Genomic DNA, 144,179 nt, shown 5'->3' with positions numbered 1-144,179 from the left:
CTATTTTAAGCGGTAAGCCCTCAGGAAAATGGGGTTCTGATCAGCGTCAATAATCTTAGGAACAAAGCTCAGGTCAGTTGACCAGAGAAGCAGAGTTTTGGTCAAACGAGAGAAAACATCTGGGTCTCATTTATGCTTCAGCTGCAGGCCCCGAAAAGCAGTAAAACTAGACAAAGCTACACCATGCCTGACATGAGGATCCGCTGCAGTGACTAATGACCCCCTACCTTAGCAATGACCAATCAGTAGAGACCACCACCCTGAAAAAATACACCTGAAGAGCTGCTGGATATTCTATTGAGATCTTCCCCTGAGACCTTCCCTAAAATTCCTGCCTTTAGAAAACTGATAAAAACCTCTGGGGTAAAGGACCCAGTGCACACACTCCCCCTTTCCCAATAGCAGGGGTGTCCAACCTTTTGGCATCTCTGGGCCACACGGGAAGAATAAGAGTTGTCTTGGGCCACACATTAAATAGATTACAGCATACCATCCCAAAAATCTCATGATGTTTTAAGTAAATTTATGATTTTGTGTTGGGCTGCATTCATAGCCACCCGGAGCTACCTGAGCAGGCCTGCGGGCTGCAGGTTGGATGGCCCTGCTCTAGGGCACGCCTGCATCTCTTTTCCCCTTCTCTCCTAAGGTGCGCATCTTTGCTGTCTCTCTCCAAAGGGCTCTTCTTTTGCCCCAGTAACTTGTTTCCTTAGTCCATGCAGGCCAGCTGGCTCACTTCTGCGTCAGCAACTTTCTTTCTAAAGGGCCAGTGTGGCCTCGGCTCACTTCTGTTGCTATGATTCTGCCTATCTTAAGCCCCTCCTTTGTTTCACTGTCCCCAGCTTTAATCAATGCACTCTCAAAATCATCTAGATTCGTGTCGTGAAATACTTCCCGAAGGAAGTCAAGAACCGAGAGCCCACATTGCCACTAACATGAGCGTCTTAAGCCGGGTGCTCTCTGTTCCCCAGAGGCTAGAAGAGGACAAGACTTAGCTACAGGCCTTCAGCAGTTAGGCTGCTCACTACATGGGGAGAGCAAGTGTTGGCAATAGCAGCCACCCCCCACATCTCCCAGTCCCTGCTGTCCTCCGCCTCAAAATAACTTCCATGGAATTAGTGAGTGCCTTGTCTTTGCTGTGCTGGGCACTTCAGAAGCATTATTTCCCATCCTTACAACATCCCTACAAGATAGTGGTTATTAACATGGTCATCACCTCCATTTACAAATGAGGAAACTGAAGCCACTTGCTCAAGTCCATGCTGTTAGTAATAACGGACTTAGCTGGGATCTGAACCCTGCTCTGATGTCCCCTGAGTCTCTGGCTTTCCTCTTCCACCCACAGGTAATCAGGTCTCAGGTTGGGGTGGGGAGAATTGGTGTTTTGGGGGGTACTTGGAGGAAAGTGAAAATGAAGAGCCAGACGTCCCCATGACCTTTACCACTTCCTGAGCAAGTACCACGGGCCTGCCCTGCCTCAGACGTGTTACTGGTGTATCTTGATTACCTGTGGATACTATTTTTATGAAAAAAGGAATCTTAGGCTTGGGGAAGTCACAAACTTTGTGACTTTTTGCCTGGCCTTGGAGCTGTGAGTGGCAGAGCAAGAGTTCAGAATGAAGGCTGTAGGCGCTTGTAACTTTGATAGGTCATGCCAAATTGCCTTCCAAGGGACTTGTACCCTTTGTCATCCCACCGGCCATGGACCAAAGTGCCTGATTCCCCATGGCCGCATTCACACAGCTCCATGTCATAAGGCCCATGCCCTTAACCATACTGTCTCCCAAGGCCAAATTAATTTAAAGGCTGTGCAAGTCCAAGAAAAACTTTGTTGCATAAGGAAAAGTCAAAAACTTGACCCGAGTCAAATAGCTGGCCAGAAATACTTAAACCAGAAGCAAAACAGAACATACTTGATAATTATACTCAAGAGATACAGTGTAGAGACATTTATGTCAATAATTGAATTTCCATTCTGGAGCGCCTGGGTTTCTAAACTGTCTCCTTCCTTTGCAGAGAGAGGAAGATGGTTGAATTCCAGGAAATGCCACTGGACTCCGAACACAGACAGGAAGCATGCTGTCTTCTAAGGGGAGGGCCGCTGGGCTGGGCTTCCCAAGGCCCTCTGAGCTTACGTGGGATAAACTCGCCTTTTCTGGTTCCGACTCTGGTGATCTGGCTGAGTACACATTTGGGGGCACTTATCAAAAAGGAACAGGCAGGCCCAGATTCTTTGGTGGGTTGGCGACTGTACAGGAGCTCAGGACAAGGGTGCGGCTTGTTTAGGGGCTTCCAGATAAGTGCACCAAGCTGGTCATACAACCCCGGGTGATTTTTTTTCTAAATTCTTTTGAAGAAAATAGGTTCTGGACTTTTTAATAGGGAACATGCATTACTTTTATAATCAGGAAAAATAAATAAAAGTTATTAAAACAGGCCAGCAGCCTTCCTTGGAGTGATATTCAAGGACCCCAGGAGGTTCCTGGCTACCACCAAGGCCTTCCATCAGCCTTGCAGCTCCTGGGAATATTACAGATGCAAAGTCTGTTTAAGATAAGCACACCTCTCCACTTATCTATTCTTCCTAAATCTGGCTCCAGCAATCAATCAGCTCCTTAAAAGAATGTACAGGTTCCATCAGGGTTTGGGTGGGAAAGGCAGAGGCACCACAGGCCTGAAGGGCACGGGGACACAGGCAGACAGGACAGAGGTAGATAGAGGTGAGTGCAAAGCAAGTGACGTGGTACCAAGGACTTACTGTGACTTCTCTAGATTGTCTGTAGCTAGCCCTACACATCACAATGGAAAAGAATCCAGAGGAGAAACTCTTCATTCAAAAATGGGTTGGTGAACCCTCACTGCTGGCAGGAGTAGAAATCAATCCAATCTGCATGGAAACTTGGTAACAGAGATGAAGAGTCTAACAGTGTAATTCTACTCTTGGGAATTTACCCTGAGCACATAACTTGAAGTCTGAAAAAAATGTTGTTTACTGAAAGATAATTGCAGCATTATTAATCTTAAAAATAAGACATAACTTAAATGTCCCATTACTGGGAACAAGTCTTATAAATTTGGGTACATACATACAATGCAATATTATGTAGCCATTAAAAAAATTCAAGGTATAATTTTAGGCGAGAAGCAGCATGCAAATGTGATTTACTTTATGAATAAAATTATGCAAAAATATGCATAGAGAAAAGCTATAATGAAAGATACTAAAATGTTAAATTTTCATCTTTGGATGGCTTGGCTTAGATGTGCAGGTGCAGTTATTGCTTACAAACCATGGTGCCACCTCAGGCAGGCTGCCCCAGTTAGTGAAGTGAGCTAATCCAGAGGAGGCGATAGGGAGGAGTGCGGCCAAGGCCAAGAGCGCTTCCCGGACTTGAAGGCTTTGGTCAAATCTTACCATTAGGCTCTCTGTGTTTCAAGACAGGTTAGCAAAATGGATTTTTATCTCAGCTCTCCGGGTTTAATTTTAAAAGTTATCAATGAATTTAAGGTTTTTAAACACATTTGGATCAAACAAAAAGTCCCATTGGACCACACATTAGCTCTGAAGGCCACAGATACGCAACTTCTGTCCTTGAATGACAAAGCACCTCAAAATGTGTCTTGTTGCAAAGGGATATGATAATGATACTATCTCACAGGTTTATGACAAGCATTAAATAAGACATTGGTTATAAAGTAGTTGGCAAAATGACTGCTCTTAAATGTTAGAAATTGGTGGCAAATTTCATGTGCCAAAGATAGAGGTAATCAGAGGATGGAGCTACAGATTGTGCAGGGAAGAGGCAGAGAGAGTTTCCGGGGGTGGTGACACCTGAGAGTTGTTTTTTTTTTGGTAACAGTTTTATTGTGACATAATTCATATACCACACAATTCACTCATTTAAAGCACACAGTTCAGTGGACCAGAGAGATGTGCAACCATCACCACAATCAACTTCAAAACAATTCAATCTCCCCTAAAAGTAATTCCACACTCATTAGCCATCTCTTCCTTTTTCTCCCAACCCTTCTGGAGGTAGGCAATTGCTATTATTATACTTTCTGTCTCTATGGATTTGCCTATTCTGTCCATTTAACGTAAATGGGATCTTATACTATGTGGTCTTTCACTTAGCATAGTGTTTTCAAGATTTATGCATGTTGTAGCATATACCAGGGCTTCATACCTTTTTAGTCCCCAATAATATTCTGTTGTATGGATACACCACCTTCTATTTATTTATCATTTGATAGACAAATGGGTTTCTTCCATTTTTTGAGTAGTATGATTAAAGTTGCTATAAACAGTTGTGTGCAATTTTTATGTGGACATGTTTTTATTTCTCTTGGGTTTATTCTTAAGAGGGGAATTGCTTGGCTAAGCATTATTTTGAATGATAAATAGAGGTTTAGGCTGAAGAGGCAGGGAGATTCGGAGGAGGGAGAAAGGTTGGGTGGGAAGGCATAGGATGTTTTTATTTTGAGCAAAACCATAGGAACATTAAATAAAAAGGTATAGGCAGGAAACTTGGAGTGGTTCTATGTGGAGAAAGCAATGAGAAATAAGGCTAAGAAGAGGGAAGGGTTCAGGCCGTGGAGAAGCTTGTTGGTCTCTACTTTCTTTTGTGGGCACCAGGGAGCACTGCAGAGCGAAAGGAAGACAGAGGCAAGACCACTCCAGAGCCCGTGTGGGTTCAGTTTCACGGCTGAACTCCTACCTGGCAGGAAGCTCTGGTCAACATCTTGCTCTTCAGAGCTATCCACATGAAATATTTTTACTGGCTTTTTGCAACCAAAATAATGTAATATGGATTTGTGATATGTGATCTATTTATAATATGACTAAGGGAATTCTAAGATAAACCATTTTGTTGTCTAAAAGCCATTGCAAAATTGGGTGTGACTTATTTATGTTGGTCCCAAAAAGGTGTTTGGATTACCTTTGAAAATGAGTGTGCCGATTTGCCCAGATTATTTTTTTTCTGCAGTAAGAAATATTCATTTTAACCAACGAAAAGCATACCAGAATTGTAATGGAAATGGAGAAGATGACTCATAATTTGAACTTGAATCTTCTGAAATGGAAATTTCTTCTGCGCTGGTAGCTCTTAACAATAGGACATTCAGAGGGGGCTCCTCCTTTATTCCAGGTGGAAGGACAAAAACCAGAACTGAGATGTCGTTATTCCAACTGAACATTTATGTGCCCCTATGCTATGAGAATTATTAGACATTATTAAGAGTGCTTTTGTGTATTTTCCCTTTCAAATCTGTGAATATCAGGCTATGCTTTATTTTCTCGTGAGTTGCATTTAATATATTTTCCAGTCCTTTTCAGTTAAGGGCCTTCAGAACTAATATTTCTCTGTGCTGATTCCAAATTGGATTTAAATCTGCCTATTAAAACTGTTCCTAGTTGCTTTTTAATTTCCTTATCCACTTGGTAAACAGCGGACATGGAGCAATATGAAAGGATTCGGAGATGTTGTATAAAGTCTTGTTTCCATTTGTTACCATGTAATATATTGCATTTGCTTCCTCTCTAGAAATCAAATACGAGCTGGGAGAGTTTAAAATGCTGTCAATGTGTATTCAGTTCGCAACCATTTATCGAATACCTACGGTGTGCCAGACACTATGAGAGGTCTGCGGGAGGGGTGGTGAGATGACTATGGCAGAGGCCCCCTTAGAGGTGCTCACGACCTCCCGGACGAGATGATGAACATTCACAAGTGGTTCTGCCAGGAGACAGAGGGGACTGGGCCCAGGATGGGGTGTAGCCTGTTTCCACTGGTGATCTGAGAAGGCTTATGAGGAAGGTGGGGCCTGTGACAGAATATACTAGGAAGCCCCAGTTTAAAGAAAACCATATGGGCAGTATAGTGCAATGGGTAGGAGTGTCTAGGTTCAAAACCACTTCACTTACCGATTGTATGATTTTGGTCAAATTATTTAACCCTAGAGTCTCCTTATCTGTAAAATCGATGCATTCTGTAGAGTGAGGAGTGAGGATTAACTGAGAGCTGACATGGAAAGCATATAGAACAGCCTGACAAAGAGTAAGCTCTCAGTGATGGTATTATCTTAGTACAGGACTTCTCAGAACCCAAAGTGCTAATAATACGTATTCTGAATTGGAGAGAGAAAAACAAAACTTCTCCCAAATTTGTTGGATCACAGAACATTTCTCTCTCTCTCTCTCTTTAAATAGATCATTTCCTGGAGTTAGTGTTTTCGGGAACAGATTTTGAAAGCCCTGGCACAGGGGGATTAGAGGTCAGAAAAACAGCAGTTAGTCTGGACCTTGTCAGATGCGAGTGGCTTCGTCAAATGAAGATGGGGTACAGGATGTTTGGGGCAGAGCAGAGAAAAAGCAAAACGTACAGTGTTGTAACTGAGGGCAGCAACAATCCTTTGTACAATATATATTTAATCACAAGGAAAAATAAACTTACTGATGGGAAGGATGGAAGCCAGAGTGATTGGTGTGGGCAGTTACAGCGCTGGCCTCTCAGGATCCATTCCTCCTTCTTCAGGAAACAGCATTAGAATTTTTCTTGGGGAAGTACCAGAGGTGCATCTACTGTGAAGTGACTGAAGCTGAAGCTCCCACGCTTCTCATTGACAGAGGCCCCTTCTAAGACCCTGTGAAGGATCCTAGCAATGTGCCACAAAGCTACACGTGTTGTAAAATGTGCCAAAATAAGAACTTTTAACTGCGGTTGGTTCAGACCACTGTCTCTTTCCATTCTGATGTTTCCCATCCACACTTCCCCGTGTGTCTGAGGTGTAAGAAGGGCTGCAGATGTGGTTTTGAATCCAGTTAAGGGAAGTTGAGTTGGGAATACATGTGGCTTGTACTTGAGTGGATATATTTATGCAGTTCATAGTCATTCTGTTATTTTCAGCGTGCGCTGGCATTCTAATGCGATTCCTGGATCTCAGCGTCACGCTTGCTGCCCACTGCGGTGGCTGAAGCCATGACAAAGTCACTAACAGTGATCTGGCGAATGAGTGTCGTCAATTCAGAGTATTTAAGATGAGTCAAAGTGGAACAAGAAAATTTGAAATGTCTTGAAATTATCCAGCTAATATGTAGAAGAAATTCGAGAGATGTCCCAGGCTTGGCTATAATCATAAAAATACATGGAAAATCAGCAATAACACACTGTGAAGTTGAAAGAATATTTTAAAGCTATCAGTAACAACAACAAACCAAATCCTAATCACCGATGTTAGAAGGACTAAATCATCTTTCTATTCTTATTGAAAAATGGTACTTTAGTCCTGACCAGTAGGGCTCAGTTGGCTGAGCATCATCCCGCAAAGCAAAGGGTTGTCCATTCAACTCCCAGGCAGGACACATGCCTGGGTGGCAGGTGTGGTCCTGGTCAGGGCGCGACGAGAGGCAACCCATCCATGTTTCTCTTTCACACCTATATTTCTCTCCCTCTCCTTCTGCCCCCTTCCCTTCTCTCTGAAAATAAACACAAAAAATGTTAAAAAGATATTTTGAAGTCTTTGTATTAAAAATGACGAAGAGTCACTTCAATTGGCTAAAAAAGTATAGGGAAAAAATAAATGATATACAGAGACACATCAGGAAAAACTTTGTGATGATTGTGATATTTCTTAGCTTTTTGGGATTTATTGTTTATTTCTTTGCTTGCTCAATATATTTTCTTTTAGTATCTAATTTTGAATTTGTAAATTTGTCTTTTTTCTCTTAAAAAGCCCTCCCCAAATCTGAAAAGGCGTTAGAATTCACAAAACCTGATCCACCGTGGGAACACCTCTTTTCATCCATCTGCTTTGTGATGTTCCAGGGCAGCCCGTCCAGCTCCCCGCTCAGCCGTGTTGCAGTCAGCTGGTCAGAGAGAGCGGGTCAGGGGCTCAGGGTCCTGCGACCCAGCCAGGGCCAGAGGGACTCCATTCCTGGGCTTGTGGAGGAAGCCAGCGGGTTAGGAAGCAGACAGAGGCTTCCTGCCATAAACCTCAAAAATGGTGAAGCTGTAAATCAAGGTGTTGAGTTGGTTAATAAGATATAGTTTGTCGTTCCACTGTGGAAATATACCTTCATACTGACAAAATCAGAACACATTTAAAGCTACAATTTTCTTATGATTGAAAATTGTTAAATACCCAAAGACAAATGGATTAAATTTTTATTGAACATGAGTGGGCTGGTGATGATTACATGAGTAATAAAATAAACACACATACATGCGTGCACGCACACACATATACACATGCCACTAATGGTTAAGTATTTATTCCACACACTTTATTTTCCTTTCATGTATATCAGCAAACATCACCTATAATTGAGGTTTTCACTGCAAATATGTTCTATTGACAGTAATAATCCAACAGATTAAAAATATATAATTTGAGTATATTTTCACCAAAAAAAGATAAAATTAAGGCAAATGTAGATTTGTTAACAATATTTGTATGTCTTCATAAAGTTATTTTGCTTAAGACTTCAAACACTATTAAAAGAAAAATAGGTAACTAACATCAACTATTATAAGTCAAAGATATATAAATGTAGCTTAAATTTTAAATTACTTTTGAAATTTTAATGTAATCTTATTAATAAAAGAAATTAGTCACAATTCTAATGTCCAAATTTCTAGTTGCCCTGTATTAAATTAAGATTACATTTTGTTCATGTAACAGTCTAGACCCATATGTAAAAAATTTGAGTAACATGAATTCTTTGATATTATAAAATGTTTCTCAGCCACCAAGTGAAAGTATTGCAAAAACCTCTCTCATTGTAGGATTTCTCTAGGACTATAAATTGGGACATGAAGAGACACGGAAAGAGTGCTTGGCACCACTGGGAATGGATATTTCATTTGTAAGATTTATTGCATACATGCCACTTAAAAGATTTCACCAATAACTTAATTTGTCATTTCCCTCACCCGAATTCTTTCTCCTCTCAAATCCTCCCCACATTCCCAAGCAGTGTCCATCGTGGACATGGTCAATAAGACAACCCACATAACTTCATGGGATTCAGATGAGGTTACTTTGAGGCTGTAGAACAGGAGGTGGGTAGAAACATTTCCCTGGGGCCACAAAGTTGTTATGCACAGAGCAGATGTTTAGAATGTTCTTTCACAAGTATAAATGCAGTTATGTGCGTGTTTGTGATAAGTGCGGTCCTCTCCTTGAGGCCCAGAAGCGGGGGGCCTCTGGCTTTGCAGGGAAGGAGCTGCCTGTGACCACCATCCTGTGGCTGCCTGGAATGCTGCTCCTCGTCTTCTGGTTACATTTCCCTCTCTCAGGCTGGGGGCAGGGGAGGTTGTGGTGGGGAGAGAGCTACGCTTGGCAGGAGGTGATCTTTCCCTTCACTCTCGCTGCTCTCCAAAGCTGTCTTCTAGCTCTCTCAATGTCTATTTGTATCTCCTTTAATAACCTAGGTATTTTTTAATAAATTAGCTAGCTTCAGATTTCTGGGCAGGGGGTGAGGAAACAATCTCAGAGGCAAGAAATTGTGAAGGGTTTGGCTAGCTGCTTAAAATAAGTAGAGGGAAGGTCACGGGAACAGCAAGCCAGTGGTGGGAAGGTAAGTTTCAGTTGTCACCTTCAGCTCCTGAGTTACAACAGGGCATTCTGGAAATCAGGTTAGAAAAATGGAACAGATATGGGGGATAATACCTGCAAGTCCTATCACCTGAGAGTCATCCAGCTTCAGGGGCCAGCTGACAAGGGGTTGGGGAGGGGTGAATATTGCAGGTCTTCAGGCCTTTGGAGAGTCTTTCCTCAGGCGCTTGGAGTGGCAGTTTGTTTCCAGGACCAAGGTATTGTCAAAGACGCTGATTAACCAGCCAGCTTGTGTTTTAGCAAGCCAACACGAGAAAAGGGGTGTTTTGCATCCGATTGAGCAGGTATAATTACAACGTAGGTTAGAAGAGCAGCAGAAAACAAACAAATGAAAAACCCCAGAGGAGAAAATCTCAAAAGTAAATTGTAATTTTATGTTGTGAACTAATTGGAATGGCAATGGAAATTCTTTCTGGGCCGCAGGGAGATGAGGTGGCCTTCTCCAGGATGTTTGAGCTTAATTACCAGGTGTAGCAAAAGCCAAAGAATTTTATAAAATTACTTCAAATAATCATGCTGGACACCAGAAATTGTTATATGTATCTAATGGCCTTAGCACAGCTTTCAAGCTGAAAGCTAATTTGAATGATTGAAAATTTAGTAGAATTTCAATGTGTCTACAGATGAGTGGGAGAATGTCGGAGAAATATGTTCTGTACTCCATCAGATTCATTTGGCTTTAAAATGTATGTGGATACTTCTTTAGTGTTATAGTGGCAACAGACATTTTATATTCCTAAAAACATTTTTAAAATGAAAAAGTAATATAATAATCTTATAAAATTTTTAGGGAAAAAAAATCACCCATAATCTTACCAGCCTGCTATAAGAACTGATCTTTTTATAACCCTCTGTGGGCATATGGTTTTCATATTGTTATGCAATTTTGTATCATGTTCTTTTTTCCTTGTTATAAGTTTTTTTCCTATGTTGTTACATATCCCACATTTTAATTTAAAATTTTAATGGTTGCACGGTATTCCTTCTAGGAAATGTGCCAAAATTTACTTAACTGTTGTCTGTAGAATAAAGCATTTAGCTTTTTTGCAATTTTGCCATTAAAAATAAAAATGCAATGAATATATTCATGTGTAAAATGCCCTTCTTCATCTCTTGTTCTGGTTCCAGACTTTGAATTATTTCTAAGAAGTGGAATTAATGGGTAAAAGAATATAAGACATTTTCTTGGCTCTGAATATATATTGTTAAATTGCTTTACAAAAGGACTGTTCCAAAAAGAATAAAATGCTGCAGTGTATTAGATCAACACAGCCATTGTAGTCACCGGCATTTTGTCTTTCTCTTTTTTATCTTTCATGCTAATTTAGTTGTTCATAATATTTTCTTATAATCTTTGTGTTTCGGTGGTGTCTGCTTTACTTCTGTTTCATTTCTAATTTTGTTTATTTGGGTCCTCTTTCTTGCTAATCAAAAAATAGCCATCTTTAATTTGTGTTTTGTATTTGTGAGCAGAGCTCAGTAGTTTTGGTTCAGTTTGTTATTGCTTATGTCCACTATGTGCTGAGGACTTACAGATGAACCCCTCTCCTGGGGGCCTACATTGAACTGATGGCAAATTCATTACCGGTTGCTGAAAATCTGTTACAAGAAATTATACTCCCAACCCAAATGAACAAAATTTTTAGTTATATTTAAATTAGAAATGGAATGTTTTTAATGAATGTCATTTAAGGCAACTGTTTTCTTTGGCTACCTCATTAATCTCGAACTAATTTCCCTTAAAATGTTAATAAGACTTTGCTGAAAAGAGTTCCATAATCAAATAAGTTTGGAGATAGCCCTCAAACACAGATGGTGGGCAAAAAAAAAAAAATACATCCTCTGATTAACCACTAAGAGCCTAGACAAATTGAATCATATAATCCTTTAGTCCTAGTGTGCACAATTCCTAAACTGTTTCAGAGGGACCAGACTCTAGCTCCTCCTGGGGTTTTCCAAAGCACATTAATGTATTAACAGCTCTGTGATGTCCCATGTTAAGTAAATCTGTTTAACAAACCACGTGGTTCTACTATTTACATTCTCATGAATTTGATTTGATCTTGGAACCCAGGACCTTCTTCCCTTCAAAAAGAGGCATTTTTCTCCCTTCAACTTTGGACCTTCTCTCCCAAAGCTGAGTAAGTAGCGAAGAGGCTTTGGAGGGAGCAGGCGATGCCTACCTGGGTTTGGGGAGAAGCTCCGTTGCCTTGGGTTCCTGTTCCCTTGACCTTGTCGTCACTAAGCTCTGAGTTCCGTGTCAGTGGTAGTGCTCAGGGATTCCGGGGGCTTTAGAAGAATATCATAGAACCTCTGATTATGTTTGTTTCTCATTTTTTGGATATTTCTGTTTCTTCATGTGTTTTATAATATAGAGTAGTGTGTGTTTATAACAAATAAATGCGTATTAGGAGTACATGCTCAGGGGTACCAGTGAGCTAAAGTGGCCAAAATTAAGTTGTGGGCTTAAAAGGAAACAGTTAAAGAGGCCGTTCATTCATCTATTTGCTCAAAATCATTCTTCTTGAGCAAATTCTGTGGGTCCCAACTACTAGGCCCTGAAGGTATTGTAAAAAGTGAGGCCATTTGATCAGATGACCTCAGACAGATCAGAGGGGCAGAAAAAGTCCTGGTAACTCCCGTGTGATGAATATAGCTCCTCAGACAAGAACATTGGAGTTTAGAGCATACATAAAATTTTATAAGGACTTTATTTTTAGAGCAAGGAAGAAAAACATTAATGTGAGAAACATTGATGGATTATGGGCCCTGACTGGGGATGGGACCCGCAGCCCAGGCATGTGCCCTGACCAGGAATCGAACACGTGATTTTTCACTTTGCAGGATGATGTCCACATAACTGTGGACAGGTCAGGGACAGAACTTGCTTTTACCTGGAGTTTCCTCTCTGCTTTTGTCCGTCTCCAAACAGCTGTGGCAGCAAATGACCTGTTAAAAATTGGGGTTTGGTATTTTCAGTTCATGTCTTTCTTTCTATGGCTTTCCTTAGGACAGATATGAGCAATATGCTTCATTCTAAAAATCCATGATTCTTAAAACTGTGTACACTTTTTAAATTTTTATTATTTTTCATTTGTTTTTAAACTACTCTTTTAATTTTTTTCTTTTCTCTTTTTTAATCGACAACTTTAGTCAAAAAATGGGTGCACTTTGGAAGGAGTGTAGCTAAGAGTTTCATTATTATATAAACAGTCCAGTTGGTTTATATTAACTTTGAGTTGTGTGATGGTATATTAATTTGTAGGGTTGTTGTAACAGAGTATCATGAACAGTGGGGCTTAACCAACAGATTTATTTTCTTACTGCTCTGGAGGCTAGAAGTGCGAGGTGTTGGTAGGTTTGGTTTCTTTGAAGGCTCTGAGGGAGAATCTGTACAATGCCTCCCTAGTGGTTTGCTGGCCATCTTTGGCATTCCTTGTCTAGTAGATGCATTATTCCTATCTCGGCCTACATCTTCACATGGCTTTCTGCCTGCATGTGTCTAAGTTTCCTTTTTGTATAAGGACATCACTCATATTGTCTTCAGGCCCACCCTAATTACCCCAGCTTTACTAGATCATCTGCAAACACCCTATTTCCAAACAGGATCACATTCAGAGCTACTAGGGGTTAGGACTGTAACACCTTTTGGGGGACAGAGTTCAACCTGTTGTCAGATGGCTTGAATGTGTGCTGGCAGGTGGAAGGACAGCTGGACAAATGCCACTAGGATGCACAATGATTTTATACTATACTTTATATGTTAGGTATTGTCCACCTGTTTTCTTTACAGGAACCACTTTCTTAAATATTTAATGTTAATCCACTTAGACCAAGACTGGGTGTTGATGCGGTTTCAATTACGACGGCCCAATACTTTGGAACTCTGTCTGCTTGGTGCCTGTCGTGAGACAAAGGCCTGAGTGGTGGCTGAGCTTACGGCTCCCAGGTAGAGAATGCAGTCTGGTCATCGCGGGGCACCCTTCTGACCGAATGCGTCAGCGCGGACTACTGCAGCCCTCTCTAGGGCCAGGCAACTCATTCTGCTGGCCTTAAATTCCGCTTGGGGGAATTCACAGTAATTGCTTCTACTTCCACTACCTTGGCCTCTAATTGTCCCCAATTTTTCTGAGACTTTTATGACATGCTTGAAAACAGAAGGGAAACAGATATACAGAATACTATGTAGTCTGTAATATGGTTCCTAAATGCTGCTTCATGGGGTGGGGGCAAGGAAATCACTGGAGGGAATACAAAGACTGATTCCCAGGTCCAGCCATGTACGCAAGGAGATGCCGGTTCAGAAAGCCTGGGGTTGGGCACAGAAATAGGTAGTCCGAGAACCAGAAATGTAGGAGATAACAGCTCACTTACCTTCTACTTCCTGCTGAGCTCTTCCTAATGGCAGAAGCCATCTGTCATACTCTGTGGGGAGGGATTCTTTCCTGGGACTTCTAGAAGTCTAGGTTCTCAACTCCAATGTGCAAAAAGAGCTGAGAATCCTCAGGATGGCTGTGTGGTGTGATGATTCAGACCCTGAGCAATGGCTTCTGCCACTGACTAGCTAGGTGACCTTGAGCTGAACTTCTCTGGGCCTCAGTTTCTTCACCTATGAAGGTAATAAGAGCTACCTCAGACATTTGTAAACTTAAAATGAGTTTCTGCATTTAACGTGCTTATGATAGTGCTTGGTAGACAGCAGCCTCTCACACAACGCACATGTGACCTATGATTATCTCTCCTTGGGGAACTAGTTTTTGTTTTCTTTGGTCAAGGCATCTATATTTACATTTCATATTTTCTTTGTATTTTTATATTCTAAGAGGAATCCACAGACTGGATTAAAACCTAAAATATAGGCTAAGAAGCTTCCTGGTCTGTGTTACCAAAAAGTTTGGAGGCTGTGCCCATGGGGAGCGAAAGGGGCCAGGATCATTCCAAGGTGAGGCTAGAAGTTTATGCTCAGGCTTTCAGGACCTGGGGGAACTCTCTGCTGGCTCATTTCTAAAACTCGCTCCTTGGAATAACCCCACCTGCCCCAGGATGACCTGGGTCACCCTGGCTGGTGCCTGGTGTGGAACACCAGCCACTTACAATTTTTCTGTATTTTACCTGTTATAATCTAAGTCTTCTGCAGGGGAGAGAACCCTACACAGAAGAGCACCCAACAGGTGGCTGCCCTCTTTGTCTTCTGCCCTATGTGTAACCTCCAGGCCCAGAGTGGAAAACATAGCCCAACCTTGTCCCTTTGTACAGCAGCTGGGCTGGTCACAGTTTCAACCTTCAGGCCAATGATTTCTTATTTCGCAAGAAAAATACATTGTAAAGATTCTTAAATGAGGGCTACTGACATGTTTGTTCTTAAGGAGGAGGTGGGGTTGCAGAATTAGCCCTGATGGAAGAAGATGAGGAATGGATAGGAAGCAACTGAAAGGAGAAGTAACCAAGGAGAATGGGAAAGGAGGCTATATTTATACTCAGTATGTAGGTCAAGCTGACCCGTTTGGGAGAGGGAAGTTGAGACGGGGGCTGGGTGTGAACATTTCGACAAACACAGAAATAGAAGTGGCTTGAGCCAGTGCTTCTCAGACTTTAACGTGCACACGAGTTCCCAGGGCCTTGTCAAAATGCGGCTTCTGATTCAATCAGTCTGGGTGAGGCCTGGGGGTCTGCATTTCTAAAAGGCTCTCAAGTGCATAGACACTGAGAGTCCATGGGCCACACTTTGAGGAGTGAGGGCTTAGAAGATGGAGGGGACACAAAGAGGACTCTGGAGGGCTGAGAGGAGCATGGTGTACCTCATCTGAGCATGTAAGGTTAGCTGGGGCTTCCTAGTGATAGAAATGATTTGATCAAGTGGGAAGCCATCTATTTACAGCCAGTCATATTTGGGAAGCTGCTTGTGTGGTGGAAAGGAGATCAGGGTTTTTGAGTTGTGTCAACATGGGTGTGAATCCCAAGAAGCTTGGTGTTTATTTTGTAGGGGATGGGGAGGCTTTGAAGGGTTTAAGCTTCTGTTGGTCAATTCCCTCCTTGGCCTCCTGGCTAAGTCCCTCATTCGTGCTTGAGCCGTGGCCAGCCTTCGGCAGAGGTGGCCCATCGCCATCCTGGCCAGGCAGAGGGTTGCCTTCTGCCCAGAACTGCTTGCCCAGGAAGAGAGAAAGACTTGAAAGGTCAGACCTCTTGCTGCTATCAGGGGGACACACTGGACCCTCATGGCCCCTTTCCATAACGAGGTCAGTGTCCTGGTCTAGGTTAGCTGCACCTACACCTTTTGTATTCAAAGTATGGTCCACAGACCTGCCGTATCTGTGTCACTCTGTTAGAAACACAGAATGTGATCACATCTCAGACCTTTGAAATCAGAGTCTGCATTTTAAGTTGACCCCCAGGTGAGGTGTGTACACATGAAAATCTGAGAAGCGCTGTCTTACATAACCCTTCTACCAGCGCCCTTCAGTCCGGGGAAAGAAACTCAGTTAATAAATCACACAGATGCTTGCACAGCCTCCTTGTGGGCCAGGCAGGGTTCTGAGCACCTTTCAAATACTAACTCTTCTGATAACCCATCAGCCACCTCGCTGTACTTTTTCTTGACTGCTGCCCATCTCAGAGCCACTCCACCGTGTCCAGGAGGTTGGCAGGNGTCCTGGTCTAGGTTAGCTGCACCTACACCTTTTGTATTCAAAGTATGGTCCACAGACCTGCCGTATCTGTGTCACTCTGTTAGAAACACAGAATGTGATCACATCTCAGACCTTTGAAATCAGAGTCTGCATTTTAAGTTGACCCCCAGGTGAGGTGTGTACACATGAAAATCTGAGAAGCGCTGTCTTACATAACCCTTCTACCAGCTCCCTTCAGTCTGGGGAGAGAAACTCAGTTAATAAATCACACAGATGCTTGCGCAGCCTCCTTGTGGGCCAGGCAGGGTTCTGAGCACCTTTCAAATACTAACTCTTCTGATAACCCATCAGCCACCTCGCTGTACTCTTTTTCTTGACTGCTGCCCATCTCAGAGCCACTCCACCGTGTCCAGGAGGTTGCCAGGGCCTGGTCACATGGAGTCCCCACACTGGCCTGGCCAGCTGGGAGATGATTGGAACCTCTTTCTTGGTCTCAGCGAAGAGCAGAGCCTGGGGTGGCGGGGGAGGCTTGCATGCAAGGGAGCATCCTGCCCGGAGGACTCCTTTGTGAGGGAGCTTTCTGGGCCCTGACAGTGGCTGCCTTTCAGAAATGGGGCTGGCAGTTTGGCTTCTGCCCTCTCTCCAACCTCCTGGTTTTTAAAATCTCAGGTCATGCTTACGGGGTTAGTCTTTGGGGGGAAGATTTGAGGGGGCCTTTCAGCACCTGAGTCTTGGAGTGGGGCCTTTCTGTTGGACAGAGCAGCGGTTTAGAGCTTGGGGTCTAAAGAAAGACTTACTTACTTACTTACTTACTTACTTAATTGTTGTTCAAGTACAGTTTTCTGTCTTACTCCCATCCCAGCCCACCCCCAGTGCTCCCCACCTCCCTCCCATATGGTACTTGTCCACCCCCCTTAGTTGTTGTCCATGTGTCCTTTACACTTGTTCCTGTGAATCTTTCCCCCTTTTCCCCTGAAATTCCCTTCCCTCTCCCCTCTGGTCACTGTCAGCCTGTTCTCTATTTCAGTGTCTTTGGTTATATTTTCCTTGTTTGTTTGTTTTGTTGCTTAGCTTCTTGTTAAAGGTGAGTTCATATGGTACTTGTCTTTCAACGCCTGGCTTATTTCACTCAGTATAATGCTTTCCATTTCCATCTATGCTGTTGCAAAGGGTAGGAGCTCCTTCTTTAAAGAAAGACTTCTTAGGTTCAAATCTTCATCCTGCCACTCGCTAGAGGTATGGACCTCGGATAAATTACCTAACATCTCTGTGCCTCAGTTTCCCATCTCCAAAAGGGGGATGTAAAGTATCTGTTTTACAGATTTGTGGTGAGAGTTTAAATAAATTAATATGTATAACGTACTTAGAAGCCCTCACCATCCAGACAGGGTCAGGTGGGTCACTGTTCAGTAGGGCCAGACCAAGCTGGGGAACTCCAGGGATCCCACAAAATTTGAAGAGGGGATTGGTGGGTTTTCTAGGGGAAAAGGGCATCATTAGTTTCCTATTGTTACTGTAACAAGTGACCACAATGCAGTGGTTTAAAACCATTAAGACAAATTTACTGTTATGATGCTGGAGTCCCCAAGCGAAAGTGGACTTCACTAGGCTAACATCAAGGGATTCCCAAGGCTCAGTTCCTTCAAGAGGCTCTATGGGAGAACTGGCTTGTGTTTTCCATTTTCTCAAAGTTACCCGTACCCCTAGGTTGCTGACCTGTTTCTCGAGCCTCAAAGCCAGCAGCCAAACACCTGCCGATCTACTCTGAACCACAAAGACCGCTGCTTTGGCCTTAACCAGTCCTTACCTGCCTCTCCTTTCCCTGCCCCCCCCCGCCGTTTTCACCTGTGAGGACCCTGGTGATTTGAGTGGCCTCACCTGGGTAACCCAGGATAACCTCCTCATCTCACAATCTTTAACTTCATGACATCTGCAAATTCTCTTCTGCCATGTAGGGCAACATCCATAGGTTCCGGGGGGAGTAAGGATGGGGCTATTTTGGCAAGAGGGCACCGACCTGTCTATTACATAGACCAAAGACAATCAGCAGCAGCTTTTTTTTGCCAAGAAAATGAAGAAAGCCCATTAATGTGCAGAAGAGGTTGGTAAAAACTCTTGGTAACCAGTGGGTCCTATCATTATCGAGGGCATTATATGTGCCAAGCCTTGCTGTCGGGGATCCCATGGTTTTTACTATTTAATTTGCTTATTCACCTGTTTTATAAATGGGGAAATAGAGAACAGGAGAGATGAGAGCACTCTTTAGGGGCAGGGCTGGTATTGGAACTCAACTGAGCCTGGTTGGAACGTCTGTCTTCTTACCACCACACCATGCATTTTACTCAAGGTGAACTAAGCCCAGTGAGGTATGTCCATTCAGAAGGCTTAACATCCTCAATGGAATCCATTTTTACAAATATTACTTGAGTATTCCTACAGCTGAAGGTTAGCCAGAGTAGACCTTGGCAGTAGTCTTTGGAGTCTTAGACTCATCGACCAGTGCAGGGGAGGGCATTGGAAACTCCCCCAGGGAGGAAGTCTCAGGTTGCTATGGGCCCCTTGGTGGCCTTATCTCAGAGGTTCCTGCTTTCCAAGGCCCAGAGAGTGGGTACTGCCTGGCCCAGCTTGATGTCCAACCCCAGGGTAGGGTGCCCTCAGATAAACAAATGAGCACATTTATAGCATGCAAACCACTCCACAGAATCAGTTCTGCCTCTCTAGCAGCAAAACTTCTTCAACTGTAATTGAAAAATAAAAAAGAATACTGGAGGAGTTCAAGAATAATTGAGATTACACTAAATGGGAAGGGAGAGGAAAATGTGGTTTGGTGAAAATGCTGTTTTGTTATCACAGCCCTTGGGAGTGGTATATTCAAGAGTCCAAACAAACTTGGGCAAAGGCCCTCCATGATGGGGTAGTGGGCAAGGGGGAAGTCCCAGGGGTGGCCGTCATGGAGGTGCTCTCATAGGGCAGGGGCAGCACTCACTCTATTGGAACCGTGGTAATTCCGTATATGGCTTCTTCTGAAGCAGTTCCAGGAGAGCACAGTGAAAAGTGGGATTGGGGGGAAATGATAGAGAAGCAAGCCTCTGCTTCACGTACAAAAAAGCTTTTCAGAACCTAGAGTTGCCCAAGAATGGAATGGGCAAAGAAGTTATTTAAGGAGAGGTCACACAGAAGTTTGTTAGGAGACCTAGAGGAGTGTCTACTGCAACCTCGACGTCCCTTACTTAGGGGCTCAAGCCCTCACTAGCTTTTACGTCCACATTTGACTGGCTTGTGTCTCCTATAGAAGTCTTTCAGGCTATTTCTCGGAGTCCTCAGATGTTCGCATATACTCAAATCAGTCCTCCCATGCTCTTTTGAATTTCCTTGCTTGTTGATGTTACCTACCTACCAGTTGCTTGAGGAAGGCATCTCATGCCCATCCCTGCCCCAGTGACTCCATGGTAATGCAGCTGGTTGCCAAATATTGTCTGCACCAAATGCACTGTATTCCCAAAGAATGGGAAAAAGGCAGTGGGGGGCTGGTAAGTGTTTAATAACTGGCTCTCCAGAAAAAGAAAGTGACAGACTGACTCTGATTTGGAGTGTTTTCCAATTTCTGTGGTTTAGTGTTTTCCCATTTCTGTGGTGTAAATATTCTCCGCATGGCTGATTGCAAGATTTGACAAGTGGCAACATTTCTGCAAATTTAACAAACTGATTTTCCTTGACTGGTGTGGGTCAGCTTCAGCACACCACAGGCAGAAGCTTTCTATGTCTTTCTGTTTTACAGAGTCCCTGTTCCTTGTGACCAGAGTGCATTGTGAAAGTAGCCACTTGGTTTCTGCCTGTGTCAACCTTTGCCATAGCAGACCAGTCCAAAGTTCTTAGGGCAGGCTGGGGGGTTATGTGCTCTCCTTACTTCTTCCATACTCCTCAACACAATGTTTTCCTGACTCTAGGCATCCAAACACTAACCCTGTCAGGAGGAACCTTCCGCATACATTTCCTTTGTGCAAATAGACATCTCAGAGAGTCTCCAGCTCCCCCTTCAATTTCAGTTTAGATTTAGCTGGTTCCCCAGAGTGGCTGATCACCAGAATTTCACACAGAGCCTTAAAAATATAGAATCCTAGGCTTCCCCTTTCTTCAGAGATTCTAATTTTGTAGATAAAGGATGGGGCCCGAAAAAATGACGAGGCATGTTTGAGAATTGCCACACATCACTGCTTTAGGAAGGAGGTTAGTTAGAGAGCATCATCTTGAATAGCCCTTCCAGAAGAATCAAAGCTATCAGACATGCTTCCCAATGGGGGTGGTACCTTAAGGAGGAAAGAACTGAATCCAGGGCATATGACTGTCCCTTCTTTCTGCCTACAGTAGAGTAGGCTCAAAGTGTCAACAGAGTACATGCCACGATCCCAAGAGAGTGGCTAAGCAGGAGAGTGACAGTGACAGTTGCCTAAACTAAGTAGCTCTGAACCATGTGTTATTAATGACCATCATCCGGTGCCAAAGCGCTGTCTGTGGTTGGACTGTTTCTTAAGCTCTTCTAACTCTGTCTTCCTCCCTCATCCTTTTCCCCCTAGTCATTCTTTCCACCTTGGATCCCTGCTGCAAATTTTGTGGCTCAGAAGCAGACCTTGTGTACTAGGTGTCCAGAGGGCAGATGACTTTATTCTCAGCCTGGCTTAAGAAAGAACAATCTTAGAGACAGACAACACAGATAGGAAGGGTGGAAGAACTAAGATGGCTGTTGAAGGGGTGTCTGACCTGCGGCCTGCGGTCCAGGAGGGTTATGAATGCAGACCAACACAACATCATAAATGTATGTAAAACCTGCTTTTTGCTCAATAGTTTTTGTTAGTGTTTGTATATTTAATGTGTGGCCCAAAACAACTCTTCTTTCAGTGTGCCCCATAGATGCCAAAAGGTTGGACACCCCTGCAGAGAAAAAAGACAAGGAGAGGCCCATAGAACTTCATGGACATTTACAGTTCACTTTTGATAAAAGTGGACACGTCTGTTTTGTTTCTGCCTTGTTTCCATAATTCATGTAGAATGCTTTCTACATGAAATGAAATTGCTTGTTCTCCTGACCTTGGTGGCTGGAACTGGGAACTATTATGTGAACCCAAAGACTAATGGCCTGGGGGTGAAGGAGGTTGACTCTGATCAAGAGAGGTGTTTTGTTCCTGGGGGTAAAGAACGCCCTTCACTAATTCTGTCTCTGGAGAAGGTAAATGTAGATGGAACAATGAGCGTATAGGTCTCACAGCTTGGAAATCTCATGTGCTTCTGTGCCCCTTCCCAGTCGCTGAGAACCCACTTTGCCCTCAAGCTGGGAGAATTGAGACTTGAGATGACTGAAACAATTTCCCTGTGACATAGGTCTGTCCAGAAGTTCTCCAGCCATGTCAAATAAAAAATAGACACATTTATTGAAGAAGATACAAGGAACATTGTACACAGGACAATAACGCCTTAGTCCCCTTCAAAGTAGGCACAGTGGGACCTCACCCAGTTCTCCCAGTTGTATCAGCTGCCCCATCATATTTTCCTAAATCTCATCAATGGTTTGAAATCTCTTCCTTTTCAAAGATCACTTGAGCTTTGGGAAAAGCCAGAAGTCACAGGGTGCCAAATCTGGGCTGTAGGGGGGCTGAGTCCACTGGGTGACTTGATGTTCTACCAAAAAACTCTGTGTGAGATGTGATGCATGAGCAGGCGTGAGGTCATGATGAAGCTGCCAATCACCTGTTGCACATACCCGTTTGGCCTTCTGAATCATCCAACTAGTTTCCGTGGAGGAATGTTCCAGCTTAACACAAAATTTGATGCAGATTTTTTGCTCTACTTGCTCATTCATTTTGCATGTGATGGCCACACAGTACACATGCTCACTCAATGGTGTCTACTGCCCCCACTGACTAGTACAGTGAAATTGTCATTGTGCTCGTATGTGCATTCCAGTTCTCTCTCCTTGGCTGCCAGGTTACACTGATGTGGCACAAACCGTTCTCATCACACCCACAATGGCTGGACTTTTTCCAGACAGACCTCATATGCCTAAGGACTCTTGCAGAAAACCCTCATCACTGTGATCTGCAGGCTCTGTATTCCTGTCTTGAATGAATGGCTGGAGCTTCACTTCCAGTTTTACCTCAACATCTAAGTATCAGGATGCCAAATATGATACTCTCAGATTTCTAACTATCACAGTGGCTAGGGACATGTTTGCCTGGAGTGGGGAAGGGGGAGTCTGAAACATTGCAGAGTCTCCATCCAAAGTGACAACCCAGACTACAGATCTGCTGCAAGCAATGAGAGTTAGAACAGCATTGCATGCAGGAGAAGGCTTAGGGCTGGGGGTGGGGATAAATAGCAAATGGGACCTGGGCATGATTCTCACTAGCCATCTGTCTTGGTCATGGGGGGCCTTAATCAGTCTGCCTCTGATGCCACCCTTCTGAGCCCCAGCATGGTCTCTGTACCATGCACGTTGGCATTGATTACCTAGGATCTCTTACTGGGTTCACACTGGTGGTTGGTTTATACTCACTTCTAAGGTCCCTTCCATCCTAATTTCTGAATTTGCTGCCAAGACTCTTGAAGGCAGGGTTTTCTATGTCCTTGTTATCTCTCCCAATGAGGTGTCTCCTGAACAGGGGTTACCAGAGAAATATTACATCCAGCAGGCCTGCTGCCTCTGCAGAAAACAGAGATGCAGCCACAAAGCCCAGGTCTGCCAGACTTGGGGCTCATCTGTTACCTATACCTGCAGATTACAACACAGTGAACTTTGGACGACTTCACAATCCCATCACAGGTTAAACTTTAGCCAACCAGTGAGGTGGAAATGAGATGCACATTTCATCCAAAGAACCTTGGAACCTAATACCATGGCTCTGTGCACGTAATGATAAGGGGGCTTTGTGGGTGTGAGACAGTTTGCAGATATGGACTCAAGCAGAGAACAGGAGGGTGATCAGTTGTACGAGGGAATTGTGGTGGCAAAATGGAGAAATACCTGAGAGTAAGGTAAGACTGGCCTTTGACTAAGTAGCTTCCACGACTCTGTGTGGTCTGGGTAAGTTGCTTACACCCTCTGGCCCTCAGGGTCCTCATAAATAAAAATTTTGATTCTTTATAGTTGAATCACTGAGTTGTTTTATTCAAATCATCAGGAAATAAAAAAATGCTGTCCCACTCTCAAGAAGTTCCCGCACAGTTTTGTGTTATTTCTATGGTTACATTTGTTTTATTTTTACACTGAGCTCTCTAAAGTTAAAGATGATATGGAAGTATGGAGTATTTTATACTTTCTTTTCCAATGGCTATCCAGTTGTCCCACAACTCTCAAAAAATCTATTTTTTTCTCACTCATATGAAGTACAACTTTAATCATAGGGCAAATGAACATGTTCACATGTTGATTATTTCCATACTTGCAATTCTATTCCATATTTCTGTCTTCATGCTGACGTTAACTGTGTTCGTGGTAAAGCCTCCTTAGATCTTTTAATAACCAAAAGAGCTGTCCACCTCCGATTTTTTTTTCCTGCTCATCTTTAGAGCTTTGATGTGTTAGGCTACTCCGGCTGCTGTAACAGAAGTACCACAGACACGTCTGAACCACAGGGATTTATTTCTCACAGCTCTGTAGCACAGAAAGTTTCAGACGAGATCGGGCGCGTCCAGGGTGGTACGGCCATAGACTGCAGCACAGAAAGTTTCAGATCAAGGTGACAGCATGTGCTGTGTCTGGTGAGGCCAACTTCCTAGTTCAGAGACAGCCATCTTTCACTCACACGTGGTGAAAAGGGGTGAGGGGATTCTCTGGGGGTCCCTTTTAGAAGGGCACTAATCCCACTCACGAGGGCTCCACTCTCATGACCCAGTCACCTGCCAAATTCTCCCCCTCCTAATATAATCACACTGTGGTGGGGGATTAGGTATCAACATATATATATATGTGCGGGGGCACAAACTTCAGGTCTACAGCACACGGCTAATGTTATCTATCTCTAAGAACTTGAGAATAAATTTGTCTAACTCCAATAAACAAACAAACAAAAGCGGCATACGAATAAAGTAAGAGAATGAGTACTAAAGTGAGTTCAGATCCCAGTCCTGGTGCTAAGGGTGTAAACTTGGCAACTTCTTTAGCTTCTCGGGGCATTTTCTCACTTGTTCTGTGCACTATTGCACTGCAAAGTGGAGTTAGGAGGTCAGATAGACTGGGTCCTATTTCTGCCTCAGCCACATGCCCCCTGAGTCTGCTTTAGGGCCAACACAGTAGAATTGAGTCTGGACAGCACCAGGCTCATAGTGAAGAGAAAAAAAATTAAGGTGGTAGTTGTGTGCTTGGGGATCATTTAGTTATACTCTCCTGTTTCCAGGTTTTAACTGGTAGTGAAAAGACGTAAGTGGACGAAAGCAATCAAAATCTGACTTGGGGTGGTAAACACATAATACAATATAAAGATGAAGTATAGAATTGTACACCTGAAACCCACATAACTTTATTAACCAGTGTCACCCCAATAAATGCAATAAAAGTTTTGAAAAAAGTCTCGGCTATACGGATGCTGTCAAATGTCCAATAATCCTGAACATTAGGGTTTCCTGGGAAAGCGGGCTGGAGACACGAGCTGGGGCCTTGGCCAGGTGAGGGCTTCCTGCTGTTTCTCAAACCCGGGCCCTTTGCTCCTGTCTATGGGGAGCTGATGGGTGGCACCGTGGACACAGGAAGCCCAGCTGGCTTCAGGGAGGGGGATGTCGCCTGCTCCCACCTCCATGGCCGGCAGAGAAAGGCTCCCGAGAGAATAGCAGCCTCCAGTTGCATCTCAAAATCCTGACCCAGAGATTCTTTCTGTGGAATGGAGAATATCAGAGAGTCCTGGCCCTTCCCGCATTTCCTTGAGGCAGAGGAAAGGCAGACTAGCAACCCCGACCAGGGAGGGCCACACTCCTACCAATCAGGTCGGCCTCTGCTCCACAGGGGAGGCCCCAGGGGGTAGACGAAACTTGGGAGTGCTGCCCCAATCCCCACTGTCATGGCGAGGGGTGTGAAGACTGCCGGAACATGGACGAGGGGGCTGAGGGTCCTTTCTAAAATTGTCATTCCCGTGGCGACGAAAATAACAATTATACGATTGTGAAGAGCTTTGGGCTCAAGGTATTTGCACTCTGGCCATGGGATGGTTCCAGGAGACCTATTGGACGAACACCCTTTCCAACACCTGTCTCAGATACGATCTTCCATGTTTCCATTCATTTTACGGGATCCAAACACCAGTTCCTGTTGAAGTTTGCAAAAGCAAGGGCAGAACATCTGGAATTTTACCGTGCCAGATGCCCAAGAATATGTATGAGTTAGTGATTTTGATAAAAAGAGACAAGATTCCTGTGTTTGGAAAGGCTACCCTGGTGGAAGGGGCGCATTTTTCCTTCCTGGCACTCCCCTCCTCTGGCTCTCGTCACTGCATTGGAATTCCCAACTGGCCATTTCTTCCTACTCTACTCCTGCACTCACACACTGCTTCTTAGAATCGGAGGGAAGGAGTAGCCAGGGAGTGGGTGGAATTGCAGCCAGGTTGGGAGCTGGTCAAGACAGAACAATGAGTTTACCTAGAAACCACTGAGAGAGTATTTTCAGATAAGGAGCTACGTGGGAGGCTAAGTCACTATTTCTTGGCTCTGATGGTAAAACAGATAGGTGAGCATGACGTGCGTAATTACAAAAGTTCAAGCCTGAATTCTTTTTCCCCTCTAAGATGGATGGCTACTTCTAGTTATGACATGAACCTTTTCAGCCTCCTTGAAGATGGCTACACAAATGGACAGAAACACAAAGAAGCCTGCTTTGTGTGGTGGGACATCCAAGGCGAAAGAGGGCTGCTTCTTGACACTTTATGGTCCTGGTGCAGTGAGCCAAACAGATAGCTAGGGAAAGAGCATCTGATGGCTAAGGGGATTGCATGTGCAAAGACCACAAGACAAGCACACAGCCTGTTATAGGCTGGTCAAGAAGATGAGTGGAGCTGGACTGTATTAAGCAAGGGAAGAAGTAGCAGGGGAAGCCGGCAGGAAGGGAGTCAGGACAGATCAGGTAGGGTAGTTCTCAACCTTTGTGCATACTAGAATCACCCGTGTGCTTTAAAAAGACAGATATCTGGGCACCAGCCCCTCAGTATTTTGTATTGCTTTGTAGGCCCTCTGGTTCCTCCTCTGAAAAAAAGAATATTATTGATGCTGCTATTGTTACTTATAAAGAAATATTTGTTTTTTGAATTTTTACTGAACCAAAGGCAGTTTTAGTTCAAAAAGTTCAGATGCTCTGGAGAATTTGTGTGAGGCAAATGAGAGATCATGGCTTTAAAAGAGGTTCTTACCTGGGAGATCCCACAGGAAAAGAGCAGAGCCTCATGGGGGTTGATAATCTTCACAGTTGAAGCTGCTGAAGCATGGTGGCCGCCCGCTGCAGAGTTAACCGAAAGCTTGGGTGGAATGGGTAGAGTTCCTGTCTGAGTGAGCACAGGTTAGTGCAGGAAACCAGGCAGGAACAATTGAAGAGCAGTCCTGGCAGTAGCTTTGCATGGGGAAGAAGATGTCAAATAATAAAGTAAGTGGCGGCAGAGCTTTTCTTCCTCGCTCTGAGCCCTGACTCTACCTTTCCTCCTTTGGGGCAGAGAGAGTCCTTCGTTGCCTGTTCATCTCATTTTCTTGCCATCACCAATCAAAAGTCAGCTCTGGAAAGGTACCCAACTCTCTCACTCAAAGGTATTATGGCAGAAGGCAGCAACACTATCTCCCATTCCATATGTCCTTTTTCCAAGTTCACCTTGACACACCTCCCACTGAGTAGTGGAGTCTGCGTCCTCTCTCCTTGAACTCGGATGGAGCTTTTGATGGCCTCAAATAATAGAGTATGGTAGAAGTGATTCCATGTGACCCCCAAGGCTAAATAGAAAATATTGCACGTACTTCTACATTCTTCTCTGGGGACAATCACTTTTGGATCCCGGTTGCTGTTCTAAGAAAGACTAAACAAACTCAGGCAGAGAGACCCCAGGGAGAAACCCTGTGTAGGAGTTCTAGTCCACAACTCTGCTGAGGTCTCCATCAAGAGCCAGTACAAACCAAACACATGAGTGTAGATACCACCAGAGGATTCCAGCCCCTAACCACTTAGGTGCCCCTGGCCTCCAAGTCTTAGCTGAGGTCACAAATATTGTGACATAGAAATGATCTAGCCCTGCTGTGTCCTCTCCAAATTTCTTCTGGCACATTCAATCCAAGTCTCAATTCAAATAATACCTCCTTGGAGAGGACTTCCCTGACCACTTTTGTCTAAAATGGTATTTTAAAAAATGAGATGTAGTGGATATCAAACATTATACTAGTTTTCCCTGTATACCATAATGATTCAGTATTTGTATATATTGCTACATGATCACCACAGTAAGTCTAGTTAATGTTAGTCTCTATTCATTTTTTCTTATAGTGAGGACTCTTAAGATTTAGTCTCTTAGCAACTTTCAAATACAGAATATAGCCAGACTTATTTTATAATTGGACATTTGTTCATTTTGACTACCTTTGCCCATTATTCCCCTAAAATGATATTCTTGGTTCTTTTCATTTAAAAAAAAAGATTTTATTCATTTTTAGAAAGATGGGGAGGGAGGAAGAAAGAGAGAGAGAAACATCCAGGTAAGAGAGAAACATGGATCGGTTGCCTCCCCCACAGGCCCTGAACCTACTGGGGATGAACCGCAACCCAGGCATGTATCCTAACCTTTTGCTTTGTGAGACAATGCCCAACCAACTTAGCCACACTGGTCAGGGTGACATTCTTGATCATTTTATATCTTCTTCCTTTTTTTCCTTCGTAGCAGCCATATAATAAAAACACACATTTGTTTGTTGGTTTTCATTGCCTGCCTCTCCTAATGGCATAGAAACTCCATAATGATAGGGACATTGATACTTAGAAAAATGCCTGGGCATATCTGACAGGTATATATGTGCGGTCACCATCTGGGGAGTGAATAAAACTTGACAATTATGCCATTAGTTCATTCTTCCAGAATTATGTCAGACACCATTAAGCAACCCCAGGAGTGGAGCCTGGATTATGCCTCAGAATAACCCACATCACAATCATTCATTACGCATCTGAGTTAGCAGATGGAATGAAACCTGTTTTCCATACCTGGTCTATAAGATCAATTTTGGCATGTTCATCTATCGTCTTCTTGCTATGATTTAGATGTGTCCAACTAGACACTAGGTGCTCTCTGAGGTTGTAGACTGGGCCTCATACTATTTGGGGCACATAGTAGAAGTTCAAAGAGTCTTAGATGAATTGACATGATTTGTAATAATCTTTAGATTAACCCTTTGGCAAAGTAGAAGAAGGACTAAATCAACATATGATCATAAAGCTTCAAAAGTTAGGACAAAATACAGCAGATGAGGGAGTTAGTTCTGATGCCAGAAATTTGGGGTTATAAGGCATTCAATATAAACCTCCATGAGATTTAAAAAGTAGACCCTTTCCACCTTCTCACCACAAACCATCCCAGTCTTTCATTTGTGTCATCTAAATTTGCGTCATTTGGCATGATGTTGTTCAAATGGAATTTCTCCAGAGCTCGGCCCAGAGGCAGGGCTTAGGCTTCAGGCAAGGGAGTGGGTGGGATGGAAGCATGACAGCTGTACGCACTCCTCCAGAGCCAAAGATCAAAGTGAACCTGTTACCAAATTTGGCTGGGAATGGGTGGTCTGCTTTAGGAGAAATGAAATCTGGAATTATCTTAAACCTGGAAGGCCCTGACTTCCTGGGTAGATTTGGGGTCAAGACACTCTAAATAGAAACATATCATTTGAGGGCTTGCTCATGCCAACTGTTTTTAAAACAGGAGAGATATATTCTGACTGGTTACGAATACAATCATCTCAGCTTTAGGATCTGCACAGTCAAGAAGAATATCCCCATTGAAACAGAGGTGAATGCCATTTTTGGAAAAGAACTAGTTTCAACAAAGATTATCATCACACATAAAACATCATCCACCCCTATTACCAATATATCCCTCAGAAACAATGCAAACTATGAAAAGAAAAAAAAACATACCCCACTAGGATACACCAGATATTTACTCCCCCATCCTCCCTCAGCAAATTGCAAGAAGATATATAGATCAACAAAACTATTCTTTTCTCCATAGAATTGTCTGAATAATATGGGAGAAATGATACAAGGTTGGCGGGGCAGGTACTGTCCATGGCTGAGGCTGGCAGGGTTGCTTAGCCTTTGGGCAGTTGGAGCAATGCTCTGGGTATTAATTAAAGTTTGGAGTCAGGTCTGAGTTCCAATGCTTAGGGTCTGAATGAGAACTGTAGGTCCTGTGGTAGGCTAGATAAAATTCAGGCAGCAAACACCATGGAAATTAGGCAGTTGGTATTGAAATAAAAATTTCAAGATTTGCCTCAAATGGTATTAGTATTTGATCAAATGGTATTGGTATTTGATCATTTATTACGGATTGATTCTGTGTGTGTGTGTGTGTGTGTGTGCGCGCACGCATGTGGGTGAATAGATAGTGGGAAACCGAGAGAGAATCAGAATTGCCATCTTGGGCCTTTTTCAGAAATTGCTGAAGTCTGTAAAATTTCAGAAATTGCTTGATATATAAATGCCATGTGGCAGAAATTTGTGTAGGCTCAAAGTAAATCATTATTAAATTTGTTTGGCACAATCTAGGGAAAATTAAATGATGCCTTTTCAGGTAAGGTCTTGTGTACATTTTTTGGAAGAATGATTGCCTTGGGGATTCTGTAATTCTGAAGTTAATCAAGGTGAATGTATTGTTTTTAATGTTCTTCCAATTGATTTCAGAGGCTTTTTGACATAGAAGCAAAGGAGGATGCAATGTTTTTCATCCATATTTACTCATCAGCATGCAAAACTTCCATGAGTGCACCTCATCAAATCACCCAGGTTGTTTTTCAGATTTCAAAATGGAGATTGGTGGGCCATTCGAGCTGTGCTCCTCCCAGATGCTCTTGGGTCCTTCTTGCTTTTCTGGGTGGTCCTTTCTGGCGTCTGTGTTGTTCTGTCCACCTTGAAGAGCCCACATCTGTGACTCTCCTTCAAGGATTTCCTGCATGCCATTGGAGACACTTTCCCCACTCTCCAAAGCCAGAGAGCCTAAAATGCCCACGAGTGTGCACTTATTCCCTACCCCTCCTCTGCCTGGGGCAGTGGCGTTTGACCATCGATGCACGAATATGAACAGCTCTGAGGTATAGTTTATATTAGAGCATGTATGGAGACCAGGCCGAGAGTGGGGTGGCCTGAAACTGTACCCCTGCTTTGCTTCTTGCCTTTCTGCTTCTTTCCTCTTTTCTTGTTTGCCTTGCCTAAGAGCACTACCTAAAAAAAATCACTTATATATGAATCTTTATCTCTGGGTCTGCTTCTGGGGAACCCATTACCTTCCCCTTAAGGTGATGCTGTGGGAAATAGGTAAACGCCTGTAAAGCATTTATCATAGTGTTTGGCCACAATATGTACTAAACAATGTTAAATATTATACTATTATAGTTCTCACATCAGTGTTTTGGACTCTGATAGATTGGTACCAAGACATGGAACATCAATCCATCCTGCTGGGCGCAGTGAAGAGACATTGAACTAAGACTGAAAGAGCACATGAAAGCGTATCTTCACATACCAAGGCCTCGTACCCAGGCTCTCGGTGTAAATGAAGTAAAACTAGAGCAAGGGCAACTGGCAGTGCAGAATCTGCTGGGAGAGAGTCCATTTCATTTCTTTAAAACTAGTAAGCCCACTTCTCCAAGAGCTGGAAATTTCAGATGTTTGGCCATTTACTATGACTACTTATTTTTAAAGAAATCTCTCAGGTATATGGCCGTGGTGGCAATAAGGACCATGAACCCCAATGGAGTTGGACTAGGACAGAAATCACAGTGGTCTGAACCCCCTCCACCTAATGAGTTATGTGGTGTCGCTCTGTGCTTTACTCCCCAAGGCAAGGCACCGAGATGGGGAAGTATTACATTCATGTTGTTAGGAGTCTATGAGATGTGAGAACCATAAAGAATCTCAAAGACTCCGAGAAGGCCTGAACAAGCCACAGAGCTTATACTGACAGTTTACTTTCTTTAGACTTCTTTTGTGAAATAACAGAATTAGAGGGCAGCCGTCAATGGATGTGCATAAGCTCAATAGAAATTTTTTAAGGCAGAAAATCAGGAATCTTAATATTCAAGAGGCTCTTGAGAAGCCATCTTGTTCTCTCACCTTTCATGAGGGTCACACAACACAAAATATCAAGACCAGATGGGGCTGAGTGATTTATTCCAATATTTCACCATTTTCAGCATCAGGAAAGTCTCTTCAAACCTCTAGGAGAGCGGGGCGTTAAGCCCACTGTCTCCTGTTTTTGGCCAGGGGACATCCAGTCTCTGTGGTGAGCCAGGGCCCTTCAGATTCTGTGTGACTTTAATTCTGTAGAATCACGTCAGCTTAGCGCTGGCAGCAGGGAAGGACTTCATCGCAGAGTCCAACCACCAGTGTGTTCCCAAGCGTGTCCATCATCTCAGGACGATTTGATCTACAGGCCAGGAGCAGGACCTGGAATCTGTCCTCATATCTAGACCCCAGGGCATGTTCAAAGTTCATCGTGGTGCCAGGGAGTGGGACTTCACTGGGGATTTTATCACCAGTGAAGTGGGAGAGCAAGGTGCAGAAGCAGTCTAAGGAACACTAAACAGCCATGGGGGAAAAAAAACAGGACTCGCATATTGAAGATGGCTATGTTTCCAAAATCAGTGTGGAGTATTACAAGAAACAGAATGAAATTACGTAACACCATTTGTGTAAAGACCACACATGTGAAACAACGCAGTATAGAGGATACCCACCCACTTAAAGACATACACTGGAAATAGTATGTGGGTTGGATATTATGGAAGAAGGAAAAAAAAAAACAAAAAGAGGAGGTCCTCATATTGATTGAAGATGACAGTGCTGAGCGTGAGGAGCACTGACGTGTCTGGTTAACTGGACTCCTCACCCAACTTTTGAGAAAAACAAGAAAAAAATGACTGGAAGTGAAAAAAAAGTGCTGCAAATGAATTGGGGGCATACCCAAATTTGGCCTTGGGGTGACCCAGCCCCATTCCACAGAGATAGTGGGGGCCCAGTGAGGGCGACCGTCCTCTGAGAAAGTGTCACACTCTCCTGTATTCTGCCACCACCTACCTGCCTTCTCTCTCTCAGGGGTGTCCAACCTGCAGCCTGCAGGCTTCATGCAGCTCAGAATGGCTATGAATACGGCCCAAAAGAAAATCATAAGTTTCCTTAAAACATTAGATTGTATGTGTCACAATGTATTTAATGTGTGGTCCAAGACAACTCTTCTTCCAGGGTGGTGCAGAGATGCCAAAGGTTGGGCACCCCTGCTCCAGTGTACTGTTTGTCTCTTACTTTCCCACAGCTCTTATTTTCTAATTTTTAAACAGTCATGAAACACTAAGCAGCAAGGCTGGAATTTGGTTTAGGCAAATGGACGGGGAAGACCACGTTGCTCTATCTTGTGACATGTAGCATCACCTTCTCTCTTGGATTTCTTGCCTTGCTGGTCAACACGCTTAGTACCTGGGTTCGTTTACTGAATGTTTGTGACGTGCCAGGCACTGTGCTTTACCTAAATCATCTCAGTTATTCGGCACCCAACACTCAGTGGAAATCTTTTCCTAGGTCTTAGATAACTAAAGCTTAGAGAGGTGTCTCCTTTCACACAACAGTCAAACTAAACATCCCCTGGGAATTATCACCCCGACTGAGACTACTGTGAATCAACAAGCCCAAAGAATATTTCTTTGACAAGATTTGGAGAAAATAAGAAAAATGCCAAAAATGTGGTTGGCATCCAAGCGGAGAGAAATAGATCAAGTCCTCTCCTCATTGAATAACCGCAAAATATAACCCATTGGAATGAATGTATTCAGACGCAAATAATTTAAAAACTCCTTCCCTGGGCCACCTTTGGATATGGCCCACTTCATCTGCTTTCCGTGGGAAATCCAGGTCACTAAAATGTTCTGTTCCCAGAGAAATGGTGAATCGTTGGCAAGCCACTTCCTGTCTTCTACTGTTGGCTCTACACTTTCATGTCTGTGCCTGTATGACGATGTGATTGACTGACTTCTACCCAGGTTCTCTGTTCCCAGGTGATTTCCATATTTTGTAGACTATAGTCTGTAAATAAGTAACCGATGAACTGATGAGGTACCTGCCCATGACCTGGTGACAAAACATGCCTCTAAACGGCCTGAGTAAGAATCCTCAACGTAGAGGTACTATCAGCAGAGGGTGGAATTGTCAAATGAAGCCAGAGGGGCCGGGCTTGCTTCTGAAGCGTTGCTTTGACGGGAGGTCCCCAGTGCCTTTTCATATTCTGCGTGTCACCTGCCGCACTGGCAATTCCAGAGGACAAAGTCTTTATCTGAAAACAAATTAAGTCACGAGATACAGAGTAATCTCATAATTTTAAAAGAAAGAGAGTACATCTGTGGCTTGAAGTGCTTAATTCTGCTTCCTGGGTTTCTGTCCGTGGCCCTTCCTCTTTGTTTTTACTTTTTTTTTAATTGCTCTTAGCCTTTTTTTTTCATTATGCTGCTTCTTGATTGCTTAAACACATGCACACACACACACAACAAACACATCCTCCCTGGCTAACTTCTAACTTTATATCTTTTATGCAACGGTCACATTCTTCTAGAAAAAAAAAAGCCTGGTCAACTTCAGCATGCAGAAAAGCACTCATTTCCAAAATGTTGAACTCATAAAATAGTTTCTAAACTTGGGGTTCACTAGGTTTTTTTCTCTGATCAGTAGAATGCATTTTACTTAGCTAATGTCACTGTGATGAAAAACTGAATTTTGACAACTGGTATACCATAAAATGGAAGCACATGTAAAAAAAATATTTTAGAAACATTGAATTCTTTCTCTTGAATGTCCATAATGAAAATACTTGTGTTCTCTAAACTGGTAGGACTCGTGGTTCCTATAGCATGAAAATAGGAATTCTTGGTGATTTGCCAGACATTGGCCTAGGAGAGACTGAGACTGAATTCCTATAGGGAAGACTCCACCGGAGTGCACTCTGTAAAAGGGGCCGTGATCTGGACCGCCCCATTTAGAAGGTATGGGAATGTATTGGGAATCCCACTGCCTTCTTCCTGCAGTTACTTTTCAGTTGTCAACTCCTTTCCATAAAGTTTTAGAAAACTTGCCACTCAGAAAAGTCCCCCTATGAGATGTCCTCAGAGACTCTTCTTCCCTCTGAGCTTGGGTAAACATTACGCCACCTAGAAGTCCAGAAATTGTTTACATATTTTCCTAAAGCCTTTCTCAGATGTGCTTCTGAAAAAAATGATTTCCATGAGCCCATCAATGCATGCTTTCACTTAATTGCTGGCAACCTGCCAAAACCCAGGTTATGATAAGTCCATTAGCGTGGAGACATCATTTGTTCTTTTCCAGAGCTGTACCATGCCTAGTGACATAATCGTATTAGCCAAGAGCAAACCACCAGAGCCCTTATTTACATCTTGGCGGGCCACACCTAAAACAAAGATGATGGTCATTCCAGCTGCCGTGGTACCGAAGCAGCACACACAACCCCCTCCGCCCCCTGCCCCCACCCGCCACCCAGCAGCTGTACCATTTGATCGTTTTTTAAAAAGCCATTAACATTATACTCAGGATAATGATGGTAGTCCTTAAAAAGAAAAAGCTGAAGGCATTTTATAGCTAAACAATTTTATTGGCTTTTTGTGAAATAAAAAACACAAAACCACCATGGTGAAAGGCCATAGTCAGTATCAACCAAATGAGCCAGCCACTTGGTTAAAGTAGCTGATGACAAACACTAGTGGGTATTATTGCTTACACCCAGGTTTATTTATATGTCTACTACATTTTTGGCAAGATTACAATCAAATGGGAGCTTCGGTTGTGTACATTCAACTCTGACTACACGCTGAAAACCAGCCTCTACTGTCTGAAGACAGGATAGATGCCGATTCTTCCTGAGTCCTGACACTTACCCTCTCATTCCGTCTCCTTTGTCCTTCCATTAATGATTTATACAACTCTACTGATGACAAATTAAAGCGGATGAATTTACAACCAACCGTCCACACTCTACTGCCCCCTCCCCTGTCGTGAATGGGCAATGAATGCATTTCCGGGCCTCTCCAAACTCTTGTACGGGGTGCATTTCCACTGTCAGTAATAAAAGCCCATCTCTAATCTGGACAGATTTTCAAATGCGTATGACGGTCAAACTAGGGGTTTGGACTCTGTTAGCAGTCTCTTTTCCAAGTTCTGAAAGCTAGGGAAAAAACTCCATAGCCTTTAGCATCATCAGTAAATTGACCTCCTGACAAAATAAGCCCAAGCTCCCGCCACACGGCATCCCACGGTAGGCCTGGAACCTTGAAAGGCTCTGTATGAGTGCTCTAAAGTTTAATTCAGAGAGACAAAGACTGCCTCTCAAAAGCTCCCCTGCTCCGTACTTTGTATTTTAACATTGAAAGTCAGAACGACAAAGGGTCAGAATGAACTCACAATAGCACCATTTCTGGGACTCTTGGAATAAGGTTCCTGTCTGCACTGGAGAATGCAGGGACCCCAGACTACCCAGCCTCCAGCTTTGCGCCTTCACAGGCCCTGCTGAATTTCAGCAGGGGTGGGTGGTCTGCCTTAGTCTATTTCTGCAGCAACATGGGTTTTCCCTGGGAAGAGTTAAAAATACGTTTTACAAATGAAGTTGGCCACAGGTGAGAGACCTGAGGAAGCTTGTTTCTGGTGGTGACATGTGACAAGCCAGCAGATGCTGGGACAGAGTTCAGGGACCCTTGCCCTTACCCAACTAGATTCAAGTCAGTACAGAATCTGCATGCAGAAGCATGGCAAGATCGAGGAACGCTGAGAGACACAGACCCTAAGACAGCAATCCAAACACCAGTGCTCTCATGGCAGCTTTTGTATTCAGGTCCACCAGTGAGTATGCCCTGAATAGTGCTGGGATTTAATAAGCCCTTCTAATGCTTATAAAGATTATCCTCTTGAATCTAGACATGTTAAACAACAGAAGGTTTGATATCACTATATTTTACATGGCACGTATAACCATACAATTACTAGCACTTAACACGGCAAATATTGTAAATACACATTCTTGGAGTTGACTTGGTAATTATACCAGTGTTATTCAGCAGAACAAAGATGAAACACTCTCTAACTTGCACTTTGGGGAATTTCACTCCAACCCTTTACTTCACAACAAAAGGATAACCCTCTAATTATGGAATAGCGCTCTGTGATCTTGTGGGCACAGAGAATCATAGGGCGACTTCGTGGTTAATTTGTGGCCTGTAAAATAAAGTAATACACAGTATTTTCATTTCAACAAAATACAAGAGACCATATAAAAATATTTTTCAGTTTGGAATTTGAAACATGAAAGCTTTTTTTTTTCCTTTGTATAAAAAGAAACAAAACAACGGACTAACGTTTAGTAAGCCTTCTAACAAAAAAAAATACACATGTAAGTTTAAGGAATGCAGTGAGCGTTGTCAACTTCCCTTTCTGTCCAGGCTCATTGACGGTGGGCTTGGGCTGTGACCCCAACCAAGATAAATGCACAGAAGTGGAGGATCAATGCCTGAAACCTGAACTACATCTTACCACTAATAATAAGACTAATCTTACAGTAGTGCTTTTAAACGTGGTTTGTTGGATTACTGACTTGTTTTCCTCTTCCTCTTCACGCGACCGCTGGAGATGAATTCCAGAAGCACCACTTTCGTCTCGAGTGACGTTTATTTAGTGCAATATCTTCCTTCTCTCGTTCTCTTTTCACGCGCTGGTAGTGGTCTTCCTCCTTCAGGTACCACACAGGGGGCCAGCGGTGGCGCTCAAAGTATTCCTGGTTGTCTGGGGAAGGAACGCAGTGGGTGATCGCGCTTGCTGCTCATTCACCGATCGCTCCTATGCCTACAGTCATGGAGTTGGGTGCAGAGAACCCGAACCCAGGACCTCTTGATTTAGAGTGTAAGCTTGCTCCTAAGCCTGCCTCCCTAGACAAGGCTGAGCCAACAACCTCGGCCTGCTCCCCAGGAGGGACCCAAGAGCCCCACTCCACCCAAACCACAAGCATCTAAAGAGAACTCCCTACCTACATCCCTGTGTCATGTCGCATGGATACGTGACCACCAGCCAGTTACTGGATTTCTCCATAAACTAGCTGCCTGTGGCCATGTTCCTTCTCAATGGCAAGGAGGGCACCGATTCAGTCAGAGGTGGTAAGAATTGGATGAATGGGGATCCCGAAGTCTCACCTGCAGATTTTGATTTGATTTCCTTCCGGAACTTGGAACAAACACTGTTGTAGTTGGTGCAGATGTGGTGTAGACACCAGGCGGCCAACTGGTGGGCATTGTGAAACTGCAGGGAAGGGACCAAAAGAGAGTCAGACTCTTTTTTTCTAAAGTGGGGCCACAAACAGGCAGGAAGCCACTGCAGGGGGTCACAGAAATAAGGCCTGGGCACTGCTTCAGTAAACGCCTTGTTCTGACTTGGGACTGTGGTTCACATCCCAGTCACGTGTAGTGTTGGACACACTATTCCCGTATCCCCTGTGACAGGTGCACCAAAAATGATNTTGTAGTTGGTGCAGATGTGGTGTAGACACCAGGCGGCCAACTGGTGGGCATTGTGAAACTGCAGGGAAGGGACCAAAAGAGAGTCAGACTCTTTTTTTCTAAAGTGGGGCCACAAACAGGCAGGAAGCCACTGCAGGGGGTCACAGAAATAAGGCCTGGGCACTGCTTCAGTAAATGCCTTGTTCTGACTTGGGACTGTGGTTCACATCCCAGTCACGTGTAGTGTTGGACACACCATTCCCGTATCCCCTGTGACAGGTGCACCAAAAATGATCACTGCATCAGATCAGGAGTTGAAAGCACATCTTGCCCTCCCTCCCACCTCGCCACCTGGCCCTCTACTGTGATAAGTGACCATGGCCTCTGGAAGGCACCAGCCAACTGTAGAAAACAGTTACGTCATCTCTGTTTTAGGATGCCTGGGCAATGCAATACTCTGTGTCACATGTCAGAGCTCAGCTTGCTGGGGCCAGAGATCTGAAAGAGGAGACTGTGGAGTGCGTGACTGCTCTATACCTGTCCTTTGGTTACATAAGAAGAGCAGGCGGTGGGAGGATGAGGGGAGGGGTCTGAACCCTCCTCCCCTCCTTTTTGAGCAGGTGCTCAGGGAGGTGGTGCTGAGGTAGCTGTTACTGAAAAAGACCTGTTGCTCACATATGGACAGTCAGCTGCCCACTCCTTCCCCAAACTTGGCAGGTCTCCTTCCATCCCTCACTGTCTTTGTCTGTACCTTTTCTCAGACATCCATTCTGCTGTTTGTTGCTCCTGTAGTTTCCTGGATTAAAGGGCACTCTGAAACCTACAGCCTGGCTTCTTCTGGGGCCACATGGCCCTGCACAAAGGTCACGAGAAAAGCCAAAGTTCTCAGAAACTAACTCAGGAAACTCTGAAAATCACAACCCCAACATCATAGACAATTTTAGTTGGTGCTTTCAACTTTTGCTATTAGATTTCTTTCTGAAAGTAGGATTAAGATAGTGGTGTATTAGAGGTGAATTGTACCTACTCAGGAGAGCCAATTGTGGGGCTTTCTTCCCTACTCTGAGTTCAGTGACTTCATGATATAAAAATTGGTCAGATGGGAAATTCATACCATGGAAATTAGAAAATGCAACAGATCAGGGTCCCACCTGTCCGCAAGTCGACTGTTTAATACTTACCAGCACTAACGAATGAGCTAAGACATAGGAGACTGCATCTTAAACTCATCCCCCCAAAGATTGTCAGAGCTTAGCATTAATCATATTATTTTTTTGCAGGGTGTATGTGTGGGCAGGTTGGGGGAGGGGACAGGGCAGGAACACAATGCAAACAAATAGACACAACTACAATTCACTACCTCAAGAGGACTGGCCCTATGTGATACTCTGCATCAGCCCTGGCTGGTATGGCTCAGTGGATTGGTGTGGGTTGCGAACCAAAGGGTCGCTGCTTCAATTCCCAGTCTGGGTACATAGCCTGGATTGTGGGCCAGATCCCCTGTGGGGGCACGTAAGAGGAAACCACACATTGATATTTCTCTCCCTTTTTCTCCTTCCCTTCTTCTCTCTCTAAAAGTAAATAAATAAAACCTTTAAAAATATTCTGCATCACTGCATCTTCTCTGGGAGAAACACTGATTGGACAGAGTATACATCTCTTAACTGTTCTCCAGGCCTGTGTAAGAGACCCCAAATTCTAAGTTTGGACAACCAATAGGGGCTTGCTGGTCTGACTGCAACTGATGTTGTTCTCAGTTGTTATTGTAACCTCTATTAGCTTGTTTTTCACCTTGGGTTTTACTGATGGGTGCTTGTGCCTATTTCTCACACTTGCCTATGATTGTCTAGGGTGAGGCCTGGTACGAGGGAGACAATAACAACCACTTCACAGGCTGCACAGGTTGCTATGAAGTCTGAGTCCACCTTTTCCCCTCTTGAATCTGAGCCATCTCCTATGGCCACAGTTGCAATGGCCAGAGCAACATCTGCTGTGTGCCTCCCTCCTCTTCCTGACACCACCTCCTCTCCCTCGGTTGAGAAATATTGCTTTAAATGGCCTGATCTACAGAATGGCCATCATAAACAAAGCAACATACAACAAGTGTTAGAGAGGTTGTGGAGAAAAGGGAACCCTAGTTCATCATTGGTGGGACTGCAGACTGGTACAACCACTATGGAAAACAGTATGGAATTTTTCTAAGAAAACTAAAAATGGAACTATCTTTTGACCCTGTGATTCCACTGTGAGGAGTATATCCTAAAAACCCTGAAACACCAATGCAAAAGAACCTATGCACCCCAATGTTCATAGCAGCACAATTTACAATAGCCAAGTGTTAGAAGCAACCTAGGTGCCCATCAGTAAATGAATGGATCAAAAAACTATGGTACATTTACACAATGGAATGCTATGCAGCAGAAAGAAAGAAGGAACTCCTACCCTTTGCGACAGCATGGATGGAACTGGAAAGCATTATGTTAAGTGAAGTAAGCCAGGTGGTGAAAGACAAATGCCATATGATCTCACCTTTAACAGGAACCTAATCAACAAAACAAGCAAAATATACCAAAGACACTGAAATAGAAAACAGATTGACAGTGACCAAAGGGGAGAGGGGAGGGAACTTCAGGGGAAAAGGGGAAGGGTTTGCAGGAACTAGTATAAAGGACATGTGGACAAAAACAAGGGGGAGTGGAAATGGGAGGAAAGTGGGGAGGGCTGGCGGGGGTGGGCTGGGATGAGAGTAAAAGGCAGAAAACTGTACTTGAACAATTCAAATTTAAAAAAAAATGGCCTGACCTAAGACTTAGTAAATCAGTGCCCTAACTGACAGGGGAAACAGAGAAAGCCAAACTCAACGGGCTGAAGAAAAGACTGACAAATTTATTCTTGATTCTTTCAGAGTATAAAATCATTGTCAGGAAGTCTATGCCGGGGCCTGGATAATCCCACCCATGTGCCTGGCATAATGAGAGGGCTTCCACTCTTCAATGCTCTTTCTTGAACATTCTCTCCCACCTGATTCTCAAAATAGTCTATAAGGTTAACAGGGTGCGAATCGCTGTCTTCACTCCCTGTAGATAAACGGAGGCAGAGTTTAGCTCTGTCCCTTAAGTTATTCAGTGATAAAGCTGAAGCTGGATCCCGGACCCTCCCTAGCAGAGTGCAAGAGTGCCCTGGGATTACAGAATCACGGTGTCAGTGTCAACCAACACGGACTTCACAAAACCCTGGGGAGCTGCAGTGGGACTTGGGGCCTNTCTCTCCCACCTGATTCTCAAAATAGTCTATAAGGTTAACAGGGTGCGAATTGCTGTCTTCACTCCCTGTAGATAAACGGAGGCAGAGTTTAGCTCTGTCCCTTAAGTTATTCAGTGATAAAGCTGAAGCTGGATCCCGGACCCTCCCTAGCAGAGTGCAAGAGTGCCCTGGGATTACAGAATCACGGTGTCAGTGTCAACCAACACAGACTTCACAAAACCCTGGGGAGCTGCAGTGGGACTCGGGGCCTAGAGGGACCTCGTGGAATCCTAGAGACTGATCTTGGCCAACACATGTCCCAGCATTTTAAAAAGGAGAGACAAAACCTTCCCTTCACAAGCCCCAAGTTGTTCTCCCACATGCAAAGCTGGTGCCTCGGGGGACAATGGGGCTGGTGTGGGGGTGAGGTCCTTGTTGTCTTTTCAAAGGAAGCCCAGCAGGGTGAGTGATGCATGAAATGTAAAACTCTCAGATCTTCTCAGTGTACACAGGGGCCTCTGTGACTCAGTGGTGACATCTTTATTTAGACAGATGCAACAGTGGAATGTTTTATCAGCATTAAACGAACTGGTCGAACACACTTAAAAGGTGAAAAGCAAATTGTTACAAACCTGGGCCAACTCCAAATAAGAGAGCACTTCTCCGTCAATGCCCACGCCACTCATAGCAGCCTTGGTCAGCTCCTGAACTGCGTGCTGCTCTGGGGGAGACAAGCAACAGGAGAAAGTTAAACCTTCCTCTGCGAGCCAGACATCTTGCCTGAAGGGTCTGGTCCGGGGCCACCTAAGAGGGGAGGAGGCAGGGAAGATTGTCCTGGGAGCCATCCTAACTGAATCTGAGTGGGCATTCAGATGTGTGGCCTTTCAGTAATGTGGAGTTCTAGTCGCCAGCCATTGCACCGATGACTCTGGGGACACTTGTTAGCGTGTCTGAAATAGGCAGAGTCTTCCAGCCCTTCACTGTCCAGTACGATAACCACTGGCCACAAAAATGTTTATATTTAGCCCTGGCTGGTGTAGCTCAGTGGATTGAGCATGGGCCTACGAACCTCATGATCGCGGTTCGATTCCCAGTCAGGGCACATGCCTGGGTTGCAGGCCAGTTCCCAGCAGGGGACACACGAGAGGCAACCATACATTGATATTTCTCTCCCTCTCTCCTTCCCTTCCCCTCTAAAGATAAATAAATAAAATCTTTGAAAAAATGTTTATATTTAAATTAATTTAAACTTAAATAAAATAAAAAATTTCCAGTCCTTAACCACAGCTAGCCACTTCTAAGTGCTCACTGGCTGCATGTGGATTGGACAAGGCAGGCACAGAATGTCCCGTCACTGCGGAAAGTTCTACTGGACAGTGCTGCCCTGGAAAGCACCTCCCTAGAATCCTCTGGACCCTCTAGTATCTTCCTGTTGGACAGGGGCCCCACTCACTTCACTGTAATTCCCAACACTCTGACGGTGGAGAGACTGAGTAACAGGAATGACTCCATATGGGGAATTAAAAATGTGAATGCATGTGTCTGTCTCAACAGCTGCAGATGGGCAACATATTGTTCAGCCTCTTAGATTCTAACGAGTGGGGGAACCGTCAGCCAGAAGTGACAAAAACCCAGTTGGGAGGGCCATCTCTGTTTGGGAGCTGCGTCCGAGGCCCCTAAGCTGCATCTGAATTGTGGTCCCGAGTCTCGCCTTTGTGGAGGCTGCCACCTGCCTCTGGCAGCGACAGGGGTGGGCAGGCAAGGCCTTGCATGTCTAGCTCCTGGATGTTGCCTTATTTTTTCCCATTCGTATCACTGCATCTGCTTTTCTAATGCCGTATCCTGCCAAATCACGCTTGCTTTCTGCTCTGGTTCTACATGCTTGTCAGTCAACATGCCTCTATCTGGTCAGCAAGGCATCTGGGCTGCAGTGGTTTCTCTGGCACACCGTTTCTCAGCGAGGCCGACAAAGAGGTGTTTGGAACTAAATTTCCCAGAGAAGGCATCAGGTTTTCTAATTTAGGTAACTGCAACGTTTCTTGATATTCGCTCATCTTTGGCTTGCAATTAGTAGAATTCACATGCCTCTTCAGGGGAAAAAATGCCCGTTGATGTTACTTTTTTGTCATTGAATATTTAAGAAGACACTATTTTACGTATCTTTCTCTCATTACTTTTAATACAGCAGTGAGCATACTTCTCTCCCAGAGGTCCTCAGCAAGTGGCTTTTAAAAATGCAAAGCATTTTTACCCCTGAAAATGATTTTTGAACACCATTCTAAGCACTCTATTCTTATACCGAACAGTATACACCAAACAGTCTAAGTAATTAAAAGAATCATCTTAGAAAGCCATATGTTACATAATTGTAACAGTAATGAAAGCAGACATAAGGCGAAATCTACAGTTGACAGGAGCGGGTATCTTTGGGTCAGTCTCTTTCATGGAGAAAGCAGTCCCGCCACCGTCATATTTAAGCAAAAATGGCACTACTTGGAGATTGATCACAAACCTTGTTCAACAGATGTGGCTCCAAATTGCTTTGGACCCTTACAAACTCAAATTTATCCTTAAAGGACAAATACTTGTAAAAACTGCCAACAGCCAAATGGTTTGGAACACACACTCTGAAAAAGGAAACTGCCCGCCACAGCTTCCTAGGGCTGCTATTTAGGAAGCCGTGTGGACTCACGTAGATCATGACCTCGGGTGCATTCACGGCAAACCGTTTTTAAAAGCCATAGAGCAACGCCTCCACTATCTCTTGTTACCTCACTGAGGAAGAAAGAGGTGAAGGGAGGACCCTGCTCTCCTGCTGGCTGAGTGTAGTAGAAATGCGGAATGCAGAGAAATAAATCTTTATTCAAAAGGTGTTACCAGGAGATCAAGTGCACCTACGACTGGTTGGTTTGCTCATACATTCATCTTCAACCGCTTAAGGATTCAACAAATACTTATTGACAAGCTAATATCCCAGGCTCTTTTCCGTGTGCAGAGGATGGGCCAGTGAGCAACACAGGCACTGTCTCCACTTGCATGGTTCACAGGAGTCAACTAAACGTCGTGATAAACATCCAGATCGTGCATTGACACCACTGGTGTAGGAAGCTGAAGGTTTACCTTTAAATAAAAGGTGTTTGAGTGCACATATCCTATTTAGACTGGCTGCAGCGTACCAACTGAACAAACCTAGAAACGATGCATAAGATTTTGTGACGTTAAGCCAAGTCTCCCTTTTTGTTCTTTCTCCCCAAATGATCTTGACAATGTCAGAGCATTTTCTAAAATAGCTTAAGGAAAACCACTTACATAATGCTGACTAGGTACCAGATGCCTAAATCTTGCATCTCCACAACAGCTCTATGGTATAACACTATTATTCCCATTTTAAAGAGAGTGAAAGCTGAGACAAAGCGGTTAAGTCAAGTATAAAGTCAGTAAACGCTGGAGTCAAAATTGGACCTGGAGCAATCTGGTTGAGCCGCTTATGTTCTTAACTACTGCCTCCTAGCCTGTTTCCTAAAGACTGTGTCCGAGCACACATTGTGAAGATGAACATGGACATGAGAGTGTTATTTCAAATTCTGTGGTCCACAAATGAGGCAGTGTGCATAGAGCATGGGCCGTGAGGGGAGGGGCTCTGCATCCCCCATTGCGGTACATTTGCATCGCCTAACAGGGCCTAACACAAAGGAGGTGCTAACCAAACATTTGTGGGATGGAACAGGGCTGTCTGATCCATTTGATCAGTTTATGTCACCCTACACGAGACTGTTCCATACCGAGTGATACAAATTGACTTTTATTCCCTGGAAATCTTATTTTTGTTTACACATGATGTTGGCAGACAGGACAATCAGACCCTGCATGGACCTGCGTCCTCAGCCTTACCTGCGAGAGCAACCAGGTGTGGCAGACAGAATCTGTTTGCCAAGGCGATTAGTTCCAGCGGGTCCAGGTCCAAGGTAGGTGACAACTGCTTGGTGTAGAGATAATCCAGCACCGCCTGCATTGACATCTTGTTGATGTTTGGGAGATACACCTGAAATGTTATTTGAAAAGCTAAGTTCTGAGGAAGAAAGCAGTGGGCACATTTTCAGGCTGTTCCGCTTGTAAACATCCCAATTGGGTGCTTCGATATTGGCAAGTCAGAAACACCTGCTTTCAGGCTGTGTATGGAAGTCACTCACTATTTACGGCTTCACACATAACAGTTTGATTTGTAGATGACAAAAGAGTGGGGCTGCCTGACAAAGCCTGATTTGGAATTTTTAAATGGCTATCTGGACTTATAAATCAGACAAATGGGCTATAAATGTACGATGACATTATGGGCCCTTCTTGCCAAGTACCTTATAATACTCTATTGTGGGGAAAGAAATCTCCTAGCAACATGACAGGTGCTGGGGGAGCTGCAAACTGCACTGTTGCTGATCCACGACAGCCCGGCTCTCCAAGATGTCGAAAACGGAGGATGTGCAACCACTCACGTTGCCACAGTGACTGGCTGGATTCCAACATTCTACCAATAGATACTAGTACGACATACACACAATTACTCTTTCTATGGCACAACGACACAGAGTCAGAACTACTGGAACATTAACGGGTATCAGTAGATTGAGAGAATCCAGAGAAATCCTCGCCTGGGGCGTCTGGGGGAATAGTTGATTGGTAAGGTGAACAGTCCCCTGTAGGATTCCCCTGATCTCCCTCCTGAGTACCTGTAGTCGCTGCCCATATAAATACATGCTGGAGTTTGCTAGAGAGCCAGGGAGTTTGGGGCGCCTGGGCGTGGGTCAGTGAATGGGCATGCGCACCATGCAGCTGTTACTCTCCACGCCTGGTCTCCAACTGCGTGACGCGGCCCTGGTGTTTACTATTGGAATGATGGCGATTATACAGATCAACCTCACTTAAAGGGCCCGGTGCACAAGGTTCTGGGTTAAGCTATCCACATGCATGACCTACTTTGATCCTTGGAGGAAGAGATGAATATTTTTGCCACTTTATAGATAAGGAAATTGAGGTTTAGGGAGGTTAAATTGCATATCCAGGGTCACAAAGCTAGTAAGTAGTGACTGGGACTTGAACCAACCAGGGAGTATAGTTCTAAAGTCTATGTTCAGAACTGCTGTGCAGTACCAGAAATGCTTTACGGCAAGGAAGCAAAGGTTTGGGCCACAGTACAGCGTATTTCATTAATAGTGTTTAAGAATTGGATTTCTAAGTTCAAAAGAATGAGTAGTTATAAAGTCCTTAATCCTGGTACTTAATAAACTTCCGTACAGGATATAAAGATTACACATCTATAATTATATATAATTATATCTATATTACATATCTAATGCTGCTCTCTTTCTCTCTCTATATGTATATATGTATGTATGTGCATGTGGGTATATATATACACACACAGGGCTCTTATCCAATGCATTCCAGTGGCATGGCTCCAGAATTGTTTAAGCTACAGAAACCTTCTGTATTATTATTCTCCTGCACATCCACCAGCCACCTCAGAGAAGGAATATCCTTGCAGACAGAACTTCCCCTTAACGTATCAAAGGAAAGTCACAGAAAAATTCCTGTGAGTGTTTAGAAAATTATCCCCCATCCTTCACACATGAGGGGAACCCAAAAAACCTGGAATTTATTTATAAATCATTGTGTATTTATTCTTACATGTTTAAACTTCAGTCACCTTTAAAGTACTCTCCATGTGACGCAATAGAGCTATCAAGACTTTTTTCCACTGCTCAAAATCCACTTTGAACTGGTCGATTTTAGTAACTTTTAGTACTGCTGCTATTTTGTATTTCAGTTCTTTTACATCAACAAAACGTTTCTCTTTGAGGACTTTTTCCATCAGGGGAACAAAGAAAGTCACTTGGGGTGAGATTGGGTGAATAGGAAGGGTGGGGCAGGGGGGTCATGCTGTTTTTGTTCAAAAACTGTTGAACATTCAGGGTGGTGTGGGCAGGTGCCCTTGGAAATCACTCACCATGAAACGGGCAAACACATTAAAAGAGTCTTCAGACAAAATTCACCAAAGCTGAATGCAGCCTCTCACAACAACGCCAGCTGGTACGCTGATACAATGGGTTCCTAGAACACTCATCTAGCAGGAGGAAGCCTATACTACAAGGGGCCTGCCCTCCAGAAGATAATTCCAGTTTTTGGGGTCCCCTTGGATAGCTAATGGAAACAATTATGATTCTATAAATAAGGTGTATGGGTTATTACTATCAATGATTTAACAAGTGTGACCATTTCAAGTTTCTAGCACAACCTCTGCAACAGATAGAACTTGGCAAGTAGAAACTCTTACTAATATTATTTTAATACAAAGAAGCCATAGTATTGTAAAATTCATTGCTATTCCAGTGAATCTAACATAGAAATGTTTATGTGCACATGAATTTCTCTTATACACACATGAATTTATTTACAGATACCTACTTGTTTCTATACATATGAGAAAATGGTACAATTTTATTTCTCTAGAATGGTGTTTGGAATACTATAATTTTCTAGGTAACTGAAGGTTAATTAAGTTATAAAACTTGAACATTTGAGCCATTTTGAATGTGAAAGTTCAGCGTACACTTTATAAGGTGCTAAGTCCTATAAAGTGTTAGTAACTACACATGTAAAAAGCCCCAGTGCTTCCTGTGCCCTGCTCTTGCAGAGAGAAGGGCGTCTGCTGTCCCCAAAACAAGGGCTGGAAGGACAGGGCCAGAGGCCGGGGCAGGCCCAGGGGTGTCGCTGCAGTGCTGCGTGGCACTCGACGAATCCTTCACTCTTCAGGGCTCTCCCTCTACTCGTCTGTTACATGGGAGACATTTGCAATAGACAATAATGGGATTTTTTTTCTTCCTCACTGAGATCATGGATTTGGATGATAATTCAGAGTACTTTAGCTTTTTTTTTTTTGGCAAGAGTGGGTTCTTTGTCATGGCAAAATGGACATCCTAAATTGAAAAAACAAAAAAATTCCTGGCAGCAGGAGCTGACAGATTCCAGCGACAGCCTCACCCCAATACGCTCAGTGTCTTCAGAGTGTCTGACATTTATAATCATTTGTGACCTGCTGCTTCCTTCTTGCTAATGATATCAGTAGTTTTTTTGTTGTTGTTGTTGAAATAATGGCTCTTTTGGGCAAATAATGTTAGGGACTTTGGGCAATAACCAGCAATAAGAATAAACGAAAACCATTTTCATAGCCCACATTTTTTTCCTCCTGGCTGATTTTCTTTTAAAGCCTGTGTCTGTGATTTCAAAATTTATAATGAACTGTATAACTATAAAGAGACCATTTAATAGAACTTTTAAAAATAATATAAATAAAGCTACATAAAAATGGAATTAAGAATTTTGCATTCAACCTGCTTGATGTAGCTTTAAAAAAAGTAATAAAAGAAACGATAATGCTGCCCTAAACAATGCCCCATATTCCAGTTCAGTTGCTTTAAAATTTTAATTGCGAAGATCAGCTCAGACTATTAGGCTTCTAATTAGAGACAGTCTCCCAGAGAATGAGGAAGTATCGTAGACCCAGAGCACTGCTCACCACAACCCAGGCCTGCATTTTTAATAAGCCACTTGCGGAGGACCTCTGGGAGAGAATTATGCTCACTGCTGTATTAAAAGTAATGAGAGAAAGATACGTAAAATAGTGTCTTCTTAAATATTCAATGACAAAAAAGTAACACCAACGAGTATTGTTTTCCCCCTGAAGAGGCATGTGAATTCTATTAATTGAAGAAAAAAGGCTGCATTTTGGAGGGGAATCCACATTTTCACAGGACAAAATAGAGTTAAAAGGCAGCCTAGAAAAAGCAAATCTCAAGAGCAAACAGGGGCCCCATCAACCCTAGAGGGCTTACTGGGCAGCTCTTCCCACCCCTGTAATTCCTCTGCCTGGAAGGGAACTGGGGGCTTTAACTCAGGGGACAAAGCTCTTAACTCCTCACTGGAAAGCGCTTAACAAGAACCCTCCAGGAGAAGAGGCACTAACAACCCCTGAGCATTAGTAGGTTCTAGGCACCAGATTCAATGCTCTCCACGTGTACGCTCATGCCCTGGCCGCCCTTTGAAGGAGAAGGTTCTCTCGTTATTCCCATTTCATAGGTGAGGACACAGGCTTAAGAGAGGGCTGGTCGCTTGCCCGGAGTCAAGCTGAGACTGAAGTTCAAAACTACATAACTGTTGTAGTCTATTCTGGAAATAAAGAGAAGAAGCAAAAAAGGGCAGGAATGCCAACCCCTCACAGCATCCTTCATACACCGGCAGGAGGAACTTTGGCACGGACCTTGGGTTGCTTCCTGTCAGGGTCTTTGTCTTTCGAGTTGGGTTGAATCTATACATACCTATCATCAGCCTTAGCTACAGCTCTGAGGGGTAAGTGACCTCCTCTTCCAGGGGTGGGGGCGAGTGTTCGGCAGGCCACCGCCTCCAGGAGTGGCTATTTAACAGCCACAGACGGGCGCACATGCACATTCGATGCCAAGTTTTTGTTTTGGTCACCTCTCCTGCACATTTTAATCTGGAGACAATTACAGTCCATTCTGGGAAGGGATAAAGAGGATTAGCATTTGTGAGGTCAGCTCGGACAGTGTCCCTTTGTGCCTGGGTTCCCGACCTTGATCAACTTCTCTCCGCTGGGTTAATCGCAGGCAGGCTGTCTACAGCAGCCTCGGTGCACATTTCGGTGAGCTGCAAGAATGAGGGAAGCAGGCTGTTGGCTCTTCATCTCTAGAGATTATTGAAGTCACTGAAATGCCATTTGGGTGAAGTTTTATTCATTGGTGGCTTCCGCAATTTTTTTTTTTGGAAGAGGCAAGGATATCTTCAACACTGTTGACATCAAAATAAGACTAATGACAGCTACCATTTATGTAATGTTTATGAGCAGCTTTGCAAGTATTCATTCCTACACCTCACCACCACACAATGGGCTATTATCGTGTTTTCCAGATTGGGAGGCTGGAGGTAAAAAGGTGATACTTGCCCAAGGCCACATCGCTCTGACAGAGAGGAGCTGGGACTGGAGTGGCCCAGCTCCTTCCTCAGGCAGCCTCCAAGAGCCGGAGTAGTCTCAGCAACAACTGTCCAAAACACCTTTGACGGTGCAGGAAACTTTTCATTTAGTTACAAGCGAGGAGCTCCTGATTCAGAATGGCTGACAGATTCTAGGAGAGGTCATCAGGATATTCGAGTGTCTTTTCTCCAAACAGCAGACAGTCTTTTGCCAGGGGTGGGGGTGGGGGGTGGGGGTGGCTTAGCAGCTGCAGTTTGTTCTGGAAGCAGGAGGGTGGCCCAGTGACCCCGTCCTCAGCCTGGCCATCCCAGCTTGTGATTCTAAGGTTCTGTTTCCCTACTTGGGGATGCAAATGCAGGCTCCTGGGTCACAATGGGAGTGCTCAGATTTCTGGTGTGAGCATCTCTTTCGAAAAGTTAGGCATTGTTTTTTGTATTTCCTTTACAAGTTTGGAGAGGTGCTGAGATAAGCAAAACAAGCCTCTTAGGACAATAAACTTGATGGGGTGTCCCCATGGTTTTTTTTTTAAAGAGGGTCAAAAATACTTGAAGAACCCAACAAAAATGCTTGCTCACCTCTAGACTAAAGTTGAAGGGTTTGGATAAAATTTTTCTTTTTTTTTCCAACAGAGTTTGTAAAAAGATGGAGACACAGGGTCTGTAAGATACAGCTTGCTCGCTCTGAGAATATCCTTCTTCTGGAGATAAGGCCAGTGTCTGACGGGAATCCAGGTACGTCCACTAGAACGCAGCACTTTGAGAGAGATGTTCACAGGAGCAACCATTTGCTTTGTTACTGTTTCCCTACCGTTGACAAACCTTCAGAGAAGGCTAGTTCGGTCATAGCTCAAGGGGACCTCAAGGGCAATCTAGTATATCCCTCCCCTTGAAGATGAGGAGAATGAGGTACAAGGAAGTGGCTTCTTGAGGACCCCATCTGGTCAGGGCCAGAGCTGAGCCTAAGATGTAAGTGGCTGAAAAAACATTTCGCTCTCTTGAACTTCTGGAAGATGGGTTCTGCCTGGGAACATTCGTTAAAACGTGCAGCTGATCACGTATTCGGGGGAAGAGGAGAGCTGTGGGCATGAAAGGATGCGCATGTAACGGATGTGCACACAGGGGCTTACGCCTAACGAGTGAGCCATAAGCCTGGGCTCCTCGCAGCTGCAGCATGTGGGAAAGAAGGAGGTGACCTGACACTCAGGCACTGCCTAAGGAACCATCGCATGGAAAGAGCTGAGGAATCGGGGTCATCTGACTAATACAACACTTCATACAAACACACAGGCACATTCATGAAGACGCCACTTAGGCGTTTCGCAAGGCACGTACCTCACTGTTGGCGCTTTCCACAAATGACCCCCCGAACATGGCGGCCATCCACCGGCAGCTACAGATCAGCAGCGGTTTGTGGGCACTGATGGCTCCATCGTCCAACTTAAATGTCACGTCTGCCCAAGGATGGAGGAAACACCACCGTGAGCCGGTCTCGCTGACAGTCCCACCCACATTCACCAGCCTACATCTCTGGGACTCTCTCTTCCACAGCTTTTCTTGGTGACTGTGGGTCAACTCCCACCCCTGGGGCACCCCGACTCCTGGCTCGTTCTCCAGGGACTGAGGAGTGAGCACTTACATGGAGGGACCCAAATTCTCTGAACCACAAAGAAACATAAAGGAGTATTTTTTCCTTCCTATTACAAGCAACTTCAAACATGTACAACAGCAAAAAGAATAATATAACAATTCACTTATCACACTGTTCATATTTTGCCCTGTTTGCTCCAGCCATCTGTGCATATATATACTTCTTTTATATGTGTGTAGACATTTTCAACAGATAGTATTATACTTCATGTCCAACTACTTTATCAAGAATTTCTAAATATAAGAAGATTCTCCTAGATAACCATACCATTATTATTCCAAAGAAAATTAAAAATAATTCCCTAACATCACCCACTATCTAGTTCATATTAAAATTTTTCCAATTATCCCTAAAGTGTATGTTATAGCTTTTTTTTTCTTAAACAGAATTCAGCTGAAGCTTCCTCACTGCATTTGGTCATTATGCTTCTGCAGTAAGGAGAGCCTGAGTCCATCAGCTTTACGTAAGGTCCACTGCTTCATTTGCTGCAGGTTTAAACATTTTTTTCCATTAACTTTCAAGACTGCTTCTATACCATGATGGTCAATATTTGGTGTAAATATTACTCATAAGCTTTAAACTTTAAGAACAGCCTTAGTAACCACTTATTAAATATAGATTGTCATGACAGGCATTATGAAAGCTAAAGATCCAAATGAATTATACATATAAACAGAAGTCAGGAAATCAAATAATGACATCCCCCCCCCAAGGGGACAACTTCAGAACAAAAATGTAAAGCACGTAAACAGTACAGCATGGCTATGTAACTATCTTGGATTCAGGCCACCAGCGTGCTTAAGCAATTATGTAAGGACTCTGTGGGCAGATACACATAGTTATCAAAGACAAAGGAGGAACAAGAAAGGAGTGTGAGAACAAAATAGAAGACAGGATGGAAAGAGATGAGTCACCCCTGATGGGCATGCAGAGGGTCACCGGAATTGCCTCCAGTTTTCCAGTAGCCTCAAGACAAAAGGTCACTGATTTTTTGTCACGGGTAACTGGCGAGGGCCGGTGGAGCACCGATTTGGTCAGGAAGGAATCCTGAAGGGAAACTGTAGGCATTGAGCTGATTGGCTCAGGCTTGGGGGTAGGCTGACCTATCCCTGGAAGCTCTATGACCCCATGGCACTGCAGGGGAGAGTCTGGGTGGAAATTTTGGCTCCACCATTTATAACTTGTGTAACCACAGGCAAGTTACCTAACTTTCTCTTTCCCTCAGCTTCCCCACCTGAAAAGTAGAGCTAATAAATATTTGGCCCTAAAGTGTGATGAGAATTAAATAAATAAATCAGTGTAACTTAGGCGAGCGGGGGAAAAAATAAGTATTCATACAGGTCAATGACAGTTATCCTTTCCCCTGCTCATGTCTGGCTAATGTTTGGTACGACACAATCAAAGGTACCTGTGACTTGGCCGTTGGACCCGCTCACCTGAGAACGTCCCCTTGCTGAGACACTCTTTTATTCGGTTAGCCTTCCTGACGTGAAATGCTTTCGTAATCTCCTGGTTCATGAAGGCTTCCTTGTTCATGATGTTTTCCACCATCATCCTCAAATCGAACATCTCCAGGATCTCTGCGATCTGAGCCAGGCCCACCAAATCCTTCTCCTTTTCATCCAGTTGTCCTGTATAAAGGAACTGGAGCAGGGTCCGGAAAGGGCCTGGCTGGACCGATGCGTCCATCCTGACTACGGTCACGGGGCCCACTCTCTTTGAGATGGGGTTGACTTGCATTTCCTTGTGCATGCTAATAAACCCCTTACTCCAGCCTGCCAAGGTCGGTGTCTCTGGGGTTGAGAGCTCAGCTTCCACCTTCAGAGTCTCCTGTGGGAATAGGTTCTGGCTGGAGGACTCNTCATGAAGGCTTCCTTGTTCATGATGTTTTCCACCATCATCCTCAAATCGAACATCTCCAGGATCTCTGCGATCTGAGCCAGGCCCACCAAATCCTTCTCCTTTTCATCCAGTTGTCCTGTATAAAGGAACTGGAGCAGGGTCCGGAATGGGCCTGGCTGGACCGATGCGTCCATCCTGACCACGGTCACGGGGCCCACTCTCTTTGAGATGGGGTTGACTTGCATTTCCTTGTGCATGCTAATAAACCCCTTACTCCAGCCTGCCAAGGTCTGTGTCTCCGGGGTTGAGAGCTCAGCTTCCACCTTCAGAGTCTCCTGTGGGAATAGGTTCTGGCTGGAGGACTCCCACTGGTCAGCCTGAGGTGTCCTTGGGGTGCCCTCCTCCTTTTCCTCATCCGGGTCAACACTCGACGCCCACCCCTGCAAATTGCTGCTCTGTCCCTCCTTCTCACAAGCAACTTCACTCCAGTCTAGGGTTTCTTCATAGTCTATTAAAAAAAGATCATAAAATTTGGAAGAGGAGGTAGCGAGGTAAATACGGTGTGCAAAGATGTGCTCTTGGTCCTGAAGGATGAACAGGACGTCGGCACACAGAGGATTGTCCAGTAAACAGGCAGCTTCGTTTGTCCCCATGGAGGGACATTCTGGAACTTTGATAACTGGTGGAGGGGCTTTTGGAGGTAGGAATGGTGCCTGAAGTAGAGGTTTCTGAACCTTCTTTAAGTGGGATTTCCAGAACTGCAGGTGCCGGCGGGAAATGAGCGCCGCTCGGATTGCATTGTCAAACACATCCTTGATTCCAAACTGGTCAAAAACGCTCGTTTCGTAGTATGGTATGCCAAGTTCCTTTGCAACCTCTCGGCCTTTTTCAGGGGGCAGAATATCCCCTCTCTTTATGGGCCTGAAAGAGAATATTGAAAAAAACTGTTACCAGCTTTATTTTAGGAAAAAAGTAGTAACCAGAGTCTAAGGACCTAATTGAATTATACATTTAAAATCCTATCCAGGCTTTTAATAAGGTTCTTAAAAAAATCTACTACCAACCTCAAGTCTTTCAAATATAAAGGACTTATGACTACAGGGAAAAAATGCTTTCAGTAGTAACCATAGTAACCGAAGTCACAGCCATTTACTAGCTGTTTGATCCTGGGAAAGTTAATCTCTTCTAAGCCTTGGTTCTCTCATCTGTAAAGAGGGATAATAATAATGTGGACCTATGTCTTCAAAGACTGTTGAGAGGTTTAAATGAGATAATATGCTCAGCACAGTACCTAGGCCACTACTGCTTCATAAGTGTTAGCTGTTGTCATCATCACTACCATCATCCTCTTCATCATCATCACCTTATGCCTAAATTCTGCTTTATAATTTTAAAATGAACCCATGTTCATTATCTCACTTGAGCCTCACACTAACCCTATGGGTGTTAGTTTCATTTTCCATTCTGAAGATACTGAGGAAGAGAGTTTGAAGGATTTGCCTAAGGTCACATTTGCAAGTTACTGAGAGGCCTCTACTGAGCAATCAGAGTGTAGGTTAAACAGCCCACATCCAAGGGCTCCTGACGTTTTCTATAATGAGACTTGTGAATCTTCCTTCGTGTCTTTCCCCTTCCCCTTCTGCCACTCTCCTTAGTCAGGACCTCGTCATCTTCTGCCTGGACCAGCGGATTAATCTCTTAACCGGTCTTTCTTCGGCCTCTCCACATTTTAGCCTACAGTTCTCACCCCTGCATGAAAAAGCCTTACATAACACAAGTGTGACTTAGCCGCAACTCTTGAAAAAAATTTTCTTCTCATTCCACAAAGCTCATGGAATAAAATCTACAACTTCTGGGCTGGCACACCAGACAAATTTATAATCTCACCAAACCCAGGGAGGCCAAACCTTTTGCAGCAGTATGAGCAGAATACACCTGTGATTGTAGCGTAACCACAGCAAAGACTCACATGGCTTCTGGAACATAGGTAAGACGTGACCTGTTATCCTCTTCACAAACGCACACCAGATTTGAGACATACTTATAGAAATTGATCTTCCTAAATAAATATTTGGCTTTCAAGACCAAAGGTAATATGTGTGAGACAGGTATTAGTCTTACGGGAGATAAGATAATACTGGGTAAAATTTGGATTTAAGAAGACCTGGATTGAAAAGAGTTAAAACTGCAGCGTGTTGCAAAAGTGGAAGGAACGTGTAGGGAAAAAAAATGAAATGTCAAGGTTTGTTCCCAGGGCATTTTGTGCTCCTTGTTCCTGGGACTGACTGGAAGATCACTGAGGACACTTTTTCAAGGTTGAGCTCAAATATCCCTCATTTATGCAATTGCAGAACTGCTCTATAGAAGAGCCATCCCCTCCACCATCCTCTGTCACTCTCTCAGTCCTCCACATGTCCATGGTTGTGAGGCCTGGCCATCTTCACCTACTCTTTTATCCAGAAAGTTCTGAGTTGGGTGGTCTCTTATTCATCATGAGTCCTCTTTCCCTCTATTTGGCTTCTAATATTCAATTCCTAGTTCATGCTTTTAAGAATGGAAGGATTGCAAAAACCTAACATGAAATGTTTTCAGAAAAGGTACCCACAATGTTCCCAGAACATTAGAAATTTCTCAACAAAGTACCATTTGCTTCTGCTGTGAGAGCATAAAAATTGTATCCACATAACATTTTGTAACAAGCACATGAGCAAACACCGAAGGAAGGTTTTGATATCAGCATTTTGAAAAGCTATGCTCTCTAGAAAAATATGTAAACATAAAACAAAATTATTTTTGTTTTACATAATAAACATAATAGTTAAACATAAACAAAATTATTTTTATAAAGGTCATATTTATTAAAGGAACATAGAGTTTTAAAAACTCTTATTCCATACTCACCCTAATTGGTAACCACATTTTATGTAGAGTGAAAAAAGTCCTCCGTTGAGTTGATTTTTAAACTTGTGACACATTAAAAACGTGATCACTAGAGACATTAAAAATTTTTGCCACTACACGTCCTATGATTTTTAAGGTTGGACACTGTCCTCTTGGTAGTGGAACACTCTCAGAGGTTGGATTGAGGAAAATGAGAACATGTAAACCCTTGAATATGCTTATGTGTATGAACCTGATGTGCCTGGGGTCCCAAAATTGTAGCGGATCACTGTGTTATTTAGCTTTATTATGATCATCATAATTTCAAGCATGACATTATACGCAGCTAACATTTATTTCGTTTGATACTTTACAAGTTTCAAAAATACTTTTCTACTCACCATGTCATAATTAGAGAATGCACTTCAAGCACTGGCCAACCTTTTAGAAAAATGAGTTCCCACCGAACAGGTGATGGTGAGCAGGAGAAGGGTCAGGACACACTCCCTCATGGTCAGTGAGCTGACTGGGAGCGTATGGCAGGTCGATGGGGTGCCAGGGGCATCCCCTAGCAGAACTCTGGGCGACAGAGACATCTGCTCCCTCCATATTTAATTTGGCCGGCACAGAGCAACACTGAGTACCTTGGCTTACCTTGCTAAAGGGCGTCGGGCTCGATTAACAGCTTCAAGATCAGCATAGCGGAGGTCTAGCTGGCAGCCAACTAGGACAACAGGTGTGCGGGGGCAAAAGTGCTTGATTTCTTGATACCACATTGTTTTCACATGATTTAGGGAATTGGGATTAGCGATCGAAAAACAGAGAACCACAACATCAGACCTAAAAGGAAATCACAAAAAAGCTGTATTGCTTTTTAACTTTTATCTTTTATCACTTTGGTTCCTCCTTACCCCCATCCATCTAATGCCAACTGTCATGTCACAATTAAAAAAAAAAAGACTAGATATTAAATTACACCTTGGAGTCATGCAAACAGCCTGGTAAACCCCCAGAGTCCAGCACCAACACAGCCCAAGTTCATTTCCGGATGGCACTACAGAACCCCTACGCATTGAAAAGTTGCCGGTGCAGTTATCTCACAGTAGGGATGGTGCTGCACACTTGAGTCAGTCCTGGGACTACAACATGCTGAACTATTTCTGTTCACCACAAGAAATAGTTTCAAGATAAAAAAAATGATACACACGACCTTTTACCAGTTAAAACAAAAAGGTGATGATGACTCAACCCAGTGAGATAAAGCAAACAGCCTAAACGTTACTGAAAATGTAACAGGTATTGCAGAACAAGGCTGGCAAAGGCACAGGAGGATTCCCACCCTTCTTTCCACACCTGTAGAGAGCACAACCACGGATCCATTTCTTAATAGGCAGGGATTTAGACTCTACTAGGTATAAGGTAAGAAGGGAGCAGGAACATTAAAACTAGCAAGGGTTAGGTGGATGGCTAAAAAAACGAAAAAATGTTGGAAGCAGATTTCTCAACTGTCATTTGTGACACACAGCAGGTATATAGGGAAAAGAAAAAATTGCTTTATAGTCAATTTTGACATAAAGATCTTCCATTTTTATATAACAACTTACCATTCTAGAAGCACTTGTTCAATTATGGTATCTGACAGAGAGTTGCTAAAAGGTATCTTTAATAAGAATTATAAACCATCATTCTAGGTTAAAATTAGGCTGAATGAGGACTCTGAGAACATCCAGACAGAAGAGTATAAGGAATAGGAAAAGTTGTGCCCAAGGATTCAAGACTATCTCTCTCAGCTCAATTCAGAAATAAGCTCTCACAATTTTATTAGATGTTAATGTATTACCTTTATTGTTTATATAACAAAAACAATCAAGTTGATGAATCAAAATACCTTTTTAAAAAATGTTTGAGCTCGAAATGAAGAAAGGAATGTATATACGTTGGAAACTAGGGAGGACCTAGTTCAAACAGCAACGGCTGAAGTTCCTTGGGAACCGGAAACCTACACTGACCCCCGGCCCCTAACACGCGCCACCTGGCCAGGAGGTTTCAGGCTCCGGAATTCAGTAAAGTAGCAGGATGCAAAAAAAAAAATACCCAGAAACCAGTTGCATTTTGTACACCAACAATGAACTAGCAGAGTGGAAACAAAGAAAACAATGCCATTCACCATTACTTCAGTTAAAAAAAACCCCAAAACCTAGGATAAATTTAATCAAAACACCTTCTTTTAAATCATTAATGAGCTTTCCTCCTACATTTCAATGAAGACAAATATATTCAGGCAATCATAACAATATCTAAAAATAATCATTTGCAATGCAGAAAACGGCAGGATGCTTATATTAAATAAATCCACAAGTTGAGTCTTTAAATATATACATATTGCAACAAACCACAGAAATATAGAAAAACAATCCTGAGATTAAAATATTTACAAATCATAAAAGAGGATCTAGGACTCAAAGTAGACGAATGTGTTCATCTGCATATTTAGAATGCCACTGAAATAAAGATAGTGTCAAAGATTCTTGAATGCTGGAAAATATAATATGTATAAAAGTGTTCATAAATAATGAAAAGAAAGCACGTTTCGTCTTTGGGGTCCTGATTTAGTAGAATATTCTGCGCACAGTCTTACTTCTAATCAGCATAAATAACAGCACCCACTAAAGCCAAGAATGCTTTGAATTTTACATTTTTTAGGGGCTCAGTTTTCTATTATTCAGAATCCTATTTATATAGGATATCTGATGTAGCTCTGCTGTAAGCTTCCTCCTGATTGTAAAATAAAGCCACCATGAATTTTGGCACAGTGAGAATAATATGGCAATATCTGACGTTCAGTATTACAGAGAAAAACTGAGGAAATATATTCTGTACCTAAAAGTGGAATAGTATGTATATGTATAAACTTGTTCTAACTGGTGCCTTCTATTTCCATATTAAGATACCTGGCTATAAAAAATCATTCTCAGAGCCTAATTTATATGACAGACATGTAGCTAAATGTCAATTCTCTTATCTAATTTTATGATACAGCATGTGATGTTTTGAAATCAGAGCTAGCTCAGTTGCCAAGGTTACCATGATAACACTCATGCCACTGAACACATATTACTCTCCAGATGACCTGTAAACAAGTGCAGACAGGGCCTTGGGGGTTGGAAAAAAAATGGAATCTCCTGATGGTAGCACAGTGCCATCACACAGCACAGGCCCGGAGGGTCCACCTTCTGACTGTGTCATAGCAATATCTCAATGTAGGAAATGCTGTTGGAAAGCCAGAAAAATAAGTCACTTCTCTGTAAATATTTGGCTTCGAAGGAATGATAGTTAAAGAGAAGAGACTGCACTGAAAGCAACATTACCTCTGAAGCTAAAATAACTTGCTGAGTCAAAATTCTATTTGTATCCTTTTTAAAAGCTTTTTTATTTATTTAATTTTTGTTCAAGTACAGTTTTCTGTCTTTTACTCCCATCCCAGCACCCCCCCCAGTGCTCCCCACCTCCCTCCCATTTCCACCCCCATTAGTTTTTGTCCATGTGTCCTTTATACTAGTTTTTGTAAATCCTCCCCCTTTTCCCCTAAACTTCCCTCCCCTTTCCCCTCTGGTCACTGTCAGCCTGTTCTCTATTTGAGTGTATTTGGTTGTATTTTGCTTGCTTGTTTGTTTTGTTGTTTAGGTTCCTGTTAAAGGTGAGATCATATAATATTTGTCTTTCACTGCCTGGCTTTTCACTCAGCATAATGCTTTCCAGTTCCATCCACGCTGTGGCAAAGGGTAGGAGCTCCTTCTTCCTTTCTGCAGCATAGAATTCCATTGTGTAAATGTACCTTAGTTTTTGGATCCATTCATTTACTGATGGGCACCTACGTTGCATCCAGCACTTGGCTATCGTGAATTGTGCTGCTATGAACATTGGGGTGCATAGGTTCTTTCGCATTGGTGTTTCAGGGTTCTTAGGATATAATCCTAGCAGTGGAATTACTGGGTCAAAAGGCAGATTCATTTTTAGTTTTCTTAGAAAATTCCATACTGTTTTCCATAGTGGTTGTACCAGTCTTCAATCCCACCAACAGTGAACTAGGGTCCCCTTTTCCCCACAACCTCTCCAACACTTGTTGTATGTTGCTTTATTTATGATGGCCATTCTGACCCATGTAAAGTGGTATCTCACTGTGGTTTTAATTTGCATCTCTCTGATAGCTAGTGATATTGAGCATCTTTTCATGTATCTTTAGAGTAGTTATTTTTCCCCTTTTTAATGCACATTTATGAGAATCTGTCCCCATAATTTTATATTGAAAGTAGTTAAAATATCATATTTGCTTAAATGTCTTTGGTTTAATCCTTCTTGGGCTAAGAATAAATGCAATTTAAGAAAACCGTGCATAAAAATTATACAGAATCTTATTCCTTACAGATGTAATACTCAAACCCCGATTTTAACCAAAAGGTTGCCAGGTCAATGGATGGAGCTATTGGACCATAGAACGATGCTACATTAACGCAGTAGCATCTTTATCTCAGGGTTCTTTTCTGAGTCTCAATTCTCAACCTACCAGTATCCTCTGAGACATAAACACCTGTAGAATTAAGTAACTCATTTGAGAATTCCACTTATTCCTAGATTCTCTAGATTTGGAGCCAGTTTTTAATCTAGCCAAAGAAGGCACAAAACCTGTAGTGTAGAATATCTCCGGCTTTAGGCAGAATTCCAAAGAACTAGAATATTAAATAACTTTTAATCAAAACGTTCATTCTCATGTGGAGACTGTTCAATGTCTGACACAAGCTCACATTTAAAAATGCCATTCCTATGAAAGATAGAAAGAAAAAGGCAATTTTTAGCATTTTTACTTCTATGGCTCTGTTACATTTTTTTTTAACTTTGAAGAGCCTAGTTTAAAAATAATTGGTAGGGGGAGGTGTGATGGGGGCATCTTCACATATGAGGCAGTAGGTGAGCCTAGAAGTGACCTCAGGGTTCCTATTTCTGATGTTAAGAGAATCTGATAGGATTTAAATGGAGTCCTATAGCTATTTGGAGTAGAAAGCACAAGAATTCAAGAATGCAGAGGCAAAGTACAAAGCAGACTAAACTCTTAACTGTGGAACTTGAATATTCAGAAGGGGTAGGAAGAGTTTTGAATATGTGTATGTATTTTTTTGGTCACTAGGCTAAGTAATTGGATTAAAGAAAGCCAGGATTGCCAACAATTTAAGAGTGTATAGCCTCGGCTGCTTGTCTATGAAAGATTTTTTTTTTTCTTTTTTGGAGAAAATGTGACTTTTTGTTCCTAAGGGGAAATATCAATAGAATAGTTTCACTGGGGTACTAAAATATCAAATAATGCCAATAAAATACTGTTTTGATTAGTTAAGTAAAAAACAATCCAAAGTAAATCTGTATGTTGAAACACTGTGCCTCTCCAGTTTCATGGACGGGCAGGCTGGGGGAGGGCACAGAAAGAGATCAAGTCACCCAAAAATGCTTGCTCTGAGGAAGCCAACCTCAGTTTTCCTTCAGATATTAAACAAACAAAAAAGCATATTTTTTTCAGTGATCTTTCAAGGAGAACACTGGCCAAAGATAGCATGCAAAAAGATGGGCAAAGATATTTGGATAACATAAGGAGTTCATGCAAAGGATTAAAGAAAAAAAAATCTGAAAAGTGCATCTTATCCACATATCTTGGCCCAAGCTAGATTTTAAACAGCAAATGCCACACATGTTCTCAAGGCCTGTCTTTGTAACATCTCCAGTCAAATACAGCAAGCTTGGTAGGAAAAGGTCACAGGAGCAATGAGAAGCTAAACTGCTTTTCCAATCTGAAATACCAAGTTCCTCCTCTGAAGGAGTGGATGAAAAGGGTACATAATCAATATCAAAGGTGGGTTATTAAGAATGAATCTTAAGTTCTTTTCCATCACAAAAGTGCTTCCATGGACTTAGTTTGTCTTCTCTTTTCATCTATTTTGCCACCATTGTCCAGCTAAGGAGCTGTGATCCTTGGGTTTTCTTATCTGGTTCAGTGAAAAAGAATTTCTACATCATCCTTTGTCCAAACGCCTATCATCTAGCTGATTTGATGGGCAATGTGAAGGACAGTGGATTCCATGCAGAATTCCACATAGCTCTGAGTGGGAGAGCCAAACGCTCTTCTCCAACATGCCAGTTCTGGTTGGGTTTCTTGCACTCAATGACTAAACAGAAGCTAACAATTATATCACCCTGAGTCTTGCCTGGGAGCACCCCCCTATTTTAACAAACACTTTTAAGCCTTTTGTTGCATGCCACTCTGTATGTTGCTACCGCCTGTTATTATTCCTTTTGTTTAGTAGAAACTCCCGTATTCTTTATATGGGTAGAGATTCTAATAACATTTTAACGGGTTTCTTGTTTTGTTTTTTTTTGTCCCCCTTTGGCAAAGACTGGAGTAGGAGTCTCTGACCTCCACTTTTGGGACTTCAAACTCCCACCTCCCACCCCACCAATAATCAAGGTAGGCTCTTTACAGAAACATTTTCAAAATCATTCATATCAACAGTGCACCTTTCATGCATGTAGTCTGACAGCGCTATGCAAACAGACAGATCAAAACAGCACAAAACAGCTGGGAGCATGGCAGGGGAGAGAAACGTGTAACACGTGGCTTTGGGAGGTTTTAGTAGGGGAGCAGCCCAGTATGTATGAGATGCGGAGGGAGTTGTCAGTGATGGCGAACATAACCACCTGGAGATGAATGGCCGTGTAAGCTCATACTCATGGAAGATGGAGAGGCCTGCAGGGGAGCGCCTGGCAGGGCAGGGCCATGCAGCGCCCTGGAGGTGAGCGGGGAAATCAAGTCAATACTTTACCAATAGCAGTGAGGCTTCTTAAGTACAGATGTTATGTGGGGAAAACTGTGAAAACATCCTGAAATATATCCAGATTTGGGAGTGATTAGCATGCGCAACTCTTTCTTCCAAGCCCACAACTGCATGTTTAGTAGGAAGCAACATTTTAAACCAGTTTGGCCCCACCCTCCCAAAATGGGACCAGAGCAGTGCACACTCTTGTGCAAGAAAGCCATAGCCACACTCCACCAATGCCACCAAACACTGAGGTCAATAATGCTCGAGTCTCAAAAGTGGTTGGTTCTACCGTCATAGTCTAAATATCACAGGGGGTAGTAATGGCCCTAGAAAGTTGTTGGTTACCATCCAATGGAAACTGGCTGTTTTTCACTTGATATTTTATCTTCTATACTTAGCAATCCATGATCCCTTTAGTATATTCTTACACCTCACACAATCATCAGACAAGTCAAAAGCCTGTGAAATTGGGTGAAGCACAAGTAATTTGTTAGAAGAAAGAGTTTAAGCAATCTCATTGAACTCCTGGTCAGTGACGGCAGGAAACGCCAACATGAAGGCTTAACAGGAGAGGGTGCGACTGTGGTAATACATGCCCTCCCTGCTCCCCCTGTCCCACCCATTTGTCTTTGGCTTTCCCTGAAGCTAAATGACTGAGAAACTTTCTTCCTACACTGCTAAAAGTTTCCCTGAGAGCAAGACGTGCTGTGAATAGAAGAAAGCTTCTCTGTCAGGTAGCATGTCAGAAGGGAGGTCTCTGGGATTAACCTCCCTGACTCTTCTGAAATAAACCAGCAAGATCATTCCACCGCCGTAACAAAGGGCATTTAACCCAGGCCTCTCAGGATTCCCCTCTGAATGGACAAAGGTACAAAAACCTGTTAAGTCACTTATCCGATATCAATAAGCATCTGATCATTTATTCCATAAATATTAACCGATAGCCTGCAGTCCCCCGGGCAATCTCTGAGACATTAGGAATACAGCGATTAAAGACACAGATCACTGTCCTCGTTTGTGCTTATCCTTGTCATGCTTATATTCCAGTGGAAAACAGAGACCATAAGCAAAAAAACAATAAGTAAAATATGTAGTATGCTAGGCAGCGACAAGTGCTAAACAGGAAGTGAAGCAGGAAATGTGGACAGAAATTTTGGGGAGTGGAAGTTGCTATTGAAATGTGGCCACGGAAGCCCTTACTGAGGTGACATTTCAGTAAAGACCTGAAGGAAGTGAGGAGCTAACCTGCTGATACCTTGGGGGAGAATACAGTGGAAAAGGAAACAGCTAGTGCAAAGGCCCTGAGGCAGAAGCACACCTGGGATGTTTCCCTGGGGGCCGGGGCGGCGGGGGCGGGGGGGGGGGGAACACAGCAGGAGTCGAGCTCAGAGAGGCGGAGCTGGGCAGACGCAAGGAAGAGCTTCAAGTGAGCTGGTAGACCATTAGGAGGTTTTGAGCAGGATGACATGATGTAATTTATGTTTCAACAGGATCACCCTACTGCTATAACGAAAACTGACTAAATGGAGGCAGGAGGGTTGTCTGGAGGGATCAGGTACAAGGGAGAGACCAGTTACGAGATAAGAGTGCAGCGGGAGATGAAGGTGACTTTGACCTAGGAGCAGATGGTAAGAAGTGGCTGCCATTCTATATATATGCGGAAGGCAGGGCCAGCAGGGTCTGTTGACGGGCCAGGTATGGGATGGGGCCAAGAGGAATCAAGATTGACGCTTGAGAGCTAGCCCTGAGCGATTTTCTTTCTCCCCCGTTTCTTGCACTGACATCTTTAGCTCAGCATTTCTAACACTGAATTGTAATAATTTATGTGCTGTCTTCCCCACTATACTATGAGTTTCAATTGTAGGGATTTTGTTCTGTTCCTATTAGTTTCTCTCCCATTGTACACACCACAGCATTTGTAACACGAGGGCCTTAAATTACCATTTATCAAATATGAAACTTACAGATACTACAGATAAAAAATATATCTGTATTTTGAATACAATATATCTGTATTTTTATCGAATATGTCTGCAGACCCAAAGTCTAAAATAAATGAATTCAGGCCTAAAATAAGTCAGGGGATATGTCTGGATTCTAATAAAGAATGAAAACAGTATGTGAGCTATTAAATTTCTTCAGATAATTATTGCTGAAAGACAGCAATATAATATCTCTGGTATATAGCAAAGATTAACCAGGTAATATATATTTTTAAATTATATGAATTTATCTAAAAATCCATTTACCCAACCTAATTGGATACTTTCATAACACCAGAATAATAATGGATTAATGATCTTTTCCAGGAATTAGATTATCTTTAGAAGCAAAGAAAGTAAAGAAATAGGCAGGTTACTTTCAGAATTAATTCTGGGCTAGTTACACAGAATTAAGTCTTAAGGGAACACCTTCTATTTCACAGACCATCATTAAAAAAATGTCAAAAATCAAATTTAAAAAAAATCATTAAAATAGAAAGATAGCCAAGGTGATAAGTTTAAAAGAGAATTTGCTAATTTGCTTTATCTTTCTGTAATTCAGTACTTTGTCCTTCTGACTATGCTCTATGTACTACATTCTAGGGGCAGAGTAGTTCTGGGTAGAGAATAAAGTGATGGAATAATTGTGGAATTTTAATGAATGGCCAATATTAAATGTCACTGACAGACTGTTGTTAAAATTCACCAAGAAAAACATTTGTGGAAATGTTCTCTAAACTGTAAAGGACCAATTACCGTCAGACAAATATGATGATTATGGATTCAAAAGTCACCAAGGACATAGCTTGTATATTGCAGGTAATAGCAATAGAAGAACATTCTTATCCAAAGATCTTTTCCTTTTGGCTTCCCAGCTCATGTTCTTTATTGATATGGGATTGCTGAAAGATGGTGATAGAATTATCCTCTGAAGACGCTGCAGAATTACTCAGCAGCCTCTTCCTTCTTACCTAATATAAAAAGGGAAAACTCTATGGACTGAAGTATATTTCTTCATCAGGAGATTTCGGCATAGAAACATCGTAAACTGATGTTTCCTCTACTTCCATGAGGAAAAGTCAATACACTCAGATAGATTTGACTCAAGTTGCCAAGCTTGTAGTTATTTAGTAGTAATAGAAAAAGGTAGAAAAAGAAGGCAGAGCATACCATGTGAATGTACTGAATAATGCATATGTTCCTTACTCTTTTTACCTATCCAATAGCCTTATTATCCATATTTTCATGGCATCTTTGGGGTTCATCAATGTGTTCCTGGGTTGAACCACAAAAGACCTTCTTTCCCAGCCACGACCAGTGTTTGGGCAGCAGCTGGCAGCCTTCTAGTTCTTGGAACATAAGTGACCAAGTTATCAATCAAGTCCTGTTGCTATCTCATTTGGCATTGCTTCTTCCCAAGGACAATTTGTCCTGGGGACAGGGCTGGGCCTGGCATGGGAATCTGGCTCTTGGGATATTTTGTCTTCTGGTTACAATGCAAGATGTACCAGTTCAGAGCAGACAGGATAGGGTAGAACAGCAGGTGGAGGGGGCACAGAGCAGGGCCCAGACATGTTTCCTGTGTTCCACGTGATTCAGCATCACTGCAACCCTTTGCTTTACTACATAATCCATAAAATTCCATCACCTTCAATTTTATGAATTATTTTTATGCATTTCATCTAATGTATTTTTGATTGTTTTGGATGAGCACAAAGCAGTAATAATCAACTTTTAATTGTTCTACTTAATGCCTCATCTTTGGGCAAGTAGAATAATTATATATATAACTATTATTTTAGACGATTCTTATAAAGATCTTGGAAATGATACTCAGAGGAGAAATAACATATAGTTGGAAAAGCATTAGTATTAATACGAGTAATTCTCTGTTTAATAATACTCATCCGAACAAGTCATTCTAAAAAAAATCTACAAATCCAAATATTTGGGGGGGAAAAGGAGGTTTGGGGTTGGGGGCCGATTGTGCCTTCCTCCTTCCCCTGGCTTCACAGCTTGTCTTTTCATCTGCTAATTCAGTAAAGAGAGGCTGGGCACCAAAGTTCTCTATCTTCTTTACCTTTAGATTGGTATATGATTTGTTTGCTAGTCTTACTTTAAAAGTGCAAACATAAAACTCAACCTAGTGAAATAATTCAGAGTTTGTTATAAGGACATTTCCTTGTAAGTGCCTTAGAAGATCCTGGGTTGTATAAGATCAATAGATTTATGCACTCCTTCAACTAACATTTATTAAGCTCCCACTATGTACTTGGGCCCAGGCACTGGGGTCATAGAACAGACAGACAAACATTTCTATTCCAAAGATATTGGGAATAATAGGATAAGGGGCATGGGAGATGCCTATGAAGCAAACTTCAAACGTTGAGATCATGGCTGGGGCAGAGATGTGCAAACATACTGGCTGGGTGGGAACATAAAGCAGAGGCACTTCACCTGGACTCTGAAGGCGACAGGGATGAAGAGGGTTTCTGGGACTTTGTGACCCTTGTTCTAAATTCATAGAACATTAGTGGTAATTAAGTAGGTAAAGAATAGATGTGGTAGGGATTGTAATTTTTCTATGTAGATGAAAAGCATGTTTGTGGGCATAGAGGAGAAGGAGGACAGTGAACTATAAATACACTGTTATGCCTGGAACAGGAGGTGAGCCTGGAAAAGCAGGCGGGACTCGGCCAGAGAAACCAACAAGAATGGAGCCACACCCCTGCCCTGAACTGCCTAAGCCAGGGAGAGGACACTCCTGATCGCTGCACTCTGTACCCAGCTCCCAGCTCCCAGCCAGAGGGACGGAGTATCAAACGCAGAAGGTCATTTGTGCGTTCCCAGTGGTTGCTACTGCATCCCCCAGGTCCAGAACAAACCCACCAGGAGGGACAAAATTGTTACTGTTTGATGGAGTCATGGGAAACTTTCATGGAACATGGTGTTCTCTCTTTGGACATCAAGAGGGTGCCTGGTCAAATTTAATTTCTCAAAAAAAGATACAATTATAACCACAGCCAAAAAGACATAGGCTACTTGGTCAGACTAGAATCCTCGCATCTGAGGAGTTGCTCTCTTGGAAAGGGGAAACAGCAAGGGAACCAGGATGATTTGGGGATGATTTGATAGTGTCCCATCCCTAGCTTTCAGATTCTAGACATATTCCATTTCCCATATTCTTCTATTAAAAATCAGGCCTCATTTCCCACCCTCCTAAGTTCATTCACACAAATGACGTATATTTTCAATGAGAACTAACTTTAGCTTCTATACATCAAAACATATTGTCTACCATGCAAATTTTCTCACATAGCATAGACCATTTTTATTGCCTCTAAAACATTTCTATTTTCAAAAAACTTTAAGATGTCATTGAAATACACTAAACTTTGTGTACTCAGTGTTCAATTCGGTTGGTTTTGACGTTAGTATGCATCTTTGACACTGTCCTCCCAATCAAGATAACGAACATCTATGACCCCCAAAGTAGCCTTGTGTCCCTTTGTAACTTATTCCTCCCTCCATCCTGTTTCGTAGGCAATTGATGATACTGTCACTAGAGACTAGATAGCATTTTCTAGAATTTTAGAGAAGCGGAATCACACAGTACATGTTCTTTGCTTTCCTTTACTCCTAAGCCCTTTCTCTCTCTCATTTTCAAGACATTTCTCTCATTTGGCTGAGGTTCAGTAAAAAGCACCATGACTGAGGACCACTTGCTTTATAATCATCTAGGTACTGGCTGATGTTCTGATGCACGTCTTCCCCAGAGCACTGCAACCAGAATAACCAGTGTGCTTAGGCACACTCAAGTGTGAGAATGAGCAGTTTTAGTTTCACCTCTTAGGGAAAATAACTATTCCTGTACCTTGGTCCAACTTTGGTCCAAGTAGATGCTTTTCTCATGTCTTTCTACTGTTTTTTTTTACAACCTGGGAAGGTCTTAGTCCTGTATGCCACAGCCGTTTACAAACTACGTATCTTTAAGACATAAGTTGCAAACCTTTCCCTAGATTCCTTTGTACCACACATTTCCAAATGTGGGTTGGATTGGGTTCCCATGAAGAACACGCTAACTCTCCTTCCCTTGGGACCCTGCTATCAGTTTACAGAGTCCACCAAAGGGCCAGGTCTTGGGTGAAGCAAGTTTGCATTTGCCTCAAGTACAAAATTTATAGAGGTGCCCAAAACCAAAAACCAAAACACAAACCCTCAGTAATGCGGATGGAACATATCTTTTAAAATAAATTAAACGGAAAAAAAATCCATGATGAACAAAATACCAACATTTTAAATAAAGCCAAGACCAGTAACAGTGCCATACTGAGCCTGAGACACAAATAAAGAATCAGTAATAGTGATCCTATCTTTAAAAAATTATTATTATTTATATTTTATGATGAAGGTGGAATGCCTTACTCACCTCACCCTAGTCTTGGCCCTGGTCCACCCGCCTCCCTCCGCCTTGACATACTTCTCTGTCCGACAGGTCTTTTGCCATCTGAAATCATCATTAGAATGTTACTCCTAGCTTAGTGTTTGCAATGTGCTATGAACAATAAGAGCTACTTGAAAATAGCTAGACACATTAGTTGCTTCTGACTCTTTCCCTCACCATTAACCACGAGCACAGCCAATCCCAGACAAAGACACGAACACTGGTCACCCATGGTCCTGAATTTTTTAAAGGGCCTCAACCAAGCACTCAAAATGGGATGTATTCATGCTGTATCTGATTACATGTGCCTTCAGTGTGAAACTGGACCCATCTGATCTAAATAGACACACACAAACCACAGTTCTGATTGATGTTACCATTTTAAACACGCACTGTACTTTTCATAGGAGCTAATAACACTTGAGAAAAATCAGAGCACAAGAATAATTTATATAATGAGTGGATTCCAACAAGACTGAAAATATGCCCAGAAATTGTTGGGTAGAAGGATGAGTGCTGTAATTCTGCATGCTTCAGTTAAATTGTGGGGAGAAATCATGTCACATAAAGTACAGTCGTCACTCAGTACCCACGGGGGACTGGTCCCAGGACCCTCTGCAGAGGCTGTGAGCTGAGGATGCTCAAGCCCCTTTGTAAAATGGCATAGGATTTGCATAAAACCTATGCACATCCTCCTTATACTTACATCATTTCTAGACTATTTTTAATACCTAATACAATGTAAATCCTTGTAAATAGTTACTCTACCCTATTGTTTAGGGAATAATGACAAGGAAAAAAAGTCTGTACATATTCAGCACAGACGCAACCATCGTGGTCTTAAATACACAGCACATGCTAGCAACATCATTAACATTCCCCCTCTGAATATTTTCAATATGTTATTAGTAGAATTTGTGGATGCAGAGCCTTTAGAAATGAAGGTCCAATTGTGCCCACGATTCCTACTCACTTTCAGAAAGTTCACTTGAATGTATCATTTTTTTCTCTGAGTAAAAGGACTCATGTTTAACTACTTATCGATGCACAGAAAGAATTAAGTTGCTATGTATAAAAACTCCAGAGGAACAATAGAATATTCAAGCTGGTGACAGATGGTGAACGCTGGTTTGCAGTGTCCACAGTAAACAGCACAGGAATTAGACTGCACCAGGAACAAATTTAAAGTAAGTTTGTGACCAATCGTCCTCGTCAGCCACAAAAGCACGGTGGAAACGGAAGATACAGGATTTGTCATCAGACAAAGCTGAAAGGAAATGTTCACTTCCACTCTTTCCTAGCTATCTGACCTTGGCCCCTTTCTGTGCCTGTTTGCTCACCTATGAAGAGGGCCTGCCTTACCGGGTCACCACAGGAATGAAGTGGGACAAGATTTGTGGCGCACCTATCACAGGCCTGGCTCGAGGGAGCCCGAATTAAATCGTAGCTGCTGTTATCACCACAACCTTCAGCACCACAGGCTTTATTAAGTGTTTGAAGGTCATCTGACCCTGAGACAGATCAATGATGGAGGTTTCCAGCGAGAGGAACCAGTACAATTGGTAACAGTTTCTGTGCAGTGTGGCTATTGGAGAAGAGCGGAGGGGCCCAGGCATCTTGCTGGAGGCGGGGCCCATGCTATTTCAATGCCAGGTACCTAAGCGTGAACGTTTCACTCTTAGAACAGTTCCAGGGAAAAAAAAAAACTTTGAATTGAGTGATATCCCTTTAAAAAGAGGCTCTTTTCTTGCCAAATAAAGAGCAGCAGATCGCAGTCATGGTTACTATGTAGAGTTTTGCTCTTGACATTTTAAAAGATCCAGAAAAGAGCTTCCAAAGTTCATCCAAAAGTGGATAGAAAGTAGGTGGTGGGAAGACAGGCTATGGGAGTTGGAGTCATTCATTCCAGACAAGAGAGGGTTGGACAGGTTTCACATGTGTGAAGTGTTCGGAGGCTGAGGCTGCTCTGCTACCCTTCAGCTCCAGGGCTCAGAAGGGCGTCTTCCTACCAGTGCTTTACCTTGGATGGGGGATTTCTCGTTCTGAAGAACAGAAGTCAGCCAGATGACCTTTGAGATCTCTTCTAACTCTAAGTCTCTGCTCAAATACAAAATCACAAACAGACACCTAGTCCATCAGTCTGGAGCAGCTTCCAGCTGCCTCCTATTTAAAGTGAGGTTGAGGCAGCCTGGTGGGGTAGAGAGAGTGGGAGCCAGGGGTCACGCAGCGCTGGGTTTGAATCTCCCTCTGAAACTCATGACTGGGCAAGTTAGAGTAATAAAAGAACACAACTCGCTCAACTGCAGCATGAAATAATCTCTGCCTCTTAGGGTTCCTAAAAGGATTGGTTTAACGAACGTTGGCAAAGCCCCAAATATTTTGACTGGCACATTATAGGCCTTGCATAAATAGAAGTTATTATTCTAGTTTGCTAAAAAATGGTTTGAATAGTTGGCTATCATACAAAAGAGCAATGTCACTCTGGTTATAGTTATACCATGCTAGGAAAATTGTAAACTCGAGTTAGCAGACTGATACTGCCTTGGCCCACAGAACCTACTCCGCGAAGGAATGTTGGAGGGGGCAAATTATTAACCAGTTTGGTGCTATGAAGCAGAGGAACATGACAGTGAGCTCTAAGAGATCTTGCTAGGAATCTGGTCTCTCTTGCTGTCACCACAAAAATCAAATGAATTATTTCAAGTACATTTCCAAGTATAAGGAATATTATCACATCTCGCTGACTTGTAATTCACACCAAGTACAGTAAACACATCAGTCAAAAAACAGGTTGGCAAACCAAACTGATCATCAGGAATTGCACAACTAGGATTTTTCTCCTTCCCCAAAGATACAAAGCTAAAAATGAAAGTCATAAAGAAATTCAACAGCTTTCCCATAGCAATGGAGTACAATGGTGAGGGCCACACACTGACTAAAAGAAACCTCCACAAAAGGTAATTTTTCAGGGCTACATCAACATGATGTTACATTTTTAGCAGTTACAGAAAGATACTAGAGCCCGAAACAGAACGGCTCTGGTTTTTGCCTTTTACCAGTGGTGGCGTCTGCGGCAGGACACCACAGGCCCCATAGGCTGTGGAGAATTAGAAAAGACAGACGTACAAGGTACAGACATGTGGGGAGAGCTGGGCCAGAAACACAGAGTGCTTCCTGGAGCCCTTGTGTGTTGTTGCTCTGAGCATCAACACTTGGCTTGGAGAGCGTATCCTGTTTCCATCAAAGGGGGAACTGGTTACAGTTGATAGAACCAAATACCACAGACCAGGGAGCAGAACAATGCTCTTTGAACTGATGGAGTCACATGAAAAAGCCGCTTGTTTTTGTTGGTGGATAAGAACAGGCATGACAAGTTGTAAAACGACTCCAGACACATCAGGGAAGGAGCTGGCTAAATGTAGATGCCTGTCAATATTAGATCAATGAAGGCTATTCTGCCATTAAATCAGTCCTAAGCAGGACTCTCACACGATAATGAAGCAGCCTCTACATTTTCACCACACAAGTTTTACAGTGTGGACCCAAGTTAAAATTCATTTCAAAGGCATCAATTTCAAGTGGCAACGACCAATGAGGTGTTAAGCAGCTTACAGAAACAAAACCCAGTGCTTCAGTAAGCCCATATTTAGGCCTTTGAAAATGACCATGTGTATCCTTACTTTGCATCAAGTCATCATTTTATTATGTTTCCTAAAAACCACAGATCTTACAAATGTGATTGCATAGTACTTATAAGCAGGTTCATTATTTTGTGTGTGTGTGTGTGTGTGTGTCTGTGTGGAATTATTGGACAAAAGAAAAAAGTAACACGGCAACTAAGACAAAAATCAAGAATGCCATGGAAAGGAAAAACAACAAAGCAGGAAACTAAGGAGAAGAAAAGTATCTATGATGCTGAACATTAAGTTCAAAAGTCCTTGTTAACAAAAGTTTTTGTTACATTAAAATTATTGTTTTACTTTCAGATGCATTCCCTGGAACAAACTTGTCCAAATTGCAGATTCTTTCAGTATGGGAATGACCTCTCAGCAATGGGCAAGCCCTTCCAGTGGTTCACTCAGTATTTGAGACCACTTGGTTAAAGCCAACAGAGGTGTGCCCAAAGGCTTGCAGAGAGCTGCTAGCTTACAGAAACAGAGATAGCTTTCAGAAAAGCTTATCTCAACACCAAGAAGTGACTCCCGTGTTTGGAGTATCTACATAACTCAATTCTATGAGGTAACATCAGGTTTGACGTTAACAAGGGAACTGATCCACGAGACCTAGATTCCCAATTTAAAATGCAAGGTGTTAATTTACAATTAAGGGGTAAAAAAACCTCCCTATCTGGACTTCGATAACTATAACACATCCCCTGAGACAGCCTTTGAGAAAGGTAGAATCACAAAGAGCCTGGTGGAGTTAGGGTGGCAAGAAGCTTCTAAACGCTTCAAGGCACTCTGACTTGTTCCTACTCATGTTAATGTCCTTTTCGACTCACCTTCCCTTTCCTGGACTTTCCCTTCTTCATTTTCTTGTTTTTTTTTTAATGAAAAATACATATTAATGCTTCAGTTCATTTTGGACATGTGCCTTGTGAAGGACTTCAGAGATACGTTGCTTTCTTTTTAAAAATGACCTTCACATAGAAGTAATAGACTTTTCAGATAACAAATCCCAAAGCAAATAACATCCAACTGCAAATATAGCCACGCAAAGGCCAAAGAGACCTTCAGAAGTGGGGTGACCATGTGCTAAGCACACTTAAACCATTTTAACAGAGGCAAATAAAGCATTATTCAGGAAAACAGCAATCCAAGCTGCCCAGGGCTGAGGGCACAGAAGAATCCTGTCTAGCAAACATCCTAGTTTAACGAGCACTCTGGTTGCTTTCAGTCAAGTACTTCCTGGGAGGGACAGGGTGGCGAGGCCGGCTGCTTTTCTTGACAACAGGAAACAGTGTCATTTTGTTGTTGTTGTTAGGTTATTTTGTTTTATTTTTGGGTCTTTTTTTAGACACAGTGCGGAACCCAACACATTTCGAGGCCGTGTGATGTGGTTTCTGGTGCTTTATGAAGCCACTGTGGGTTTTCGGAAGGAAATTGTAGTTAAGCTCAACCCCCGACTAGCCCTGGTTTACCTGCCATATGCAAAACGCCTGTCTTTGTGATGATCGCCGAAGGTATCCCAAAGCCTGAGAGAAACACTCACTTCATCAACCACGTCCCGGGAACGTTCCAAGACCTGCAGGAGAAAGAGAACATCCCTGCTCAGGGCCATTCAAAGGCTCCCAGGAGGAGGATGTCTGGGTCAGCACCCCTCAGTGCCCGTCTGACTCGCCTGCTTTTAGTTTTCTCAGTCCACCTAGCAGGACTTAAACGAAGCCCAGAATCCTGGAATCACAGGATTCAAACTACCTCATTCAGGATACCAGAGCCGTATTCCCAAGTCTGCATTTTGCTTTTGCTTTCTCCTGTTGCACTGAAAATGTCAGTTTTATTTTGAATGCACTAACTGCCCCACCCCTCTTTTAAAATCAGACTGGCAGTAGCGATGATGCACCCAGAGGATGCTAACGAAACTCTGTACATCTCACCTCCTGGCAGACCCGGTACTGGTCAATTGCCCACACGGTTGGTACATGGGTGGCCAGCAGCTGATACTGCGTTAGCGTCGTGTTACATGCTCTGGCACAGATCAAGCGTGTCTTCCCCACGGCGTTGTCTCCCACGACCACACACTTGATGGTTTCAACGTTGGGCCTTTCGTAGTCCATGTCAGTTTCCATTTATACAACCCTGCAAGGAGAGGGCGGACACCACGTTAAAGGCACCGGGCTTTCCAGAGCGAAGCCTGGAAGGGTTCAGGCAGTCTGCTCTTTGTCCAGAGACGCAGAGAAGGTGCCCGGGCATAGGCATGAAGTCTGGAGGTTTTTTACTAAGCCTAAGTGAAACTTGAGTTTTCTTTTTATATCTCACACGCGTACAAAAACACCAGATTGTTATTTTGACCCCAAACGGTTTATTCTGGTTAACATGTTATTTTCTCCTTGGTTTTCTCTAAATACAACCTGCCTACTGGGTACCCATCCAGAGGAGTCAGGGCTGCTGGGACACTTTTAGAGCTCACGAGCTGCTCGTGTGGACTCGCTAAGAGAACTCATCACCTGCAGGCCTGACCTTAGACATTCGGGCCAGGGCGGCCTGGGCAATACTAGCATCCGTACCATCAGAGTCTCCCAATGATTCCACATCTCCCGTTGGAAAGCAGCTTTTTATAGGTTCTGAACTCCCGTGGTGACTTAGAGGAGACTCCAAAATTCAAGCAGGAAAACACCACCCACCATTCCTAAAGAGTAAATTGTAAGGCTGACATTGCCATGTTAATCAAACTCACTTATATTTATATTTATCCATTGACTGATTTTTATTAATCAAATTCATTAAAAAATATATTCCCAAGAGGGGCACCATTAAGTAATATATATATTTTTACTCTCCTCCCTTCTGTATTTTCATCAAGAAATTCCGGAACATTTGGTAAAGAATGACTTTATCAGGGTGAGGAACTACTTTGGAATCTTCCTGAAACCATTACAAAAGGTTTAGAGGGGAAAGTAAGGAGAGAGGGGGAGAAATATCAATTTCTCTCATGTGTCCCCAGCTGAGAACTGGCCTGCAACCCAGGCATGTGCCCTGACTGGGAATTGAACCAGCGACCCTATGCTTCACAGGCCCATGCTCCATCCACTGAGCTATGCCAGCTAGGGCCCCATTACAAAAGGTTTAAAGGGAGTTGTTGGTTTGGGGACTCAGAGGATGAGGAAAAGCTGCTGCCACAAAATGTGGAGAATAACTGCCTCCTGGAAGCAGCTGGATGGACGGTGAACCATTTTAAGATTTTAATATTTAAGCTTTTAGTGAATTGTAATTGCCCTTTAGGGGAAGTCTACTGTCCAACTGAGAAAACTGGTTAGATGGTCATTTTCAAAGAGTCTGTAATGGTTTCTACGGTCATAATGGGAAAGAGACTATCGGGCCTCATAATGGGGACTCAGTAATTGAACTGATTTGACAAAAACAATCACTTGCATACTATGAGATTAAGAGTATAGCAGGAGAGATAGAAGAACGGATATTGAGAAGAATGTTTTTTTCACAGTTAGGACCATCTGAACATGAAACTGTCTCCTGCGCCACCATCACAGGAGGTGATAAACCAGAGGCTGGTGCACTATGTGATAGGAATGGACTGATTCGAGGAGCAGATGTGTGATGAGGTTAGGATCCGGGCTACACAGCAGAGAGGCTGAAAATAGATAGATATTTGCCACCCATCTGGCAAATGCTGTAATGAAGGTTTTGGGTGGCAAAAGAATCTTAAACAAATCTCCAATTCCGAGGGTAAGCCAGGTGTGGTAACTCCTAATATGTATCTCTTTAAAAATCTAGCCTTGATTCTCTAGTTCCCTATTTTACTAGTTCCCTGTTCAATAGTATAATATGACAAAAGCGTGACTTTGGCATTAGATCAGTGGGTCTTAAATACCAGCCAGAGAACATTTAGCAATGTCTGGAGACACTTTTGGGGTTGTCACAGTGGGGCTGGGGGAATGCTACTGGTTTCTAGTGGGTAGAGGCCAGAAACGCTACTAACACCGTAGAGTGCACAGCACAGCCCCACAGCCAAACGTCACAGGGCAGCCCCCAAATGCCGTAGTGCTGAGGCTGAGAAACTCCTGCCTTAGCTGGGTGTGATTCCCAATCCTAGTCTCCACGTTTCCCAGTCATTTGACTTTGGGCACGTTATTTGCCCTTTGGGAGGCTTGGGCTCCTCATCTGTGAGGTAGGAATCCCCTAAGGTGGTTGTCAGGATTAGGTGAACTGATGTTTTCAGTCCCTGGTGTCATGCTCAACATATGGATGACTTAAAAAATTATAATCATGGTAGTGAAGACGAGAGTATTTAGATGACAACAAAACTGAGTCAGGTGGAGGATCAGAATTAGATTAATAATCCCAAAGATCTATAAAAAGGCTACATTTTAGCAGAGCAATTACAGGCTTAAATCCCCTAAAAAACAAGGAAGATAAATACAACATGGAGCATATTCTGGGTGGGAGGATGATACAGTTAACTAAAGGACAACAGAGTTAGGAAAGGAGCTTCATATTTTTAGGAGGTATTTCTAGGTTCTGGGGTGAGAACAGTAATGCTCCTTAACAATCTTTGACACGTTTCCGGTGATATTAGCTTGGGGTAACCTGTGCCAGGAAACCAGGTTCTGTTTGGAGCCTCCCACTCTGGAAACTGAGATGTATTATTCTGAAAAATAATCTGCCCCGTGTGCAGGAAAACCTTACTCTTTGGAGAGTGTATTTTACTTTATTTATTTATTTTTTTTTAGCTAATTACACGTCAGAGAGCCAATCTCTAAAATTTGATGAATGCTTGAATTTAGTGAAAATTGAGATACGACACAAAAAATATAGAATTGGTTTTATTGATGCCTTGCAAACTAGCTCTGATAACAGCCCCCAAAGAGGAAGCCCCCCAATAATTTGAAGCATGGCAGTGTTGGTGGAATAGCCTTGTAGCTTTTACAGGAGACGACTTACACCGAGGGGACCACAGCCCTCCTAGTTTCATATTACGGCTGCAATCACAAAAATATCACTATTTATTTATAGACGCATCTCATGCACAGCCCTAAAAAAGAACTTCTGTGTCAAAGGTGAGAATAACATCTGTGAGTCTTCTAATCTCTAGCAATCTGCTCAAAATCGAGGTGACTGCCAAAGGTGCTGAACCTTGTGCAAAGGGAACAAACCGCATACAAGGGAAATAAAAGGCAGAATCAGACATTCACAGCCCTGGGCACTCGCTTTAGACATGGGATGTTCAGGAATAGTTTTCTGGACTTTTGGATACTGAAGACCTTCCCGTGTGTGCGTAGAAAGTTATTCTGTCATAATCTAAACAGCATTTCAAGGGCATGAAATTACAGCCAAGGATGTAAACTGATACTACACATGTATGGTTGCAGACTGACTGTTCATCTGTTACAGATAAACAAGTGAACATTAAATTATGGTAGCAATTATGAAAATGTGCAATTTTATTTTTCTTGTTATGGGCTCTAATTTATTCATATCTGGCACTCTTATGGTTGAGTGAGCTCTTGGGACCATCTGGATAATGACTATCTGGTTTCTAATCTTTATTTACCCAGAATGAGAGTAATAAATATTATTCATGTAGCACTATTAATAAATTTCACCACCATAAATCCTACAGATCTGTGCAGATACCCTCTTGCCTTTAGATACACAGCTGGGGAGACAAAAAAGGTATTAAGAAAAAGAAAACCTAGAAAAACTGACATTGGTAACCTGCTACGATGGCAGCTTTGTAGTCTTCTTATTCAAAGTGGACTTGAACTTCATGTCATACTTTCACTGGATCCTCAGGACATAAAGGCTGAAGTTAAAATAACTGAAGAATCTACCTGCATACTCTGGAAATGAGAAGTGGTAGGTTTGTTTGAAAACTGGCAAGTGAGCAAGACAGCGTGGACGCTGGCATGTGAAAGACTTGGTGACGTGGTGCAGGGTGGGCCGCTGCTCTGGGCTCTAGTGTCCACCATCCGGAAGGCTGAGGCAGAACACGGGGGTCATGATCTTCCGGCCATCAAATTACCCGACTGAACTCGATTGGCCCACATCTGCCTGTGCCCTCATTGCCATCATCTCCTGAACTTCAGGTCCACATTCTCCATCAACTCGGCTTTCTTGTGGCTCCAGGATGACGCACCGAACCCCCTACCCTCACAGTTTCCTGACCTTTTCAACACCAGTGATACCTGCCACACTCTACATGAGCCCATCATACTTTGGTCACGTGCTACATGCCGTTGTCATCCAGAAACATCGTGCCCCTTGGGCTAGATGAACTATGGCCACTGTGACAACTCCCATCATAACATGTCAACTATTTCCCTTCCTCTTGAATTCGCCTCGTGTCTGACTGAAGAAACCCAAGAGAACGTGATGCTGTGTGAGCCCGGAGCCCTCTCTACCTGCATGCTGTCGGAATGCTGTCCTGAGACCATCGTCTACAAAAGCTGGCCTTGCCTAGCAGAGGATGAAACTTCACAGTGAGAGCAACCGAGGCAGCCCTGCCACCGGCCTCACCAAATGCCACACAGTGTGAGGCATCTTGGATGTTCCAGCCCAGCCAGCTCTCCAGCTGAATGTAGCTTGATGAGGGAGCCCGGATGAAGCCAGCTCAGAAGTCACCTGGCCAAATCTCAAAGAATCATGAGGCGAGATTGTTGTTTTAAGACACCAAGCTTTGGACGATTTGTTATGCAGCAATAGTTACCTGAAACATACCCATGGAAAAACTCCAGCACATTGCCACCTCCATTAAAAAAATCAGGTTATAGGCCCCTGATATTGGGGCCTGAGGTGAATGGATGATGTTTCCTTTTCACATAACCTTCAATACCTTGTACTGAATGTGTGGTAGGCAGAATAATGGTCCCTCAAATATGTCCGTGTCCTAATTTCTGGGACCTACGAGTATGCTTGGTTACATGGCCTGAGGGGATTAGGGTAGCAGATGAAATTAAGGTTGCTAATCAGCTGACCTCACTATAAGGAGATTATTTTACATCATCAGGGAAGGCCCAATACAATCACAAGGGCACTTTAAATGTAGAGGAAGGAGGCAGAAGGTCAGAGTCCAAAAGGAATATGAAGATGCTAGACTGCTGGCTCTGGAGATGGAGAAAAGGGCCAGAGCTAAGGAATATGGGGGACCTCTAGAAGACAGAAAAACCTGGAGCCTCCAGAAGGAACGCCATCTGCCAACACCTTCACTCCCACCCAGTGAGAACCATTTTAGATTTTCGAAATCCAGAACCATAAGATACTACATTTGTGCTGTCTAAAGCCACTACATTTTTGGTACTTTGTTACTTCAGCAATGGGAAACTAGTATAGCAGGACTGAGCCACACAAATGGCTGCCCAAATTCCGAATGTTTGCTAACTCAGCACCTTTACACATATTTCCTCTCCTAACCCTCTACCATTCCTTCTCTGCCTGGCAAATTCTATTCATTCCTTAAACCTTACTCAGATATTACCTCTCTAAAAAGCTTCCCTAACTGTTCCCCCCAGCACACACACTAACTTACTTTCTCTTCACTACCAATAAGTGAAGCAATCACAAAGATAAACACACACACCCTATTTCCCCCTATATTAGCAAAGCATGGAATGGAGGTTTGTGAACTTTCTATTTTTCCTGGGGTATATCCTCAAAGTGCCTGTCTCGTGCACTTAACGAATCATCACGTGTTTCTGGGGATGCTACTGCATGCTGTACTGTGTGGAATATATGAGTATGCAATGCCCCTCTTTTGTAAAGCTTTCTCAGACGGCCCAGTCTGGGCCATAGGCCCCCCAGTTTGTGACTACCTGCCAGGGCCAATCATGGGCGAAGCAGTGACATGGATGTGACCGCAGCTGCTCTGGTTTTCTCTTCAAATCATTTCCCTTCCTGTGGTGGAACTTCATCCCCTCCTCTGTCCTTGAGATAATGGCCTTCATGGTCTCCGGTCCCTCTGTTAAGAGGCTCTCAGAAGGTGTCAGACACATTCACTCTCTCAATCACACTACAGCTAGATGACTGCCAAGGAGTCCTGTCCCATAATTCATAATTCAGGGACACTGTGGCTGATGAAACGCAAGATATTTCTGATTGCTCCAGAGAGGGGCTCCTTGGTACCGACCCACTGCTTGAATTCAGGTGAGGTATGAGTCCCTTCTAACAGTGGGATTTCATATATCAGGGAGGTTGGGCAGAAAAATGTCTATCATTGGTCTAAGACATCTCATCAAGCGTCTCCTAATTGCTCTGAATCACCCTATCATCAGAATATGCTACCCTTCACCATCACTTTTGCTGTGTTTCTTGCCATATTTGCTATTTTAATTAAGGCATGGTGAGCAATCTTCTTAAAGACAAAAATGTAAGGCCCACGGGTTGGCCTTGTACTTTTAGCTCCGTTCAGCTACTCAGGTAGACAGTTTGAGCAATGCTACTGCACAGCCACTAAAATTTCTCATCCTTCAGAAAAGCATATAATCTGAGCATTAAGAAATACCTTAATGTGCTTATTAAAAAATAGTAGGAGCTCCTACCTTTTGCATGGATAAAACTGGAAAGCATTATGCTGAGTGAAATAAGCCAGGTGTTGAAGGACAAATACCACATGATCTCACCTTTAACAGGAAGCTAAACAATAAAACAAACAAGCAAGCAAAATATAACCAAAGACACTGAAATAGAGAACAGGGGGACAGTGACCAGAGGGGAGAGGGGAGGGAATTTCGGGGGAAATAGGGGAGGGATTTAGAGGAACAAATATAAAGGATACATGGACAACAACTGAGAAGGGTGGAAATGGGAGTGGGGGTAGCACGGGGTGGGGTGAGATGGGATGGGAGTAATAGACAGAAAACTGTACTTGAAAAATAATTAAATAAATTAAAAAATAAAATGAAATAGTAAAAAAATAGTAGTGGAACAAATTTTAGTGTATTTGAAGAGTTTACTCTGAAAGAAGAACTGAGAATTTTATATTATTGAGAGAAACAAAAGGGAAATGTTAAGAGTTGCATAATAACTCTAGCCAACAGCCAAGTTCCAACCGTGCAGATTTCATTATTCTGAGCTCTTAATCACCAGTGCTAGGCAGGCAGGGGCTGCTTTATGCATAATATAAACATGTCAGCTGGAAGGGAGAATGGGCCCAGGGCTGGGAGAGAGTCAGGCAGGGCTGGGTTGGGCTTCCCTACATCAAGACTTCACAGAAGGATAGCTCTAGGTTGAAATTGCCTTTCGTCATTCAAGTCAACACTATTTTTTTCAGTTGAATGTTTTGATTAAAACACAAAACAGAGGAGATTAAGTAACAGAAAGGACACTACACAGAAATCCAGGAATGTAAATAATACAGACGTGCTTTCTTTAAACATTCACTTATCATTCGCCAGAGCCCTGTGTTAATGGAGACCTACACAAGATCATGCTCTCTCTAGTGTTTTTTTAAAAGATTTTATTTATTTACCTTTAGAGGGGAAGGGAAGGAGAGAGAAGGAGAGAAATATCAAATTTGGATATTATAAATATCAATGTATGGTTGCCTCTCATGAGTCCCCTGCTGGGAACTGGCCTGCAACCCAGGCATGTGCCCTGACTGGGAATCAAACTGTGATCATGTGGTTCGCAGGCCCACGCTCAATCCACTGGGCTACACCAGCCAGGGCTCTCTAGTGTTTTTTAAACTCAATGTCAGTGGGGGAAGTGAGCCAGGATTAGATAAAAACTTTCTATCTATCCATTGCAACTTAACAAATGTTGCCCCAGTTAAAAAATAAAGAACAACCCTGGCTAGTGTAGCTCAGTGGATTGAGCATGGGCTGTGAACCAAAGGGTTGCCAGTTCGATTCCCAGCCAGGGCACATGCCTGGGTTGTGGGCCAGGTCCCCAGTATGGGGCATTTGAGAGGTAACCACACATTGATTATTTCTCTTTCTCCTTCTCTTCCCCTCTCTCTAAAAATGAATAAATAAAATCTTAAAAAAAAAAAAGGACAGATAAAAACTAGCTTAAAAAAAGCAAAAAAATTCCAGGATAGGTTTCAAAATCACCACAAATAAACTGTGTGGTATACTCTCAGCACGCTGGCTATCTGCTTTCATCAACAAATATGCCCTGTAACCTCTCCTTCGATGACTCTACTTTTGCCATTACTTCTCCTCAAATGCCCTTTCTCTTGACCCTGACCCTGGAATTGTCCTCCACCTTTAGGACTCAGGCAGTCTTAACTAGTTAAGAAAACATAGACTGAGCACTTAGTGGGTGCCAGGCCTACAGGTTCGCAGTAGTGAATAAGCCAGATGTAGTTCTTGCCCTCAGGAACCTCATAGTCAGGTGGGGAGAGACAACTGAACAGGTAGGTGCAATCATACATTTGTTAAGTTTCTTGAAGGGAAAAACAAAGGGGTCTTATGGGAGAAAATAATGGGTAGGGGCTTGCAGGGAAGCCCCACTTTCCTCCTATTGGAAGAATGAGAAGGGTCTGGCCACAAGATGGGAAAAGAAGCAGGCCCAGAAAAGCAGGAATGACGGGAACTGGTGAAACGGAAGGCCAGAAAGGCCGGCAGGGCCAGATCATACACTCGCTGCCTTTTAGGCCACCATCAGGAGTGGGATTTTATTCTAGATGAAAATAAATGGATTTATTCTCACGTCAGCGAGAAGCCACTACATTGCTGCAGGCAGAGGAGTAACAGGTTCTGACTTGCTTTTGGGAAGTGTCACGGACACCCTGAGACTGCTGTGTGGAGAGCACGCTGCGGGGCATGCAAGCGGCGGCAGGAGGACCAGGCAGGAAGCTCCGATGCACTCACTGTACTTAAAACACGCTCCCTTTATACTGTATTCATGGCATTCCCAGTCGTAATATTAATAATTATGCTTATATGTATTTCCCTTTCACACCACCAGGATTATACATTTTTGACAACAGAAACTGTTAGTCACCGTCAAATCCTCAAGGGTTTTCGTAGCGCCTTGGCCATATGTGGCTTTCAGTAAACATTATTTCAATGGAATATAAAAATACAGCCATCCCACCCTCCTTAGGAAAACTTCCACCTGGGGCTGGCAGAGAACTTGCACTCGTCTGTCTCTGATGAATGATCATTAAGCCTGTGGCCTCGAAAACAGTAGCATGTGGCTAAGCCTGCAGTGGGCGAGAGGAACACCTTGAGGGACATCTGTGTGACTCATCATGAGAGTGGTGTTTGACAGATGGCCTCGCACCAGCCATGGCTCCTCATCAGGAAAAGCATCAGTAACCATGGGAACCACCAGGGAGCAAGGACCAGGCCCCTTCACCAAACGGAAAGGTGGGGCAGGGGAGAGACTCAAGACAGTCTGGCAGGAAGGAGTGCTTTAGGGCCAGATCTGATTTAGAAGAAAAAAAAGGAAATATCACGTATTGCACTTTGGTGCCTAGAATCCATTTATGAATCTTAACAGCATTGACATATAAGGGCCTTACAAAATTCTCATCCACTTTTAGACTTTAACATGCTAACTGAAAAAATCCCTGATGCTTTTCAGCGAGCCACTACTTGGCGAAAAGAAAAGGGAAAAAGGCAGGTACGTGTATCCACCACATACAAAGAATGATTTAGAATTGAAATGAAAGTGATTCTTGCATGAGGGAGTTCAATCTGTGCCTGAAAGAGCCACATCACAATCAGCTGGACTTCAAGGCTTTTGGATCCCCCTGCACCCATGTCTCACTAAAATTAACCTCAGGTAGCTAAGGATAAGGAGCAACCATATACCAGAAATCTGAAGGATTTCTGCCAAACTCATTTCTATGGAGCCAAGTGAGATCACTGGAGACCAGCAGACAGCCCATTTCCACAGGGAACAGAGTCTGCCTGGGCAGTAAGCAGGATGCTCTTCAGGAGAGATGCCCGTAATATGCAATTATTATATCGTTATAATGATAACTGCCTGACATGGGACAAGGGTGGAAAGAGGAGGTCGTGGAGCCACTGGAAAGCCATTAGGAAACCAGCATGCGGCCATGGGTAAGGAACAGCCCCAGTGATTGTCCCTTGCTTAGAATGGACCAGACAGACAGCACAGAGCATGGAGAAGATTCTGTTTTGGCTTTTTCCAGCCTGTTCAACCATGCCATTTCAGCTTTGACATTGCAGCGGGAGTGACTGATCTTGTGATATTAATGTGAGAGGGAGCAGAGCGAGGGCGTGCAACCTGTAAGACTGAACACTTGTACATCCTCAGTGACGAAATTACTCATCTTTGTCCTTATCTTACCTTCAAAAGTTCTTTCAAACTGTACTTCATTGAATAGCTTTGCCTGTGCACTCCAGAACTGGGCTGGTTCCTGGGTCACTGTGGAGCCCCACCTTGGCCTCTGACAGAGCCTCAGATTATCTAAGCATTTGGAATATGCTTTGCTCTTTGGTCAGCATGAATCCTTTTTTTAAAAAAATATGAATTGAACAAACAGGCCATTCAACATATGGTCTATTAAAAACCCTGAGACACAGAAAAGGACAAGCAATTAGATATACAGAGGAAATATCTATTGAAGTAGATATACTATAAGAAACAGCAGAAGAAAAATTAAAAAAAATCTGATTGATGTACTGATCATGCAAAATAAGATAATGCAAGTATATAAACTAATATCAGATGAGGCTATAAGTAGGCAAACTACTTAATCTCTCTAAGCCTCTATTTCCTTATTTTTAAACTGGGGATAATTACCTCTCACAATGGGTTGTTGTGAAGATTAAAGTAGATAATGCTTGTAAAGTATTTTAATCACCGTGCCTGCCATTAAGAGAAGGCTCAATTTGTCTTATCTATTAAGATTGTCATGATTTAATGTTATGTTTACGTTGTGCTTGCAATAACACAGAGAAATGCTAATGTTATACCATGAGAGGGAAAGTGCAGGATAGTAATCTGAAGCATAATTGATGGAAACTACGTAAAATAAACAGATATGTGTAACTCAGATAAAATTGGGACGTCTTCCTGAGTCTTTCTGTTGAACTACCACCTTAGCACAGTGACATATCTGAAATGTGGTTTACATAATATACCCAGCATGTCGCAGCAAAACTCCTAAAAAAGAGTCCCACGTCTCATAGCAACTGCTCAGATCTGTCTCTCTGCCTCTCAGGAAGAACCCAGATCTTTTCATTTCAGGTGCTTCTTCTTCCCCTCTTACACGGCCGGCCAATTGCATTTCTATCCTTTATTCCCCTCTGCCAACGAAATGGATCTTCCTTGGGACCCACCCTTTTCTGGGGGGAGGGGAAATGGGTGAGCATTAATAGGTGAATGCTTATCGTTTAATAATCGGCATCTCTGTCATCTAAAGAGAAGCAACGCCAACCTCTTCCTCCTGCAACAACAACACACGGAGAAAAAAATGGGAGGGAGACACTAAACAGACCAGAGCGACTGTTGCTAAACAACGGACTCGAACTTGTTGCAATTTTTCTACTTTCTTTTGGTTTCCAAATTTTTTGCAGTAAAAATATATTACCTTTCTTTGGCAAACCGAGATAAAATTCACATGCCATACAACATCACCCTTTTAAAGTGTACAATGCAGGGTGTTTTATTGTATTCACAAAATTGTAAAACCATTCTCACTATCTAACTCTAGAACATTTTCATCATCTCAAAAGGAAAAACCCTGTGCTCACTAGCGGCCATTCCCATTCCCCTTCTTCTCAGGGCTGGAAGTCACTCATTTACTTTCCATCTCTATGGATTTGCCTATTCTAGGCATTTCTTATAAATAGAATCATATAATATGTGGCCTTTGGTGTCTGTCTTCTACTTAGCATGTTTTCAAGTTCATCTATGTTGCATCTATGTTCATCTATGTTGCATGTATTAGTACTTCAACACTTTTTACTACTGAATAACATTTTCACATATATTACTTCTATAATGGGAAAATAGTTTAGTTTTTACAAAAGTAACGAATATGCAAATACAACCATTCTTTGTTAATTCTAATAACAGTACTGATACAATTCAGTATAAGACATGATTTTTAATGATACATAAATTATTTTTCAAAACCATATATTTATAAAGCGTAGTGAGCCTGTAAAACTTGTTTTTTTTCCTGACTCAGACTCTGAAGTAAAGCTATCTTGCTGAGTATCAGACAAAAATCGAATGACATAGAGACAGGTGTGGTCACCCAGGACACATATGAACAATTCTATCTCAGAAAGAAGATGAAAAATTCTTGGCTCTTAAATTTTGAGTGTTCAAAGACAATACTTTTAGGACTGAAATGAGTAATTTTAAGAACCCTGTTTGGAAATATAGCCCATGAACTATTCTGTGAAAATCAAGTAAGACATTTTAAGCTTGGATCAATGTAGTTCAATTCAATTTTACCCTCATTAAGAAGAAAGAAATCCCTAACTTGTTAGTAGTCACACTGTATGTGTATAGTATTTGTGTACCTGCAAATCAAAAGCACATACCGATACACACTGGATGCACAAACTTATATTACCATCTTTACTTGTTGAGGCAGATTCTACATATCTTCAGTTATAAGGAAGAGAGCTCCGGCAAAGCTGACTGCAGCTAGCTCATAAAAAGTAAGGGTTCAGTGAAAAATCAAATTCTATAAATGAATGGCTTAGCCTGAACACAGACGTAATGCATGTCAAACACACTGAGAGGGCAGTGGGTGGTGGAGAGAAGCGGAACGCTTGTGGTGTTCTTGATCTCGGTGCTGGTTACACAGGTAGTTGTGCTTGCAAAAATTCATCGAACTGTCCATTGGTGATCTTTATATATTTGGCTATGTATGTTATACTTCAATAATTTTTTTAAAGTTAAAATGGCAACAAAAGACCCTACCCACCAGATCTGGAGGGCTTGTTGTCCTCACGTGGGTGATCCTATGCTAAGGACTGAATCAGAAGGTTTTGTCAAGAATAATTAAAATATTGGTCAAGCCTTTAAACAATCAAAATTGTGTTTGAGAAAGTTAATACCAAATCGGCAGACAAAACATGCTTAAAAATCCATCTTTATGAAGAAAAGCCTCTATAGGGTTCTGTGGCAACTTTTCCCATGAGAGCATTCTCTAAAGATGTCACTGGGCCAGCTTTTGTACTACCAGAGAGACCACTTGCTGTGAAACCTTCAGATATGATGACAACCACACAATTGCATTTAATCATTTATGAGACTATAATACGACAGTTAGGATTAGGTTATGCTCTGATTGAAGCTAATGAAGAAAACTGTTTTGTTCCCCCTAGAATTTCCTAGCAAAGTTAGCACATAAATGCAAAAGTGCTAGTGGACAAAACCCAGACTGCTTAAAATCTCATATTTTATTCCAGATTACTGGCTGACGTCAATATATAGATTCTCACTGGTGTTTTCAGGACATGTTCCTATATTTTCCAACTCTTGGTGGAAGTTATTACATGAAAGATCGTCCATTTTTAAAAAGCAGGATGGGGCACTATTTGTGGCATTGGAGGATGCTACTATTATTCAGGAGTGCAACTGGCACTCAAAAGACTTTAAAATGTCCATGAGTTTCACCAGCTATAAGACTTCATTCCTGGGAAAATAAGTAGGATATACAAAAAGATTCCATTAAAATGGATGTCCATCATATCACTGTTTGTGGAAATAAAATGCTAGAAACAATTTCAGAAATACAACTACAGTGGATTGGTTAAAACAACAACAATAAATGTTCACATAATAAGAGAGAATATAGCCACCCAAACTGTATTATAGGAGTACATTTATTGTTATAGTTAGATATGCATGGGAAATCTTTAAAGGAAAAAGATTATAAAAATATTTACAGAATAACATCGTTCCTTAAATATTACGTGCCTAAATATACACAGAAACATTTGGTATAGAGGTACATTAAAATGTGAATGCCAACTAGACTTATAATGAATTTTATGTTTTTTCTTATCTACTCTTACAATGGATTTTATTTTTTTTCTTATCTATATATCCCATCTTTTCTATAGTGGACATGTGTTCTTTTATAACAATGAGTTTTACAGAAAAGTGAGGGTGAGAAAGTAGGAAAACCCAAGACTAGAATGTTCTTCTTTTATTCTATGGAATAATGTCTACTCTTGACCTTCTCTCTGCATATCTTGAGAGCTTTACGTGACGTGCCTTTCATATCGTAGGAGATAGTCCTGCTGTTCCCGGAAACTCTCGATTCTGAGCAGACATCCCACTCATCATCCATATCATTTTGGAGCTCAGGGTCATTCAGCTCCCTCAACTTACATCAAAGAAGAATCTATCATCTCAGTAAGCCCGAACAAGAAAACTACACAGCCACTCCGCCTAGAACAATGCAGCAAGAAGAGGTGCAGAGCACCAGGGCAGGAGCAACACAACACGATAATCTCCTTCTCTAATCTTTTCAGAGCAAGTCATCACACTTGAGAGATTTCAATTCGCTTTCAGAAAAGGGTCCCTGGTCTACCTCAAATAAACAGATTTTTTTAAAAAAAGATTAGAATCTAAAATATTCTAGGGGTTCATTGTTCATTTTTGTTTAATACACACAAAGGGAAACAATTCCCCTTCCTTGAAGCCTCTTTCTAGGAGCCTGAATGATCTGCTGCCAAATTGAGCCTTGGCTACATCTCCATCATGCCTATTATTTCTCCACACTATTGATGCAAGGCCAACTCTCACTCCCATTCAGAGCACATGAGAACAGATGTCTCGATGAAGGGGGAGTTGGTGAACCTATATGAAAAGAGCCAGGAGAACACTCTGTACTGAAAGGAAGCCCAGCTTCATGGCGTATGGTACTAGAAGCTCTCTGTCATGTGAACGAATCAATGGCCTTGGTCATACTGCATGAGAAATAAATGAGATGAGAAGGAGTGTAGAGAAGACAATCCAAGATTGAGGTCTATTTACGGAACGAAATATTACACAGCACCAAAAATGCATGAACTACTGCTGCATAACACACACATAGCATTGAGGGGGAAAGCCTGACACAAAAGAGATTTTGTTTCTACAAAAGCTCAAAATCAGGCAAAACTCACTGATGGCATTAGAAATCAAGGCAGTGGCTACCCAGTTGGGGAGTGACAGAACAGGGGTTTCCGAAGGCCTTCTGGGTGGTGACGTTCCGTTTCTGTATGTAGGTGCTGGTTATGTGGGTATGTGCAGATTGTGACAGTTCTTGAAGTAATATACTTATGATTCGTGTATTTTCTTTAAATAAGATACGTACCAGTGAAATATTTTATATTCCGATTCCTGGGCCCTAACACAGAGTGACTAACACGGTAGGTTACGTATTTCCTGGGGTATGCTGACGTGTAGCAAAGGTTGAGAGCCACTGGAACAGACAACCTACACCTAGTGGCATTCTGGAGCCAGTCCCTGCTCGCCCATGAGGGCCGGTTGTGAAGATTTTAGGATTTTTGCAAGCCTGTTAAAATAGGGTCTGTGTTAATAATTAAATTAAAGTTTTGATTAAATAAAGTAGACTAAAAGAGAGGCCCTGAATACTCAAAACTCATCATTTTCTATTTATTTTACTGTTGTCTGTAGTTTTGAGGTGATTAATGCCAATTTTATCTGCATGGTGAAAACACTGTATCGTGGGGTGTTACTGCCCCATGGCTTTGCAACTCTATGCTCTTAATGACAGCTTGAAACTGGCTATGGGGGAGTATTTATACAATAGAAGTTACCAACCACTGCATGAAATCTTTAATGATCTGGTGATTGGCTTAAGAAAATGATTAAAAACTGTTAATAATGTAGAGTAAACTTAAAAGCATTGTATGTGTAGCTGCTATACTGTGAATAGCACATTTAAGGAAATATCCTTACAGTATTCAAAATCCATCATCTGGTTTATTGAAGAAGAAGTCATTCATATTTTCAATACATATATACAGTTCTGACATGTGACTTTGCTGTTTCACCTTTGTCTAACACCAAGAAAACTATCAGCCAATGTTTGTGTGTGAGTTACAACCTCTTTGTCAATTGTATCATAGGTAGGCTTTGGATAAAAGACTTCTGCAAAAAACAAACAACATTCTGTGAAACCCAATGGGCTATATGGAATTTACAATAAAGAGTATTGTCTATCTCATTACTGTTTGTAAAGTATATGCTATACACATTCTTTATGTCAGTAAAATTTATGATCAACTTACGTAAGTACACAAATGCATTTTTCCCCCAGAGAACTGGTTGATTTACCAGCACACCTCTGTCTACATTCCTCCCATATTTAAGATTCCATGACTCTCTATTATGATTTAAGAAACAAGCAAACAAAATAAGGTGGGAGTTTAATTTTAAGGCATGAGTTTGAGCATAAGGTACAGTAACGACTGTAAAATAGGAACCTCACCACTCAAAATGCAGTTCTCAGACCAGCAGAACGGGCATCCGTGGGGAGCTTGTGGGAAATAGCTAATCTCAGGCCATACCCCAGAACTCCTGAATCAGAATCTGCATTTTATCAAGATGCCCAGGTGATTTTGTGTGCACACCAAAGTTTGAGGAGCACTGCTTTAAAAATAAACTCCTTGGGCCCTGGCTGGTGTGGCTCAGTGGATTGAGCCCTGGCCTGTGAACCAAAGGGTCTCCAGTTAGATTCCTAGTCAGGGCACATGCCTGGGTTGTGGGCCAGGTCCCCAGTAGGAGACGCACGAGAGGCAACCACACATTGATGTTTCTCTCCCTCCCTTCCCCTCTGTCTCAAATAGATAAATAAATAAAGATTCTTTAAAAAATCCCTTCATGATGTGAGCTGAAACTTATATAACCAATGTGAGATTAGCAATAAGGTTAGGGACAATCTAGCGATTAGTGGTGATCTGTAAGCACCTAAAACCAGTTCAGCCACTTCACAACACTTGGGGAAAACACATACTTGCTACCCCTAAACCTGAGGAAAAGGACCTACTACATCTTGCAACATACATGTGTCAAATATTGAAAGGGCAACTGTACCACTAGAAAAATAAAGGCTATTCTAGGTTACTCAGATTATAACTTTAAAGAAAAAAAGAGTACAAAAAAGAAAAAAATCGTAACAGTAGCTTTCTTCCTTGTACGTGATGAATAGGACATGTTGCCAAAGACTCGGCTTGGAAAAGTCAAATCAGGGCAGCAAGTGCCACATGGCAGAGTGTGGCAGCTGGGGAGAGGGGTGTGATGAGACACTTACCAGAGATGTCATTTAGGCCAGGGCAGTTATCAAGTGCCGAGGGTGAAGGGGGAAATTGTAGTGCTTATGCCTTTGCTATCAACATATCAGTCAGCAACACAGGACAAAAAGTAAAGCCAGGGCCAGCACACAGAAAATACTCAATACTAGGGTTAGCTGAAATGATGGGAGGAAAGTGTCACATATTTTCAAATTGAAAGCAAAAATGTTCTACTGGCCATACTATGCTCTGGGAATAATTTCTTAGTTATATGGTTGAAAGCATTATAGCTGCTTTGAGATGCAAAGGTCTGTGTGGAAAACACGTTAGATACTTAAATTGTGTCCAGAAGGAAATGACGGCCACAAATCTCCAAGAAGAGCTTGGTATTAGTTTGTGGCAGAAACTGGAACAGTGAAATAATTCAAGTAAACTTTGGCAATCCTGTGTCAAGAAGACAAATCAAATTTAATTTTGATTGGGCCACTGGTACCAGAAAGAATATCGTGCCTGTTTTTACTCAAGGTAAAAAGCTACTAAAACCATCCATTGTGATATCAGATTTCAAATGACTCCAGGACATTTAGGGGTAAAAAGGTAGAACTGCTCTAATGTGTTACAACATTTTTCCCTGAAATAATCTAGAATGGCTAAGAAGAGAACTAACCCTTATTGAATTCCTACCATGTGCTCCATGTGTGTGATTTCATATCATGCTCGGAATCCTCTGGGTGGCGTGATACTGTCCCTATTTTACAGATTAGAAAAATGAGCTTCCAAGAAAGTACTTCAGCCACGTCACATAGTAAAAACCTGGAGCCCCGCGAACAAAATTAAAGAGTTCCTTACTTGATTAAAGCAACTTGCTCAACAAAGCTTGGCAGGGATCGGAGTATGGGGCTGCTATGTCTTGAATAAGAGGAAAGGATTGTTCTCCATCAGTGCCAATGATGATAAGTGAGGGTTCTCTCAGTACCCAACATAACTTTACATGGCTGGATCCTCTTATCACCCATTTCTGGATGTATCTTAGGTTTCGGATGTATTGCATAGTTGATGGTTGTAATTTTGGCTAAGCTGGAGGGTTTAGATGACTTGGCATTTTCCTGCTAGCATTATGTGATAGAACTGAGCCCTGAGCTGGGACTTGGAAGCCTGGGTTCCACTCCAGATGTGCCACTGTTAACTATGAAAGTGGGTAATTCTAACAGTTCTCTAGGCGGCAGTTATTTTTCATGTACATGAGGTTAGACTGAGTTCCTTAAGAATTTTCTGGATCCATGATTCAACCCCCACCATGACTGAACTGTTTAAGATAGAGACTTCCACCAGAATGTATTAGAAATGACCTGAAGAGTTAACAAATTTGTTGAGGCAAGCTTGCTATATGGTTCAAGTTACATTAAACTTAAAAAAAAACATAAAAATAATTATGCAACTCCTATACTTTACCATCTTCAGGAATAACCTGCAATAAAATGGCTTAAAGTGTTATTTTTATTCCTAGGCATTCCTTTAAAATGCATATATCGACAAGTTCTTAGATCTGGGTGAAAACCCAAGTTCTACCTCCTACTAGCTCTTTGACTTAACATATCTGAATTCCCTATTTTGCTTTTGTAAAATTGATAATGAACATCAGCTGTCGTGTAGTAAAAGTGTCTGGCTTCTAGTAGGAGCACAGGTGTTGGGTTTTGATTTCCCAGGGGTAGTTAGGAGTTGGAACTAAGGTTGGGTATCCATTCAAGGGAAATTTCTCCAGAGGGGTGCCACCTGAGCTGGTAACCTCATTAGAACTGGGAACTTGTCACGAAGAGTGTTTGTGCAGGAAGTAAATTCAGACGCAGAACGGAGAAATATAATTGCTTCTTGTGGACATACTGGCATCTCTCTCTTTTTAAAAAAATTTAAATTCACCCCTGAAGGGGTAAAACCTTACCAAAGTATTTGAAGACCAGAGGTTTTTTTTTTTTTTTTGACATTTGAAAAGCATGGCTGTCATATCCACTTCGTTGCAGTGTCTTACTTGCCCATTGCCCAATGTCTGCCCTATGTGCATGGGAACAAAAGCTTCTAGGAAAAGGAGAAGGTGACTCACTTTGCTTATATAATAAAACACCAAACAAATCTGATGATGACATGTAAATACCTCATCCACACACATGCCACCCACTTGAGCGACTGCCTCATGTCCTTCCCCTTCCCTTCCACCTCTCCTCCACCTGTACTCGCACACGCTGCCACTTCCTGTCCCTTTCTACGCTGCTTTTTGTGACTTAGTTTTCTCTCTTTCTCCAAGTTTTCTTTTGGAGTTGTGAGGCTGGTCAAAGCTTGGGTGGAGGAAAAAAGATGAACCTAAGAACCAGATTCAGATGACCCGAATGAAGAAGTCTTTGAACCAGCCCCATTCCATGAAGCCCAAGTAATAGTAGTGAAATTGAACTGCCCATTTTTAACATGAAGATTAACAGAAAGATTTTAAAAATTCTTCTGTTTTACATAGGTAAATTTCCTGAGCAACAACATAGTGACATTTGAGGAATTTCCAGTCATGTTTTGAGATGAATCAAGCATATAAACTAAAACTTTCTAAAGTTCAAAAGAAAAAAAAGAACATTGATTGCTAATTCAGTTAGCATTAAAGATATCACACAAATTCTAAGATCTATTTTGGTGCTAACACTATATGATTCAGAGAAATTTTACTCTTTAAGTCATTATAGGTTCCTAGTGGTTGTACCGATATATTTATGGGCAACAATCAGTAGATGCTGAGGTCCCAACCTGTAATAGGATCTTCCCAGTGTAATGGTGCTGTTTTGTAATAATACGCTCTATAACAATTTCCCGGTATAGTGCTGTTTTGTAATGATAAACTATGTAACAACTTTTACAGGACAAAGATGTTATAGTATATCTTATAACAACCCCTTAAATGCTTAAAAAGTATATCTTACTTAACTAATTGAGCTTTTAGGGCTATTAGCTTGAGTTGACAGTATCAGTACATTTAAAAAAAGATGATATATTAAGGTTTTCTTTAGCAGTTTTTTTCCCATTTCTTTTTTATTAGTCCTTTATATAATACTACCTAAGAAAGATAAACAGCCATTACAAATGATTCTATGAAAAGTAGGGAAAAGGAAGAAGAGAAAACTACCAACCTAGGCAAGAACTGAAAATGTCTTAATTTTTAAATATTGACCATTTTCAGGACTTGGGTTGGGATTTATTTGTTATGTACCCAAATCTATTACATGGCACATTCCAGACAAATGGAGGTTCCAAAAAGAACAGAGTACTTGTAAGCAATGTGCCAAATTGTAAGGCTTTCTCAAAGGTGCTCTGCATATTCAAACAGCTCACAATTCTGTTGCAATGCTTTGGAAGCAGTAACTCCTTTGAGTCTGAGATGCTGGACTCTAATTTAGTGGCTCTAGACGACGGCAGGATCTCTCTGTTTGGTTGAAAGTCTACATTCTGTCTTGTCTTAAACTCTCACCCATTTATCATCTTTCCAGACAAAATATGTACTGGAACAGTTTTTCCAATGACAAAGGAATTCCACAGAGTGGAAAATGTTGAACTTCTCATAAATGTACCGATGACTTCCCACTCGGCCTTTTATGTATACGTGATCTTGATTTACTCTCTAATTTGTTCAAACATGAATGTTTGCAATCTTGCCTTTTAAATTTATTTGTATGTTCCTTAAGACCAGAGATCTCATGACAAAAACACTCTTTAATCTTTGACACTCCCACACCAGAAAGTAGACACGAATACTTTAGAAAATGACATTTGTGTGTGTGTGTGTGTGTGTGACAGTATGATATAAACTCTAATTACTAAGACACATTAGGTAAGTTATTTAACCTTTCTTGGTCCCAGGTTCCCTTTTGGAGAAGAACTTTTCAACTAGAGAGTTTCGGTTTTAGAGTATGATAGAACTTCTTAAAAAATTCTATTTCTTCCACTTTCTAGAACTAGGAATTGAACATTTTTCTAATGTCTTTGAACTTCCAGTTCGTCATCTGTTGTTTGGGAATCAAGATAATAATCTCACATCAAAGGGATTTTTTTAGACGCAGAATGAGGACGTAAATGTAAAGAATGCAACACATTACCTGGACTTTGGTTCATGCTCAAAAATGTCAACTGTTACCATACCCAGTTTCTTCTAGCTCTGGAGTCTTAAGATTAGGATAGAAGGAAAACCTCAATGATCAAGCACCCAGATCCCCAGTCTTCTAAGCTATTCAGCCCCCTTGCCCCCCAAAACAGTCTTCTAAAAAACAAACTGATTTAAGGTCTATTTTGGTACCATGTTACTCATAAAGCAAAGAAAGTAAGTCAATAATCATTCAACTTATGATGTTCATAAATTACTCTATTAAAATACGACAAAGGCAAATTGTTGTAAGACAAGTCGACTAAGAAACCTGTTCGAAAATGCACGCTCAGAATTAGTAATGAGACTTAACCTGTGGTCACGGATTTGCACAAAGACACTCACCTGACTTGCTGCAAGGGAGCAACAGAACAGTCTGCTCACTGCTGGATTCACCTGCAGGAAAGAGAGACACACTTTGTAAACCTTACTGCTTGCCAGGGACACACGAGGAGCCACTAAAATTTTCAACACACGTTGTTTTCATCCCCTCCCCCAAAGGGGTAGAATCTCTTCCGCTTTTGTTAGGTGCCCATGTGGAAGTAGCATTTCTTTGGGTCAAATACATCCTGAAATAGCTAGGTTAACATTTTGTAGCCTTGGTGAAAATATATTTCTGAGCATTTAGGGATGTTACAAAAAAAGAATTTGGCCACAAACCCAAGGATAGGAACAAGGAAAATTTCTCAGGCATTTTAAAATGTAGAAGTGATAAAAGCAGACATGTTACTCCTCCAAAATAACATTTTTAGACAATATTATCATATGCTAAAGTCCAAATGATTCTGCCTTTTTCCTATTAAATTATACTTGAATAGCCAATAAGTGGTGTAATTGAGCCGATGACATCAAACTGCCCGTGTTTCTATTTCTACCCCTTGGTCACACGCAGCCTTTTGTACTTCACTTTTACACCACCTTCCAAACTTTGGGAAGTAATGGTCAACGGGCAAGTTAAGAAGAATACTGACCATTTTTTTATTGCTTCAGCATTATTTCAGTCTTCCAGATTGGAATTAACTGGTTAAACCCCCTTCCCACTAAAATGTCCAAGTATGAGCCAGGAACCTTAGAGGAAACCTTGTTTAATTGAGAAGTTTACTGCCCACTCCACCTGCAGAGTTATTTACATGGACGAGAACTTGTGTTTATTTTCTAGCAAACAGAGACTCTCTGAGGCATCTACGAAGTTATTGGAAATGAAATGTAATTCCAAGTTTCTAAAGAGTGTTTGTAAACAAACTTAGTGTACATTTGGAAAGGCCTGGAGCTTGCCTGAGAACAGACAAACACTGACTATTGGCAATGTATATCTGTGGATAGAAATGGTATACAAGGGTGAAAACTACTGATCACAGTATCTTTGTAGTTTAGAGGGGATACTAGTTCAGTGCAGAATATGCAGCAGAGCCTGGCTGGGGGTGGCAGAGTCCCAAACCAGCAAAACCTCAAGTTGAGCATCTGGCTTGGGTCCAACAGACCTGAATGAACAGCGCAGGTTGGGGGAAGTTCAAAGTCAAGCAGACTCTTTTGGTCCTTCTAGATCTTCCTAGGAAGGTCTGGGTGCCTTTGTGTATATATCAACCTTCATGCATTTTCCCCCCCCAGCAAATGTGTACAGTCAGCTCGAAAGGCACAGCTTGTGTGCTGACGTGCAAAGCCAAGTCAAAACCCTGTGCTTGGCGCTCGCTTCTAACTTTCTGGCTTGTCCAAGTCTAAATATTGACATTGCTCCTCAGTTGAGATGTTTGATACTGCTGAGGATAGAAACGGCGCAGCTAACAGTAGGATCTCATGATATATCTTTACATAGTTGTGCCTTCCTCTCACTTCTTTTTTTGGAGAGGAGGTTGGATTCCCTTGTCTGTACACCCCCCACCCCCACTGTACCCCCAAAAGCTGAGCACGCAGAGACAAGGTAAGAGGTTTTGCAAGCCCCTCATGGCAGCTCCTGCTGTTGTCACAGCAACTCACAACAGACTCCACAGACACGGGGCCGGGGGTTGGAGCTCCAAACTGTGGGCTGACCAGTCAACTCGTGGGGGCTGCGAGCGCCAAAGGGGCACGCTTATCCCCCCCGCTTCGGGACCTCCGGCTCCCTGCCATCATCCTTCCAAGGAAAAGAGCCCTCTCGTCGGCGCGGCACCACCCCCTCCCTGGCACAGCCAGCCTGCTAGGGGTGCCTGTTGTTCATTTCCTCAGCTCCGAGTTAGGGGTGCGGCTGTGCGGGCGCTCCTAGAAATCTCTCTTCTGTTTGCCTCCCGCGTGAGGGTTCCCGGCCTGTCGGAGGGGCGAGGGCGGCTCCTAAAGCAGCTGGGTCCCACAACTCTCTCTCGGGACGCTGCTCACCGCGTGGCGCGGCCCGGGGCCCCCACATGCCACCCGCTGAGGCCGGGACGGTGGGGGCTCCTCCGCGGCGGCAGCTCCGAGAAGTTTCAAACCATAGCGCACTCACGACACAGAACCTACCCTGAAGCCGAGCGAGACGCGAGCTCTCTCCGCCTTCAAGGGCTGGGGGGAGGGTAGGGGGGCCCCCGCCACTCAGCAGCAGCCACGACTGCGCGCGGTCGCGGGTGTGCGGGGCCCCTGCGCGCGGCGTGCCGCCCGCCGCCCAACTTTGCACAAAGGCAGCATGGCACAGCCTCGCCCGGCGGGCTCGCCCAGCGCCGCGCCCGCTCTTCCCTGTCCGGGGACGGAGGGTTCGCCTCTTTCCACCCCCAGCCCTCCTCTTCTCCTCCTGCCCACACCCCACTCCCAGGCGGGCCAGCTCCGCGGAATAGAGCTCCCGGCCCCGAGCTCAGCCGCGGTGGCGGCAGCCGCTCGCTCTGTGACGTTAGCAGCCTTCAGGGCTATTTATATCCACACGATTGGATTTCATTCATGAAACCAGGGCCTGGTGTGTCTGTGCGCTGGGGCGCTGGTGGCAAAGGTGCCTCAGCTTTACGCAGACGGGGGCCTGGGCTCAGGGGCGGATTGCCCGTCACAAACATGCGCAGAGCATGGAAGACCCCGGCCCTTCTCCCAAGCTTCTGGGAGGGGCAGGTCACTGCGGATTGTGTCCCCGTTCCCATCCCTAACATCCCACCCATTCCCATACAACTGCTGGCCCTTTGTCCCAGGCTCTGGAAAAGTAAGTTGGGCCACTAACCGGCTGGGCAGCACGGATTTCTTTCCCCTAGCAGCTGACCGGCCGCGGACTCCGAAGGAGGACATTGGCTTTTGTTTCAAAAACGAGCTCAGCTGCTGACTAAGGGCTGCTTTAGCCCAGCCTCCTCCTCCCCTTGGCGGCTGCACGTGCTGGCGGGCTCCCCCCTCTGGGTTACCTTCCTCGGTGACTTGGCTCTTGGGATCCCCGGAGAGGGCTTAAGGACGCACTTAGCTGCCCCCGACCCGAGTAAGGAGGCGATTTACAACCTCCAACAGATGGCTGAGTGAGGAAGTGAAATTGACTTCTGTCTGCTCATGGGCTGTCAGAATCCTTGCAAACCTATGATAGTCCATCTTCGCACTTTTGCAGGCTGACTGTGACCTCTGAGGACAAGACCAGGGGTATCTTTGCATGCTTCACATATTGTGCCTACAGAATGTCAGCTACCCTGTCAAGTTAGTTCTAAGAGGGTGAGGATGAACACAACCAAACTGGTCTGGGCCCTCAAGGAGTTTTGAGATGGCCTGCGAAAATCACTCCCAGCCTGCAGAGTACCAGTATTGATAAGTTCAGTTCCCTTAAGGGGTTTATTCATTTAATAAACCTTTATTGAGAAGGCTGTGTGTCAAGGGTTGGGTATGCAAAGATGGCAACAATGAGTCCTTAGTCCTCAAGGAATTCTCAGGTAGTATCTTCTGAGGTATTGAGGTCTGGGAAAAAGGGAACCATAGTTTGTTGCAAGGGTGATCTCTTTGCCATAGCCCCCAAGAAAGAGCACAGGGGGTAAATTCTAAAGGCACACAAACCCCACTGTGCCTCAGTTTCTTCCAGGAAACCATCCTCAGTTTTCCAGATGGAATACTTTCCCTTCCCAGGGTCCCCAGATGAGTTTTAGTCTATGGTGTATCCCTACTCTTCCCCACTAGTTTGTATTTCCTTCAGAGACAAAGGCTTGCCTGATGCTCTCTGAATACCCCAGACTCTCCAGAATACAGTGAAATTCAGTGTTTTTAAAAGGAAAGGTATTAAGGGCAACCTGCTTTGTTTCAGCCATCCGTATTGAACTGTCTTTGGAAATGGAGTTATCAGTCTCCAATCTTTTCAAACTACCCTGGAGACTAAGAAACAGGGTAGAAACTCAAGGGAAAGGGGAATCCCACGTATTGCAGCCATCGTGTGAGGCAGGTGATGGGCTGGGAGGTTTAAAACACAGTTTCTCAGTCCTCACAATAATCAATGAGGTAGATGCTATTAACAGCATGATCATTTTACAGATGAGGCAACTGAGGCATGCAGAAGTAGTTTTTCTGAGATTTTGACACTGCATTTGTACCTGGGTCAGCCTGTGCCAAGGGCTTGTTTTATCACTAACCTGCTTTTTGACAACGTACATTTCCTGTTTCTTTAATTTCCCCAGTAGTACATTTGAAAAAGTTAAGTTGCATGCTTAAGCAAGGTAGGGCCAGAAAGACGCCTATACAAAACTCTGGGTGGCAGGCAGCCATTCGTAAGTCGCCTTCTATCCCCAGGGAGCATTGAGACTCAGGCCTTCCAAAGGATGCTTTTCTCAAAAAGGGTAAAGAACAAATAGTCATCATGAAATTGCCTAGTTGGATGTCTAAATCTGAGGGAAACTGACCAGAAAAACTTCCAGGAAAGTTAATTGATGCAAACGGTAATTCGTATACGGCATCGGAAAAGTCACTATTCTATAAAGGCCTTCCAGACTAGGGCCATGATCTGAGAATTTGCCATAATTATGCCATGTAGCTCCCAAATTTTACACATGAAACCCGGAATCCTGGAAAAGTTGGAGAAACTGCAGCAAGGAGTACAGATTCTATTTTGCTGACAGGAAAGGAGAAAAAAGGAATAATAGCAAATTGATCTCCAGAATCACTGTCATGAATTTATTCCTGTTCTTTTTATTGCCAGAAAATAATCCACACGTGTCAATTGTTGTTTGTTAATACAGACAATGCTGTTTGCTTTTAACAGATATATAAAATGGGTACTTAAGCTTAATTGAACCAACACTGTTTATTTAAATACTTTCAGGATTACACTCACCAAAGTGGGCACAAAAACTTTTGGCTAACTTTTATGGTAAATATTTACCAAAGTCATAGGATTAAAAGAAGTCTCTACAATCAAGATAGAGAATTGTTCCATTTTCATGAAAGTACTTCAGCACGCTAGCTCTTTGCATTTGTGGCCACCCCCTTCCATTCATCTGTTCTCTGTCTCCAGAGTTTTATCACTTTGAGATTGTTATATTAATGGGAGCATAAAACATGTAACGTTTTGAGATTGATTTTTTTTACTCAGCACAATGCCCTTGAGGTTCATCCAGAATGTTGCAGGTATCAGTAGTTTGCCCTTTTTTTTTATTGCTAAATAAGTTGTTATCATACCAGAGTATGTTCCTCCATTTACATTCCTTGAAGGATGGTTGAGTGGTTTTCAGTATTTTACTATTACAAATAACACTTCTGTAAACATCTGTGTACAGGTATTTGTGTGGGCATAAGTTCTTATTTCTTTGGGATGCATGCTTCAGAATGCAACTGCAGGGTCAGATGCTAAGAAACTGTCCATTTCAGAGTGGCTGTACCATTTGACATTTCCACCAGTAAGGTAGGAGAGATTTAGTTTCTTCACATTCTCACCGGCATTTGGTATTGTCACTATTTTTTAAATGTCAGTTGTTCAATAGTTTTATAGGGATGTCTTATTGCGGTTTTAATTTGCATTACTCAAATGGCTAATAATGTTGAAAATTTTTTCGCATGTCTTATTTGCCATCAGTATCTCTTCGCTAAAGCACCTGTTTGCTGTCTTTGGCCTATTTTATAATTGGATTGTTTACTTATTTTATACTATTGAGTTTACTTATTTTATACTTTTGAGCGTCTTTAAAGAAGTATATTCTTGGACCATGAGATTTTTCAAATTGCAGATAAATACTACCTCAAGATAACTATTTAAAATTCAATCCCTATTGTTCGGCATTTCTACTGCCATCACTTTTACAGAGAATATTCTCAGGTAGTTATGTAAAGCATACTCAAGTACTTACATAAAACTTCTATACATGGGATGTTTTCGCTATTATTTTATAAACATGTAACTCAGTTGTGAGCAACCCACACTCAAAGGCCAATTAACACCAGGCAACAGCCCCAGGAGGGGTGTCCTGGTGTGTGCGCAGGCGCAGGCGCAGGCGCAGACACCGCCTCCAGCCGCCAACAAGCCTCAACGCAGCTATACTGCAAGGCAGGCCTGCAAGGAGGGCCCTTTAGTGCAGTTGGTCTTTTCCTCCTTCCATGCTGTCACTGGCTAAAAAGAGGGCATTTATTACCCTAGGGGGCAAGTTTCAGGTGTCGTGGGGAGTTTTTACTAGCAGAGTTTGAAGACGTGGAAGAGAGTTAACTCATTCTTAGGCCCATTTTGAGGAATAGATGTGTAGGGTAGCGAGACACGAAAAAACAACTATGGGAGAGGAGGCCTGGAGCTAACACGGTGGCTTTCACAACAACCAGCAACAGCCCGTACTCTACAGACGAAGTGGCTGGTGACATGGTCGACATGCTGACTCACATTTTCGAGTTTTCTGGCTTTTCAAGAAACATATCTGCATTCCAGAACAGAGTGGGCCTCTGGACCCTAGGCTTAAGCAGCGGTTTAGTGCGGACTTCCATGTACAGGTCGTCCTGCATTCCAGCTTCCCCGAACGGGCGCTCTGGCTCCCACCGCCAGGCGATGGAGAGTGTGGGCCCAAAAGCCGGCTGCTGCTCCAGCTAAAGACAGAAAGGTAAGACTGACCCTGTCCTGGGGCCCTTCATTATGCTAAATGGCAAAGGTCAAGAAGAAAATGACCTGAGCCTCCGAGGATCTCTGTTTCTCCTGAAACACCTTGTATTCAGGAGCTGTAGTGTTTCTGCCAGAGTAGGTGCTTCGCTCAGCTGTCAGACTACTGTGTGGCCAGGGGATGCTCTGGCATTGCGTCCACGCCCCTTTCATGTGGTTGAAACCAACAACATGGATAACCTACCACCGTGATTCTTTTCTGTTCCTCCTCGGTGTTCCAAACACAGGCAGGCTTTGCATGAATCTGTGCTAATAGGTCTTTTACTTGGGAAGGTGTGAAAACCCTTCAGCCCAAGGGGTTAGCCCTGTGGGATTTTGATTACGTGGGAAGTTACCTCAGGTGTTACTCAAGACAGCTCTTGAGATCTTTGAAGCTCCTACTTTGTGCCCACTGTTCTGGGGTAATCTAAGTTATTCTTGGCGGGGGGTGGGGGGGAGATCAAGTAAAAGAGATGTTCTCTGCCTAAAAACTACACATGGAAATGAACTCCCAGTCTTGGGTGTTTAATCCAGTTACCAGTCAGTCCTGATGTAGTTTCTAGGGGAATCTTTTTTTAAGGCTCTAAAAATATTTAAAAGAATTTATCTTAAAATACATTTAAGAGCGCATATATGTGTTTATAGATGAATACATGAATACTCAAGCTAATTTGATGGATCTGATTCTGACATTTTTATCCACTTAAAGATAGAAGCATTAAATACTGTGTGCTCTTCAGTTGTCAGTTCTATAAAGGCAAAAATGCTTTTTATTTACATTGGAGTTTCTGTTTTACTGAGCACCAGTGGATATAGTCTGTGAGCTGGAAGTCAACAAAAAGGAATCTTTTTCTTATAGCATGTTAAATGTATTTGTGCAGGTTTGCATAAAATCCTTTCTGGAGGAATGCATTCATTAGGTTTTCTGTTGGGCATGGGGCAAGTTGGACAAAAATGTGATTACGCGAACTCCGCAATTCTAACTACATTCTTCTTCCTGTCAAAATCTCCCTTACCAAGGTGGTCATGTTCCCCTGGTCTAGCTCAGCATGTGTATGAGGGTAGCAAAGAGCTCTTATGGTCATCTGTGAGGCTTTGTTTAGTATGGCATTACTAATTGGGAAACACGTAGGTCACACCTCTAGAAACAGGAAAAACAGTCTACTGCATAATGTGTATCTTTGATTTTTTTTTTGAGAGTAAAAGTATGATTCTGTACTGGAAAAATCTGCATGTAAAAGGGATATTTATTTCAGGAATAAGTGACATTCCTAATATTTGCAAAAGGTGTTAATACTAGATTTCACCTTTACCTAATTAAAAATAAATGAAAAGATTTATGAGTTATAGCATGTTTGAGACGATCTTGCCTGGCCAACTGTTTCATGCAAAAAATACAAAACTGTGTTTCTCTTCATTAAACAAGCAAAAAAAAAAAAAATCCCCAAACACACATTAAGGAAGGACTGGGTAGTGGAAAGCATGGAAAAGCGAGATTGTACTGCTTTGACTGCCCCGCTAACCAGCCATGTAGTTCCGTGTTAGTTCTTTAATCCATAGCAACTCAAAGTTCCATATAGGAGATGAAGACAAGAAGAATAACTTTCCGAAAAGTTGTTAAGCAGGCTAAATGAAATAATGTTTGTAGGAAAATGTCTTGTAAAATGTGAAGCTCCGGACACACTGGCAAATGTTTTAGAAAACCAGTGACCTGGAAGGACACATCACCAGTCAGTCCCCAGAAAAAATCCGAATGGCGAGGCTTCCCCTGAATTGGCATCACTCCTCTTTTGTAATGGCTCCTCCTATAAAAGCACAGAGGGCCTGACTTGGGAACATCTGACGCAATGCACACAACTGCAGTCTCTCCCTAGCTCTGTAAATATTCATATTTACTTTAATACTTCATATGGCCTCTAATTTACCACTAGGTAAACTCCCCTTTGTGAACAAGTAGTTAACTGCATTGCAAGTAAGAGACAGAAGCAGTGAAACACGTCAGATCGCTATTGAGGGAGCATGATCTTTAGCTTGTAAACATGAACCGATGCCTCCCAGGGCCGGCGCAAAGCCTCCTTGGCCATCACAGCCTCCATCTCAGGGGAAACCCAAGTTTTGGGGGAAGGCATGGAAGTGTCATTGTGTCTTCATCCCCACAGTACCTCAAACAGCGAGAAAGCCCGTGGGAGGTGGTTTTTAATAATGGTAAATGATAAAGCTTTTATAAGACACCTTAGCTATAACTTCCTCTGGTCTATATGTAGGCCATCTCCGTGGCCATTTGAAGGGAAAACTATGATTCATATTTTTATTTGTTCTACTGTAATCATTGCCAGCATTACTCTGATCACTCATGAAAAGACAGTTGAGATTATGAAAATGTTCTGCAAAGAATGAAGCGTACTAAACAGGTAAGGTGCGGAGTGTGCATGAATAATAGTCGTAAACATCAGGATCACCACCTGACTTTTTAATCTGTAATTATACCAGTTAACATTTTAGCAAGCGCCCACATGTGTTGGGCAGGGTGCTAAATGCTTCCATGCTCACATTAACTCTTCAAAGTGACTCAGCGAGGAAGGGACCACTGTTACTCCCACTTTATGGATGAGGAAACTGAGGGCCAGAAAGGTCAAGTCACTTGCCAGAGCTCAAATACCTGTTTAAATATTAGACATCTTAAGGAAGGAACTCCTCATAGGGGAAAAAACGACGTTCATATAATTAGCACTTTGTATCTACCATTCCTTAGTCATTCAGTTAAAGTAATACTGATCACAATACAGAATAGCACACTGAGTAATAACATGAATGGGCTGGAGTTCCTCTTAAAGTCTGATGTCACACTCAGTTAAGTTGCCTTAATACTTTATATTTCAGAAACCTCAGGTAGGCTCAAGTTCAAGTAGAGTAGAAGAGAGTTCATCTCCATGAACATGACAATGTCAGGACTGGCAGGGTCCTTGACAAGCATTTGTCAATGACGGGAGGGTAATTTGTCTGTGAGTGATGTCACCTCACCACCATGTCACATAGAACTAAACGTTTATGGAAAAATATACAAAGCCACCTCTAATTCATTCTCTGATGATTCCTCAAGAAACTAAATCATGGCTCCACTTGCTAATGGAACAAGTGGGAGACTACACTCGTTTCCTCTTGTGCCGGCAATGTCAGGTTGGTGAGATAACGCGGAAGGTTATGCAGAAAGAATGCAGCCCATGTTAGCAGACGCTGTGGTTATGAAGTTTGGTTTAAATACATGGGCAGTATGGGTAAGGAAGGGACTTAGACGCCTAGTAAGTATATCATTGCCAATGACTCAAGGAAAGAATATCTCCTAATGTTTAAATGCCTGCATTTATCTAGAAAAGGAATAAGCTAGACTTGTAAAGACCCATTAGTTCAAAAGAGATGCTTCTTATTCATCCTTGGCTGACTCAGAGTCGTTGTTGAAGACCCTAGGCCCTTTGTCTAAGTCACACGGCACCTGAAGGCACAAAGGGTGTTTGTGTGAAATGGTTCCTGAGTGTGGCACTCACAGGAAACAAAAAGAAATACCTAAGTGACTTTTTTTCTTAGCAGTGTTCAATACTCCAATCCCAACAAATATTTTTGAATAATAAAGGTGATATAACATTCACTGTGAATATAAATAGTCCTTCCGATTCTATAAAAAGCAACTTCTCACAACTGTTGATCTTATGAGCATTACCGCTTATACTGTGGGATTATTGCTGGGCTTGATGTTTCTTCTCAATAACACATTTGAGGTGGCTAATGGATGAAAGAAAAACATATTTATCCTGAACAATAGCTTATAAATGGAAACACACAGTCACACACAGACAGTTCTCTACTCTCGAACACTATATAGCAACTGAGACACTGGGAAATGCCAAATATATCCTTCAGAATATATCCTTCTGAAGGCTATAAGAAACATTAACATATCCAGTGTGATTTAAGCTTTAAATTTATTTGAACTTCTTTTATTGTGACTGTACTAATTAAAAATGTGAACTTAGATAACTCTATAATTTAAAACACCAGTTTATCACTTTTTTTGGAATTGGTATTTCTCAGCCCTGCCAAATACAGTGAACAACAGTACAGACAGCCTGCTTGTGAGTCTAGACCACAGGCTGGAGAGTTAGGTAATGAGAACTCAAGCCTGACTGTTATCAACTCCTCGTGGGAGAATTTCCTTGGGGGAATCAAGTCACTCCTCTCGGGGCTTTTTTCCTCATCTGTGACATGAAAGAGCTCATATTGGCATACAAGTGTTTATTTCAGTTTAGAGTTTCAGAGTGATTGCACTCTTCATGTTGAAATTGTTTTAAAAAGGCCAAAGCTACAGCGGTCTCAAAAAGTGCTTCACACTTGTGTTATTATGAAAGATTCAGAAAACATATTCAGCAAGCATTGAATGACTTACTTCCATGTCCTTATGACTGAATAGAGCTGAGTTCCTTGAATTACTTGTGGGTGGCTGTCATGTAGACTGGGGTTCGGGCTGCTGGACAAAATATGGGACACCTGATTACATTCGAATGTCCCGTGTAATGTTTAGGATGCACTTATATTAAAAATCGTTTGTTGTTTTCCTGAAATTCAAATAGATCTCAGTATCCTGTATTTTTATTTGCTAAACCTGGCAACCTGGTTGGGAAGGGTGAGGAGAGGGGAGAAAAGCTGGATGAAAGGCAAGTAGATGAGCATTTTTGGAATGACAGAATAGTGAATTAGATCGTTAACAGAAAGATGAAGCAAATTAGTCAAGTAGCCTTTCCCTAAGTGTATCCTACTGGACCAGCCCTGTGTGAAACTCTGTGACTAATGGAGACTAGTCCTTTATTTACATTCAAATGGTCAAGTAAATTTGGGAGATACTTTATATGTTATTATCTTCTTCAGTGACGTTACACGTCTGATCGGAAGACTTCTCAGGGCATTTCTACGTGAAAGGAGATGATGCCCATGTAAGAAAGAAATAGTCTCATTTGGGGCTGCCCATACTTATTTGGCTAAGGAACCCTTCTTTGTGATCAACACTCCAGTGTTCCACTGAGCACACTCTGTGAACACCAGAGTAAATAATACAACAACGGCGTACCGATGGGTCAGGCGCCGCACGCAGCTTGCCACAGAGGCATCCTTCTGATTGGGCAGACATGTGGGTCATTGTAGTCAATTATTTAAGGAGTAGCCGCCCTGGGCTGTCCCAAACCGCAGATAACTGCCAGCTATCATTACACAGCACAAATGCACTCACTTAAATTGCCAGCCCAGTATATACCAGCAATGTTGATTATTAAACACTATAATTAGGGCAGCATAGAAGCAGTGCCCCAGTGTTAGAAAGCACTCTCTGAGTCTGAATGGGTGGTCCACAACTCATCAGTGACCGATGCTCAAACACACCAGTGTTTGATGCGAAGGGAACAGGAACTCCCGTGTGCACCGAGCTTGCTTGTTGTCTGAAAAAGGATATCACTATTTTGAAAATTAAATGTGTGCTATCATGGTTGATGAAGTGTTTTTCATTTAAACATGTTATTAAACTCGTAACTTTTTTTAGCCACTAGTATTCTTCATGAACAGTAATGAACTATTATCACGTAGGATTCTACAAAAGTTTTACAGTTGGGCCTTATTTCTTAATATGCTGGAGATACCCTTCTGAGTGACTTCAGCTGTTCCCAACAATTTGGTACCGTGGTGTAAGCACCACTAAGTCTTAGGAGTCAGCTCACATTCCTTTCTTCTCCCATCCTTAAAACCAGCTGGAATCAAATGCTAATTGATATTGAGAATGCTAAATGGCAGGCCCAAATGAGTAAGTAGGTGGGGCAGGTGGGGGAGGGAGGAACTCAAGGTTTGGGGATAATTGCACATTTACTAATCTAATTCTGAATAAATGAAAGGGTATTCTTAATAATTTGACCAATGATAATAACAATGACAGTATTTACCAAATGCTTACTCTATGCCTATAGCTAACACTCTGGTGCTTAACCTGCTGTATCTCATTTAAACCACATGCAGCCCCATGAGGTACTGCTGTCCTCTCTGTTGTACAGAAGGGGGCGCTGAGGTGTAGAGAGGTTAAGCCACTTGTGCAGGATTCTGTTCTTAGAAACAGGCGTTCACGGATTAACATTCGAAGTCTAAATTCAAACCCACATTCGTCATCACCGTACAATACTGTGGCAAAGCGGGAGGACTCACTGAGAGTCCTACTTGTCCTTTCTGTGCTTTTCCAAAACAGACACAGGCCCCACTGTTAATTGGGTTAAAAAGCCAATAATTAGGCCCTGAGAACAAGACTCAAGTTAAAAGCCTCAGTATAAGAACAAAAAGGCTAATGCTAAATTAAAGGCGGTAAAAAGTCAATACCTTTAAAGGGAGAAGTCACAGGGAACTTGACTTGGTTTCATTCTTATAAGCCTGAAAACATTTAGTTTTAACAACAGTGTGTTACAAAGGATGCTAACGCAGCTCTAATTTTTCTGAAAAATTTTCCAGTATAAAAACGTTAAACTTTTTTTTCCCCAGAAACTAAAGTTTCTGAGCCAGCCCTCTTGCCAAAAAAGCTGAGAGGTTTTAGTTTTAAAAGGGTCTGGGACCCTAATATTGCATAGGTCAGGAGCTACTTTCTTTTTCTTTTTGTTTGATGAGTAAGCATGTAGCAGGATCTATAAGGCAAAGCTTGGAATTAAAGCATTAAGTAGATACAAATTTCCAAATGTTTTTGTTTCAGGACAAATATCCATCATCAATCACTTCTTCAACAGACAGGACAGAGTAAGAGTTTAAATTTTGAAAAGTGACTTCATTTTTACAGATCATATGGCAACATCACCACCATGGTAGAGTGTTCTTTCAGTGGCCCCTAATGAACCAGTCCTTGCAGTATTCCTGCCCATGGGTGGTCCTTCCTTGGAGAGGCTGGCCCTGTGACCAGCTTTAGCCAATAGAATATCATTGAAGAGAAGCTGTACCAGTTCTGGGCTCAAGCTGTGAGAAGGCATGGCAACTTCTTTTGTGCATGCCAAAGGAAGCTACCCATTATGTAAGAATTTGGACTACACGGAGACTGCCCTTCTTAAGAATCCTAACCTAGCCATACAGAAGGGCCCCGTGGATAAGAAGCCAAGTCCCAGAAAACAGCCCCCGCTGAGCTCCCAGCTGACTGGCAGGTGAGTGAAGCCATCTTAGAGGTGGACATACCAGCCCAAGGCAAGCCACCCCAAGCCGATGCCATGTGGAGCAGATGAGCTGTCCCCACAGAGCCTTGCCTAAGTCGCAGAATTTAGAGTAAATAAGTGAAATGATTCTTGTTTTAAGCCTCCCAGTTTTGTGTTAATTTGCCATACAGTGATACATAAACCTAACATCAGATCTTTTTTTGTTTTGGATGAGGCATTCATTCATTTATTGGCTTTATAAAATGGTAACAACTTTACCATGTTACAGTCTTCCCCTTCCCCCAGTTTTGTATTGGAACACACATTTATTCTTTCAATAAATGTTTACCAAGTACTCCTGCTGGCTGCTATGGGGCCCTAGATACCCAAAGAGGAGAGAGAGACTCAGAAGCACTCTCAGCCTCATGGAGGAGGCAGGAATACTCCCACACAGGGTCTGTTTTCTGTGCTAGAATGTCGTGTGCCCAGTTTAGTGGCAGCATAGAGAAGGGATTGACTCACTCAGGCGGTGGCTAGGGAGGGGGACAGAATCTTCCAGAAAGTCACCTAGAAGGAGCATTACTGGCATTCAGCCTTGAAGGATGAAAGGAATTCTCTGAGATGGAGAAAGATAGGTACGGAAGAGAGCATTCTGTTCTGAAGGAAGAGCATCAGCACATTTCTGAGAACATGAAAGAATATGATGGTTTTGAGTAACCAAAACTAGTCTTGTGTAGCCTTGTATAAGGTGAAATAGCAAGGATTACGCAGCTGGCCAAGCAGACAGACACCTTGAATGACATTCTAATGAATTGGGCTTCAGGACAAGGTGAAGCCATCTGAATGATTTTTAAAAAATTGTACTTAAATTAAGTGCAGTTTACATATAGTAAAGTGTCTAATATCTTAAGTTCAATGCCTTTTAATTTGTGTAAATACCTTTGTGAACACCATCTGGACCAAGATGTGGCCAGCATAACACTCATGACACTCTCCGACAAGGATATCATGAGCATAGACACATATATCCCTCAACAAAAAATTAGCAAAGAAAATATACTGTTAGCGAATCCATCAATTAATCCATCAATTTACCAAAGGTGTTTTTATACTTGATAATAGATCAAGGCCGAGTTGTCAGGAATGCAAGGTTGGTTTAACATTAAATAATGAATAATGTAAATCACCATGTTACTGGAATAGAAAACTATATGATCATCTCAATAGATACAGATAAGGCAATTGACAAAATTCAATACCCATTCATGATTTTTAAAAAAGCCTTTATCTGAGTATATAAAGCAAGGGAAAGGCTGTTTACAATAGAAGACTTCTTTAGGAAGCAGTCACAACCCTTAGTCTTGGAATAGGGAGCTACAGTGCGACATCGTCTAGAAAAAGTTTCCAGAGATAGGGGAGAAAGCAAACTCCATGGACATTCAACGCTACCATTTTCGGAACTATGCCAAGTGCTGACTGCTACCAAGTGAGCAATAGATTCACTGCAGACCTCTTTAAGAACTATGCAGACAAGCAAGGGCTCAGACAGGGTCCATTAAAAATATGATTGCCCTATGTATCACAGGCAGCAGTGATAATGGATATTACTTACATGTCTCTGGCTACTTTATGCTGAAACAAATGCAACAGGATAAAAGCTGCAAAGCTTAGGCCCATAGTGATGGCTTATGGCAATGAGGATAACTGGTAGAAACCTGAGCCCTAGTTTTATCTGTCACTACCCAGCTATATGCCCTTGGGAAAGGCTGGTTGCCCCTCTCGGCCTGTTTCTGTATTTATGAAATAAGTGGGTTAGACTAGGAGGGCCTCAGAATGAGTCAGATCTGGGTTTCAGTCCTAGCTCTAGCCTTTAACATCTGTGTGACCTGTGCCTCGCTTTCTACCTCTGTATAATGGAAAGAAACCTTAAGGTACTTCTCCGAGATTGAATAGGACCATGTAAGTGGAATGCTTAATACATTCACTGCATATATTGAACACTCAGTAAAGGTAGATATTATTCATGTTGTTAAGAATTAGCTATAAGGCTCTAGGGATGCTGTAACAATAAATTGTAGACTGGAAATACTAATTTGTTCTGACAGTGGAGATATTGTGGACGACTTTGAAATTCTGCATATCCTGCCTGTCATCACAGGTGGTACTGGAAGAGGCTTGATAATTTTAGCAGGAAGAAAAACAGAAGGGTAGACATTTCTTCATGATTTAATCTTGGTAATGTACCAATGATTTTATTATCATGTGCAAAAAACTATGATGACATTTCTTATACTCTGATAAGTACTAAGTGAAAATTTTAATTAAATGATGCGTCCATAGAATTTCCATAGAATGTAATTAATGTGACAACCAGAACCCCCTATTGATTACACTAGTAAATTTAATCAAATAGTGTGTTTATCTAAGTAATCCAACAGAGTCTGACACCCACAGCCAGACATGTGGTTTCTGCCAGTTGTAAATAAGCTGCTCACACGAACAAAGGACCCCCTTAGAGAACTGGAAACTTAATCGTCTGCCTTTGCAACATAACACGTTGTATCAAGTAAATGACTGCTTTTTCTCAAAGTAATATTTATAGTATCTGAGACTTTGAACTGTTTAGTTGGACCCAATGTTTAAACTGGGAGTACTCATGAGAGAGGTTTAGATTATTTTACCATTTGTATCATGCCCCCACCATCTGACGATTTCTTATTTACTTGTAATCATAGCCCAAGTCATGAAAAACTTGTAATAAACTATGGTTGGATTGCATTTTCGGTGGCTTTTTAGGCAGCACTGCAGGTTGGCTACCTGCACTGGCCTGCACCCTTGGGCGCCTGTGACTGCCAGTCCATTGCTTACTACCTCCAACACCTATGAACTGGTCACTACCACTTCAGGAAGATGCCTTGTCACTGAGCAATCATGTGGCAAGAGCAGGATGGTGGAGTCTTTCCCAGACTTCATTCTGTTTCTCTTCCCTGTCTATTTATTGACTTGGGGTCAGGTTTGTGAGTAGAGGAGTCATAGCTCTTCCCTGTACTCAAATACATAACTCTTCCCTGTACTCAAGTGTAACTTTACCCAGGCCCCTTTTTTCCCCCTGCCATTTAACCAATCAGTGGAAGAGGGGTGGGGTGGCCCTCATTCTCAGAGGGCCAGGGGGCTGGCTTCCCAGATTCCTTTAGTTGGTCCTCCACTGATGTTCAAAAGAGACTGTGACCCGCATGCACACTATGCTCAAAACGGAGAGCCCACACCAGCAGGATCTGGGGCATGTAGAAAACCACGTGTCCAATGAAAACTATAGCAGTGAGGCCAAAGTCGGCACAGAACTGTGTGCCAGTCTTAAACTAGAACATTTAGGGGAGTGAAAGCCCAGTCTAGAATAAAGGGTCAGTCTAGAAATGCACGGGAAACAAAGTGCATTTCCAGCAGGCAGTGTGACTTTGGAACTGGACCTCCTGCGTCAGAAACCTGGCTCCACTGCTCCCTAGCTGTGTGATTCTGGATGCGTTATTTAACCTCTGTGGGACTCTGCTTCCTCCTCTCTAGAAAGGAGACCTGTGCACTGAGCACATTGCGTGGCACATAATAATAGCACCTTCTGCATATATTGCATCAAGTTGTAAGTGAGGCTGCCTTGTATAGTAAAATGAATGCAAACTTGTCGTACATGCAGCCTCACTAGAATGTCCTACAGATTTAGACTCAGAGTGAACCGGTCTTGTCTGGGAAGGATTTTGGCAATTTTCAAGTGACGTGATCCGAGAAGCCCTCCAGGCTCTCCAATTCTTAGAAGTGTCCTGGGTGGGATGGGCTTAACTGCACTCTCCTAGGATCAGCGCTGCTGAGGTAACACTTCACCTAGGAAGTGCTTTTACAAGCCAATAGGTTATTGTCCCATTGGTATGTTCTTGCAATGCTGTTAATGGAATGATTGTTTATAATTTTTAAAAAACAAATTGACCATTTTTTTGCCCCTTAAGATTCATTAATAGGACTGGTGTGAGTGCAAACTTTCAAAATGAGCTGCATGATCAAAAAAGCCTGTATGTAGTTTGAGGTCTGTAGTTCTGTGTTGGAACCGACATTAAAATCACCTGGTTATCTGTGACTTCCAGTATAAGTCTTCCCAATAGAAAAAACAGAGACTCTTTTTCTACAAATATAAGCACACAGAAACGGCAGGAGAAAGGAATGACTGAGGTCTAACAGGAGCCATTTTACAGGCTCACCTCCAACCACAAGCGCAAAGTAAAGTTAGGAGTCCAAATTGCCTCTTATGCCTACTCTTTCTACAAGCATTTCTTTTTTGTCTTTTAGGGGAAATTTCCACACCTTCAGGAAGAAACAAATTATGTAGTGTCTATTTCTTCCTCTCGTAAACTGTCTAGTGTAAATGTCTAGGTGTTTTTCAAGCAGTCACAGTTTTCTATTTTCTTCTAAAGAACTTTTCTACTTGACAAGTACCCAGAAGCTTATCTATCCTTTGATAAAGCCTTAAGATTATTTACTGAAGCCCTGGAAACAACAAGGAGCCTAGTCCTATCTGGGAAAATAGAAAGAAATTCTAGTTTAAAAAAAAACCTAATTGTAACAGTTTGTCCCTTGCTGGATTGGCCCTGGCTTCATAAACATTAACCTGAGCACTGACAATCCTGATTCTGCTACTTTCACTCTTTAAAGCAACACCACTTACAATAGGCACCATTTTTAATATACTTAATCAAATATGTCATTCCTAATCTAAAGTTAGGCCATCATAAAGGATTACCGGTCAGACTATCAGGACTGAAACTCCATTTATTCACATCGCAGTAGAGGCCTGATTGTAATGCAGAGCGTGGCGACGGAGGTGACGGCAGAATTCCTCAGGAGGCACTGCAAATGTGTATAATGTCCAGCCAAAGCCACCTGCATAAACAAGCAGTCACATGGGCAGACCACACCGTTGGGTTTGACCAAAAGTTATGGCAGGAATGCTTCCATAGCCACTCGTCACTCTATAGGTAGACAGATACTATTACCCACTGCCTCATACAGAAAACCCAAATGGCTCAGTAAATATTGACTGCATTATAATTCTGACATCATTAATCTTTTCCTTTGCATACTTGTGGTTTGTATCTTGCTCCTAATTTCACAAGATAAAAATGAGTAAAGAAGTTTAATCAGCAAATAACCTGAATACAATGAAAGAGATCCTGGAAGATAAATTCACAGGTATTATGAGAGGCTTTTAGGGCAGCCTTGCAAAAAGGCTCTTTTGAAAGTTGCACCCTTTGCATAAAAATGTCTGTGAGCAGAATAAAATATTTAAATAGAAACATTAACTAAAATTCAAGACCTCAGCATTAGAAAAATTCACAGTCAGGCTCTCTTTTCCTGTTTAGGAAGCTGTCTGTGATTTGTCAGACAAATAAATATAAAGTTATATATTCTGTTGAACTAGGACAAGGTTTTTGGACCTGTGAACCTCCCAAAGAAATCCAAAACATTTATAAAAGGAGCAAAGGGTTTTATGTTACATTGCTACCAAAGTTGACAACTAGTTGAGCATATTCCTGTGTCATCCTTCCCTGAAAATTGCAATTTAGTATCACTTTCTTAATTATGAGCTCCCTGCAGTACTTTCTTTGTTCCTCACATTACCAAATGTAGCTTCTAATATAATGAGTATCTTACACATAGGTAACTCTGGAACAAATAAGTGAATGAGTTAATATGGATTCAGTAATGCTATGGGTTTTTTTCCTGACCAACCAAAGGAAAAAACACAATGATTTCTTTGCTTTGATACTACTGTCTTCCATCATTTTCTACTTCAAAATGCATGACGAATGAAGGAAAATAACCAACTAGGATTCATGTATGTGTGTGTATTGAGTGATATACACAAGCATAAAATATAATCTACATACAATGTTCTTTTCTTTCAGTCTCTGTAAAAATATACTTCATCCAACGTCCCTTTCTAGCATTTAGTGACTTTGCTAGTTTGGTACGCAGAAGTACACACATCCCTGCCAACCGCTGACAGAAGACCTGTGACAAATGGTGAGGGGACTGAGGTTGATGTCAGAGAGGACAGGAGACAGACAGAAAATCCTTTCCTGTGTTTTGGGTCATCACTGCCCTCTAGGGGACACATGGGAAATGAGCAAAGTCCCTCACACTTCAAGAAATTTGAGGCTGGAAAATTATCTGATTTTTATTAAAGAAGTCAATTAGAAACTAATTAAAGTTACTTCAAAGACAGCTGTATAATCCTAAAAAATCTTTACATTGCATACTTTTCTAGAGTCACCTAATTTAAAGTCACTCTCAGAAGATAAAATTTTTATTTTGTCTATCCCAATTTCCCTGCAGTATTTTTAACATGTTATTTCTTGTCCTGCTAAGGAACAGCTGCTTACTATGACTAATATGTTAGTCACTGTTTACACTTTAAGTTTTTAGCCTTCAATCCTCCAGAAACCCCAGCTTCTTTAGCATTTCTTAATAAAGTTAATTTGTACAGAGGAAAGTATGCAAACATTTCCAAAGTTGCCAAATTGTTACTTATTACTGGAAAAAGAAGCATCACTAATTCAAAGTGAAGAGGAAAGATCAATTTGTTGTTTTTATGAGGTAGATCCAAATTAAACTGCCCTCAAGTCATTCAGTCGTTTCTTACACAAAGTGTGGAAACTGTGTGGTAATATTATTGTCATTGCACTTTATAGGCAGAGATTGATTTGTTGTGTCATTTCTAAGTCTGAAAGGAGAATCTGAATCACTAATACTAAAAATAAAATTTTTGGAAGTAACTATTTTGCTTTAAGAAAAAAATTCATGACTTTAGGGTGATATTGTAGAACAGTTACAGTGCCTGGCACATAGTAGGTGATCAGTAAATATTTGCAAATTCTTGCCTCTTTCTATTCTGTCAAAGTCCTATCACCTTCGTCTTAAGTCCTTTCTTTTTTTTTTTTTACTTTTTAAAAAATTTTATTTATTTATCTTTAGAGGGGAAGAAAAGGAGAGAAATATCAATGTATGGTTGCCTCTCGTGAGTCCCCTGCTGGGAACTGTCCTGCAACCCAGGGATGTGCCCTGACTAGGAATCGAACCATGATCGTGTAGTTTACAGGCCCGTGCTCAATCCACTGAGCCACACCAGCCAGGGCTTAAGTCCTTTCTTTAATGCCACCCAGGTTTTTAAATCCTTACCTGGGGACATATTTTCATTGCTTATAGAGAGAGAGGAAAGGGAGAGAGAGAGAGAGGGAGAGACAGAGAAACATTGTTGAGAGAGAAAAAACATTGATGGGTGGTCCTTTTGTACACGCCCTGGCCAGGGATCAAACCTGCAACCTTGGTATGTGCTCTGACTAGGAATTGAACCTGTGACCTTGCAGTTGGTGGGACAATGCTCCGACTACCATAGCCACATTATTTTAGGCCCGCCCATACTTTTTCTTCCTCCCTCTCACACCAAACAATTTAGATATGGCTCCACCTGAACCTCATCAGGAAAACTAGTGCCCACACTAGCCCTGGGTGTAATGCAAATAATCTTTCCAGAAACCTGGGGAATGTCATTTACAAGCACAGGAAGAGAACTTGGAAGGGTATGAAATAGGTGTGGCATATGGACAGATGTGGGAGTGTTTCTTTGCCCAGTTCAAATTTCTGTGTAGTATAGAAATGAATTTTATCTCCAGGCATATGTAATTCCTGTTTCAGAATTTTAAAACATGAATATAGCCACCAAAATATCAAATTTTGCATGTTTTGATTCTTAAAAATAGCAAAATAACTCTTGCATTTTAAACACTCTGCTAAGCTCTAGGAAACATGAGTAATATGAGGACTCAACATGCTGAACATCTGTGAGGACCTGTGGGCAGCAGGACAGGTGTATACAAGCAAAGGGTTGGCAAATGTGAGTGTGATTTTTAAAGGGGGGGAGGGAGGCAGTTTCTCAGCACCTCTGAATCAATGGGCCTCAAGTCAATCATGGTAAGGCTCACAAGTGGACTCCAGATGATTCGCCAAGGATTGGATTGTAGATGAACATCACTTCCGTCCCTGAAAGGGTCAGTGGACTAACCAGTGGAGGTAATAAATGTATCAGGGTTTCTACAGGATATTTGCCAAGGCCTCGCATAGCATCCTAGTGGGTAGGATGAAGAAATATGAGCTAGAAGTCAAGGGTGTTGGCAATTCATTGAATAGCCACACTAGATGACTGGAAGGACATTTTTAATGGTGATGCCTTGGTCCTGTTTTTGTCAGCATTAAAAAAAACCAGGCACTAGAATAAATTGAAAGTATGCTAGTCAGATTTACCAATGCAATAAATTAGGATTTCACTTAATGAGTTAGATAACAAAATTAGAATACACTCCCCTTTCCAAATTGAAAGAAAAATTAAGCTGGTGGGATGGAACACATTTAATGAGGTAACATTAATGAAAATAAATGTGAAGTCTGTTGTGGTCCAAAACAAAGAGATAAAAACCCAACTACACAGGTACAGGATGGGACATATGTGACTTGGCTTAGCTATTTAAGAAGTGCTTAAGAATTTCAAATCCGCTCTGCTATAGTTGCCACCAAAGCAAATTCAAGGTTAGGAGAAAGATAGTACTTGGAGAAGGCTATTGCCAATTGTGTTTTATTATCCTGTCAGATTATGGTCAGATTATGCTCTGAGTTTGCAAAATGTTAAAAAATTAGAGCATGTTCAGAGGAAAGTGAGTAGGGCTTTGATGGAAGGAAACACAGAGAGAATGAGGGAGTGTTTGAAAGGAACTTGTCATTTCATTAGTCCGAAAGACTGCATGTAGGACCAATAAGTGGAGACTACATTGCTTATTAGACATGTAGACTACATGTAGTCTAATAAGACTGCATGTAATAAGTGGAGTTTACAGAGGGACACATTTTGTTTGATTTAAGGACTTTCTGTCAATTGGAACAGAAAGTCTGATGTTGGGAGGCCAAGAGAAAACTGTCAAAACTATCAGTAGAGGTGTTTCTCTATCACTGCAGTCACCAGAAGAATGAGGACCATCATTCATGACCTTCCAGGTCCCTTTCAACCTTGAGAGCCTTCAGCTGCAGAGTTGTTTATTAACCATTTATTGTATAATAATACTGATTTACCCATTTGGGGGTCACTTTCAGGCTATACTTTTAGGACTTGTGGGGGTGGAGCAATAGAGACCTCATCATCTCTCTGCCTGTCCCGAAGCGAGGGCCTTAGAGAGCAGACTACGTAGAGCACTTCATATCTACCCATCTCAGCTCTGATGTCAGCAAGGAGAGAGCAGGCAAACTGGGGGCACCACTCAGTTAATACTTACAAGACCAATGGGTAAAACCATCATCACCTGGATGCATTTCCAGGGTGGTCTCTAATTACGTCTGGTAGAGGGATCATTCAGTGCTATGGATGAAACTTGCTCTTTGTGCTGTCATTTAGCAAAATGCCATTATGATCAATGATCATTTATTATAATGGTATCAACCTTTCGGTCAGTGCTAAGATAAAAACATAGGTGGGTCCTGGCCAGGTGGCTCAGTTGGTTGGAGCATTGTCCCACATACCAGAAGTTTGTGGGTTCAATAGGTTGTAGGTTTGATCTCTGGTTAGGGCATGTGTGGGAGGCAACCAATCGATGTTTCTCTCCTTCAAATCAGTAAATATATTCCTCAGGTGAGGATAAAAAAAACATAGGTGGTTGTTGTTGATGATTCTAATTATTCTGTTGCTTAAAAAATGTTTCCCAGTTTTGATTACAGTGGGGCTGAGGTGGTGTGAGTGATAGTCACAGTGAAATGCTACCCTCTTTAGGTAAATAAACCCATTATTTCAACCATAACACAATCAAGAAACAAGGAGGATTAATAACAACATAATTTTTCCTTTGTAGTGCCTCATACCAAATATTTGCTGATCAATACAGTTCAGATCTATATTGAATATTAACTCTATATGCCATGGCTCTTCGTAATTTTCTTAAGTTCAGTGGTGCACATTTGCCTGAAGAACTAATAAATTTTTGATAAAAACAATTTACTATTTACCTTCAGAATCATTTTTGACTCTAGCATACTTCTTTTTGCACTTACACATAATAAAGAAGCTACCAAACATCATAAGAGTTAAATATTTTCTAACAATACTAAGCTCAGAAAAGGGCTTACATAGCATTTTTTTCTGCTTGCTTTACATTTATATTTGTGTCACAATACAAATAGGGCTTTTACAGTTTAAGATTAATGCTATGGATTTCTGCGTTCACTCTATATCACCTAAACTGCAGTTGGACCAAGCAACGACAACAAAAAATAATCAACCAAATGCTGAACAATTCACTGTGAAAATATTCATGGATGCTCAGGGTCAATATCAGAAAAAAATATTTTAAAAAGACTATGAGTAACTCACCATTTTTATTTTGGTAAAACTTGTGATGATTCAATGGAAATAATATATGTAAAGCTCTGCTAAGGATTAGCTCAGGATAGCTAGTTTTTATGCAACATTGTTATCATTGCCATTGCTAGTAGTGATAATGTAATTAAAATAATATTAGCACCTGAATCTACAGTCAAGCCAATCACCCATTTAATATACGAGAGGTGAGAGGTCTGTTCTTCACCTTTTGTCTAAAGTTTTCCACTGGTACAAAAATAGTTGACGAAGAAGAACTGAAAACTAGGAACCTAACTGTTGTACCTTCAAGTACCACCACTGGCTTGTTACACCCAGTCGTGGTGGTGGATTAAATGGCAGACTCGAGGACTGCTTCATCGAACCACTGCTAATCATCTGGCCCGCTCATCTGATGCCATTCGCCGTATGGCAACCCTGCTCAGAAGGTAGCTGCATTCGGAGGTGAAATGTCCACTGATGTTAACAAAGCTCTCCTATTTAAACAGAATCGAAAGCAAGCATGATTTCACTTTTAAGGAAGCAGAGTTCATGAGTCCCATAGCCACGCCTATAGGAGTCAGTGTTTCTAATGCAGAGGAACAAAGGCAAATCAAGAAATAAATTGCATGTCATTACATAGTATACATGTTAATTTTTCTTTTATAATTTTATTTGGAGTTAGCCATTCATGATGGGCTGCCTCAAATACAAATGTAAGCAACTGTTAAGACATTACTTGAAAGAAAACAAGCAGAACCTTTCCTCCATTAAAAGGTTTTCATCTTTTAAACATTCTCATATGTGGAAGCAGATTAGATTTTCATGTTTGAAGACAATGAGATGCTGGAAGCTAAGATTTTCACGAAATCCCAGGGCTGGGGGATCATCCAAAGGTTCTTTAGTTCATCTTCCTGCTCCATTCAAAATAGCATCGGAAAGAGAACACTTTAGCTTCCTGAAAATTTTCGGCATCAGCGGCATTTGAGCCTGATTTGAGCTAGCCCTCTTTTGTTTGTTTTGTTGTTTTTAATGAGGGCTTCATTTCTGAAGGAATTTTGGATACATTATTTGGGGGTTGTATCCTAGTCACATCAAAGTTGCAATGAGGAGGGCAACACCCTTTGGGTTTTATGCTCAGAAGAAACAACCCAGACACCCGCATGCGTGTGAAGAAACAACGGTCTGAAAAAACCCTTGAAGCCTGGCACAATGGAGGAAAGAATATAGATTCAGACCAGGCATTGAAAGAATGTAAAATCCAGCATAAGGCAAATAAATAATTTGGTATTATATTACCTACAGAGAAGATGATATGGGACATTTTGGAAGAGATTTGAGTTAGATTAGAAAGAATTGATTCCAAGTGAGAACGTGTGCCATGAATTCCTGTACAAGTTATACAGTGTCAATCTTCAGTGATAGTCTTTTCTTAAAGAAAACATTCTAATGTTTGGGCTATTTTAGGTAAAATAGTTAGCTGGAAGATTGGAAGATGACCACATTAAGTTAAATCTAAATAACTTTAAAAATGCTGTAAAGTACCTATAATTCTTTAAGATGAAAAAAATAATCTCCAGAATTTTTTATATCTCTATAACATGAAATGCATTACTGCTAATACCTAGCATGAATAGTCAAAATTTAAAAAATTTTATCTGTGCATTACTAAGCCTGTAATTAGTCATGAGTACCCTCACCTCTATCCCAAATAGCTCCAAATAATAGGTTTAAGACCGTTTCAGATTAACTTTAGGTAAATAATTTAAAGTATACTTGGAAACAAAACTATATTTTAACTAACAAAATGTACTAATGAGAACTGGATTCATAAATAATTACATAGCCAGATCAAATAAAGAGATACATAGATATTAAGAGAACTATGAAACTGCTTGATGAAATAACATTTTTTTTGCTTTGCAATTGCCTGATAAGTCGTATATATTAAATTCTTAAATTTACTATGAACAAATATCTTTATACTGCATTCATTTAAAAATCATATTCCAAAATACATGTACAGCTAAATTATCAGACAAGGGTTCTTCCCACATCCATGGAGATGAGAGTGCCAGTCAGAAACACCCATTAATTGGGTGTGGGATTTGGGTTTAGGCTTGTTTAGAAGAGATAGCCAATAGGACTGAGGCTTATTCTCTCGCAGCCTGGGAACTTTCGTCTGCTTCTCTTAGGGCCTGTTGTTAGTAGTGATTCAAAGTAAAGACACAAGTTTACTTGGAAGCCCATCTGTCAGACCTGAGTTTTAATCTCATCTCCGTTACTTTCTGGCTGGGTGGACCTGCACGGGAACTTTGTTTTTCTGAGGAAAGTGTAAGACCGCCACCATTTCTTGTAAGTGTTAGTTTCCTTTCCTGTTGGGTAGGGAAGGCTTTGTGATAACATGTATGGGAGTGCCTGTATTTTATAAGCAGATATAGAGGAGAAATAATTCTCTCCAGTTCTGTGTTCCAAAAATGGGACTTCTATCTCTGTGTGTGTGTGGCTAAAGTTATAACTTTACAATTATCTCATGGACAATATTTACATTAATTAGAAAGCTTCTATTATAGCAGATTGCCAGTATGTTACTTTATAATGAGAAATACATGCATCAAGCTAATGAGTTATACTGACTGCTATATATTCTCCCTGTAAGTATAGATACATAGACATGAATGTAAGAATATGGGAAGGAGAGTTATAATCAGTGAACTGACTGGCAAGTGAATCTGCGTTCAGAAGCATGGGAATAAGTTGGAAGTGTAAATGGCTGGTGTTCCAAAGCCATGCCAACCTAGTGGAGTCTTCTCCCTCAGGGTTGCAGTTGCTCATGGCCTAGAGACCTGTGTTCTTGGGCCAGGGTCTGCTTGCCCTGTTGGGGCTGGGCAGGCATAGCCCACATGTGCCCCTTTGACTTTCCCTTTTCTGTACCAATTCTGATGGACAGGAATGCTTACTTGTAAGACTTTATACTTGTAAAGATTCTTAGGTTACATAGAGGCTATAAGCTGAAAATTTAAGCTGAAATACCTTTTTTATTAGTTAGCCTGGAAATGCTAAGAAATCATTTGCTCTGCTGACTGTGCCTGGAAGACAGATTGAGTTTCAGCAACTTCTCCACATGCAGCTCTGAAAAATCAGGAATACTTGATTTCATGTAAGTTTTTTTCTTTGAAAAAGAATACAGTGTTATTACTTAGTATGAACATTATTTTCCAGATTTCCCATGTAAGAAACCCTCCTCGAAATGTTTCTTTTTGGTAAAAGCTAACAGAGTTACATAAAAGGATGACAGTCAATGAAAACAGAAACCCTATAATAATGGATTCTGGGATTACAAGACGGAGAACCTGGGAACCAAGCCCAACCCAACATTTACAATAATGAGACACTCACTTGTATCTCATGTTCTGTGAGGGGCTGTGGAAAATGAGGGAGTGTAAGGGAGTCCTATCTGGTTCTCTGCCCGTTTAGTTTATTGCCGTCCCAGAAAGTCATATAAATTCACAATTTTCCTGTATGGCTATGTAAGGACATGGAGTTCTCAGGGGAAAATTATATACCCAATTTAGAAGCTGCAATATGGGTTAGATAAATGTAAACGGGAATAATAAAATGCTGTCTTTTCCGGACTGGGAAAAGCCCTGAGGTATTAGATATTGGAACAGCGTCATATAAGGAAAGCTATAATAGGATTTCATTTGGATAATTTATTAGTTGGAAGGATTTTAAAAAGAGTAAAATTTCTTTTCTTTATATATTAAATTATACTCTACTATTCCAACAGTTTCTTTTGATTATATGTATATTTTTCTATTGTTATAACAGAGAATATGATGTCTAAAGTCTTCCCATTTATATTTAAGGTAAATATATTTATATTATATGAAAATAATCCACAGACCTATTTAAAGGCTGAGCATATATAACTCTGAGTTATAAAACTGTGCACCAAAGTGCTGATTCCTTTTATAACTCATCTCTAAGCAAGAAGCCTGAGGAGAATATTTCAATGACCTTTTTCTGTGGTAATGCTCCTTGTTTTTTTTTTTTTATCATTTCAAAAACTTTTATGGCTTGATTGAGTGGGTACTGTACAGTGGATCCTGTGGCAGATCATACACATTTAAAAATATTATTTCACGATCTATTGTCTTATTGGTATAGATCTTATGTAATGAGGTGAGGAGCACTAGGGGGGCAGGGCAGGGAATATAAAACAGAAAACTGTACTTGAATAAGAATTAAATAAAAAAAAGATCTTGTGTAATGGAGTTTATATTTTAGTAGTACAAATTTTAATAATAAAATTATTGTCATAAAATTCTCGTCATAGCACTTCCTGGATTTTAAGTACTTCTCGGGTTTCAAAATACATTTTAATTTTGAAAGAGATAATGACTGGATTCTGGACGAGTCTGAGTACCCAGCATGCACAATGGGTTTTAAATCATCTGCCTTTGACAGCTGACATGCCAATCTTTAGATTTTATCAGACACTTTTGCATAGGCAATTAGGGCAGGGACTCTTTGCAATGAACTTTTAAAATCTTAGTTTTATTGGCCAAGTATAAGAGTCTTGCAGTCAATAAATGAAGGAGAATTATATATGATACATTATAATCAAAATTATATGTAATACATTAAAATCAAAGCCATTTCTAACTTATTAAAAATTAGACTTCTAAAATGACTGAAATTTTGGTGCTTTGTTCTCTGGGTTATAGGAGTAAAGTAGTGAAATGATATTAGAGGGGTGTTGGAAGTATTTTGAGAACCTTGGACTTTATGTGTGATGCGATGGAGAGAAGCAGTTTTACTAACAGCTCAGTAGAGTGCCATATAGAGAAATAATGCAAACAACAGGAATGCAAGCACTGTTGCCTTTTTAAATAAGTCTTAGTATCACTTATCTGTGCCGGTTAGTTCTACTTCTCCATAGAAGCAACCACAACAACCGTCTTACGGATGCAGAAATTGATAAAGAAAACAAAAGGAGGGAAGGAAAGCAGAGAAAGAAGAAAGAAGGAAGTGGGCTGGATAGAAGACCCGAAATTGCTCAGTGGGCAGATATAAAGGATCACATTTATTTACCCTTCCACTGTAGCCCAATGTAATTATAAACCCTTTGATTCTTTTATTTTACAGTTAAGGTTTTAGACTATTAAAATCTTAACACATCTTTTCTGTGTCACTGGACAGGTGCTACGTGGACATGTTATAGACGGACCATTTCTCACCCATATGAATCAGAAGGGGGGAAGAAGAGGGTTGATTTAAATACCCTAACTCAGAATTTACTGTGATTTAGAGTCTCTGACTTAATGCTGCATTAACTACTGGTGGCTGCTTTACTGCCTTTAAAACATGCATATATAATTGGATACTGTAATGCTTTGCGGGTAAAATAAATACCATCTTGCACTAAAATAAATACTCTGCGTGATGAAGTTCATGTACACATAAATTAATCATTTACCAGTTAACCAATATGCACAAGAAAGAAATAGATCACTTATTAAAGGTTGCCTCATCTATAACATGGGAAAAATAAAATGCTGATATATTTTACTGCGCTGCTGTGAGGAAAAATGTATAAAATTATTGCCAGAAGTTTATAAACCATAAAATGCAGTAAGAACATTAAATTTAATAATATTTGTGCTAACTCAGATTCAACACCCTCTGCATTAAATATATCTTTTTGTCTATTGAAGCGTACACAAAACCAAGCTGAGGCTTTTTATTTAATTTTGATGGTGTCTTTGGAATCCTACAAAGCATCACATAAGTTATTGGTTATATACACTAAAACCTTTTCAGTGGCTCACTTCCACCATTCCTAAGATAAAATTCTTCACTGTCCACATCCCCGACCCCATTTTTAAAGTCTACTCCCAAAGGACTTCGTGGATTTCACTTGCACAAACATGGTAGTTATGAAGGGAACTTGGATTTGAATTTTTTAATCAGGCAGAAGTGTTAATATGCTCTGTGCATATTCTAAAATACAGATTGAAATACAGGGAAACAACGTTAAGCTGGGAGGGGGCACTGGGTCTCTGCAGATTGCGTCAAACCGATCTGCAGTGTAAACCTTTGGGGCTGGGACAGCCACGGGGCCTGAAGCAGCAGCTTCTCAAGGCCTTCATGCTGCTGCGGATGCGGCTGCTTCCTTTGGGCTTTAGAGCTCAGGAGAAATAAGCAACACTGCACATAGTTCCTTTATTCTTCATCGACTACTTTTTAAATAAATGGACGCTCACTATTTAGAAGACCAACTTACACAAAGCCTGTAGTCCACTCAGGACATTTTTAATATTGTCACGTTGCTTTGACTCTCAGGGATAAAACACCTCAGATGTTTCTCCACTCCCTTCCTTTTATAGGGGCTCTTAATGTAGAAAGACCTCCTTATCTTCCACTGTGAAGTGATAAATGACTGACTGGAGATGTCTGAAATATTGCTAAATCTCCCCCATGTACCATGTGTCACCAGCAATGATAAACAGGGCCTAATCTTTGGTTATGAACTATATTTATGGTTTTCTTGTCATCAGAAGGTAGGTATTTTCTTGAATTAGGTTTAAGGCTCTAATATTTGTGCTGGGAACACGTGTGCTAGAAAAAGTATACCTCGGTCCAAAGGAAAATAATCTTCCCATTTTCTTTCATTTGACTATTTATAGAGCTTGACATTTCCATCTATATCAGTCTCTTCCTTTGCGTCAGGAGGCACCCAGGAGTGTTCTGATCAGGAATCTAATTTATGCTAGTCAATTTACCATTTTGGTGATAACAGTCTCCTGGTATGACAGGAAAAGTAACAGGGAAGGGAATGTGGCTAGAATGCAGTCTTATCCCAGTTAGAGCTTATCAGTGACCAAAAGGAAGCACAGTGAAATTATTTCCTCCATCTCCTACATCTAACCAGGGATGGGGGAATGAAAATTTTTGTAAAGGAACGATGCATAACAAGGGCAGAACACCAGAAGACAAAACTAACAGAAGGCAAATTAAGGCTTTAGGGAATTGAAATAAGGGTCGATAACAGTGTAATTCTACATAATTCAGTTTGGTTTAGTATCTATCAGGTATCTGCAGGATACCAGACAGCGGAGTAGATGCTTGGGATACACTAGTCAAAACTAACAAGATCTGCTTTCCTCATGGAGCTTAGATTCTAGTTGAGGGAGACAGACAATTAATAAATGATAAATTACAAAATTTATCAGAGGGTGGCAAATGTCATGGACAGAAATAAATCAAGGAACAAAAAGATTAGGAATTATGGGAAGGGGCTGCATTTTTAGGAGGCTGGTCAGTGAAGATCTCATTGAGAAGTTGACATCTGAGCAAAGACTTGGAGGACAGAGAGAGCAGCAAGTCATATGGACTTCATGGGGAAGAGTGTCCCAAAGAGGAAAAAGCACAGGTCCAGGCCCTGGTGCGGGAACCGCCCTGGTGTGCGGGCAGAACTGTAAGGGGGTTGGAGTGATGGCGGTGGGGTGAGTGTGGGAGCACAGGTAGGAGAGCTGGTGGTCACGGTGGGCCGGAAGAAAACATACACGCCCCGGAGGACGACTGTTCCCCTGTAGCCTTTACTCTGACTCAATCAGAGAGCCGCTGGAGGATTTTCGGTCAAGGAGCAACAGGATCTGACCTACACTTTATTGAAAACAGGCTGCAGTGGGCAAGGGTGGAAGAAAGGAATCACTTAAAATGAAAAGGTCACCTCTCTTCTCTGCGTAAGTTTAATGACTATGAACCAGAAATTTATGAGACAATAGTTTAAAATCATATATGCAAACACAGTGAAGTTGTAACCACAACAAAGCTAAAACCAATTAGAAGAGACAATTCAATAAAGCAATCCTTTTCATTTTATAGGACCAAATGGTAAGTTTGCAAACATTTTATCTATTTATTTTTAAATGATTTGATTTGTTTACTTTTAGAGAGGGGAAGGGAGGGAGAAAGAGAAGGAGAAAAACGTCAATGTGTGGTTGCCTCTCACACGGCCCCCACTGGGGGCCTGGCCCCCAACCCAGGCGTGTGCCCTAGATTGGGACTGGGACTGGCGACCCTTTGGTTCACAGGCTGGCACTCAATCCACTGAGCCACACCAGCCAGGGCTGAAAACATTTTAAACTAAGGTGAGGAGCAACCAGTGATAATAAACAAACGTTAAAGTTTGGCAACTTCTAACATCTGTTGGTAAGGAGTATGTGAAAAATTGTCCTTTGTAATGTGGCCTAGGTTGTGGGATTGAACAAGTGCCTTTTATGATGCTGAGATGGTCTCTTCAAGTACCTTTTACTTCTTTGCTTCTCAGGAGTTGGAAGTTAGGGAAACTTGAGTTAAGAAGAAAGAAAGCCATCAAGAAAAATGAAGGGAGCCGTAGTTTGGATTAGTCATAAATATTGTTATTGTCAGATATAAAACACTGAATGATGGGAAGATTGAAAAAAATAGTTGGGTCTTCTCCAGGGAACAAAGAAAGTGAAAAAATAAAAATACTGACAAAAGGTGAATTTAGCTTTATAGTCAGCCTTTTTGGCAGTTAGAATTATTAGGTTAAGAAACAGAGCTCTCCTCATCGCCGCCCCTGGGCCATTTAGGTTTAGAACAAATTGGACCTGAAAAAGTGTCAAAATTCACAGTAGGAGTGCCCACTCAGAGTGCCATTTCTCTCTCTGAAGTAGGTTCTACATTTACCTAGGGAAATTTCCATTGAATTATAATTAGGTGGCTAATTAAAAAGTGGATTATCAGCTATATTAAAATATGCCAGAAAGATGTGCATATCATTCAATCTTTAATTTAGGAAATTCACTTTTTCCTTTAAAAAATTCTCCCTGGAAAATTTCATGTATAACGTGCATTTTCTTTTTTTCTTATATCAACTTTTTGAAATAAGTCTAAGAGTTTTTGCTTATTGAGGTAATGGAAGCAATTTGAACTTTCTCTGCAAATAAAAAGTACCTGCACCTGGCTGGTGTGGCGCAGTGGATGGGCGCCTGTGAACCAGAGTCCCCAGTTCGATTCCCAGTCAGGGCACACACCTGGGTTGCAGGCCAGGTCCCCAGTTGGGAGCATGTGAGAGGCAACCACACATTGGTGTTTCTCTCCCTTTCTTTCTCCCTCCCTTCCCCTCTCTCTAGAAAGAAAGAAATAAAATCTTTTTTTTTTTAAAAAGTACCTGCACATTGTAATTATTCTTCACAATGAAAACCCATGGCCATGATAGTAACCCCAAGGCAATGCAAGGTCCCCAGAAGAAATAATGTTAAGAATGAAAATAATAACAGTTATCATTTATTCACTGTTAATATACAGGGCGGGGCAAAAGTAGGTTTACAGTTGTGAGTATGCAAAATGCAGAATTTATTCTTGTATTATTATTTCTTAATTATTGTATTATTTTCCATACAAATAATTGCAAACCTACTTTTACCCCACCCTGTATGTCAAATTCTGCCTCATTTAATTCTCTCAGTAACCTTATGAAGTAATTTTATGTCTATTAAACAGACGAGGAAACTGAGCTTAGAGAAGTCAGGCAAATTATGGAAGGACACACAGCTTGAAGGTTGTAAAGCTGAAATTCAAACTCAGGTCTGTTTGATCTCAAAAATTTTGCATTAAACAGGTTTTCCATCCTTAAAATATTTCAACATTAAGCTAAAACTGTATTGTTGCATTGAACTGGTTTTGAAATGGGTATGTAGCACAGAAACAGTTAATCAGGATCTTATCTTAACCCAGACCATATTTACTAGCCCTGGGTCCAAATATCAGTTTGTTTTATAAAGTAAGTGATCATCAGGAGACTCCTGAGACTTCACTGAGAGCAGAAGTTAAAAAGTAATTGTTACCTGATATTGTAGGTTACTTTTTATTTGTCTTTTCTTGTTTTCTTATAATTTCTAAGAAGGTACGGATTAGATGATAGCCCATGGACTTTGGTACAGAATTGTGTGCTAGGAGTGTGTCTAGGAGTGTGCTAGACTGATCGAGTATTAAGTGGGTCACTTCATTCCTGAAGGCACTTAAATGCTGGCCACCCCGAGTAGATGACTTAGCGTATACGAATGACTGACTGGGCTGGGCTGGGCCTACTGAACTACTCACAGTACTCAGTTCTGATACCCTGGGGATGATTGGGAACTCCTTCTGAAATAAATGTGATGACCACAACAATGTAGTTATCTTAATATTTTTGAGGACCTACTGTGTATCAGACACTGCTCATTATATACATCACTTTACTCCAGGGTTTCTCAGTCTTAGGACTACTGACCTATTGGGCCAGATAAACTGTTGCTGGAGACTGTCCTGTGCATCTGAGGAAGACTAGCGGTATTTCCGGGCCCCAGTCACAGCACGCCCACCCCCTCCAGCTGCAACACCCGAACTGTTTCAGACGTCACTAAATGTCTCCTGGTAGTCAAAGTCAACCCCTGTTGAAATCCTCTGTTTTATTTTCTCAGTAACTCAAAGAGGCTGGGACTATTAGACTGGTAATATTACCGATGAGAAAACTATGGCTCCACGAGGTTTGAATAAAATGCCTGCAGTCTCACAGTTAGTAAATTACAGAGCTGGAATGTGCATGGGTTGCCTGCCTTTTGAATGCTGCTGTTGTGGTTAAAACACCCCGGGGAACACCTGTCCTCTTTCTCACTCCCTTTTTTCCTATATATGACATCACAGGGGTGGAGCCGTGGTAATGGGGCGGGGGGTGCATATAACATAGGGAACAGAATTTATTATTTTTGTATCACTGCCTTTTATTTGACAGATTAATTCCATTTTAATTGGAACTCTGGAAACTAATGAAAAAAATTACAAGTGTTAGATGGTCTATTCTCAGGGTTTTTGAATGTCTGATTTAATTTTAACCAATTAGCATGCCATTATGAAGGAGTATTACGTTGAGAATATTACACTAAACACTAATATTTTATTCAGTATTAAAAATTTATACAAATGCTAATAGAAGTGCTTTATTCCCACTTTCTTTAAATGAGAAGAAATGCTTCCTCAGGGTGATTCCAGCTACAAAGAAAACGTTATCTTCTTTGGAGTCTGTTGGTATTATGCTTTCCACAAATCATTGCTTAAATGAATTAGTAAGATTTAATTGAATGAAATTTATTTATTTTTTAGAAAGTATATGAGTTTTTCAGCCTCTCAACAATTGTTTTCCATTTTCTACCTATATCTCATGGTAAGGTAACAATAAAAGTACATTATTCTCCAATACTGCTAAAAAGGACAAAATAACTGTTATAATCCTGATTTTAGGATATTCTTCTCTCCCTTCTTTCCTCCTACCCTATTTCTCTCTTTTTTCCACTTGGTACTTTACTTTTTAAAAAAACTTTATTCACCCTGGCTGGCGTAGCTCAGTGGATTGAGCTCGGGCCTGCGAATCAGAGGATCGAGGTTTGATTCCCAGTCAGGGCACATGCCTGGGTTGCAGGCCAGTTCCCAGCAGGGGACTCACAAGAGGCAACCATACATTGATGTTTCTCTCCCTCTCTCCTTCCCTTCCCCTCTAAAGGTAAATAAATAAAATCTTTTAAAAAATGTTATACAGAGATGATCGTGGGCTGGAATTTGAACCCAAATGTATCCAGACTCTGCATTTGATGATTTCTTTGCAAAGAGGATTTAATATACTTAAATAAACTAAACTACATAAACATCTAATAACCACTGAGAAATAGCTCAGTTAGGCATGATTTCAGAACTGGATTTCAGATCTACTTTCCACATTGTGCCCCATATGCCTTTCCCAGAATCTGGCCTTAGTGTGCTCTCTGATTGTGGACTTTGGGCCCACTGCATGGATCCTATGGCTATTCCCCCCCGCCCCCACCCCCCAGTCCCATTAGCCTGTCCCGCTGTTCCTACTCTCCTAGGTTTGGTAGCCTTTTCAAGCTTCCAAGCTAGTATGGCACTGAAAGATTTCCATGGCTTAGACATGATGAAGGCATTTTACAGTTTTTCAAATCACTTATGTGTTTTAATTTCCAACTTCTCAAATATTTGAAAACTATGCAACTATACTTTTTATAACATCCTTAACTTTGTTAATTATTGTACTCTGCTCCTCAGTATTAGATGTGTTTTGCTCTGTGTTTTACAGATCTCCCAACTGGGTTGGCCAGACCAATCAGTTAAGATGCACATACCTTGAAAAAGCTACTCTTTAGGAAAAGGTTACTTGAAATTCTAGGCAGTATTAGGAGTTAAAAACTGCCATGCAAAATCAAAGCAAACAAAATGGAATATACTAAGGTAACTGAAAAATTAGAAATTAGTGGTATGTTTAGCATAGTAATCACCATTATAAATGGGAAAATTTAAATTAAAAAAATAACAGTTAATGGGCTGACTTTTCTAAAATATTGACTGGATTTAATTAATAAGCATCTTATGCATATGGCTATTCTGAAAGTTCTTTTAAAAATGAAAGACCAGTGACTTAGTGAGAAGTATTATTACATGAACATATTTGAATCTGGCTAATGAAAAATAGAACTTTAGAATTTAAAATGTGTGTATAAAATGTAAATGGATTTAATTAACTGAAAACCCATAAGACAGAACTTCTTCAAATAAGCAATTACTTTGGGGACTAATAGAGTAAATAGGAACCTGATTCATTAGCACAAATACCCATATGGGAGAAGAATCAGCAAATTTTATCCTTTAAGTTATTTATGCACACATGGTAATATCTCATTAATTTAATGCTTCAGTAAATTTAAAAAGCTTTTGATAGTTATTTCATGAGCTGGGCCAACATTTACCTTTGCTTTGCAAACACATTTATTTATAGGTAGATAATATATGGTATTTTAAACATTTATTTTCAATCTTATGTACACTTTTTAGATGCAGAATAAACTATTTTCAATGAACCTCAGGCACCTTACAAGCTCCTATATACATCTAATCTATATGCTAATAACAAAATGTTCATATGATTTATTATAACAGGTCTCCTTAAGGATTTCTACTTTGTTTTGTTGAAGTTACTATATGTAGTTTAAAGTAATAAAAGACACATTTGTTTAAAAGTTATCTGTAAATCAGCCTTCTTACAAATTCAGATATGCCACCCTTCTAATTTATTAGAATAAATGAAAGTTTACAAGTTTACAATTTTACAGTTACAGATATATAGAGAATTTTTCTCTTAAATATGCATTAGAGCATACAAAGAGAAATAAAATACAAAGAAGAGTGAAAATAAATGTTTTGTGGGTAGACAAAGGAGATTAGCCATCTCAAACCATAAGTCCTTTCGGCACAATACTGTGGTGAAAGAATTCAATAATGGACCCTTTCTTCAAAAGTTGATTTTGTTTACTTGGGATGACTCTGTTCGGATCACTTGGAAAAAGACAGTAAGCTTTTCCTGTTAAAGGCCGTCAGCATGCAGGCCCAAAGCGGTGGATGCTCCAAAAAGGGCATCTGGGAGAAGAGAAATACCACTACACAGCAATCTGGCATTTTTAAATCATCCTTGTATATGGCCATGACTTTCAAACGTCCACATGTCCACTTTCTGCACAAGATGCTACAGTGAAAATTCAAGAAGGGGAACCTCATTTAAACTGGAGTCAGGAGGCCGGAAGAGGGAGCCATCACTCCCTACCACTCCCTGCCAATTACACCCCTTAGGAAGAGACACCTTGCAGACCCATACTACTTTACAGCTACAGCGCGCAGGAAGACTTCCTTCCTGGTCCAGCAACTCGCCCAATGAGAAACTGTCACCGCCCTGACTCTTGCTTCCCCCCAATGTCTTTCAAAACAGCCCCTCCCAAATCCCCCCTTTTGCTCTATAAAGTAATGTTCCTCTCTTTTGCTAGTTGGACTTGCCTAGTTTTTGCTCTAGCATGCTTGTACCAAATTGCAATTTTCCACTAGTCCCAAATAAATCTGCTTTGCTGGTAGAATAACTGGTGGTTTTATTTCTTAGGACATTATTCACTAAAGAATTTTAGACGGGTGTATAAACTGGGTACATGAGTTCAGTTATTTTAGTGATCAAAACCCTTATGTAGGTCAAAATGACTCAAATTCTAAACCAGATAAAACATACTAAACCAGAATTTATAAAAACCAGAGTTGAACCAAAAAAATGGAATATTGCCTTTTGTAATGAAACATTTTGAAGACAAATTGTTTGGATATTACTCATAAGTCATCTTCACACAAGAAGCATTTCCATTTCTTTTATAAATATATAGAGAAAATTAGACGGAGGGAATGTCAATTCTGTTATCCAAATCATTAGTTACTTACCATAGAAAGAGGGAGAAGAAACTTCAATTCCATTTTCATAACTTAATCAAAAATACTTGATGAAAGAGGCCCCCGTTCATGTGTTCCCTGCTGGACACAAAACCTGGGAAGGAGATACAAGGATGAAACATTTCATTATTAAGAAGACAACTGCTCAGACAATACTATGTCCGGGATTATTTCTCACCTGAATGAGAGCTATCACAGTCAGCCTTAGGCTGCTTAGAAATCAACCAGCTGTCCACAAACGTTCAAGCAAGAAAGGCTAAAATGACTGCTGTCATTACAGGAAAAAGTCCAGGGATCGAATCCCACGTAGTACTTGTCTGGGTGAACTTTAAGTCTTTACCTTCAGTGAGGTTCCATTTCCTCATCAGGTGGGAGTAATAATAGTGGTTAGTCAATGGACTGTTCTGATGATGAAATGAGGTGATGTGTGGAAAAACATTTAGTTAACAGTGGAAGTATTTATTTATGCCCTCTTTATCTTAAGAATTTGACGTGGCTTCCCAAAGGAAAAATAATGAAATGTGAATAAAAATAAGAAAATTAGGTCGAGAGTAAAAAAAGGAGGAAGTATATATGCCATCGTGTTGGTCAGTAGATGAACTGATTGAATTTATAATTTGGGTTTGAATTTCTTGGTAATTTAAATAAAAGGAAAATAATTTCTTCTATAACTCCTATTATTAGAAAGGAGAAAAATACATCACTCTCCCTAAGAAACTAAGTATTTTATTTTTCTGATATGAAATTCATAGAAAAAATGTTCATGTAAAACATGATACAGAGAAAATGGACTGTTCTATTTAACAAGAGTAGGACCTACAATGAAAACTGAGGGGCAAAACAGTACTTTTACTTGGAGATAGTTATTATTGCTGTAAAAATTACATTTCTCCTAGAGACAAACCTGAAGCTTGAACTTGGGAAATCCTAAATATAAACTGACTAACCCCCAATTAGCAAATCATCCAGCTTTCTTCCCTGTGCCTTCTTAACAAACACATGAGGAACTTCTTCACTTGAGACTGATTGCTGCCCTGGCTGGTGTAGCTCAGTGGGTTGAGTGTGGGCCTGCGAACTAAGGGATCACGGTTTGATTCCCAGTCAGGGCACATGCCTGGGTTGCAGGTCAGTTCCCAGTGGGAGACACACGAGAGTCAACCATACATTGATATTTCTCTCCCTCTCTCCTTCCCTTCCCATCTAAAGATAAATGAATAAAATCTTAATTTAAAAAAAAAGACTGATTGCTGCTCACTAATAAATAGCAGCTAGAGCTGTAAAGATAAAGTGTGATACAGTACCGATGTGATACACTGTTGATGTGATACAGTACTGACAGCTGCAGAGACCAATTGGCTGCAGAGACCAATTGGTGGGGCCATTCCAAAAGGGAAAGGAGTCGAAAGGGAAAAGACACATCCAAATCATTACGTAAGTGCAACAAATCACAGCAGGAGGCCTCTTCCTTGAACTCCACGTGTTTTTCTTAGTTTCCTTGAAATCTCACCTCCAATCTCCCAAGGAATGCCTCTCAATTTTCCTCTTCTGGTTTTTCTTTTTCTACCTCCCCTTAGATGTGGGCCTTCCTTGAGGTTCTCCACTTGGCAACAATTTCGTTCACATTCATGGATTAATTATATCTTTCTTTCTTTGATATTTTTCCAGGTTGGATCCTCATCCCCCCTCCCCCGAATTTGCTTTTGTTTCCGTATGGAAAATCTTTCTGACTTGAGTGCTTGGCATCCTGGCAGTTTTCCCTTCCCATCACTGCACCTCCCCACAATACACACGTCCAGCTGATTGTAGCTACTTTGCCCACACAAAGCTCCATTTTCCTTTTACAAGTCTAAGGCCATTGTCATACCAGAAATTCACCATCCACCATCTACCTTCAAAGCAATGGCCTCCCATCTCATGTCCTCTCTACTTCCAATCTTTAGTTCCCAACTTTCCTGATGATTTCAGTTTTCTTCCTGAACTTCACGATTCTTCACTTGCTTGAAAAATTCTAACTCTCCAATCCCAGAGCAATCAAGTCTAAAACTTCTCAGCAGAACTTTCTAAGATCCGAGATCAGTACATTTACTACTTTCCACGTAACCCTTCTAGTAACACTATACTATTTTTTCCACACTGTCTCTACTCGCTCCAAAAGCTGCCTCCTGCCACCATGACTCTGATTAATAGCTTTCTGTCTGAAACACTCGTCTTTTAACTCCCAGTTCAAATACCACCTCTTTCGGGGATCTTCTGGAATTTCTCAATAATAATGCATTGTACTTTCCTTTACATACCCAAAGATGCTTAACTATATCCTTACTACAAGAATCTCATTTACAGTGTTCTGGCTTTCCTTTGCATACTTGTATACAGCAGTGTCGAGAGCTCTCTAAAAGCCCATAACCTAGTAGGGAGACCCTGCTTCATTTAAATTTCTGACTTCCATAGGATAATATTCAGTGCTTGAATATTGTGCATGCTCTATAAATAACCTATAAATAACAGAATATCACACGGTTTTAAGGACACCATTCTAGAAAATGTTTTCTAAGTGACCTCACGTTTGACCTCACGTTTTCTAAGACCTCACGTTCTAAGTGACCTAATGTTTGACCTCACGTTTTCTAAGTAAGACTTCACGTTTGAAACATGGAAGGAATGAAAGGAGCAAGGATGAGAAGAAAACCAAGTATACATGGATGTGTGTTACTTTTCTCTCTTATTTAACTCATTTGCTTGATGATTTTATAAAAATTGAGCAAGGGTTTATATGTGAAGAAAACGTTGAATTTGTTATGATGAATCAGATTGCAAAATATTTAGTTATTACGCCTTTGAGATTGTCGCGTGAAGTACACGGCAGAGCTGCCATTAGGGCTGGGAAATGTCTTCCTGGCGCCCATCCTAGTACCTGGCACATCTAAGGTAGTTTAATATTTGTTGAATTAGTATGTGCTTACTCGTTCCCTCATCTCTCTCTCCGCTGTGCCAGTCCGTCTCTCACCCTTTGTAGCCGAACTATGGCAAATGATTACTGAGGCTCATCTTTATTTTTTACCTCTCGTTTTCAGTTCGCACCACATCAGTCTGGCCTCTACCTCCTCACACTGCGCACTGTGCTGGGGTATTGACTTCCACTCTGCTACCTCTGGGGGGACTTACTTTATCACCTTTCTCTAGGCAATCACATCCCTCTATGGATCGTATCAATCACACCCAGACCTATGAATGTGAAGATGAGTCATAAGTTCATGTTGGAACCCCAGAGGTCTCTGACAAGCTTCACACCCATAATCAAATGACTGCTTGCTCTGTCCTGTGATGTGTCCAAGGCTTAAACTCATCGTGTCTGGCAGTGAATTTAGCATTTATCTTTGCAAACTTTCCCAGTGTTCCCTGACAATTTCTCAGAAAATGACACATCAGTTTTATCCCCTATATATATCTTATTTCTACTGACTTTTTAAGAAAGAACCAACATCCCATTCTTCTTCTGCTAGGGAAAGCAACCAGTGTATCTTTGCTGAAAAAGTTCAACTCATCTGCATAACTTTCATCCCTTGCCAACCAATACTCTGTAGCATAGCCAGAAAGAAGTATTTTTCTGAAATACAGAATTGATGATGTAACTAACTACACCCCCCCCAATTTGAAAAAACTGCCCCATCCTTGTAATTGGTCCTAGGAAAAAGGCATATTCTTTGATATGGCTAAAAAGCCTTTCATGGTGATGGCCTCTGATTATGTCTGTAGATTCAAGACATTCATTCACCCTTGCTCTCTGTACTACAGGCATCTGCCTTTCTTGTCTCTCACACAGCATTGCTCTCTTCTGCTTTCCATACATCATGACTTCTGTGCACATTCTGTCTAGTTGGCTGCTACCCATTATTTAGATCTCATTTTCCAGAACCTTGCATTTCTTCTTTGTAGCATTTAGAACAGTTTCAGTGTCATACCTATTGGTGTCATTCTTTTAGTGTCTGTTTTCCCCATCAGCATTTAGGCCAAATGAGGGCAATGAATACCTGATGTGATTCATTGCATCCTAACAGTGCATGGCACATAGTGAGTACTCATAAAGATGACTTCACTGAAAGCATGAGTAGATGAAATGAACATGAAAATAAACAAATTCAGTGGGAAAACTGTACCCTTAGCATACTGTTTAAAAATTCTAAAGATAAGCACAGTATTGAAATCAGTAACAAGAACACTGAGAGCTTTTGATGGATTTAAGAAATTAAGGTGGAAAAAAAAAAGAAATTAAGGTGGAAGGGAATCCTTTCTCACCCAGATTCAGTCGTACATGAATGGGAATGGTAGGGATATTTTTCATGAAAACTTCACCTGCGCTGGAGCAACTGGTTTTAGCATATAAGAAATATGCCAAGATATTAAAGTAGTGTTTTTCATTTCTAGTCTTGCCATTTTTGCCACTGCATATATTGAACAAGGGCCATTGCAAAGAGAGGAAGAGAAGACTAGGACAAGGGACATACTGGAAGGCAAAGGAGAAAAAAGATTTTTAGAAAGTGTAAGTCTCTCACTCAGGATATTCTGCTGGTTAGGCTTTTTTTGTACACCTGGTTCTAAAATTCATGTCATTACATGAAATGTAATTGTCTCTGCTGCTTCCATATGGTGGCAGAATTCTAGCAACTGCATCAGGATCTCATCAAACAGACGAAATGAAAATGTTACATAAGTTGTTTTCCCTCAGTTAGCTTACAAATACAGACCCCCTAATAATGAAATGCAAATATTGCAAATTAGAATGTATCAGTTATAAATGTACGCTTGCAATTATGAGGGTAAACATTCCACATTGAAAGAAGAAATGCCATCTGATTTTGATTTAACACAAAGGGGGCAAACACATTCCATTTAAGAATGACAAATAAAGATGTCAATGTGATCCATTTATAGCTCCTCAGAGAATGTCTGTAATCCACCTAATGTTCTGAGAAACTAGTTATTGTATTTGCTCTCTAAAAGAGAAGAAGGCAGAGAATTCCCCAATGGACTTCCATCCAAGGAAACTAAGCTTAGCTAGAATAACTTGCATTAGTCAGTGTCCTAGGTGCATACCCCTTAAAGGGGAGAATGAGAGCTTCAGGTGTTTCATTTAAATACCGTGTAATTGATGGAATACTACTCAGTGGTAAAAAGAAGAAAATATTACCCTTTGCAACAAACAGTATGGGTGGACCTGGAGAGCATTATGCTGAGTGAAATAAGCCAGTCAGAGAAATACCATATGATTTCACTCATATGTGGACTCTAATGAACAAACTGAACTAACAAGGAAAATGGGGACAGACTCCTAGATGGAGAATAGGATGACAGCTGGTGGGTAGGGGGAGGTTAAGGGATTGAACAAAAAGGAAAAAGGACTCAAGGACATGGACAACAGGGTGGTGATTGCTGGGGCACAGAGGTATAAAGGGACTAAAGGGTAATAGAAAATATGATAAAAATTAAATAAAAATAGATACTGTATAACAGCAGAGAAACTGGAATGCTTCAGGGACTGATGGGCATGTTAAAAATGGAGAAAAATGTTTGCCCTCCTTGTCCATCCATCCCCCCAGCCTTCCTCCCCTGAGTTCTACAATGGTCTTACTGACCTAATGAGGCTCGCTCTTTTTTAAATTTTATTTTATGTATTTATCTTTAGAGGGGAAGGGAAGGCGAGAAGAAGAGAAACATCAATGTACGGTTGCTTCTTGTGCATCCCCTGCTGGGAACTGGCCCCTGCTGGGAACTGGCCCCTGCCGGGAACTGGCCTGCAACCCAGGCATGTGCCCTGACTGGGAATCGAACCTCGATCGTCTGGTTCGCAGGCCCATGCTCAATCCAGTGAGCTACACCAGCCAGGGCTAATGAGGCTCTTTCTGCAAGGCCTATTGCTAACAAAAATTAGAGCCATAAAATATTAATTATAAATATCCTAAGTACTATTGATTTTTAAACATTTTATTATGGGTTATTTCAGGCTTAGGGACAAGGGCTCTTGCCAAAAACAGACACTGGAAATATAATCTATGTTCCTTATCACTATACTCATGCTTCGTTCTTTTAAGAAGGGGTTTGCTAGCCCTCACAGGTTTGCTCAGTTGGCTGGATCGTCATCCCATATACCAAAAGGTTGCAGGTTCAATTCTTAGTCAGGGCACATACCTAGGCTGCAGGTTTGATTCCCAGTGAAGGCGCGCGTGGGAGGCAATTGATTGATGTTTCTCTTTCACATCAGTGTTTCTCTCTCTCTCTCCCTTCTTCTCTCTAAAATCAGTAAAAACATATCCTCAGGTGAAGAATAAAATGAATAAATAAATAAGCAAGCAGTTTGCTGTTAAACACATGTATGATACATATATATTCATGTATAAGCATATATAAAATATGGCCCTTTGTAAGGCATAACTGATTATTTTTACTTCACATTGAGTGCTAAAAAAACTTAGAACAAAATTTGTTACTATCTTATAGCAATAGTATTGAATTCTGTGGCATGAGTTTTGAGTGTGAATCTCTTTCCTGACTTTATCTTTTTCTTGGCCTTGTTTTTGACTTTGACTCATTTTTCCTTACCTTTTTGAAATCTATTTTCTATTGCTATGCAGTATGTTTATTAGCCTGTTTCTATAAGTCTAAATCATTTCCAGCACATACATAAAATATACAACACTTATAGATAGCTTTGTTTTTCCTTCAGATGGTTGCAAAATTTCCCAAGGCAATCTGCAATATGTAACTTTTTGAATGTTGAACATTAAGACACTGATGTGTATAGTAATTACTTTTTTGGTGGTATTTAGCTCAGTATTTTAGTTAGTTTTTAAAAATACTATTTATGCATACATTTTTAGGACTTGATTTCCTAGCCTGAGGTCCATGGACTCTCAAATTATATGCAACAATTTGTGCATGTTTATATTAAGGAGGAGTTTCATGATTTTAACCCAACTCTGAAGAGTGATTTTGATCCAAAAGATTAAAAATTATTGATTTGCAATGGAATAATCCCAGAAGACCTGATCTTGGTTTTTTAGCATTCAACTAATTGACAAGATATTTATTAATTAACCTACAAAGTTCCTGGCACTACATACTCAGAAAACAGCAATAAACATACAGAGTTGTCCTCTGACCTCAGGACACTTCTATTCCAGGGGACATGAGGGTAGACAACCAAAATAAAATAATTGGATGGTTATTATACAAAAACAAAAGAGTGATGGAATAGAAAGTGAATGCAAGTGGGTGTTCAGGAAGATCTGTCTGAGCCGGTGTCATCTTATCTGGGCCAACCAGGACCAGAGCGAAGAGTGTCCTGGACGGTGGGGCCAGCTGATGCAGGGACCCCAGCGGAGAGTCAAGCTTGGTGTGATCTTTAGCTCTTCCAGCAAGTAGGAACCATAGACCTTCAAATCCACTTTTCAAATTCATTTTGAATACTTCAATCTAGAAATATCAGACTAAATAGCATTTTGCATAAAGATTAGATATCTTTTTCTTGTTTTCATTTTCTTTTTTTAAAGTTATATTTCCTAATGTGAGGGAGAGTTATCCTCAGAAAAATAATCTAGTATATTTTATCATCCATTAAATTTATTCAGTAAACATGTGAGTCTGCCATGTTTAAGGCACTGTGGGAGATGCCCTCAAAGGGCTCAGATACGATGACCAGATTAAATATAACTGCCAGATATGTAACCATTATATACATCTCAGCCCAGACGGAGTAAGTAGCCTGAAGAGCCAGCCTCTGCTGTCTACCAGTGCAGAAGACTCTAGTCCCCAAGAGCCCCGGCATCCAGGAATCCACAGAATAATATGAGAGTTCTCGATCATGATTGTACATATGGCCTTTGCTCCAAGGAAACAGATGCCCATCATACCTAGTAAACCAATTTTGGTCATTTCTGCTATTTGCTAGGTTTAAACTCACAGAGTTCCTCGCCAAATTCTTTGTTTAAAAAATTCCTCTTAAAAAGAAAGGACTCCTTGTACACTGCTAGTGGGAATGTAAATGGGCACGACACTATGGAAAACAGTACGGGGGTTCCTCACAAAATTAGGACTAGAACTGCTATATGACTCAGCAGTCCCTCTTCTGGCTATCTACTGAAAACTTTGAAAATATTTATTCATAAATATATATGTACCCTTGTGTTCATTGCAGCATTATTTATGGTACACAAGACATGGAGACAACCTAAATGCCCTTCAATAGATGGTTGGATAAAGATGTGGTACTAT

General features: G+C 41.7%; 1 protein-coding gene across 10 annotated transcripts; it reads right to left on the bottom strand.

Moving 5' to 3' along the window:
• Positions 1-35,077: 35,077 nt before the first annotated feature.
• Positions 35,078-142,131, bottom strand: RHOBTB1 (Rho related BTB domain containing 1). Of its 10 annotated transcripts, none has more exons than XR_005068871.1 (12): positions 142,098-142,131; positions 135,906-136,008; positions 75,517-75,718; positions 75,061-75,164; positions 57,289-57,474; positions 53,799-54,675; positions 53,349-53,451; positions 51,597-51,715; positions 45,117-45,267; positions 41,858-41,946; positions 37,680-38,061; positions 35,078-37,275 (listed from the first exon to the last, which is right to left on the bottom strand). XR_005068871.1 is itself a non-coding variant. In XM_037062706.1 (12 exons), the coding sequence occupies exons 3-12, from the start codon at positions 75,706-75,708 to the stop codon at positions 37,106-37,108; spliced, it is 2,097 nt and encodes a 698-aa protein (XP_036918601.1). In that variant the 5' UTR covers positions 75,709-75,718; positions 97,298-97,348; positions 99,422-99,746; the 3' UTR covers positions 35,078-37,105. The 10 variants fall into 10 exon arrangements, 1 of the variants encoding a protein (XP_036918601.1); XR_005068873.1 differs by lacking the exon at positions 142,098-142,131 and adding an exon at positions 140,265-140,320; XR_005068870.1 differs by lacking the exons at positions 135,906-136,008; positions 142,098-142,131 and adding exons at positions 97,298-97,348; positions 100,101-100,183.
• Positions 142,132-144,179: the final 2,048 nt, after the last annotated feature.

This window comes from Sturnira hondurensis, unplaced genomic scaffold (genome assembly GCF_014824575.4).
Source record: "Sturnira hondurensis isolate 20B ecotype Veracruz unplaced genomic scaffold, ASM1482457v3 Scaffold0014302, whole genome shotgun sequence".
Lineage (NCBI taxonomy): Eukaryota > Metazoa > Chordata > Mammalia > Chiroptera > Phyllostomidae > Sturnira > Sturnira hondurensis.
Note: the sequence above shows the minus strand (reverse complement) of the source record. Positions and strands in the feature narration are given on the sequence as shown.

Excerpts from the sequence above, each read along its gene's own strand:
- RHOBTB1 (XM_037062706.1), bottom strand. The coding sequence starts at position 75,708 with ATGGAAACTGACATGGACTACGAAAGGCCCAACGTTGAAACCATCAAG. Across the intron at positions 57,475-75,060 it reads AGGCGTTTTGCATATGGCAG|GTCTGATGTTGTGGTTCTCT; the intron begins GTAAACCAGGGC and ends ATTTCCTTTTAG. Across the intron at positions 54,676-57,288 it reads GCCCGACGCCCTTTAGCAAG|GCCCATAAAGAGAGGGGATA; the intron begins GTAAGCCAAGGT and ends ATTCTCTTTCAG.